The following is a 142,814-nucleotide window of genomic DNA, read 5'->3' on the forward strand; positions in this document are numbered from 1 at the left end:
TAACCCGGGTCCCTGGCACTGTGAGACAGCAGTGTTAACCCGGGTCCCTGGCACAGTGAGACAGCAGTGTTAACCCGGGTCCCTGGCACTGTGAGGCAGCAGTGTTAACCCGGTTCCCTGGCACTGTGAGACAGCAGTGTTAACCCGGGTCCCTGTCACTGTGAGACAGCAGTGTTAACCCGGGTCCCTGGCACTGTGAGACAGCAGTGTTAACCCGGGTCCCTGGCACTGTGAGACAGCAGTGTTAACCCTGGTCCCTGGCACTGTGAGACAGCAGTGTTAACCCGGGTCCCTGGCGCTGTGAGACAGCAGTGTTAACCCGGGTCCCTGACACTTTGAGACAGCAGTGGTAACCCGGGTCCCTGGCATTGTGAGGCAGCAGTGTTAACCCGGGTTCCTGACACTGTGAGACAGCAGTGTTAACCCGGGTCCCTGACACTGTGAGACAGCAGTGTTAACCCGACTCCCAGGCACTGTGAGGCAGCAGTGTTAACCCGGGTCCCTGGCACTGTGAGGCAGCAGTGTTAACCCGGGTCCCGGGCCCTGTGAGACAGCAGTGTTAACCCGGGTCCCTGGCACTGTGAGACAGCAGTGTTAACCCGACTCCCTCGCACTGTGAGACAGCAGTGTTAACCCGGGTCCCTGGCACTGTGAGACAGCAGTGTTAACCCGACTCGCTGGCGCTGTGAGGCAGCAGTGTTAACCCGACTCCCTGGCACTGTGAGACAGCAGTGTTAACCCGGGTCCCTGGCACTGTGAGATAGGAGTGTTACCCCGAGTCCCTGGCACTGTGAGACAGCAGTGTTAACCCGGGTCCCTGGCACTGTGAGACAGCAGTGTTAACCCGGGTCCCTGGCACTGTGAGATAGGGGTGTTAACCTGGGTCCCTGGCACTGTGAGACAGCAGTGTTAACCCGGGACCCTGGCACTGTGACACAGCAGTGTTAACCCGGGTCCCTGGCACTGTGAGACAGCAGTGTTAACCCGGGTCCCTGGCACCGTGAACAGCAGTGTTAACCCGGGTTCCTGGCACTGTGACACAGCAGTGTTAACCCGGGTCCCTGGCACTGTGAGACAGCAGTGTTAACCCGGGTCCCTGGCACTGTGAGACAGCAGTGTTAACCCGGGTCCCTGGCACTGTGAGACAGCAGTGTTACCCCGGGTCCCTGGCACTGTGAGACAGCAGTGTTAACCCGGGTCCCTGGCACTGTGAGGCAGCAGTGTTAACCCGGGTCCCTGGCACTGTGAGATAGCAGTGTTAACCCGTGTCCCTGGCACTGAGAGACAGCAGTGTTAACCCGGGTCCCTGGCACTGTGAGACAGCATTGTTAACCCGGCTCCCTGGCACTGTGAGACAGCAGTGTTAACCCAGTTCCCATGCACTGTGAGACAGCAGTGTTAACCCGGGTCCCTGGCACTGTGAGACAGCAGTGTTAACCCGGGTCCCTGACACTGTGAGACAGCAGTGTTAACCCGACTCCCTGGCACTGTGAGGCAGCAGTGTTAACCCGGGTCCCTGACACTGTGAGACAGCAGTGTTAACCCGGGTCGCTGACACTGTGAGACAGCAGTGTTAATCCGGAGGTCTCTGGCAGTGTGAGAAAGCAGTGTTAACCCGACTCCCTGGCACTGTGAGGCAGCAGTGTTAACCCGGGTCCCTGACACTGTGAGACAGCAGTGTTAACCCGACACCCTGGCACTGTGAGACAGCAGTGTTAACCCGGGTCCCTGGCACTGTGAGGCAGCAGTGTTAACCCGGGTCCCTGGCACCGTGAGACAGCAGTGTTAACCCGGTTCCCTGGCACTGTGAGATAGCAGTGTTAACCCGGGTCCCTGGCACTGCGTGACAGCAGTGTTAACCCGGGTTCCTGGCACTGTGAGACAGCAGTGTTAACCGGGTCCCAGGCACTGTGAGACAGCAGTGTTAACCCGGGTCCCTGGCACTGTGAGACAGCAGTGTTAACCCGGGTCCCTGGCACTGTGAGACAGCAGTGTTAACCCGGGTCCCTGGCACTGTGAGACAGCAGTGTTAACCCGGGTCCCTGGCACTGTGAGGCAGCAGTGTTAACCCGGTTCCCTGGCACTGTGAGACAGCAGTGTTAACCCGGGTCCCTGTCACTGTGAGACAGCAGTGTTAACCCGGGTCCCTGGCACTGTGAGACAGCAGTGTTAACCCGGGTCCCTGGCACTGTGAGACAGCAGTGTTAACCCTGGTCCCTGGCACTGTGAGACAGCAGTGTTAACCCGGGTCCCTGGCGCTGTGAGACAGCAGTGTTAACCCGGGTCCCTGACACTTTGAGACAGCAGTGGTAACCCGGGTCCCTGGCATTGTGAGGCAGCAGTGTTAACCCGGGTTCCTGACACTGTGAGACAGCAGTGTTAACCCGGGTCCCTGACACTGTGAGACAGCAGTGTTAACCCGACTCCCAGGCACTGTGAGGCAGCAGTGTTAACCCGGGTCCCTGGCACTGTGAGGCAGCAGTGTTAACCCGGGTCCCGGGCCCTGTGAGACAGCAGTGTTAACCCGGGTCCCTGGCACTGTGAGACAGCAGTGTTAACCCGACTCCCTCGCACTGTGAGACAGCAGTGTTAACCCGGGTCCCTGGCACTGTGAGACAGCAGTGTTAACCCGACTCGCTGGCGCTGTGAGGCAGCAGTGTTAACCCGACTCCCTGGCACTGTGAGACAGCAGTGTTAACCCGGGTCCCTGGCACTGTGAGATAGGAGTGTTACCCCGAGTCCCTGGCACTGTGAGACAGCAGTGTTAACCCGGGTCCCTGGCACTGTGAGACAGCAGTGTTAACCCGGGTCCCTGGCACTGTGAGATAGGGGTGTTAACCTGGGTCCCTGGCACTGTGAGACAGCAGTGTTAACCCGGGACCCTGGCACTGTGACACAGCAGTGTTAACCCGGGTCCCTGGCACTGTGAGACAGCAGTGTTAACCCGGGTCCCTGGCACCGTGAACAGCAGTGTTAACCCGGGTTCCTGGCACTGTGACACAGCAGTGTTAACCCGGGTCCCTGGCACTGTGAGACAGCAGTGTTAACCCGGGTCCCTGGCACTGCGTGACAGCAGTGTTAACCCGGGTTCCTGGCACTGTGAGACAGCAGTGTTAACCGGGTCCCAGGCACTGTGAGACAGCAGTGTTAACCCGGGTCCCTGGCACTGTGAGACAGCAGTGTTAACCCGGGTCCCTGGCACTGTGAGACAGCAGTGTTAACCCGGGTCCCTGGCACTGTGAGACAGCAGTGTTAACCCGGGTCCCTGGCACTGTGAGGCAGCAGTGTTAACCCGGTTCCCTGGCACTGTGAGACAGCAGTGTTAACCCGGGTCCCTGTCACTGTGAGACAGCAGTGTTAACCCGGGTCCCTGGCACTGTGAGACAGCAGTGTTAACCCTGGTCCCTGGCACTGTGAGACAGCAGTGTTAACCCTGGTCCCTGGCACTGTGAGACAGCAGTGTTAACCCGGGTCCCTGGCGCTGTGAGACAGCAGTGTTAACCCGGGTCCCTGACACTTTGAGACAGCAGTGGTAACCCGGGTCCCTGGCATTGTGAGGCAGCAGTGTTAACCCGGGTTCCTGACACTGTGAGACAGCAGTGTTAACCCGGGTCCCTGACACTGTGAGACAGCAGTGTTAACCCGACTCCCAGGCACTGTGAGGCAGCAGTGTTAACCCGGGTCCCTGGCACTGTGAGGCAGCAGTGTTAACCCGGGTCCCGGGCCCTGTGAGACAGCAGTGTTAACCCGGGTCCCTGGCACTGTGAGACAGCAGTGTTAACCCGACTCCCTCGCACTGTGAGACAGCAGTGTTAACCCGGGTCCCTGGCACTGTGAGACAGCAGTGTTAACCCGACTCGCTGGCGCTGTGAGGCAGCAGTGTTAACCCGACTCCCTGGCACTGTGAGACAGCAGTGTTAACCCGGGTCCCTGGCACTGTGAGATAGGAGTGTTACCCCGAGTCCCTGGCACTGTGAGACAGCAGTGTTAACCCGGGTCCCTGGCACTGTGAGACAGCAGTGTTAACCCGGGTCCCTGGCACTGTGAGATAGGGGTGTTAACCTGGGTCCCTGGCACTGTGAGACAGCAGTGTTAACCCGGGACCCTGGCACTGTGACACAGCAGTGTTAACCCGGGTCCCTGGCACTGTGAGACAGCAGTGTTAACCCGGGTCCCTGGCACCGTGAACAGCAGTGTTAACCCGGGTTCCTGGCACTGTGACACAGCAGTGTTAACCCGGGTCCCTGGCACTGTGAGACAGCAGTGTTAACCCGGGTCCCTGGCACTGTGAGACAGCAGTGTTAACCCGGGTCCCTGGCACTGTGAGACAGCAGTGTTACCCCGGGTCCCTGGCACTGTGAGACAGCAGTGTTAACCCGGGTCCCTGGCACTGTGAGACAGCAGTGTTAACCCGGGTCCCTGGCACTGTGAGATAGCAGTGTTAACCCGTGTCCCTGGCACTGAGAGACAGCAGTGTTAACCCGGGTCCCTGGCACTGTGAGGCAGCAGTGTTAACCCGGTTCCCTGGCACTGTGAGACAGCAGTGTTAACCCGGGTCCCTGTCACTGTGAGACAGCAGTGTTAACCCGGGTCCCTGGCACTGTGAGACAGCAGTGTTAACCCGGGTCCCTGGCACTGTGAGACAGCAGTGTTAACCCTGGTCCCTGGCACTGTGAGACAGCAGTGTTAACCCTGGTCCCTGGCGCTGTGAGACAGCAGTGTTAACCCGGGTCCCTGACACTTTGAGACAGCAGTGGTAACCCGGGTCCCTGGCATTGTGAGGCAGCAGTGTTAACCCGGGTTCCTGACACTGTGAGACAGCAGTGTTAACCCGGGTCCCTGACACTGTGAGACAGCAGTGTTAACCCGACTCCCAGGCACTGTGAGGCAGCAGTGTTAACCCGGGTCCCTGGCACTGTGAGGCAGCAGTGTTAACCCGGGTCCCGGGCCCTGTGAGACAGCAGTGTTAACCCGGGTCCCTGGCACTGTGAGACAGCAGTGTTAACCCGACTCCCTCGCACTGTGAGACAGCAGTGTTAACCCGGGTCCCTGGCACTGTGAGACAGCAGTGTTAACCCGACTCGCTGGCGCTGTGAGGCAGCAGTGTTAACCCGACTCCCTGGCACTGTGAGACAGCAGTGTTAACCCGGGTCCCTGGCACTGTGAGATAGGAGTGTTACCCCGAGTCCCTGGCACTGTGAGACAGCAGTGTTAACCCGGGTCCCTGGCACTGTGAGACAGCAGTGTTAACACGGGTCCCTGGCACTGTGAGATAGGGGTGTTAACCTGGGTCCCTGGCACTGTGAGACAGCAGTGTTAACCCGGGACCCTGGCACTGTGACACAGCAGTGTTAACCCGGGTCCCTGGCACTGTGAGACAGCAGTGTTAACCCGGGTCCCTGGCACCGTGAACAGCAGTGTTAACCCGGGTTCCTGGCACTGTGACACAGCAGTGTTAACCCGGGTCCCTGGCACTGTGAGACAGCAGTGTTAACCCGGGTCCCTGGCACTGTGAGACAGCAGTGTTAACCCGGGTCCCTGGCACTGTGAGACAGCAGTGTTACCCCGGGTCCCTGGCACTGTGAGACAGCAGTGTTAACCCGGGTCCCTGGCACTGTGAGGCAGCAGTGTTAACCCGGGTCCCTGGCACTGTGAGATAGCAGTGTTAACCCGTGTCCCTGGCACTGAGAGACAGCAGTGTTAACCCGGGTCCCTGGCACTGTGAGACAGCATTGTTAACCCGGCTCCCTGGCACTGTGAGACAGCAGTGTTAACCCAGTTCCCATGCACTGTGAGACAGCAGTGTTAACCCGGGTCCCTGGCACTGTGAGACAGCAGTGTTAACCCGGGTCCCTGACACTGTGAGACAGCAGTGTTAACCCGACTCCCTGGCACTGTGAGGCAGCAGTGTTAACCCGGGTCCCTGACACTGTGAGACAGCAGTGTTAACCCGGGTCGCTGACACTGTGAGACAGCAGTGTTAATCCGGAGGTCTCTGGCAGTGTGAGAAAGCAGTGTTAACCCGACTCCCTGGCACTGTGAGGCAGCAGTGTTAACCCGGGTCCCTGACACTGTGAGACAGCAGTGTTAACCCGACACCCTGGCACTGTGAGACAGCAGTGTTAACCCGGGTCCCTGGCACTGTGAGGCAGCAGTGTTAACCCGGGTCCCTGGCACCGTGAGACAGCAGTGTTAACCCGGTTCCCTGGCACTGTGAGACAGCAGTGTTAACCCGGGTCCCTGGCACTGCGTGACAGCAGTGTTAACCCGGGTTCCTGGCACTGTGAGACAGCAGTGTTAACCGGGTCCCAGGCACTGTGAGACAGCAGTGTTAACCCGGGTCCCTGGCACTGTGAGACAGCAGTGTTAACCCGGGTCCCTGGCACTGTGAGACAGCAGTGTTAACCCGGGTCCCTGGCACTGTGAGACAGCAGTGTTAACCCGGGTCCCTGGCACTGTGAGGCAGCAGTGTTAACCCGGTTCCCTGGCACTGTGAGACAGCAGTGTTAACCCGGGTCCCTGGCACTGTGAGACAGCAGTGTTAACCCGGGTCCCTGGCACTGTGAGACAGCAGTGTTAACCCGGGTCCCTGGCACTGTGAGACAGCAGTGTTAACCCTGGTCCCTGGCACTGTGAGACAGCAGTGTTAACCCGGGTCCCTGGCGCTGTGAGACAGCAGTGTTAACCCGGGTCCCTGACACTTTGAGACAGCAGTGGTAACCCGGGTCCCTGGCATTGTGAGGCAGCAGTGTTAACCCGGGTTCCTGACACTGTGAGACAGCAGTGTTAACCCGGGTCCCTGACACTGTGAGACAGCAGTGTTAACCCGACTCCCAGGCACTGTGAGGCAGCAGTGTTAACCCGGGTCCCTGGCACTGTGAGGCAGCAGTGTTAACCCGCGTCCTGGGCCCTGTGAGACAGCAGTGTTAACCCGGGTCCCTGGCACTGTGAGACAGCAGTGTTAACCCGACTCCCTCGCACTGTGAGACAGCAGTGTTAACCCGGGTCCCTGGCACTGTGAGACAGCAGTGTTAACCCGACTCCCTGGCGCTGTGAGGCAGCAGTGTTAACCCGACTCCCTGGCACTGTGAGACAGCAGTGTTAACCCGGGTCCCTGGCACTGTGAGATAGGAGTGTTACCCCGAATCCCTGGCACTGTGAGACAGCAGTGTTAACCCGGGTCCCTGGCACTGTGAGACAGCAGTGTTAACCCGGGTCCCTGGCACTGTGAGATAGGGGTGTTAACCCGGCTCCCTGGCACTGTGAGACAGCAGTGTTAACCCAGTTCCCATGCACTGTGAGACAGCAGTGTTAACCCGGGTCCCTGGAGCTGTGAGGCAGCAGTGTTAACCCGGGTCCCTGGCGCTGTGAGACAGCAGTGTTAACCCGGGTTCCTGGCACCGTGAACAGCAGTGTTAACCCGGGTTCCTGGCACTGTGACACAGCAGTGTTAACCCGGGTCCCTGGCACTGTGAGACAGCAGTGTTAACCCGGGTCCCTGGCACTGTGAGACAGCAGTGTTAACCCGGGTCCCTGGCACTGTGAGACAGCAGTGTTAACCCGGGTCCCTGGCACTGTGAGACAGCAGTGTTAACCCGGGTCCCTGGCACTGTGTGGCAGCAGTGTTAACCCGGGTCCCTGGCACTGTGAGACAGCAGGGTTAACCAGACTCCCTGGCACTGTGAGATAGGGGTGTTAACCCGGGCCCCTGGCACTGTGAGACAGCAGTGTTAACCCGGGACCCTGGCACTGTGACACAGCAGTGTTAACCCGGGTCCCTGGCACTGTGAGACAGCAGTGTTAACCCGGGTCCCTGGCACCATGAACAGCAGTGTTAACCCGGGTTCCTGGCACTGTGACACAGCAGTGTTAACCCGGGTCCCTGGCAATGTGAGACAGCAGTGTTAACCCGCGTCCCTGGCACTGTGAGACAGCAGTGTTAACCCGGGTCCCTGGCACTGTGAGACAGCAGTGTTAACCCGGGTCCCTGGCACTGTGAGACAGCAGTGTTAACCCGGGTCCCTGGCACTGTGAGGCAGCAGTGTTAACCCGGGTCCCTGGCACTGTGAGACAGCAGTGTTAACCCGGGTCCCTGGCACTGTGAGGCAGCAGTGTTAACCCGGGTCCCTGGCACTGTGAGGCAGCAGTGTTAACCCGGGTCCCTGGCACTGTGAGATAGCAGTGTTAACCCGTGTCCCTGGCACTTTGAGACAGCAGTGTTAACCCGGGTCCCTGGCACTGTGAGACAGCAGTGTTAACCCAGTTCCCGGGCACTGTGAGACAGCAGTGTTAACCGGGGTCCCTGGAGCTGTGAGGCAGCAGTGTTAACCCGGGTCCCTGGCGCTGTGAGACAGCAGTGTTAACCCGGGTTCCTGACTCTGTGAGACAGCAGTGTTAACCGGGTCCCTGGCGCTTTGAGACAGCAGTGTTAACCCGGGTCCCTGACTCTGTGAGACAGCAGTGTTAATCCGGGTCCCTGACACTGTGAGACAGCAGTGTTAACCAGACTCCCTGGCACTGTGAGACAGCAGTGTTAACCCGGGTCCCTGGCACTGTGAGACAGCAATGTTAACACAGGTCCCTGACACTGTGAGACAGCAGTGTTAACCCGGAGGTCCATGGCAGTGTGAGACAGCAGTGTTAACCCGGGTCCCTGGCACTGTGAGACAGCAGTGTTAACCCGGGTCCCTGGCTCTGTGAGGCAGCAGTGTTAACCCGGTTCCCTGGCACTGTGAGACAGCAGTGTTAACCCGGGTCCCTGGCACTGTGAGACAGCAGTGTTAACCCGGGTCCCTGGCACTGTGAGACAGCAGTGTTAACCCGGGTACCTGGCACTGTGAGACAGCAGTGTTAACCCAGGTCCCTGGCACTGTGAGAAAGCAGTGTTAACCCGGGTCACTGGCGCTGTTAGGCAGCAGTGTTAACCCGGGTCCCTGGCGCTGAGAGACAGCAGTGTTAACCCGTGTCCCTGGCGCTGTGAGACAGCAGTGTTAACCCGGGTCCCTGACTCTGTGAGACAGCAGTGTTAACCCGGGTCCCTGGCGCTGTGAGACAGCAGTGTTAACCCGGGTCCCTGGCGCTGTGAGACAGCAGTGTTAACCCGGGTCCCTGACTCTGTGAGACAGCAGTGTTAACCCGGGTCCCTGACACTGTGAGACAGCAGTGTTAACCCGGGTCCCTGACACTGTGAGACAGCAGTGGTAACCCGGGTCCCTGGCACTGCGAGGCAGCAGTGTTAACCCGGGTCCCTCACACTGTGAGACAGCAGTGTAAACCCGGGTCCCTGACACTGTGAGACAGCAGTGTTAACCCGACTCCCTGGCACTGTGAGGCAGCAGTGTTAACCCGGGTCCCTGGCACTGTGAGGCAGCAGTGTTAACCCGGGTCCCGGGCCCTGTGAGACAGCAGAGTTAACCCGGGTCCCTGGCACTGTGAGACAGCAGTGTTAACCCGACTCCCTCGCACTGTGAGACAGCAGTGTTAACCCGGGTCCCTGGCACTGTGAGACAGCAGTGTTAACCCGACTCCCTGGCGCTGTGAGGCAGCAGTGTTAACCTGACTCCCTGGCACTGTGAGACAGCAGTGTTAACCCGGGTCCCTGGCACAGTGAGATAGGAGTGTTACCCCGAGTCCCTGGCACTGTGAGACAGCAGTGTTAACCCGGGTCCCTGGCACTGTGAGACAGCAGTGTTAACCCGGGTCCCTGGCACTGTGAGATAGGGGTGTTAACCCGGGTCCCTGGCACTGTGAGACAGCAGTGATAACCCGGGACCCTGGCACTGTGACACAGCAGTGTTAACCCGGGTCCCTGGCACTGTGAGACAGCAGTGTTAACCCGGGTCCCTGGCACCGTGAACAGCAGTGTTAACCCGGATTCCTGGCACTGTGACACAGCAGTGTTAACCCGGGTCCCTGGCACTGTGAGACAGCAGTGTTAACCCGGGTCCCTGGCACTGTGAGACAGCAGTGTTAACCCGGGTCCCTGGCACTGTGAGACAGCAGTGTTAACCCGGGTCCCTGGCACTGTGAGGCAGCAGTGTTAACCCGGGTCCCTGGCACTGTGAGATAGCAGTGTTAACCCGTGTCCCTGGCACTTTGAGACAGCAGTGTTAACCCGGGTCCCTGGCACTGTGAGACAGCAGTGTTAACCCGGGTCCCTGGCACTGTGAGACAGCAGTGTTAACCCGGGTCCCTGGAGCTGTGAGGCAGCAGTGTTAACCCGGGTCCCTGGCGCTGTGAGACAGCAGTGTTAACCCGGGTTCCTGACTCTGTGAGACAGCAGTGTTAACCGGGTCCCTGGCGCTGTGAGACAGCAGTGTTAACCCGGGTCCCTGGCACTGTGAGACAGCAGTGTTAACCCGGGTCCCTGGCACTGTGAGGCAGCAGTGTTAACCCGGGTCCCTGGCACTGTGAGGCAGCAGTGTTAACCCGGGTCCCTGGCACTGTGAGATAGCAGTGTTAACCCGTGTCCCTGGCACTTTGAGACAGCAGTGTTAACCCGGGTCCCTGGCACTGTGAGACAGCAGTGTTAACCCAGTTCCCGGGCACTGTGAGACAGCAGTGTTAACCGGGGTCCCTGGAGCTGTGAGGCAGCAGTGTTAACCCGGGTCCCTGGCGCTGTGAGACAGCAGTGTTAACCCGGGTTCCTGACTCTGTGAGACAGCAGTGTTAACCGGGTCCCTGGCGCTTTGAGACAGCAGTGTTAACCCGGGTCCCTGACTCTGTGAGACAGCAGTGTTAATCCGGGTCCCTGACACTGTGAGACAGCAGTGTTAACCAGATTCCCTGGCACTGTGAGACAGCAGTGTTAACCCGGGTCCCTGGCACTGTGAGACAGCAATGTTAACACAGGTCCCTGACACTGTGAGACAGCAGTGTTAACCCGGAGGTCCATGGCAGTGTGAGACAGCAGTGTTAACCCGGGTCCCTGGCACTGTGAGACAGCAGTGTTAACCCGGGTCCCTGGCTCTGTGAGGCAGCAGTGTTAACCCGGTTCCCTGGCACTGTGAGACAGCAGTGTTAACCCGGGTCCCTGGCACTGTGAGACAGCAGTGTTAACCCGGGTCCCTGGCACTGTGAGACAGCAGTGTTAACCCGGGTCCCTGGCACTGTGAGACAGCAGTGTTAACCCAGGTCCCTGGCACTGTGAGAAAGCAGTGTTAACCCGGGTCACTGGCGCTGTTAGGCAGCAGTGTTAACCCGGGTCCCTGGCGCTGAGAGACAGCAGTGTTAACCCGTGTCCCTGGCGCTGTGAGACAGCAGTGTTAACCCGGGTCCCTGACTCTGTGAGACAGCAGTGTTAACCCGGGTCCCTGGCGCTGTGAGACAGCAGTGTTAACCCGGGTCCCTGGCGCTGTGAGACAGCAGTGTTAACCCGGGTCCCTGACTCTGTGAGACAGCAGTGTTAACCCGGGTCCCTGACACTGTGAGACAGCAGTGTTAACCCGGGTCCCTGACACTGTGAGACAGCAGTGGTAACCCGGGTCCCTGGCACTGTGAGGCAGCAGTGTTAACCCGGGTCCCTCACACTGTGAGACAGCAGTGTAAACCCGGGTCCCTGACACTGTGAGACAGCAGTGTTAACCCGACTCCCTGGCACTGTGAGGCAGCAGTGTTAACCCGGGTCCCTGGCACTGTGAGGCAGCAGTGTTAACCCGGGTCCCGGGCCCTGTGAGACAGCAGAGTTAACCCGGGTCCCTGGCACTGTGAGACAGCAGTGTTAACCCGACTCCCTCGCACTGTGAGACAGCAGTGTTAACCCGGGTCCCTGGCACTGTGAGACAGCAGTGTTAACCCGACTCCCTGGCGCTGTGAGGCAGCAGTGTTAACCTGACTCCCTGGCACTGTGAGACAGCAGTGTTAACCCGGGTCCCTGGCACAGTGAGATAGGAGTGTTACCCCGAGTCCCTGGCACTGTGAGACAGCAGTGTTAACCCGGGTCCCTGGCACTGTGAGACAGCAGTGTTAACCCGGGTCCCTGGCACTGTGAGATAGGGGTGTTAACCCGGGTCCCTGGCACTGTGAGACAGCAGTGATAACCCGGGACCCTGGCACTGTGACACAGCAGTGTTAACCCGGGTCCCTGGCACTGTGAGACAGCAGTGTTAACCCGGGTCCCTGGCACCGTGAACAGCAGTGTTAACCCGGATTCCTGGCACTGTGACACAGCAGTGTTAACCCGGGTCCCTGGCACTGTGAGACAGCAGTGTTAACCCGGGTCCCTGGCACTGTGAGACAGCAGTGAGAACCCGGGTCCATGGCACTGTGAGACAGCAGTGTTAACCCGGGTCCCTGGCACTGTGAGGCAGCGGTGTTAACCCGGGTCCCTGGCACTGTGAGATAGCAGTGTTAACCCGTGTCCCTGGCACTGTGAGACAGCAATGTTAACCCGGGTCCCTGGCACTGTGAGACAGCAGTGTTAACCCGTGTCCCTGGCACTGTGAGACAGCAGTGTTAACCCGTGTCCCTGGCACGGTGAGACAGCAGTGTTAACCCGGGTCGCTGGAGCTGTGAGGCAGCAGTGTTAACCCGGGTCCCTGGCGCTGTGAGACAGCAGTGTTAACCCGGGTTCCTGACTCTGTGAGACAGCAGTGTTAACCGGGTCCCTGGCGCTGTGAGACAGCAGTGTTAACCCGGGTCCCTGACTCTGTGAGACAGCAGTGTTAACCCAGGTCCCTGAACTGTGAGACAGCAGTGTTAATCCGGGTCCCTGACACTGTGAGACAGCAGTGTTAACCAGACTCCCTGGCACTCTGAGACAGCACTGTTAACCCGTGTCCCTGGAACTGTGAGACAGCAGTGTTAACCCAGAGGTCCATGGCAGTGTGAGACAGCAGTATTAACCCGACTCCCTGGCACTGTGAGGCAGCAGTGTTAACCCGGGTCCCTGACACTGTTAGACAGCAGTGTTAACCCGACTCCCTGGCACTGTGAGACAGCAGTGTTAACCTGGGTCCCTGGCACTGTGAGACAGCAGTGTTAACCCGGCTCCCTGGCACTGTGAGGCAGCAGTGTTAACCCGACTCCCTGGCACTGTGAGACAGCAGTGTTAACCCGGGTCCCTGGCACTGTGAGATAGGAGTGTTACCCCGAGTCCCTGGCACTGTGAGACAGCAGTGTTAACCCGGGTCCCTGGCACTGTGAGACAGCAGTGTTAACCCGGGTCCCTGGCACTGTGAGATAGGAGTGTTAACCCGGGTCCCTGGCACTGTGAGACAGCAGTGTTAACCCGGGTCCCTGGCACTGTGAGACGGCAGTGTTAACCCGGGTCCCTGGCACCGTGAGACAGCAGTGTTAACCCGGGTTCCTGGCACTGTGAGACAGCAGTGTTAACCCGGGTCGCTGGCACTGTGAGACAGCAGTGTTAACCCGGGTCCCTGGCACTGTGAGACAGCAGTGTTAACCCGGGTCCCTGGCACTGTGAGACAGCAGTGTTAACCCGGGTCCCTGGCACTGTGAGACAGCAGTGTTAACCCGGGTCCCTGGCACTGTGAGGCAGCAGTGTTAACCCGGGTCCCTGGCACTGTGAGACAGCAGTGTTAACCCCTGTTCCTGGCACTGTGAGACAGCATTGCTAACCCGGGTCCCTCGCACTGTGAGACAGCAGTGTTAACCCGGGTCCCTGGCACTGTGAGACAGCAGTGTTAACCCAGGTCCCTGGCACTGTGAGACAGCAGTGTTAAGCCGGGTCCCTGGCGCTGTGAGACAGCAGTATTGACCCGGGTCCCTGGCGCTGTGAGACAGCAGTGTTAATCCGGGTCCCTGACTCTGTGAGACAGCAGTGTTAACCCGGGTTCCTGGCGCTGTGCGACAGCAGTGTTAACCCGCGTCCCTGGCGCTGTGAGACAGCAGTGTTAACCCGGGTCCCTGACTCTGTGAGACAGCAGTGTTAACCCGGGTCCCTGAATCTGTGAGACAGCAGTGTTAACCCGGGTCCCTGACTCTGTGAGACAGCAGTGTTAACCCGTTCCCTGACTCTGTGAGACAGCAGTGTTAACCCGGGTACCTGGCACTGTGAGACAGCAGTGTTAACCCGGGTCCTTGATGCAGGTGGGATTTGCGCCGTTTTTGCCGCCGGTCGGCGGACTTGGCGCCGATAACGGAGAATTTCGCCCCCTATCTCTGCAATGTCCAGTAATATATCAGTCCTGGGTAATCCTATCTCTGCAATGTCCAGTAATATATCAGTCCTGGGTAATCCTATCTCTGCAATGTCCAGTAATATATCAGTCCTGGGTAATCCTATCTCTGCAATGTCCCGTGATATATCAGTCCTGAGTAATCCTATCTCTGCAATGTCCAGTAATATATCAGTCCCGGGTAATCCTATCTCTGCAATGTCCAGTAATATATCAGTCCTGGATAATCTCTGCAATGTCCAGTAATATATCAGTCCTGGGTAATCCTATCTCTGCAATGTCCAGTAATATATCAGTCCTGGGTAATGCTATCTCTGCACTGTCCAGTAATATATCAGTCTTGGGTAATCCTATCTCTGCAATGTCCAGTAATATATCAGTCCTGGGTAATCTCTGCAATGTCCAGTAATAAATCAGTCCTGGGTAACCCTATCTCTGCAAAGTCCAGTAATATATCAGTCGAGTGTAATCCTATCTCTGCACTGTCCAGTAATATATCAGTCCTTGGTAATCCTATCTCTGCAATGTCCAGTAATATATCAGTCCTGGGTAATCTCTGCAATGTCCAGTAATATATCAGTCCTGGGTAATCCTGTCTCTGCAATGTCCAGTAATATATCAGTCCTGGGTAATCCTATCTCTGCAATGTCCAGTAATATATCAGTCCTGGGTAATCCTATCCTGCAATGTCCAGTAATATATCAGTCCTGGGTAATCCTATCTCTGCAATGTCCAGTAATATATCAGTCCTGGGTAATCCTATCCTGCAATGTCCAGTAATATATCAGTCCTGGGTAATCCCTGCAATGTCCAGTAATATATCAGTCCTGGGTAATCCTATCTCTGCAATGTCCAGTAATATATCAGTCCTGGGTAATCCTATCCTGCAATGTCCAGTAATATATCAGTCCTGGGTAATCCCTGCAATGTCCAGTAATATATCAGTTCTGGGTAATCTCTGCAATGTCCAGTAATATATCAGTCCTGGGTAATCCTATCTCTGCAATGTCCAGTAATATATCAGTCCGGGGCAATCCTATCTCTGCAATGTCCAGTAATATATCAGTACTGGGTAATCCTATCTCTGCAATGTCCAGTAATATATCAGTCTTGGGTAATCCTATCTCTGCAAAGTCCAGTAATATATCAGTCCTGGGTAATCCTATCTCTGCAATATCCAGTAATATATCAGTCCTGGGTAATCCTATCTCTGCAAAGTCCAGTAATATATCAGTCCTGGGTAATCGTATCTCTGCAAAGTCCAGTAATATATCAGTCCTGGGTAATCCTATCTCTGCAATGTCCAGTAATATATCAGTCCTGGGTAATCCTATCTCTGCAATGTCCAGTAATATATCAGTCCTGGGTAATCCTATCTCTGCAATGACCATTAATATATCAGTCCTGGGTAATCTCTGCAATGTCCAGTAATATATCAGTCCTGGGTAATCCTATCTCTGCAATGTCCAGTAATATATCAGTCCTGGGTAATGCTATCTCTGCAATGCCCAGTAATATATCAGTCCTGGGTAATCTCTGCAAAGTCCAGTAATATATCAATCCTGGGTAATCCTATCTCTGCAATGTCCAGTAATATATCAGTCCTGGGTAATGCTATCTCTGCAATGTCCAGTAATATATCAGTCCTGGGTAAAGCTATCTCTGCAATGTCCAGTAATATATCAGTCCTGGGTAATCCTATCTATGCAATGTCCAGTAATATATCAGTCCTGGGTAATCTCTGCAATGTACAGTAATATATCAGTCCTGGGTAATCTCTGCAATGTACAGTAATATATCAGTCCTGGGTAATCTCTGCAATGTCCAGTAATATATCAGTCCTGGGTAATCCTATCTCTGCAATGTCCAGTAATATATCAGTCCTGGGTAATCCTATCTATGCAATGTCCAGTAATATATCAGTCCTGGGTAATCTCTGTAATGTCCAGTAATATATCAGGCCTGGGTAATCTCTGCAATGTCCAGTAATATATCAGTCCTGGGTAATCCTATCACTGCAATGTCCAGTAATATATCAGTCCTGGGTAATCCTATATCTGCAATGTCCAGTGATATATCAGTCCTGGGTAATCCTATCTCTGCAATATCCAGTAATATATCAGTCCTGGATAATCCTATCACTGCAATATCCAGTAATATATCAGTCCTGGGTAATCCTATCGCTGCAATGTCCAGTGATATATCAGTCCTGGGTAATCCTATCACTGCAATATCCAGTAATATATCAGTCCTGGGTAATCCTATCGCTGCAATGTCCAGTAATATATCAGTCCTGGGTAATCTCTGCAATGTCCAGTAATATATCAGTCCTGGGTAATCCTATCCTGCAATGTCCAGTAATATATCAGTCCTGGGTAATGCTATCTCTGCAATGTCCAGTAATATATCAGTCCTGGATAATCCTATCCTGCAATGTCCAGTAATATATCAGTCCTGTGTAATCTCTGCAATGTCCAGTAATATATCAGTCCTGGATAATCCTATCCTGCAATGTCCAGTAATTTATCAGTCCTGGGTAATCCTATCTCTGCAATGTCCAGTAATATATCAGTCCTGGGTAATCCTATCTCTGCAATGTCCAGTAATATATCAGTCCTGGGATTTCCTATCACTGAAATGTCCAGTAATATATCAGTCCTGGATCATCCTATCCTGCAATATCCAGTAATATATCAGTCCTGGGTAATCCTATCTCTGCAATGTCCAGTAATATATCGGTCCTGGGTAATCCTATCTCTGCAATGTCCAGTAATATATCAGTCCTGGGTAATCTCTGCAATGTCCAGTAATATATCAGCCCTGGGTAATCCTATCACTGCAATGTCCAGCAATATATCAGTCCTGGGTAATCCTATCTCTGCAATGTCCAGTAATATATCAGCCCTGGGTAATCCTATCACTGCAATGTCCAGTAATATATCAGCCCTGGGTAACCCAATCTCTGCAATGTCCAGTAATATATCAGTCCTGGGTAATCCGATCTCTGCAATGTCCAGTAATATATCAGCCCTGGGTAATCCTATCACTGCAATGTCCAGTAATATATCAGTCCTGGGTAATCCTATCTCTGCAATGTCCAGTAATATATCAATCCTGGGCAATCCTATCACTGCAATGACCAGTAATATATCAGTCCTGGGTAACCCAATCTCTGCAATGTCCAGTAATATATCAATCCTGGGCAATCCTATCACTGCAATGTCCAGTAATATATCAGTCCTGGGTAACCCAATCTCTGCAATGTCCAGTAATATATCAGTCCTGGGTAATCCTATCTCTGCAATGTCCAGTAATATATCAGTCCTAGGTAATCCTATCACTGCAATGTACAGTAATATGTTAGTCTTGGGTAATCCTATCTCTGCAATGTCCAGTAATATATCAGTCCTGGGTAATCCTATCACTGCAATGTCCAGTAATATATCAGTCCTGGGTAATCTCTGCAATGTCCAGTAATATATCAGTCCTGGGTAATCCTCTCTCTGCAATGTCCAGTAATATGTTAGTCTTGGGTAATCCTATCTCTGCAATGTCCAGTAATATATCAGTCCTGGGTAATCCTATCTCTGCAATGTCCAGTTATATATCAGTCCTGGGTAATTCTATCTCTGCAATGTCCAGTAATATATCAGTCCTGGGTAATCTCTGCAATGTCCAGTAATATATCAGTCCTGGGTAATCTCTGCAATGTCCAGTAATATATCAGTCCTGGGTAATCCTATCTCTGCAATGTCCAGTAATATATCAGTCCTGGGTAATCTCTGCAATGTCCAGTAATATATCAGTCCTGGATAATCCTATCTCTGCAATGTCCAGTAATATATCAGTCCTGGGTAATCTCTGCAATGTCCAGTAATATATCAGTCCTGGGTAATCCTATCTCTGCAATGTCCAGTAATATATCAGTCCTGGGTAATCTCTGCAATGTCCAGTAATATATCAGTCCTGGGTAATCTCTGCAATGTCCAGTAATATATCAGTCCTGGGTAACCCTATCTCTGCAAAGTCCAGTAATATATCAGTCGAGTGTAATCCTATTTCTGCACTGTCCAGTAATATATCAGTCCTTGGTAATCCTATCTCTGCAATGTCCAGTAATATATCAGTCCTGGGTAATCTCTGCAATGTCCAGTAATATATCAGTCCTGGGTAATCCTGTCTCTGCAATGTCCAGTAATATATCAGTCCTGGGTAATCCTATCTCTGCAATGTCCAGTAATATATCAGTCCTGGGTAATCCTATCCTGCAATGTCCAGTAATATATCAGTCCTGGGTAATCCTATCTCTGCAATGTCCAGTAATATATCAGTCCTGGGTAATCCTATCCTGCAATGTCCAGTAATATATCAGTCCTGGGTAATCCCTGCAATGTCCAGTAATATATCAGTCCTGGGTAATCCTATCTCTGCAATGTCCAGTAATATATCAGTCCTGGGTAATCCTATCCTGCAATGTCCAGTAATATATCAGTCCTGGGTAATCCCTGCAATGTCCAGTAATATATCAGTTCTGGGTAATCTCTGCAATGTCCAGTAATATATCAGTCCTGGGTAATCCTATCTCTGCAATGTCCAGTAATATATCAGTCCGGGGCAATCCTATCTCTGCAATGTCCAGTAATATATCAGTACTGGGTAATCCTATCTCTGCAATGTCCAGTAATATATCAGTCTTGGGTAATCCTATCTCTGCAAAGTCCAGTAATATATCAGTCCTGGGTAATCCTATCTCTGCAATATCCAGTAATATATCAGTCCTGGGTAATCCTATCTCTGCAAAGTCCAGTAATATATCAGTCCTGGGTAATCGTATCTCTGCAAAGTCCAGTAATATATCAGTCCTGGGTAATCCTATCTCTGCAATGTCCAGTAATATATCAGTCCTGGGTAATCCTATCTCTGCAATGTCCAGTAATATATCAGTCCTGGGTAATCCTATCTCTGCAATGACCATTAATATATCAGTCCTGGGTAATCTCTGCAATGTCCAGTAATATATCAGTCCTGGGTAATCCTATCTCTGCAATGTCCAGTAATATATCAGTCCTGGGTAATGCTATCTCTGCAATGCCCAGTAATATATCAGTCCTGGGTAATCTCTGCAAAGTCCAGTAATATATCAATCCTGGGTAATCCTATCTCTGCAATGTCCAGTAATATATCAGTCCTGGGTAATGCTATCTCTGCAATGTCCAGTAATATATCAGTCCTGGGTAAAGCTATCTCTGCAATGTCCAGTAATATATCAGTCCTGGGTAATCCTATCTATGCAATGTCCAGTAATATATCAGTCCTGGGTAATCTCTGCAATGTACAGTAATATATCAGTCCTGGGTAATCTCTGCAATGTACAGTAATATATCAGTCCTGGGTAATCTCTGCAATGTCCAGTAATATATCAGTCCTGGGTAATCCTATCTCTGCAATGTCCAGTAATATATCAGTCCTGGGTAATCCTATCTATGCAATGTCCAGTAATATATCAGTCCTGGGTAATCTCTGTAATGTCCAGTAATATATCAGGCCTGGGTAATCTCTGCAATGTCCAGTAATATATCAGTCCTGGGTAATCCTATCACTGCAATGTCCAGTAATATATCAGTCCTGGGTAATCCTATCTCTGCAATGTCCAGTAATATATCAGTCCTAAGTAATCCTATATCTGCAATGTCCAGTGATATATCAGTCCTGGGTAATCCTATCTCTGCAATATCCAGTAATATATCAGTCCTGGATAATCCTATCACTGCAATATCCAGTAATATATCAGTCCTGGGTAATCCTATCGCTGCAATGTCCAGTGATATATCAGTCCTGGGTAATCCTATCACTGCAATATCCAGTAATATATCAGTCCTGGGTAATCCTATCGCTGCAATGTCCAGTAATATATCAGTCCTGGGTAATCTCTGCAATGTCCAGTAATATATCAGTCCTGGGTAATCCTATCCTGCAATGTCCAGTAATATATCAGTCCTGGGTAATGCTATCTCTGCAATGTCCAGTGATATATCAGTCCTGGATAATCCTATCCTGCAATGTCCAGTAATATATCAGTCCTGTGTAATCTCTGCAATGTCCAGTAATATATCAGTCCTGGATAATCCTATCCTGCAATGTCCAGTAATTTATCAGTCCTGGGTAATCCTATCTCTGCAATGTCCAGTAATATATCAGTCCTGGGTAATGCTATCTCTGCAATGTCCAGTAATATATCAGTCCTGGGATTTCCTATCACTGAAATGTCCAGTAATATATCAGTCCTGGGTAATCCTATCTCTGCAATGTCCAGTAATATATCAGTCCTGGGATTTCCTATCACTGAAATGTCCAGTAATATATCAGTCCTGGATCATCCTATCCTGCAATATCCAGTAATATATCAGCCCTGGGTAATCCTATCTCTGCAATGTCCAGTAATATATCGGTCCTGGGTAATCCTATCTCTGCAATGTCCAGTAATATATCAGCCCTGGGTAATCCTATCACTGCAATGTCCAGTAATATATCAGTCCTGGGTAATCCTATCTCTGCAATGTCCAGTAATATATCAATCCTGGGCAATCCTATCACTGCAATGTCCAGTAATATATCAGTCCTGGGTAACCCAATCTCTGCAATGTCCAGTAATATATCAGTCCTGGGTAATCCTATCTCTGCAATGTCCAGTAATATATCAGCCCTGGGTAATCCTATCACTGCAATGTCCAGTAATATATCAGTCCTAGGTAATCCTATCACTGCAATGTACAGTAATATGTTAGTCTTGGGTAATCCTATCTCTGCAATGTCCAGTAATATATCAGTCCTGGGTAATCCTATCACTGCAATGTCCAGTAATATATCAGTCCTGGGTAATCTCTGCAATGTCCAGTAATATATCAGTCCTGGGTAATCCTCTCTCTGCAATGTCCAGTAATATGTTAGTCTTGGGTAATCCTATCTCTGCAATGTCCAGTAATATATCAGTCCTGGGTAATCCTATCTCTGCAATGTCCAGTTATATATCAGTCCTGGGTAATTCTATCTCTGCAATGTCCAGTAATATATCAGTCCTGGGTAATCTCTGCAATGTCCAGTAATATATCAGTCCTGGGTAATCTCTGCAATGTCCAGTAATATATCAGTCCTGGGTAATCCTATCTCTGCAATGTCCAGTAATATATCAGTCCTGGGTAATCTCTGCAATGTCCAGTAATATATCAGTCCTGGGTAATCCTATCTCTGCAATGTCCAGTAATATATCAGTCCTGGGTAATCTCTGCAATGTCCAGTAATATATCAGTCCTGGGTAATCCTATCTCTGCAATGTCCAGTAATATATCAGTCCTGGGTAATCTCTGCAATGTCCAGTAATATATCAGTCCTGGGTAATCCTATCTCTGCAATGTCCAGTAATATATCAGTCCTGGGTAATCTCTGCAATGTCCAGTAATATATCAGTCCTGGGTAATCTCTGCAATGTCCAGTAATATATCAGTCCTGGGGAATCCTATCTCTGCAATGTCCAGTAATATATCAGTCCTGGGTAATCTCTGCAATGTCCAGTAATATATCAGTCCTGGGTAATCTCTGCAATGTCCAGTAATATATCAGTCCTGGGGAATCCTATCTCTGCAATGTCCAGTAATATATCAGTCCTGGGTAATCCTATCTCTGCAATGTCCAGTAATATATCAGTCCTGGGTAATCTCTCCACTCTCCACTCTCCACTCGCGCTGTTTTCAATGTCCCGGCTCTCTCTCCTCCCGCGCTGTTTTCAATGTCCCGACTCTCTCTCCTCTCGTGCTGTTTTCAATGCGCCGGCTGTCTCTCCACTCGCGCTGTTTTCAATGTCCCGGCTCTCTCTCTTCCCGCACTGTTTTCAATGTCCCGGCTCTCTCCCCTCCCGCGCTGTTTTCAATGTCCCAGCTCACTCAGCTCCCGCACTGTTTTCAATGTCCCGGCTCTCTCCCCTCTCGCGCTGTTTTCAATGTCCCAGCTCACTCAGCTCCCGCACGGTTTTCAATGTCCCGGCTCTCTCTCCTCTCGCGCTGTTTTCACCGTCATGACTCTCTTTCCACTCACGCTGTTTTCAATGTCCTCGCTCTCTCTCCTCTCGCACTGTTTTCAATGTCCCGGCTCTCTCTCCTCCCGCGCTGTTTTCAATGTCCCGGCTCACACAGCTCTCGCGCTGTTTTCACTGTCCCGGCTCTCTCTCCTCCCGCGCTCTTTTCAATGTCCCGGCTCACTCACCTCCCGCGCTGTTTTCAATGTCCTGGCTCACAATCCTCCCGCGCTGTTCTCAATGTCCCGGCTCTCTCTCCACTCGCGCTGTTTTCAATGTCCCGACTCTCTTTCCACTCGCGCTGTTTTCACTGTCCCGGCTCTCTCTCCTCTCGCGCTGTTTTCAATGTCCCAGCTCACTCAGCTCCCGCACTGTTTTCAATGTCCCGGCTCTCTCTCCTCTCGCGCTATTTTCACTGTCCCGGCTCTCTCTCCACCCGCGCTGTTTTCAATGTCCCGACTCTCTCTCCTCTCGTGCTGTTTTCAATGCGCCAGCTGTCTCTCCACTCGCGCTGTTTTCCATGTCCCGGCTCTCTCTCCTCCCGCGCTGTTTTCACTGTCCCGGCTCTCTCTCCTCTCGCGCTGTTTTCACTGTCCCGGCTCTCTCACCTCCCGCGCTGTTTTCAATGTCCCGACTCTCTTTCCACTCGCGCTGTTTTCAATGTCCCGACTCTCTCTCCTCCCGCGCTGTTTTCAATGTCCCAGCTCACTCAGCTCCCGCACTGTTTTCAATGTCCCGGCTCTCTCTCCTCTCGCGCTGTTTTCAATGTCCCGGCTCTCTCTCCTCCCGCGCTGTTTTCACCGACATGACTCTCTTTCCACTCACGCTGTTTTCAATGTCCTCGCTCTCTCTCCTCTCGCACTGTTTTCAATGTCCCGGCTCTCTCTCCACTCGCGCTGTTTTCACTGTCCCGGCTCACTCTCCACTCGCGCTGTTTTCACTGTCCCGGCTCTCTCTCTCCTCCCGCGCTGTTTTCAATGTCCCGGCTCACACAGCTCTCGCGCTGTTTTCACTGTCCCGGCTCTCTCTCCTCCCGCGCTCTTTTCACTGTCCCGGCTCTCTCTCCTCCCGCGCTGTTTTCACTGTCCCGGCTCTCTCTCCTCCCGCGCTGTTTTCACTGTCCCGGCTCTCTCTCCTCTCGCGCTGTTTACACTGTCCCGGCTCTCTCTCTCCACTCGCGCTGTTTTCACTGGCCCGGCTCTCTCTCCTCTCGCGCTGTTTTCAATGTCCCGGCTCACTCACCTCCCGCGCTGTTTTCACTGTCCCGGCTCTCTCTCTCCACTCACGCTGTTTTCACTGTCCCGGCTCTCTCTCCTCCGGCGCTGTTTTCACTGTCCCGGCTCACTCACCTCTCGCGCTGTTTTCAATGTCCCGGCTATCTCTCTCCTCCGGCGCTGTTTTCACTGTCCCGGCACACTCTCCTCTCGCGCTGTTTTCACTGTCCCGGCTCTCTCTCCACTCGCGCTGTTTTCACTGTCCCGGCTCTCTCTCCACTCGCGCTGTTTTCACTGTCCCGGCTTTCTCTCCTCTCGCGCTGTTTTCAATGTCCCGGCTCTCTCTCCTCTCGTGCTGTTTTCACTGTCCCGGCTCACTCTCCTACCGCACTGTTTTCAATGTCCTGGCTCACTCTCCACTCGCTCTGTTTTCACTGTCCCGGCTCTCTCTCCTCCGGCGCTGTTTTCACTGTCCCGGCTCACTCACCTCTCGCGCTGTTTTCAATGTCCCGGCTATCTCTCTCCTCCGGCGCTGTTTTCACTGTCCCGGCACACTCTCCTCTCGCGCTGTTTTCACTGTCCCGGCTCTCTCTCCACTCGCGCTGTTTTCACTGTCCCGGCTCTCTCTCCACTCGCGCTGTTTTCACTGTCCCGGCTTTCTCTCCTCTCGCGCTGTTTTCAATGTCCCGGCTCTCTCTCCTCTCGTGCTGTTTTCACTGTCCCGGCTCACTCTCCTACCGCACTGTTTTCAATGTCCTGGCTCACTCTCCACTCGCTCTGTTTTCGATGTCCCGGCTCACTCCCCTCCCGCGCTGTTTTCAATGTCCCGGCTCTCTCTCCCCTCGAGCTGTTTTCAATGTCCCGGCTCTCTCTCCTCTCGCGCTGTTTTCACTGTCCCGGCTCTCTCTCCTCCCGCGCTGTTTTCACTGTCCCGGCTCTCTCTCCACTCGCGCTGTTTTCACTGTCCCGGCTCTCTCTCCTCTCGCGCTGTTTTCACTGTCCTGGCTCACTCTCCTCCCGCACTGTTTTCAATGTCCTGGCTCACTCTCCTCCCGCGCTGTTTTCAATGTCCCGGCTCTCTCTCCCCTCGAGCTGTTTTCAATGTCCCGGCTCTCTCTCCTCTCGCGCTGTTTTCACTGTCCCGGCTCTCTCTCCTCCCGCGCTGTTTTCACTGTCCCGGCTCTCTCTCCACTCGCGCTGTTTTCACTGTCCCGGCTCTCTCTCCTCTCGCGCTGTTTTCACTGTCCTGGCTCACTCTCCTCCCGCACTGTTTTCAATGTCCCGGCTCTCTCTTCACTCGCGCTGTTTTCAATGTCCCGGCTCTCTCTCCTCCCGCACTGTTTTCACTGTCCCGGCTCTCTCTCCACTCGCGCTGTTTTCACTGTCCCGGCTCTCTCTCCTCCCGCGCTGTTTTCACTGTCCCGGCTCTCTCTCCACCCGCGCTGTTTTCACTGTCCCGGCTCTCTCTCTCCACTCGCGCTGTTTTCAATGTCCCGACTGTCTCTCCTCTCGCACTGTTTTCAATGTCCCGACTCTCTCTCCCCTCGCGCTGCTTTCACTGTCCCGGCTCTCTCTCCTCTCGCGCTGTTTTCACAGTCCCGGCTCTCTCTCTCCTCCCGCGCTGTTTTCACTGTCCCGGCTCTCTCTCCTCTCGCGCTGTTTTCAATGTCCCGGATGTCTCTCCTCTCGCGCTATTTTCAATGTCCCGGCTCACTCACCTCCCGCGCTGTTTTCAACGTCCTGGCTCACTCTCCTCCCGCGCTGTTTTCAATGTCCCGGCTCACTCTCCACTCGCGCTGTTTTCAATGTCCCGGCTCACTCACCTCCCGCGCTGTTTTCAATGTCCTGGCTCACTCTCCTCCCGCGCTGTTTTCAATGTCCCGGCTCACTCTCCACTCGCGCTGTTTTCAATGTCCCGGCTCACTCTCCTCCCACGCTGTTTTCAATGTCCCGGCTCTCTCTCCTCCCGCGCTGTTTTCAATGTCCCGGCTCACTCCCCTCCCGTGCTGTTTTCACTGTCCCAGCTCTCTCTCCTCTCGCGCTGTTTTCACTGTCCCGGGTTTCTCTCCTCCCGCGCTCTTTTCACTATCCCGGCTCTCCCTCCTCCCGCGCTGTTTTCACTGTCCCGGCTCTCTCTCTCCACTCGCGCTGTTTTCACTGTCCCGGCTCACTCTCCTCTCGTGCTGTTTTCACTGTCCCGGCTCACTCTCCTCCCGCACTGTTTTCAATGTCCTGGCTCTCTCTCCTCTCGTGCTGTTTTCACTGTCCCGGCTGACTCTCCTCCCGCGCTGTTTTCAATGTCCCGGCTCACTCTCCACTCGCGCTGTTTTCGATGTCCCGGCTCACTCCCCTCCCGCGCTGTTTTCAATGTCCCGGCTCTATCTCCTCTCGATCTGTTTTCAATGTCCCGGCTCTCTCTCCTCTCACGCTGTTTTCACTGTCCCGGCTCTCTCTCCTCCCGCGCTGTTTTCACTGTCCCGGCTCTCTCTCCTCCCGCGCTGTTTTCACTGTCCCGGCTCTCTCTCCACTCGCGCTGTTTTCACTGTCCCGGCTCTCGCTCCTCTCGCGCTGTTTTCACTGTCCTGGCTCACTCTCCTCCCGCACTGTTTTCAATGTCCTGGCTCACTCTCCTCCCGCGCTGTTTTCAATGTCCCGGCTCTCTCTCCTCCCGCGCTGTTTTCACTGTCCCGGCTCTCTCTTACCCCGCGCTGTTTTCACTGTCCCGGCTCTCTCTTCACTCGCGCTGTTTTCAATGTCCCGGCTCTCTCTCCTCCCGCGCTGTTTTCACTGTCCCGGCTCACTCACCTCCCGCGCTGTTTTCAATGTCCCGGCTCTCACTCCTCTCGCGCTGTTTTCACTGTCCCGTCTCACTCTCCTCCCGCGCTGTTTTCACTGTCCCGGCTCTCTCTCCTCTCGCGCTGTTTTCACTGTCCCGGCTCACTCAGCTCCCGCGCTGTTTTCACTGTCCCGGCTCTCTCTCCACTCGCGCTGTTTTCACTGTCCCGGCTCACTCTCCACTCGCGCTGTTTTCACTGTCCCGGCTCTCTCTCTCCTCCCGCGCTGTTTTCAATGTCCCGGCTCACACAGCTCTCGCGCTGTTTTCAATGTCCCGGCTCTCTCTGCTCCCGCGCTCTTTTCACTGTCCCGGCTCTCTCTCCTCCCGTGCTGTTTTCACTGTCCCGGCTCTCTCTCCACCCGCGCTGTTTTCACTGTCCCGGCTCTCTCTCTCCACTCGCGCTGTTTTCAATGTCCCGACTGTCTCTCCTCTCGCGCTGTTTTCACTGTCCCGGCTCTCTCTCCCCTCGCGCTGCTTTCACTGTCCCGGCTCTCTCTCCTCCCGCGCTGTTTTCACAGTCCCGGCTCTCTCTCTCCTCCCGCGCTGTTTTCAATGTCCCGACTCTCTCTCCCCTCGCGCTGCTTTCACTGTCCCGGCTCTCTCTCCTCTCGCGCTGTTTTCACAGTCCCGGCTCTCTCTCTCCTCCCGCGCTGTTTTCACTGTCCCGGCTCTCTCTCCTCTCGCGCTATTTTCAATGTCCCGGCTCACTCACCTCCCGCGCTGTTTTCAACGTCCTGGCTCACTCTCCTCCCGCGCTGTTTTCAATGTCCCGGCTCACTCTCCACTCGCGCTGTTTTCAATGTCCCGGCTCACTCACCTCCCGCGCTGTTTTCAATGTCCTGGCTCACTCTCCTCCCGCGCTGTTTTCAATGTCCCGGCTCACTCTCCACTCGCGCTGTTTTCAATGTCCCGGCTCACTCTCCTCCCACGCTGTTTTCAATGTCCCGGCTCTCTCTCCTCCCGCGCTGTTTTCAATGTCCCGGCTCACTCCCCTCCCGTGCTGTTTTCACTGTCCCAGCTCTCTCTCCTCTCGCGCTGTTTTCACTGTCCCGGGTTTCTCTCCTCCCGCGCTCTTTTCACTATCCCGGCTCTCCCTCCTCCCGCGCTGTTTTCACTGTCCCGGTTCTCTCTCTCCACTCGCGCTGTTTTCACTGTCCCGGCTCACTCTCCTCTCGTGCTGTTTTCACTGTCCCGGCTCACTCTCCTCCCGCACTGTTTTCAATGTCCTGGCTCTCTCTCCTCTCGTGCTGTTTTCACTGTCACGGCTCACTCTCCTCCCGCGCTGTTTTCAATGTCCCGGCTCACTCTCCACTCGCGCTGTTTTCGATGTCCCAGCTCACTCCCCTACAGCGCTGTTTTCAATGTCCCGGCTCTATCTCCTCTCGATCTGTTTTCAATGTCCCGGCTCTCTCTCCTCTCACGCTGTTTTCACTGTCCCGGCTCTCTCTCCTCCCGCGCTGTTTTCACTGTCCCGGCTCTCTCTCCTCCCGCGCTGTTTTCACTGTCCCGGCTCTCTCTCCACTCGCGCTGTTTTCACTGTCCCGGCTCTCTCTCCTCTCGCGCTGTTTTCACTGTCCTGGCTCACTCTCCTCCCGCACTGTTTTCAATGTCCTGGCTCACTCTCCTCCCGCGCTGTTTTCAATGTCCCGGCTCTCTCTCCTCCCGCGCTGTTTTCACTGTCCCGGCTCTCTCTTACCCCGCGCTGTTTTCACTGTCCCGGCTCTCTCTTCACTCGCGCTGTTTTCAATGTCCCGGCTCTCTCTCCTCCCGCGCTGTTTTCACTGTCCCGGCTCACTCACCTCCCGCGCTGTTTTCAATGTCCCGGCTCTCTCTCCTCTCGCGCTGTTTTCACTGTCCCGTCTCACTCTCCTCCCGCGCTGTTTTCACTGTCCCGGCTCTCTCTCCTCTCGCGCTGTTTTCACTGTCCCGGCTCACTCAGCTCCCGCGCTGTTTTCACTGTCCCGGCTCTCTCTCCACTCGCGCTGTTTTCACTGTCCCGGCTCACTCTCCACTCGCGCTGTTTTCACTGTCCCGGCTCTCTCTCTCCTCCCGCGCTGTTTTCAATGTCCCGGCTCACACAGCTCTCGCGCTGTTTTCAATGTCCCGGCTCTCTCTGCTCCCGCGCTCTTTTCACTGTCCCGGCTCTCTCTCCTCCCGTGCTGTTTTCACTGTCCCGGCTCTCTCTCCACCCGCGCTGTTTTCACTGTCCCGGCTCTCTCTCTCCACTCGCGCTGTTTTCAATGTCCCGACTGTCTCTCCTCTCGCGCTGTTTTCACTGTCCCGGCTCTCTCTCCCCTCGCGCTGCTTTCACTGTCCCGGCTCTCTCTCCTCCCGCGCTGTTTTCACAGTCCCGGCTCTCTCTCTCCTCCCGCGCTGTTTTCAATGTCCCGACTCTCTCTCCCCTCGCGCTGCTTTCACTGTCCCGGCTCTCTCTCCTCTCGCGCTGTTTTCACAGTCCCAGCTCTCTCTCTCCTCCCGCGCTGTTTTCACTGTCCCGGCTCTCTCTCCTCTCGCGCTATTTTCAATGTCCCGGCTCACTCACCTCCCGCGCTGTTTTCAACGTCCTGGCTCACTCTCCTCCCGCGCTGTTTTCAATGTCCCGGCTCACTCTCCACTCGCGCTGTTTTCAATGTCCCGGCTCACTCACCTCCCGCGCTGTTTTCAATGTCCTGGCTCACTCTCCTCCCGCGCTGTTTTCAATGTCCCGGCTCACTCTCCACTCGCGCTGTTTTCAATGTCCCGGCTCACTCTCCTCCCACGCTGTTTTCAATGTCCCGGCTCTCTCTCCTCCCGCGCTGTTTTCAATGTCCCGGCTCACTCCCCTCCCGTGCTGTTTTCACTGTCCCAGCTCTCTCTCCTCTCGCGCTGTTTTCACTGTCCCGGGTTTCTCTCCTCACGCGCTCTTTTCACTATCCCGGCTCTCCCTCCTCCCGCGCTGTTTTCACTGTCCCGGTTCTCTCTCTCCACTCGCGCTGTTTTCACTGTCCCGGCTCACTCTCCTCTCGTGCTGTTTTCACTGTCCCGGCTCACTCTCCTCCCGCACTGTTTTCAATGTCCTGGCTCTCTCTCCTCTCGTGCTGTTTTCACTGTCACGGCTCACTCTCCTCCCGCGCTGTTTTCAATGTCCCGGCTCACTCTCCACTCGCGCTGTTTTCGATGTCCCGGCTCACTCCCCTCCCGCGCTGTTTTCATTGTCCCGGCTCTATCTCCTCTCGATCTGTTTTCAATGTCCCGGCTCTCTCTCTTTTCTCACGCTGTTTTCACTGTCCCGGCTCTCTCTCCTCCCGCGCTGTTTTCACTGTCCCGGCTCTCTCTCCACTCGCGCTGTTTTCACTGTCCCGGCTCTCTCTCCTCTCGCGCTGTTTCACTGTCCTGGCTCACTCTCCTCCCGCGCTGTTTTCAATGTCCCGGCTCTCTCTCCACTCGCGCTGTTTTCACTGTCCCGGCTCTCTCTCTCCACTCGCGCTGTTTTCACTGTCCCCACTCTCGCTCCTCTCGCGCTGTTTTCATTGTCCCCGCTCTCGCTCCTCTCGCGCTGTTTTCAATGTCCTGGCTCACTCTCCACTCACGCTGTTTTCACTGTCCCCACTCTCGCTCCTCTCGCGCTGTTTTCAATGTCCCCGCTCTCGCTCCTCTCGTGCTGTTTTCGATGTCCCGGCTCACTCCCCTCCCGCGCTGTTTTCAATGTCCCAGCTCTCTAAGCTCCCGCGCTTTTTTCACTGTCCCGGCTCTCTCTCCTCTCGCGCTGTTTTCAATGTCCCGGCTCTGTCTCCTCTCGAGCTGTTTTCAATGTCCCGGCTCTCTCTCCTCTCACGCTGTTTTCACTGTCCCGGCTCTCTCTCCACTCGCGCTGTTTTCACTGTCCCGGCTCTCTCACCTCCCGCGCTGTTTTCACTGTCCCGGCTCTCTCTCCTCCTGCGCTGTTTTCAATGTCCCGATTCTCTCTCGTCCCGCGCTGTTTTCAATGACCCGGCTCTCTCTCCTCTCGCGCTGTTTTCAATGTCCTGGCTCTCTCTCCACTCGCGCTGTTTTCAATGTCCCGGTTCTCACTCCTCTCGCGCTGTTTTCACTGTCCCGGCTCACTCTCCTCCCGTGCTGTTTTCACTGTCCCGGCTCTCTCTCTCCACCCGCGCTGTTTTCAATGTCCCGGTTGTCTCTCGTCCCGCGCTGTTTTCAATGTCCCGGCTCTCTCTCCTCCCGCGCTGTTTACACTGTCCCGTATCTCTCTCCTCTCGTGCTGTTTTCAATGTCCCGGCTCACTCTCCTCTCGCGCTGTTTTCAATGTCCCGGCTCTCTCTGCTCTCGCGCTGTTTTCAATGTCCCGGCTCTCTCTCCACTCGCGCTGTTTTCACTGTCCTGGCTCTCTCTCCACTCGCGCTGTTTTCAATGTCCCGACTCTCTCTCCTCTCGCGCTGTTTTCAATGACCCGGCTCTCTCTCCTCTCGCGCTGTTTTCACTGTCCTGGCTCTCTCTCCACTCGCGCTGTTTTCACAGTCCCGGCTCTCTCTCCTCTCGCGCTGTTTTCACTGTCCCGGCTCACTCACCTCCCGCGCTGTTTTCACTGTCCCGGCTCACTCAGCTCCCGCGCTGTTTTCACTGTCCCGGCTCACTCAGCTCCCGCGCTGTTTTCAATGTCCCGGCTCACTCTCCTCTCGTGCTGTTTTCAATGTCCCGGATCACTCCCCTCCCGCGCTGTTTTCACTGTCCCGGCTCTCTCTCCTCCCGCGCTGTTTTCACTGTCCTGGCTCACTCTCCTCTCGCGCTGTTTTCACTGTCCTGGCTCTCTCTCCTCCCGCGCTGTTTTCACTGTCCCGGCTCTCTCTCCTCCTGCGCTGTTTTCAATGTCCCGGCTCTCTCTCCTCCCGCGCTGTTTTCACTGTCGCGGCTCTCTCTCCTCCCGCGCTGTTTTCACTGTCCTGGCTCACTCTCCTCTCGCGCTGTTTTCACTGTCCCGGCTCTCTCTCCTCCCGCGCTGTTTTCAATGTCCTGGCTGTCTCTCCTCCCGCGCTGTTTTCACTGTCCTGGCTCACTCTCCTCTCGCGCTGTTTTCACTGTCCCGGCTCACTCACCTCCCGCGCTGTTTTCACTGTCCCGGCTCACCCTCCTCTCGCGCTGTTTTCACTGTCCCGGCTCTCTCTCCTCCCGCGCTGTTTTCACTGTACCGGCTCACTCTCCTCTCGCGCTGTTTTCACTGTCCCGGCTCTCTCTCTCCACTCGCGCTGTTTTCACTGTCCCGGCTCTCTCTCCACTCGCGCTGTTTTCACTGTCCCGGCTCTCTCTCCACTCGCGCTGTTTTCACTGTCCCGGCTCTCTCTCCTCCCGCGCTGTTTTCACTGTCCTGGCTCTCTCTCCACCCGCGCTGTTTTCAATGTCCCGGCTCTCTCTCCACTCGCGCTGTTTTCACTGTCCCGACTCTCTCTCCTCCCGCGCTGTTTTCAATGTCCCGGTTCTCTCTCCTCTCGCGCTTTTTTCACTGTCCCGGCTCTCTCTCTCCTCCCGCGCTGTTTTCTATGTCCCGGTTCTCTCTCGTTCCGCGCTGTTTTCAATGTCCCGGCTCTCTCTCCTCTCGCGCTGTTTTCACTGTCCCGGCTCTCTCTCCTCTCGCGCTGTTTTCACTGTCCCGGCTCACTCACCTCCCGCGCTGTTTTCACTGTCCCGGCTCACTCAGCTCCCGCGCTGTTTTCACTGTCCCGGCTCACTCAGCTCCCGCGCTGTTTTCAATGTCCCGGCTCACTCTCCTCTCGTGCTGTTTTCAATGTCCCGGCTCACTCCCCTCCCGCGCTGATTTCACTGTCCCGGCTCTCTCTCCTCCCGCGCTGTTTTCACTGTCCTGGCTCACTCTCCTCTCGCGCTGTTTTCACTGTCCTGGCTCTCTCTCCTCCCGCGCTGTTTTCACTGTCCCGGCTCTCTCTCCTCCTGCGCTGTTTTCAATGTCCCGGCTCTCTCTCCTCCCGCGCTGTTTTCACTGTCGCGGCTCTCTCTCCTCCCGCGCTGTTTTCACTGTCCTGGCTCACTCTCCTCTCGCGCTGTTTTCACTGTCTCGGCTCTCTCTCCTCCCGCGCTGTTTTCAATGTCCTGGCTGTCTCTCCTCCCGCGCTGTTTTCACTGTCGTGGCTCACTCTCCTCTCGCGCTGTTTTCACTGTCCCGGCTCACTCACCTCCCGCGCTGTTTTCACTGTCCCGGCTCACCCTCCTCTCGCGCTGTTTTCACTGTCCCGGCTCTCTCTCCTCCCGCGCTGTTTTCACTGTACCGGCTCACTCTCCTCTCGCGCTGTTTTCACTGTCCCGGCTCTCTCTCTCCACTCGCGCTGTTTTCACTGTCCCGGCTCTCTCTCCACTCGCGCTGTTTTCACTGTCCCGGCTCTCTCTCCACTCGCGCTGTTTTCACTGTCCTGGCTCTCTCTCCTCCCGCGCTGTTTTCAATGTCCCGGCTCTCTCTCCACTCGCGCTGTTTTCACTGTCCCGACTCTCTCTCCTCCCGCGCTGTTTTCAATGTCCCGGTTCTCTCTCCTCTCGCGCTTTTTTCACTGTCCCGGCTCTCTCTCTCCTCCCGCGCTGTTTTCTATGTCCCGGTTCTCTCTCGTCCCGCGCTGTTTTCAATGTCCCGGCTCTGTCTCCACTCGCGCTGTTTTCACTGTCCCGGCTCTCTCTCCTCTCGCGCTGTTTTCACTGTCCCGGCTCTCTCTCCTCTCGCGCTGTTTTCACTGTCCCGGCTCTCTCTCCTCTCGCGCTGTTTTCACTGTCCCGGCTCTCTCTCCTCTCGCGCTGTTTTCACTGTCCCGGCTCTCTCTCCACCCGCGCTGTTTTCAATGTCCCGGCTCACTCACCTCCCGCGCTGTTTTCACTGTCCCGGTTGTCTCTCGTCCCGCTCTGTTTTCACTGTCCCGGCTCACTCACTTCTCGCGCTGTTTTCAATGTCCCGGCTCACTCTCCTCCCGCGCTGTTTTCACTGTCCCGGATCTCTCTACTCTCGTGCTGTTTTCAATGTCCCGGCTCGCTCTCCTCTCGCGCTGTTTTCAATGTACCGACTCTCTTTCCACTCGGGCTGTTTTCAATGTCCCGGCTCTCTATCCTCTCGCGCTGTTTTCAATGACCCGGCTCTCTCTCCTCTCGCGCTGTTTTCACTGTCCCGGCTCACTCACCTCCCGCGCTGTTTTCACTGTCCCGGCTCACTCAGCTCCCGCGCTGTTTTCAATGTCCCGGCTCTCTCTCCTCCCGCGCTGTTTTCACTGTCCCGGCTCTCTCTCCTCCCGCGTTGTTTTCACTGTCCTGGCTCACTCTCCTCTCGCGCTGTTTTCACTGTCCCGGCTCTCTCTCCTCCCGCGCTGTTTTCACTGTCCTGGCTGTCTCTCCTCCCGCGCTGTTTTCAATGTCCCGGCTCTCTCTCCACTCGCGCTGTTTTCACTGTCCTGGCTCACTCTCCTCTCGCGCTGTTTTCACTGTCCCGGCTCTCTCTCCTCCCGCGCTGTTTTCAATGTCCTGGCTGTCTCTCCTCTTGCGCTGTTTTCATTGTCCCGGCTCACTCAGCTCTCGCGCTGTTTTCACTGTCCCGACTCACTCACCTCCCGCGTTGTTTTCACTGTCACGGCTCTCTCTCCTCCCGCGCTGTTTTCACTATCCCGGCTCTCTCTCTCCACCCGTGCTGTTTTCACTGTCCCGGCTCTCTCTCTCCACTCGCGCTGTTTTCACTGTCCCGACGCTCTCTCCTCCCGCGCTGTTTTCACTATCCCGGCTCTCCCTCCTCCCGCGCTGTTTTCACTGTCCCAGCTCTCTCTCCTCCCGCGCTGTTTTCACTGTCCCAGCTCACTCCCCTCCCGAGCTGTTTTCAATGTCCCGGCTCACTCTCCTCCCGCGCTGTTTTCACTGTCCCGGATCTCTCTCCTCTCGTGCTGTTTTCAATGTCCCGGCTCTCTCTCCTCTCGCGCTGTTTTCACTGTCCCGGCTCACTCACCTCCCGCGCTGTTTTCAATGTCCCGGCTCTCTGTCCACTCGCGCGGTTTTCAATGTCCCGACTCTCTTTCCACTTGCGCTGTTTTCAATGTCCAGGCTCACTCCCCGCCCGCGCTGTTTTCACTGACCCGGCTCTCTCTCCTCCCGCGCTGTTTTCACTGTCCCGGCTCACTCTCCTCTCGCGCTGTTTTCACTGTCCCGGCTCACTCTCCACTCGCGCTGTTTTCAATGTCCTGGCTCTCTCTCCTCTCGCGCTGTTTTCAATGTCCCGGCTCTCTCTCCACTCGCGCTGTTTTCAATGTCCCGGCTCTCTCTCCACTCGCACTGTTTTCAATGTCCCGGTTCTCTCTCCTCTCGCGCTGTTTTCACTGTCCCGGCTCACTCTCCTCCCGCGCTGTTTTTGCTGTCCCGGCTATCTCTCTCCTCCCGCGCTGTTTTCAATGTCCCGGTTCTCTCTCCTCTCGCGCTGTTTTCACTGTCCCGGCTCACTCTCCTCCCGCGCTGTTTTCAATGTCCCGACTGTCTCTCCTCTCGCGCTGTTTTTGCTGTCCCGGCTATCTCTCTCCTCCCGCGCTGTTTTTGCTGTCCCGGATATCTCTCTCGTCCCGCGCTGTTTTCACTGTCCCGGCTCACTCACCTCCCGCGCTGTTTTCACTGTCCCGGCTCACTCTCCTCCCGCGCTGTTTTCACTGTCCCGGCTCACTCAGCTCCCGCGCTGTTTTCACTGTCCCGGCTCTCTCTCCTCCCGCGCGGTTTTCACTGTCCAGGCTCTCTCTCCTCTCGCGCTGTTTTCAATATCCCGGCTCTCTCTCCACTCGCGCTGTTTTCAATGTCCCTGCTCTCTCTCCACTCGCGCTGTTTTCAATGTCCCGGCTCTCTCTCCACTCGCGCTGTTTTCAATGTCCTGGCTCTCTCTCCTCTCGCGCTGTTTTCAATGTCCCGGCTCTCTCTCCTCTCGCGCTGTTTTCAATGTCCCGGCTCACTCTCCTCCCGCGCTGTTTTCAATGTCCCGGCTCTCTCTCCTCTCGCGCTGTTTTCAATGTCCCGGCTCTCTCTCCTCCCGCGCTGTTTTCAATGTCCCGCCTCTCTCTCCTCTCGCGCGGTTTTCAATACCCCGGCTCACTCTCCTCCCGCGTTGTTTTCACTGTCCCAGCTCTCTCTCCTCTCGCGCTGTTTTCAATGTCCCGGCTCTCTCTCCACTCGCGCTGTTTTCACTGTCCCGGCTCACTCTCCTCTCGCGCTGTTTTCACTATCCCGGCTCTCTCTCCTCCCGCGCTGTTTTCACTGTCCCGGCTCACTCACGTCTCGCGCTGTTTTCAATGTCCCGGCTCACTCCCCTCCCGCGCTGTTTTCACTGTCCCGGCTCTCTCGCCTCCCGCGCTGTTTTCACTGTCCCGGCTCTCTCTCCTCCCGCGCTGTTTTCACTGTCCCGGCTCTCTCTCCTCCCGCGCTGTTTTCACTGTCCTGGCTCACTCTCCTCTCGCGCTGTTTTCACTGTCCCGGCTCTCTCTCCTCCCGCGCTGTTTTCAATGTCCTGGCTGTCTCTCCTCCCGCGCTGTTTTCAATGTCCCGGCTCTCTCTCCACTCGCGCTGTTTTCACTGTCCTGGCTCACTCTCCCCTCGCGCTGTTTTCACTGTCCCGGCTCTCTCTCCTCCCGCGCTGTTTTCAATGTCCTGGCTGTCTCTCCTCTTGCGCTGTTTTCAATGTCCTGGCTGTCTCTCCTCTTGCGCTGTTTTCATTGTCCCGGCTCACTCAGCTCTCGCGCTGTTTTCACTGTCCCGACTCACTCACCTCCCGCGTTGTTTTCACTGTTACGGCTCTCCCTCCTCTCGCCCTGTTTTCAATGTCCCGGCTCTCTCTCCTCTCGCGCTGTTTTTAATGTCCCGGCTCTCTCTCCTCCCGCGCTGTTTTCACTGGCCCGGCTCTCTCTCCTCTCGCGCTGTTTTCAATGTCCCTGCTCTCTCTCCTCCCGCGCTGTTTTCACTGTCCCGGCTCACTCTCCACTCGCGCTGTTTTCAATGTCCCGGCTCACACAGCTCTCACGCTGTTTTCAATGTCCCGGTTCTCTCTCCTCCCGCGCTGTTTTCACTGTCACGGCTCTCTCTCCTCCCGCGCTGTTTTCACTGTCCCGGCTCACTCTCCTCCCGCGCTGTTTTCAATGTCCCGGCTCTCTCTCTCCACCCGTGCTGTTTTCACTGTCCCGGCTCTCTCTCTCAACTCGCGCTGTTTTCACTGTCCCGACGCTCTCTCCTCCCGCGCTGTTTTCACTATCCCGGCTCTCCCTCCTCCCGCGCTGTTTTCACTGTCCCGGCTCTCTCTCCTCCCGCGCTGTTTTCACTGTCCCGGCTCACTCCCCTCCCGCGCTGTTTTCAATGTCCCGGCTCTCTCTCCTCCCGCGCTGTTTTCAATGTCCCGGCGCTCTCTCCACTCGCGCTGTTTCAATGTCGCGGCTCACTCACCTCCCGCGCTGTTTTCACTGGCCCGGCTCACTCTCCTCCCGCGCTGTTTTCAATGTCCCGGCTCACTCTCCACTCGCGCTGTTTTCAATGTCATGGCTCACTCACCTCTCGCGCTGTTTTCACTGTCCCGACGCTCTCTCCTCCCGCGCTGTTTTCACTATCCCGGCTCTCCCTCCTCCCGCGCTGTTTTCATTGTCCCGGCTCTCTCTCCTCCCGCGCTGTTTTCACTGTCCCGGCTCACTCCCCTCCCGCGCTGTTTTCAATGTCCCGGCTCTCTCTCCTCCCGCGCTGTTTTCAATGTCCCGGCGCTCTCTCCACTCGCGCTGTTTCAATGTCACGGCTCACTCACCTCCCGCGCTGTTTTCACTGGCCCGGCTCACTCTCCTCCCGCGCTGTTTTCAATGTCCCGGCACACTCTCCTCCCGCGCTGTTTTCAATGTCCCGGCTCACTCTCCTCCCGCGCTGTTTTCACTGTCCCGGATCTCTCTCCTCTCGTGCTGTTTTCAATGTCCCGGCTCTCTCTCCTCTCGCGCTGTTTTCACTGTCCCGGCTCTCTCTCCTCTCGCGCTGTTTTCAATGTCCTGGCTCTCTCTCCACTCGCGCTGTTTTCAATGTCCCGGCTCACACAGCTCTCGCGCTGTTTTCAATGTCCCGGCTCTCTCTCCTCCCGCGCTGTTTTCACTGTCCCGGCTCTCTCTCCTCCCGCGCTGTTTTCACTGTCCCGGCTCTCTCTCCTCTCGCGCTGTTTTCAATGTCCCGGCTCACTCCCCTCCCGCGCTGTTTTCACTGTCCTGGCTCACTCACCTCCCACGCTGTTTTCAATGTCCCGGCTCACTCTCCTCCCGCGCTGTTTTTGCTGTCCCGGCTATCTCTCTCCTCCCGCGCTGTTTTTGCTGTCCCGGCTATCTCTCTCGTCCCGCGCTGTTTTCACTGTCCCTGCTCACTCACCTCCCGCGCTGTTTTCACTGTCCCGGCTCACTCTCCTCCCGTGCTGTTTTCACTGTCCCGGCTCACTCAGCTCCCGCGCTGTTTTCAATGTCCCGGCTCTCACTCCTCTCGCGCGGTTTTCACTGTCCCGGCTCTCTCTCTACCCGCGTTGTTTTCACTGTCCCTGCTCTCTCTCCACTCGCGCTGTTTTCAATGTCCCGGCTCACACAGCTCCCGCGCTGTTTTCAATGTCCAGGCTCTCTCTCCTCTCGCGCTGTTTTCAATGTCCCGGCTCACACAGCTCCCGCGCTGTTTTCAATGTCCCGGCTCTCTCTCTACCCGCGTTGTTTTCACTGTCCCTGCTCTCTCTCCACTCGCGCTGTTTTCAATGTCCCGGCTCTCTCTCCACTCGCGCTGTTTTCAATGTCCTGGCTCTCTCTCCTCTCGCGCTGTTTTCAATGTCCCGGCTCTCTCTCCACTCGCGCTGTTTTCAATGTCCTGGCTCTCTCTCCTCTCGCGCGGTTTTCAATATCCCGGCTCACTCTCCTCCCGCGTTGTTTTCACTGTCCCAGCTCTCTCTCCTCTCGCGCTGTTTTCAATGTCCCGGCTCTCTCTCCACTCGCGCTGTTTTCACTGTCCCGGCTCACTCTCCTCTCGCGCTGTTTTCACTATCCCGGCTCTCTCTCCTCCCGCGCTGTTTTCACTGTCCCGGCTCACTCACGTCTCGCGCTGTTTTCAATGTCCCGGCTCACTCACCTCCCGCGCAGTTTTCACTGTCCCGGCTCACTCAGCTCCCGCGCTGTTTTCAATGTCCCGGCTCACTCTCCTCTCGTGCTGTTTTCAATGTCCCGGCTCACTCCCCTCCCGCGCTGTTTTCACTGTCCCGGCTCTCTCGCCTCCCGCGCTGTTTTCACTGTCCTGGCTCACTCTCCTCTCGCGCTGTTTTCACTGTCCCGGCTCTCTCTCCTCCCGCGCTGTTTTCAATGTCCTGGCTGTCTCTCCTCCCGCGCTGTTTTCAATGTCTCGGCTCTCTCTCCACTCGCGCTGTTTTCACTGTCCTGGCTCACTCTCCCCTTGCGCTGTTTTCACTGTCCCGGCTCTCTCTCCTCCCGCGCTGTTTTCAATGTCCTGGCTGTCTCTCCTCTTGCGCTGTTTTCATTGTCCCGGCTCACTCAGCTCTCGCGCTGTTTTCACTGTCACGGCTCTCCCTCCTCTTGCCCTGTTTTCAATGTCCCGGCTCTCTCTCATCTCGCGCTGTTTTTAATGTCCCGGCTCTCTCTCCTCCCGCGCTGTTTTCACTGTCCCGGCTCTCTCTCCTCTCGCGCTGTTTTCAATGTCCCGGCTCTCTCTCCTCCCGCGCTGTTTTCACTGTCCCGGCTCACTCTCCACTCGCGCTGTTTTCAATGTCCCGGCTCACACAGCTCTCACGCTGTTTTCAATGTCCCGGTTCTCTCTCCTCCCGCGCTGTTTTCACTGTCACGGCTCTCTCTCCTCCCGCGCTGTTTTCACTATCCCGGCTCTCTCTCTCCACCCGTGCTGTTTTCACTGTCCCGGCTCTCTCTCTCAACTCGCGCTGTTTTCACTGTCCCGACGCTCTCTCCTCCCGCGCTGTTTTCACTATCCCGGCTCTCCCTCCTCCCGCGCTGTTTTCACTGTCCCGGCTCTCTCTCCTCCCGCGCTGTTTTCACTGTCCCGGCTCACTCCCCTCCCGCGCTGTTTTCAATGTCCCGGCTCTCTCTCCTCCCACGCTGTTTTCAATGTCCCGGCGCTCTCTCCACTCGCGCTGTTTCAATGTCACGGCTCACTCACCTCCCGCGCTGTTTTCACTGGCCCGGCTCACTCTCCTCCCGCGCTGTTTTCAATGTCCCGGCTCACTCTCCACTCGCGCTGTTTTCAATGTCATGGCTCACTCACCTCCCGCGCTGTTTTCACTGGCCCGGCTCACTCTCCTCCCGCGCTGTTTTCAATGTCCCGGCACACTCTCCTCCCGCGCTGTTTTCAATGTCCCGGCTCACTCTCCTCCCGCGCTGTTTTCACTGTCCCGGATCTCTCTCCTCTCGTGCTGTTTTCAATGTCCCGGCTCTCTCTCCTCTCGCGCTGTTTTCACTGTCACGGCTCACTCACCTCCCGCGCTGTTTTCAATGTCCCGGCTCTCTCTCCACTCGCGCGGTTTTCAATGTCCCGACTGTCTCTCCTCTCGCGCTGTTTTCAATGTCCCGACTCTCTTTCCACTTGCGCTGTTTTCAATGTCCAGGCTCACTCCCCTCCCGCGCTGTTTTCACTGTCCCGGCTCTCCCTCCTCCCACGCTGTTTTCAATGTCCCGGCTCACTCTCCTCTCGCGCTGTTTTCACTGTCCCGGCTCACTCTCCACTCGCGCTGTTTTCACTGTCCCGGCTCACTCTCCTCCCGCGCTGTTTTCAATGTCCCGGCTCACTCTCCTCCCGCGCTGTTTTCAATGTCCCGGCTCACACAGCTCTCGCGCTGTTTTCAATGTCCCGGCTCTCTCTCCTCCCGCGCTGTTTTCACTGTCCCGGCTCTCTCTCTCCACTCGCGCTGTTTTCACAGTCCCGGCGCTCTCTCCTCCCGCGCTGTTTTCACTATCCCGGCTCTCCCTCCTCCCGCGCTGTTTTCACTGTCCCGGCTCTCTCTCCTCTCGCGCTGTTTTCAATGTCCAGCCTCTCTCTCCTCTCGCGCTGTTTTCAATGTCCAGCCTCTCTCTCCTCTCGCGCTGTTTTCACTGTCCCGGCTCACTCACCTCCCGCGCTGTTTTCACTTTCCCGGCTCACCCTCCTCTCGCGCTGTTTTCACTGTCCCGGCTCTCTCTCCTCCCGCGCTGTTTTCACTGTACCGGCTCACTCTCCTCTCGCGCTGTTTTCACTGTCCCGGCTCTCTCTCTCCACTCGCGCTGTTTTCACTGTCCCGGCTCTCTCTCCACTCGCGCTGTTTTCACTGTCCCTGCTCTCTCTCCACTCGCGCTGTTTTCACTGTCCCGGCTCTCTCTCCTCCCGCGCTGTTTTCACTGTCCTGGCTCTCTTTCCTCCCGCGCTGTTTTCAATGTCCCGGCTCTCTCTCCACTTGCGCTGTTTTCACTGTCCCGACTCTCTCTCCTCCCGCGCTGTTTTCAATGTCCCGGTTCTCTCTCCTCTCGCGCTTTTTTCACTGTCCCGGCTCTCTCTCTCCTCCCGCGCTGTTTTCTATGTCCCGGTTCTCTCTCGTCCTGCGCTGTTTTCAATGTCCCGGCTCTCTCTCCACTCGCGCTGTTTTCACTGTCCCCGCTCTCGCTCCTCTCGCGCTGTTTTCATTGTCCTGGTTCTCTCTCTCCTCTCGCGCTGTTTTCACTGTCCCGGCTCTCTCTCCTCTCGCGCTGTTTTCACTGTCCCGGCTCTCTCTCCACCCGCGCTGTTTTCAATGTCCCGGCTCACTCACCTCCCGCGCTGTTTTCCATGTCCCAGTTGTCTCTCGTCGCGCTCTGTTTTCACTGTCCCGGCTCACTCACTTCTCGCGCTGTTTTCAATGTCCCGGCTCACTCTCCTCCCGCGCTGTTTTCACTGTCCCGGATCTCTCTCCTCTCGTGCTGTTTTCAATGTCCCGGCTCGCTCTCCTCTCGCGCTGTTTTCAATGTACCGACTCTCTTTCCACTCGGGCTGTTTTCAATGTCCCGGCTATCTCTCCTCTCGCGCTGTTTTCAATGACCCGGCTCTCCCTACTCTCGCGCTGTTTTCACTGTCCTGGCTCTCTCTCCTCTCGCGCTGTTTTCACTGTCCCGGTTCACTCACCTCCCGCGCTGTTTTCACTGTCCCGGCTCACTCAGCTCCCGCGCTGTTTTCAATGTCCCGGCTCACTCTCCTCTCGTGCTGTTTTCAATGTCCCGGCTCACTCCCCTCCCGCGCTGTTTTCACTGTCCCGGCTCTCACGCCTCCTGCGCTGTTTTCACTGTCCCGGCTCACTCACCTCCCGCGCTGTTTTCACTGTCCCGGCTCACTCAGCTCCCGCGCTGTTTTCAATGTCCCGGCTCTCTCTCCTCCCGCGCTGTTTTCACTGTCCCGGCTCTCTCTCCTCCCGCGCTGTTTTCACTGTCCTGGCTCACTCTCCTCTCGCGCTGTTTTCACTGTCCCGGCTCTCTCTCCTCCCGCGCTGTTTTCACTGTCCCGGCTCTCTCTCCACTCGCGCTGTTTTCACTGTCCTGGCTCACTCTCCTCTCGCGCTGTTTTCACTGTCCCGGCTCTCTCTCCTCCCGCGCTGTTTTCAATGTCCTGGCTGTCTCTCCTCTTGCGCTGTTTTCATTGTCCCGGCTCACTCAGCTCTCGCGCTGTTTTCACTGTCCCGACTCACTCACCTCCCGCGTTGTTTTCACTGTCACGGCTCTCTCTCCTCCCGCGCTGTTTTCACTATCCCGGCTCTCTCTCTCCACCCGTGCTGTTTTCACTGTCCCGGCTCTCTCTCTCCCGCGCTGTTTTCAATGTCCCGGCTCACTCTCCTCCCGCGCTGTTTTCACTGTCCCGGATCTCTCTCCTCTCGTGCTGTTTTCAATGTCCCGGCTCTCTCTCCTCTCGCGCTGTTTTCACTGTCCCGGCTCACTCACCTCCCGCGCTGTTTTCAATGTCCCGGCTCTCTGTCCACTCGCGCGGTTTTCAATGTCCCGACTCTCTTTCCACTTGCGCTGTTTTCAATGTCCAGGCTCACTCCCCTCCCGCGCTGTTTTCACTGTCCCGGCTCTCTCTCCTCCCGCGCTGTTTTCACTGTCCCGGCTCACTCTCCTCTCGCGCTGTTTTCAATGTCCCGGCTCACTCACCTCTCGCGCTGTTTTCACTGTCCCGGCTCACTCTCCACTCGCGCTGTTTTCAATGTCCTGGCTCTCTCTCCTCTCGCGCTGTTTTCAATGTCCTGGCTCTCTCTCCACTCACGCTGTTTTCAATGTCCCGGCTCACACAGCTCTCGCGCTGTTTTCAATGTCCCGGCTCTCTCTCCTCCCGCGCTGTTTTCACTGTCCCGGCTCTCTCTCCTCCCGCGCTGTTTTCACTGTCCCGGCTCTCTCTCCTCTCGCGCTGTTTTCAATGTCCCGGCTCACTCCCCTCCCGCGCTGTTTTCACTGTCCTGGCTCACTCACCTCCCACGCTGTTTTCAATGTCCCGGCTCTCTCTCCACTCGCGCTGTTTTCAATGTCCCGGCTCTCTCTCCTCTTGCGCTGTTTTCACTGTCCCGGCTCTCTCTCCTCCCGCGCTGTTTTCACTGTCCCGGATCTATCTCTCCACTCGCGCTGTTTTCACTGTCCCGGCTCACTCACCTCCCGCGCTGTTTTCACTGTCCGGGCTCTCTCTCACCTCCCGCGCTGTTTTCAATGTCCCGGCTCTCTGTCCACTCGCGCGGTTTTCAATGTCCCGACTCTCTTTCCACTTGCGCTGTTTTCAATGTCCAGGCTCACTCCCCTCCCGCGCTGTTTTCACTGTCCCGGCTCTCTCTCCTCCCGCGCTGTTTTCACTGTCCCGGCTCACTCTCCACTCGCGCTGTTTTCAATGTCCTGGCTCTCTCTCCTCTCGCGCTGTTTTCAATGTCCTGGCTCTCTCTCCACTCGCGCTGTTTTCAATGTCCCGGCTCACACAGCTCTCGCGCTGTTTTCAATGTCCCGGCTCTCTCTCCTCCCGCGCTGTTTTCACTGTCCCGGCTCTCTCTCCTCCCGCGCTGTTTTCACTGTCCCGGCTCTCTCTCCTCTCGCGCTGTTTTCACTGTCCCGGCTCACTCTCCTCCCGCGCTGTTTTCAATGTCCCGGCTCACACAGCTCTCGCGCTGTTTTCACTGTCCCGGCTCTCTCTCCTCCCGCGCTGTTTTCACTGTCCCGGCTCTCTCTCCTCTCGCGCTGTTTTCACTGTCCTGGCTCACTCACCTCCCACGCTGTTTTCACTGTCCCAGCTCACTCCCCTCCCGCGCTGTTTTCAATGTCCCGGCTCACTCTCCTCCCGCGCTGTTTTCACTGTCCCGGATCTCTCTCCTCTCGTGCTGTTTTCAATGTCCCGGCTCTCTCTCCTCTCGCGCTGTTTTCACTGTCCCGGCTCACTCACCTCCCGCGCTGTTTTCAATGTCCCGGCTCTCTGTCCACTCGCGCGGTTTTCAATGTCCCGACTCTCTTTCCACTTGCGCTGTTTTCAATGTCCAGGCTCACTCGCCTCCCGCGCTGTTTTCACTGTCCCGGCTCTCTCTCCTCCCGCGCTGTTTTCACTGTCCCGGCTCACTCTCCTCTCGCGCTGTTTTCAATGTCCCGGCTCACTCACCTCTCGCGCTGTTTTCACTGTCCCGGCTCTCTCTCCACTCGCGCTGTTTTCACTGTCCCGGCTCACTCACCTCCCGCGCTGTTTTCACTGTCCCGGCTCTCTCTCCTCCCGCGCTGTTTTCACTGTCCCGGCTCTCTCTCCTCCCGCACTGTTTTCAATGTCCCGGCTCACTCTCCACTCGCGCTGTTTTCAATGTCCCGGCTCTCTCTCCTCTCGCGCTGTTTTCAATGTCCTGGCTCTCTCTCCACTCGCGCTGTTTTCAATGTCCCGGCTCACACAGCTCTCGCGCTGTTTTCAATGTCCCGGCTCTCTCTCCTCCCGCGCTGTTTTCACTGTCCCGGCTCTCTCTCCTCCCGCGCTGTTTTCACTGTCCCGGCTCTCTCTCCTCTCGCGCTGTTTTCAATGTCCCGGCTCACTCCCCTCCCGCGCTGTTTTCACTGTCCTGGCTCACTCACCTCCCACGCTGTTTTCAATGTCCCGGCTCTCTCTCCACTCGCGCTGTTTTCAATGTCCCGGCTCTCTCTCCTCTTGCGCTGTTTTCACTGTCCCGGCTCTCTCTCCTCCCGCGCTGTTTTCACTGTCCCGGATCTCTCTCTCCACTCGCGCTGTTTTCACTGTCCCGGCTCACTCACCTCCCGCGCTGTTTTCACTGTCCTGGCTCTCTCTCTCCTCCCGCGCTGTTTTCACTGTCCCGATTCTCTCTCGTCCCGCGCTGTTTTCAATGTCCCGGCTCTCTCTCCACTCGCGCTGTTTTCAATGTCCCGGTTCTCTCTCCTCTCGCGCTGTTTTCACTGTCCCGGCTCACTCTCCTCCCGCGCTGTTTTTGCTGTCCCGGCTATCTCTCTCCTCCCGCGCTGTTTTTGCTGTCCCGGCTATCTCTCTCCTCCCGCGCTGTTTTCAATGTCCCGGTTCTCTCTCCTCTCGCGCTGTTTTCACTGTCCCGGCTCACTCTCCTCCCGCGCTGTTTTTGCTGTCCCGGCTATCTCTCTCCTCCCGCGCTGTTTTTGCTGTCCCGGCTATCTCTCTCGTCCCGCGCAGTTTTCACTGTCCCGGCTCACTCACCTCCCGCGCTGTTTTCACTGTCCCGGCTCACTCTCCTCCCGTGCTGTTTTCACTGTCCCGGCTCACTCAGCTCCCGCGCTGTTTTCAATGTCCAGGCTCTCTCTCCTCTCGCGCTGTTTTCAATGTCCCGGCTCTCTCTCTACCCGCGTTGTTTTCACTGTCCCTGCTCTCTCTCCACTCGCGCTGTTTTCAATGTCCCGGCTCACTCTCCTCCCGCGCTGTTTTCAATGTCCCGGCTCTCTCTCCTCTCGCGCTGTTTTCAATGTCCCGGCTCTCTCTCCTCCCGCGCTGTTTTCAATGTCCTGGCTCTCTCTCCACTCGCGCTGTTTTCAATGTCCCGGCTCACACAGCTCTCGCGCTGTTTTCAATGTCCCGGCTCTCTCTCCTCCCGCGCTGTTTTCACTGTCCCGGCTCTCTCTCCTCCCGCGCTGTTTTCACTGTCCCGGCTCACTCCCCTCCCGCGCTGTTTTCACTGTCCTGGCTCACTCACCTCCCACGCTGTTTTCAATGTCCCGGCTCTCTCTCCACTCGCGCTGTTTTCAATGTCCCGGCTCTCTCTCCTCTTGCGCTGTTTTCACTGTCCCGGCTCTCTCTCCTCCCGCGCTGTTTTCACTGTCCCGGATCTCTCTCTCCACTCGCGCTGTTTTCACTGTCCCGGCTCACTCACCTCCCGCGCTGTTTTCACTGTCCTGGCTCTCTCTCTCCTCCCGCGCTGTTTTCACTGTCCCGATTCTCTCTCGTCCCGCGCTGTTTTCAATGTCCCGGCTCTCTCTCCACTCGCGCTGTTTTCAATGTCCCGGTTCTCTCTCCTCTCGCGCTGTTTTCACTGTCCCGGCTCACTCTCCTCCCGCGCTGTTTTTGCTGTCCCGGCTATCTCTCTCCTCCCGCGCTGTTTTTGCTGTCCCGGCTATCTCTCTCCTCCCGCGCTGTTTTCAATGTCCCGGTTCTCTCTCCTCTCGCGCTGTTTTCACTGTCCCGGCTCACTCTCCTCCCGCGCTGTTTTTGCTGTCCCGGCTATCTCTCTCCTCCCGCGCTGTTTTTGCTGTCCCGGCTATCTCTCTCGTCCCGCGCAGTTTTCACTGTCCCGGCTCACTCACCTCCCGCGCTGTTTTCACTGTCCCGGCTCACTCTCCTCCCGTGCTGTTTTCACTGTCCCGGCTCACTCAGCTCCCGCGCTGTTTTCAATGTCCAGGCTCTCTCTCCTCTCGCGCTGTTTTCAATGTCCCGGCTCTCTCTCTACCCGCGTTGTTTTCACTGTCCCTGCTCTCTCTCCACTCGCGCTGTTTTCAATGTCCCGGCTCTCTCTCCACTCGCGCTGTTTTCAATGTCCTGGCTCTCTCTCCTCTCGCGCTGTTTTCAATGTCCCGGCTCTCTCTCCTCTCGCGCTGTTTTCAATGTCCCGGCTCACTCTCCTCCCGCGCTGTTTTCAATGTCCCGGCTCTCTCTCCTCTCGCGCTGTTTTCAATGTCCCGGCTCTCTCTCCTCCCGCGCTGTTTTCAATGTCCCGCCTCTCTCTCCTCTCGCGCGGTTTTCAATATCCCGGCTCACTCTCCTCCCGCGTTGTTTTCACTGTCCCAGCTCTCTCTCCTCTCGCGCTGTTTTCAATGTCCCGGCTCTTTCTCCACTCGCGCTGTTTTCACTGTCCCGGCTCACTCTCCTCTCGCGCTGTTTTCACTATCCCGGCTCTCTCTCCTCCCGCGCTGTTTTCACTGTCCCGGCTCACTCACGTCTCGCGCTGTTTTCAATGTCCCGGCTCACTCACCTCCCGCGCTGTTTTCACTGTCCCGGCTCACTCAGCTCCCGCGCTGTTTTCAATGTCCCGGCTCACTCTCCTCTCGTGCTGTTTTCAATGTCCCGGCTCACTCCCCTCCCGCGCTGTTTTCACTGTCCCGGCTCTCTCGCCTCCCGCGCTGTTTTCACTGTCCCGGCTCTCTCTCCACCCGCGCTGTTTTCACTGTCCCGGCACTCTCTCCTCCCGCGCTGTTTTCACTGTCCTGGCTCACTCTCCTCTCGCGCTGTTTTCACTGTCCCGGCTCTCTCTCCTCCCGCGCTGTTTTCAATGTCCTGGCTGTCTCTCCTCCCGCGCTGTTTTCAAAGTCCCGGCTCTCTCTCCACTCGCGCTGTTTTCACTGTCCTGGCTCACTCTCCCCTCGCGCTGTTTTCACTGTCCCGGCTCTCTCTCCTCCCGCGCTGTTTTCAATGTCCTGGCTGTCTCTCCTCTTGCGCTGTTTTCATTGTCCCGGCTCACTCAGCTCTCGCGCTGTTTTCACTGTCCCGACTCACTCACCTCCCGCGTTGTTTTCACTGTCACGGCTCTCCCTCCTCTCGCCCTGTTTTCAATGTCCCGGCTCTCTCTCCTCTCGCGCTGTTTTTAATGTCCCGGCTCTCTCTCCTCCCGCGCTGTTTTCACTGTCCCGGCTCTCTCTCCTCTCGCGCTGTTTTCAATGTCCCGGCTCTCTCTCCTCCCGCGCTGTTTTCACTGTCCCGGCTCACTCTCCACTCGCGCTGTTTTCAATGTCCCGGCTCACACAGCTCTCACGCTGTTTTCAATGTCCCGGTTCTCTCTCCTCCCGCGCTGTTTTCACTGTCACGGCTCTCTCTCCTCCCGCGCTGTTTTCACTATCCCGGCTCTCTCTCTCCACCCGTGCTGTTTTCACTGTCCCGGCTCTCTCTCTCAACTCGCGCTGTTTTCACTGTCCCGACGCTCTCTCCTCCCGCGCTGTTTTCACTATCCCGGCTCTCCCTCCTCCCGCGCTGTTTTCACTGTCCCGGCTCTCTCTCCTCCCGCGCTGTTTTCACTGTCCCGGCTCACTCCCCTCCCGCGCTGTTTTCAATGTCCCGGCTCTCTTTCCTCCCGCGCTGTTTTCAATGTCCCGGCGCTCTCTCCACTCGCGCTGTTTCAATGTCACGGCTCACTCAACTCCCGCGCTGTTTTCACTGGCCCGGCTCACTCTCCTCCCGCGCTGTTTTCAATGTCCCGGCTCACTCTCCACTCGCGCTGTTTTCAATGTCATGGCTCACTCACCTCCCGCGCTGTTTTCACTGGCCCGGCTCACTCTCCTCCCGCGCTGTTTTCAATGTCCCGGCACACTCTCCTCCCGCGCTGTTTTCAATGTCCCGGCTCACTCTCCTCCCGCGCTGTTTTCACTGTCCCGGATCTCTCTCCTCTCGTGCTGTTTTCAATGTCCCGGCTCTCTCTCCTCTCGCGCTGTTTTCACTGTCCCGGCTCACTCACCTCCCGCGCTGTTTTCAATGTCCCGGCTCTCTCTCCACTCGCGCGGTTTTCAATGTCCCGACTGTCTCTCCTCTCGCGCTGTTTTCAATGTCCCGACTCTCTTTCCACTTGCGCTGTTTTCAATGTCCAGGCTCACTCCCCTCCCGCGCTGTTTTCACTGTCCCGGCTCTCCCTCCTCCCACGCTGTTTTCAATGTCCCGGCTCACTCTCCTCTCGCGCTGTTTTCACTGTCCCGGCTCACTCTCCACTCGCGCTGTTTTCACTGTCCCGGCTCTCTCTCCTCCCGCGCTGTTTTCAATGTCCCGGCTCACTCTCCTCCCGCGCTGTTTTCAATGTCCCGGCTCACACAGCTCTCGCGCTGTTTTCAATGTCCCGGCTCTCTCTCCTCCCGCGCTGTTTTCACTGTCCCGGCTCTCTCTCCTCCCGCGCTGTTTTCACTGTCCCGGCTCTCTCTCTCCACTCGCGCTGTTTTCACAGTCCCGGCGCTCTCTCCTCCCGCGCTGTTTTCACTATCCCGGCTCTCCCTCCTCCCGCGCTGTTTTCACTGTCCCGGCTCTCTCTCCTCTCGCGCTGTTTTCAATGTCCAGCCTCTCTCTCCTCTCGCGCTGTTTTCACTGTCCCGGCTCACTCACCTCCCGCGCTGTTTTCACTGTCCCGGCTCACCCTCCTCTCGCGCTGTTTTCACTGTCCCGGCTCTCTCTCCTCCCGCGCTGTTTTCACTGTACCGGCTCACTCTCCTCTCGCGCTGTTTTCACTGTCCCGGCTCTCTCTCTCCACTCGCGCTGTTTTCACTGTCCCGGCTCTCTCTCCACTCGCGCTGTTTTCACTGTCCCGGCTCTCTCTCCTCCCGCGCTGTTTTCACTGTCCTGGCTCTCTCTCCTCCCGCGCTGTTTTCAATGTCCCGGCTCTGTCTCCACTTGCGCTGTTTTCACTGTCCCGACTCTCTCTCCTCCCGCGCTGTTTTCAATGTCCCGGTTCTCTCTCCTCTCGCGCTTTTTTCACTGTCCCGGCTCTCTCTCTCCTCCCGCGCTGTTTTCTATGTCCCGGTTCTCTCTCGTCCCGCGCTGTTTTCAATGTCCCGGCTCTCTCTCCACTCGCGCTGTTTTCACTGTCCCCGCTCTCGCTCCTCTCGCGCTGTTTTCATTGTCCTGGTTCTCTCTCTCCTCTCGCGCTGTTTTCACTGTCCCGGCTCTCTCTCCTCTCGCGCTGTTTTCACTGTCCCGGCTCTCTCTCCACCCGCGCTGTTTTCAATGTCCCGGCTCACTCACCTCCCGCGCTGTTTTCCATGTCCCGGTTGTCTCTCGTCCCGCTCTGTTTTCACTGTCCCGGCTCACTCACTTCTCGCGCTGTTTTCAATGTCCCGGCTCACTCTCCTCCCGCGCTGTTTTCACTGTCCCGGCTCTCTCTCCTCTCGTGCTGTTTTCAATGTCCCGGCTCGCTCTCCTCTCGCGCTGTTTTCAATGTCCCGGCTCACTCTCCTCCCGCGCTGTTTTCACTGTCCCGGATCTCTCTCCTCTCGTGCTGTTTTCAATGTCCCGGCTCGCTCTCCTCTCGCGCTGTTTTCAATGTACCGACTCTCTTTCCACTCGGGCTGTTTTCACTGTCCTGGCTCTCTCTCCTCTCGCGCTGTTTTCACTGTCCCGGCTCACTCAGCTCCCGCGCTGTTTTCAATGTCCCGGCTCTCTCTCCTCTCGCGCTGTTTTCAATGACCCGGCTCTCCCTACTCTCGCGCTGTTTTCACTGTCCCGGCTCTCTCTCCTCTCGCGCTGTTTTCACTGTCCCGGCTCACTCACCTCCCGCGCTGTTTTCACTGTCCCGGCTCACTCAGCTCCCGCGCTGTTTTCAATGTCCCGGCTCACTCTCCTCTCGTGCTGTTTTCAATGTCCCGGCTCACTCCCCTCCCGCGCTGTTTTCACTGTCCCGGCTCTCACGCCTCCTGCGCTGTTTTCAATGTCCCGGCTCTCTCTCCTCCCGCGCTGTTTTCACTGTCCCGGCTCTCTCTCCTCCCGCGCTGTTTTCACTGTCCTGGCTCACTCTCCTCTCGCGCTGTTTTCACTGTCCCGGCTCTCTCTCCTCCCGCGCTGTTTTCAATGTCCCGGCTCTCTCTCCACTCGCGCTGTTTTCACTGTCCTGGCTCACTCTCCTCTCGCGCTGTTTTCACTGTCCCGGCTCTCTCTCCTCCCGCGCTGTTTTCAATGTCCTGGCTGTCTCTCCTCTTGCGCTGTTTTCATTGTCCCGGCTCACTCAGCTCTCGCGCTGTTTTTACTGTCCCGACTCACTCACCTCCCGCGTTGTTTTCACTGTCACGGCTCTCTCTCCTCCCGCGCTGTTTTCACTATCCCGGCTCTCTCTCTCCACTCGCGCTGTTTTCACTGTCCCGACGCTCTCTCCTCCCGCGCTGTTTTCACTATCCCGGCTCTCCCTCCTCCCGCGCTGTTTTCACTGTCCCGGCTCACTCAGCTCCCGCGCTGTTTTCAATGTCCCGGCTCACTCTCCTCTCGTGCTGTTTTCAATGTCCCGGCTCACTCCCCTCCCGCGCTGTTTTCACTGTCCCGGCTCTCACGCCTCCTGCGCTGTTTTCAATGTCCCGGCTCTCTCTCCTCCCGCGCTGTTTTCACTGTCCCGGCTCTCTCTCCTCCCGCGCTGTTTTCACTGTCCTGGCTCACTCTCCTCTCGCGCTGTTTTCACTGTCCCGGCTCTCTCTCCTCCCGCGCTGTTTTCAATGTCCTGGCTGTCTCTCCTCTTGCGCTGTTTTCATTGTCCCGGCTCACTCAGCTCTCGCGCTGTTTTCACTGTCCCGACTCACTCACCTCCCGCGTTGTTCTCACTGTCACGGCTCTCTCTCCTCCCGCGCTGTTTTCACTATCCCGGCTCTCTCTCTCCACTCGCGCTGTTTTCACTGTCCCGACGCTCTCTCCTCCCGCGCTGTTTTCACTATCCCGGCGATCCCTCCTCCCGCGCTGTTTTCACTGTCCCGGCTCTCTCTCCTCCCGCGCTTTTTTCACTGTCCCAGCTCACTCCCCTCCCGCGCTGTTTTCAATGTCCCGGCTCACTCTCCTCCCGCGCTGTTTTTAATGAACCGGCGCTCTCTCCACTCGCGCTGTTTTCACCGTCCCGGCTCTCTCTCCACCCGCGCTGTTTTCACTGTCCCGGATCTCTCTCTCCACTCGCGCTGTTTTCACTGGCCCGGCTCTCTCTCCTCTCGCGCTGTTTTCAATGTCCCGGCTCACTCTCCTCCCGCGCTGTTTTCAATGTCCCGGCTCACTCTCCTCCCGCGCTGTTTTCACTGTCCCGGATCTCTCTCCTCTCGTGCTGTTTTCAATGTCCCGGCTCTCTCTCCTCTCGCGCTGTTTTCACTGTCCCGGCTCACTCACCTCCCGCGCTGTTTTCAATGTCCCGGCTCTCTCTCCACTCGCGCGGTTTTCAATGTCCCGACTCTCTTTCCACTTGCGCTGTTTTCAATGTCCAGGCTCACTCCCCTCCCGCGCTGTTTTCACTGTCCCGGCTCTCTCTCCTCCCGCGCTGTTTTCAATGTCCTGGCTGTCTCTCCTCCCGCGCTGTTTTCAATGTCCCGGCTCTCTCTCCACTCGCGCTGTTTTCACTGTCCTGGCTCACTCTCCTCTCGCGCTGTTTTCACTGTCCCGGCTCACTCTCCTCTCGCGCTGTTTTCACTGTCCCGGCTCACACAGCTCTCGCGCTGTTTTCAATGTCCCGGCTCACTCTCCACTCGCGCTGTTTTCACTGTCCCGGCTCACTCAGCTCTCGTGCTGTTTTCAATGTCCCGGCTCTCTCTCCTCCCGCGCTGTTTTCAATGTCCTGGCTCTCTCTCCTCCCGCGCTGTTTTCAATGTCCTGGCTCTCTCTCCACTCGCGCTGTTTTCAATGTCCCGGCTCACACAGCTCTCGCGCTGTTTTCAATGTCCCGGCTCTCTCTCCTCCCGCGCTGTTTTCACTGTCCCGGCTCTCTCTCCTCCCGCGCTGTTTTCACTGTCACGGCTCTCTCTCCACCCGTGCTGTTTTCACTGTCCCGGCTCTCTCTCTCCACTCGCGCTGTTTTCACAGTCCCGGCGCTCTCTCCTCCCGCGCTGTTTTCACTATCCCGGATCTCCCTCCTCCCGCGCTGTTTTCACTGTCCCGGCTCTCTCTCCTCTCGCGCTGTTTTCAATGTCCCGGCTCACTCCCCTCCCGCGCTGTTTTCACTGGCCCGGCTCACTCACCTCCCGCGCTGTTTTCAATGTCCCGGCTCTCTCTCCACTCGCGCTGTTTTCAATGTCCCGGCTCTCTCTCCTCTCGCGCTGTTTTCACTGTCCCGGCTCTCTCTCCTCCCGCGCTGTTTTCACTGTCCCGGATCTCTCTCTCCACTCGCGCTGTTTTCACTGTCCCGGCTCTCTCTCCACTCGCGCTGTTTTCACTGTCCCGGCTCTCTCTCCACTCGCGCTGTTTTCAATGTCCCGGCTCTCTCTCCACTCGCGCTGTTTTCACTGTCCCGGCTCTCTCTCCTCTCGCGCTGTTTTCTCTGTCCTGGCTCTATCTCTCCTCCCGCGCTGTTTTCAATGTCCCGATTCTCTCTCCTCTCGCGCTGTTTTCACTGTCCCAGCTCTCTCTCGTCCCGCGCTGTTTTCAATGTCCCGGCTCTCTCTCCACTCGCACTGTTTTCAATGTCCCGGTTCTCTCTCCTCTCGCGCTGTTTTCACTGTCCCGGCTCACTCTCCTCCCGCGCTGTTTTCGCTGTCCCGGCTCTCTCTCTCCTCCCGCGCTGTTTTCAATGTCCCGCTTGTCTCTCGTCCCGCGCTGTTTTCAATGTCCCGGCTCTCTCTCCTCTCGCGCTGTTTTCACTGTCCCGGCTCACTCTCCTCCCGCGCTGTTTTTGCTGTCCCGGCTATCTCTCTCGTCCCGCGCTGTTTTCAATGTCCCGCTTGTCTCTCGTCCCGCGCTGATTTCAATGTCCCGGCTCTCTCTCCTCTCGCGCTGTTTTCACTGTCCCGGCTCACTCACCTCCCGCGCTGTTTTCACTGTCCCGGCTCACTCTCCTCCCGTGCTGTTTTCACTGTCCCGGCTCACTCAGCTCCCGCGCTGTTTTCAATGTCCAGGCTCTCTCTCCTCTCGCGCTGTTTTCAATGTCCCGGCTCTCTCTCTACCCGCCTTGTTTTCACTGTCCCTGCTCTCTCTCCTCCCGTGCTGTTTTCACTGTCCCGGCTCACTCACCTCCCGCGTTGTTTTCAATGTCCTGGCTCTCTCTCCTCTCGCGCTGTTTTCAATGTCCCGGCTCTCTCTCCTCTCGCGCTGTTTTCAATGTCCCGGCTCACTCTCCTTCCGCGCTGTTTTCACTGTCCCGGCTCTCTCTCCTCTCGCGCTGTTTTCAATGTCCCGGCTCTCTCTCCTCCCGCGCTGTTTTCAATGTCCCGCCTCTCTCCTCTCGCGCGGTTTTCAATATCCCGGCTCACTCACCTCCCGCGTTGTTTTCACTGTCCCAGCTCTCTCTCTTCTCGCGCTGTTTTCAATTTCCCGGCTCTCTCTCCACTCGAGCTGTTTTCAATTTCCCGGCTCTCTCTCCACTCGAGCTGTTTTCAATGTCCCGGCTCTCTCTCCTCTCGCACTGTTTTTACTGTCCCGGCTCACTCACTTCTCGCGCTGTTTTCAATGTCCCAGCTCACTCTCCTCTCGCGCTGTTTTCACTGTCCCGGCTCTCTCTCCACTCGTGCTGTTTTCAATGTACCGACTCTCTCTCCACTCGAGCTGTTTTCAATGTCCCGGCTCTCTCTCCTCTCGCGCTGTTTTCACTGTCCCGGCTCTCTCTCCTCTCGTGCTGTTTTCAATGTCCCGGCTCTCTCTCCTCTCGTGCTGTTTTCAATGTCCCGGCTCTCTCTCCTCTCGCGCTGTTTTCACTGTCCCGGCTCTCTCTCCTCTCGTGCTGTTTTCAATGTCCCGGCTCTCTCTCCTCTCGCGCTGTTTTTAATGTCCCGGCTCTCTCTCCTCGTGCGCTGTTTTCACTGTCCCGGCTCTGTGCTGCACTGTCAGAGGGTCAGTACTGAGGGAGTGCTGCACTGTCAGAGGGTCAGTACTGAGGGAGTGATGCACTTTCAGAGGGTCAGTACTGTGGGAGTACTGCACCATCAGAGGGTCAGTACTGAGGGAGGGCTGCACTGTCAGAGGGTCAGTACTGAGGGAGTGCCGCACTGTCAGAGGGTCAGTACTGAGGGAGTGATGCACTTTCAGAGGGTCAGTTCTGTGGGAGTACTGCACCATCAGAGGGTCAGTACTGAGGGAGGGCTGCACTGTCAGAGGGTCAGTACTGAGGGAGTGCTGCATTGTCAGAGGGTTAATACTGAGGGAGTGCCGCTCTGTCAGAGGGTCAGTACTGAGGGAGTGCCGCACTGTCAGAGGGTCAGTACTGAGGGAGTGCCGCATTGTCAGAGGGTTAATACTGAGGGAGTGCCGCTCTGTCAGAGGGTCAGTACTGAGGGAGTGCTGCATTGTCAGACGGTCAGTTCTGAGGGAGTGCCGCATTGTCAGAGGGTCAGTACTGAGGGAATGTTGCACTGTCAGAGGGTCAGTACTGAGGGAGTGCCGCACTTTCAGAGGGTCAGTACTGAGGGAGTGCTGCACTGTCAGAGGGTCAGAACTGAGGGAGTGCCGCACTGTCAGAGGGTCAGTACTGAGGGAGTGCCGCATTGTCAGAGGGTCAGTACTGAGGGAATGTTGCACTGTCAGAGGGTCAGTACTGAGGGAGTGCTGCACTGTCAGAGGGTCAGTACTGAGGGAGTGCTGCACTGCCAGCGGGTCAGTACTGAGGGAGTGCTGCACTGTCAGAGAATCAGTACTGAGGGAGTGCTGCACTGTCAGGGGGTCAGTACTGAGGGAGTGCTGCACTGTCAGAGGGTTAGTACTGAGGGAGTGCTGCACTGTCAGAGGGTCAGTACTGAGGGAGTGCCGCACTGTCAGAGGGTCAGTACTGAGGGAGTGCTGCACTGTCAGAGAATCAGTACTGAGGTGGTGCTGCACTGTCAGAGGGTCAGTACTGAGGGAGTGCCGCACTGTCAGAGGGTCAGTACTGAGGGAGTGCTGCACTGTCAGAGGGTCAGTACTGAGGGAGTGCTGCACTGCCAGAGGGTCAGTACTGAGCGAGTGCTGCACTGTCAGAGGGTTAATACTGAGGGAGTGCCGCTCTGTCAGAGGGTCAGTGCTGAGGGAGTGCTGCACTGTCAGAGAATCAGTACTGAGGGAGTGCTGCACTGTCAGAGGGTCAATACTGAGGGAGTGCCGCACTGTCAGAGGGTCAGTACTGAGGGAGTGCTGCACAGTCAGAGGGTCAGTACTGAGGGAGTGCCGCACTGTCAGAGGGTCAGTACTGAGGGAGTGCTGCACTGTCAGAGGGTCAGTACTGAGGGAGTGCTGCACTGTCAGAGGGTCAGTACTGAGGGAGTGCTGCACTGTCAGAGGGTCAGTATTGAGGGAGTGCGCCACTGTCAGTGGGTCAGTACTGAGGGAGTGCTGCACTGTCAGAGGGTCAGTACTGAGGGAGTGCCGCACTGTCAGAGGGTCAGTACTGAGGGAGTGCTACACTGTCAGAGGGTCAGTACTGAGGGAGCGCTGCACTGTCAGAGGGTCAGTACTGAGGGAGTGCCGCACTGTCAGAGGGTCAGTACTGAGGGAGTGCCGCACTGTCAGAGGGTCAGTACTGAGGGAGTGCCGCACTGTCAGAGGGTCAGTACTGAGGGAGTGCTACACTGTCAGAGGGTCATACTGAGGGAGTGCTGCACTGTCAGAGGGTCAGTACTGAGGGAGTGCTGCACTGTCAGTGGGTCAGTACTGAGGGAGTGCTGCACTGTCAGAGGGTCAGTACTGAGGGAGTGCTGCACTGTCAGAGGGTCAGTACTGAGAGGGTCAGTACTGAGGGGAGCTGCAGTGGTGGAGTTGCTGGGGTGAATTGTCTGACGTTGGGGATTCTCCGTTGCAGCGGCAGTACAGGGCCGTGGATTTCCCAGCGGAGTGATGTGGCTACAATGGGAAATCCCATTGGCCAGCGGTTGGAACAGAGAAGCAGCCAGTGACAGAGCGTCACCAAGAATCCCCCGGCTGGGGCGGTGGACAATGCATCCGTGTAAATTACCGGTAATCGATCCAAATCCTTTCCCTTGACCTTCCTGTTAAATGTGAACTGTTTGGGATGGAATTTCCTGACCCTTACTGTTCACTGGTTCCTGGGGGGGGCTTCAAGGGAAATCCCATCGACATGCAACGGGAATATCGAATCCCGCTGCTAGCGATCGGCGCACACGCGGCTGGGCCTCCGGAGATTCCAGTTCCTGTGAGACTATCTGGGGATCAGCAGAGAAATCCATTCTGAGGCCAATATTCATCCTCAATCCGTAACCACGGGAACACATTGTCTGCTCATTATCACATTGCTGCCTGTGGGATCTTGCTGTGTACAAACCCGTTGCTGCGTTTCCTACATCACAACAAAGACTACACCGTACATGTACCTCATTGCCTGTAAAACACTCGGGATGTCCTGAGGATGGGAAGGGCGCTATAGAAATGCAAGAGCTTCATTTCATTCATTGCTTTTCAATCTCTGTTTTCAGACTCACATCAAACACATTGTTTAAATCTGCTAAATCTTTACAACCCCATAAATATTTTTATTGTCCATCTAAATCCTCACATAAAGACATTCCGAATATTCCAGTCCAACATCCCAGTGTGTGAATGAATATTGTTCAGTTTGTGTCACTCATTACACAGCCCAGTGACTGAGTGCACATCGCTGTGTTTCTCTCTCACTATACACCATGATCTTTACAATGTACTCTCATTAACCATCATTGTCTGGAACTTGCACTCAGAGAAATAAAACATTTATCATGGAATTCTGGAAAACAGTGGGGATTATCCAATAGGTAATGATTGTGTCATGTGAGGGTCCCTTTAAAAAAAGTGCATTAATCAAATAGCTGCAGTGATGTCATTGTGTGGGCAGAGCGGAGCTGTTTTTCGAATTTTTACTTTCGGTTTGAGCTGAAAGCTGTTTTCTTGGCTCTGAGTTTTAATTTCATTTTCAGTTGGGGAGCTGCATTCAAACCAAGGAGGTGTTTAGGTCTCTCTCTCTGCCTACTAAAGAATGTCTCCAGATCACTTGATAATTTCAAAATAATACCTGTTTCTGTAAGGAATGCAAACCTACTGTCGTTGTTAAAAAGGGGTTTTGACTCATGGATGTTGTTAGGAAAGTTATTAAGGGTTACCTGTAGAGTATTGTATTTGTGTGGATTATCAGTGTTGGTAGTTGATAAGATGTTTCCTGTGTGTTTATAAAATGTTATCTGGATTCATAGAATAAGCATTGTTTTTTTTTTAAACATTCTGTAGATCTCCGTTGCATCACATGTGTAAAATGGGCCCTTGTGGTCCCATAACCAAAATCGATTAAAGGTTGTGGGTCAGGTGAACTCCATGAAATACTTTGGGGTTCTCTAAAACCTGGCCCATAATAAATTGGGGGCTCGTGGGGTAAAAGTCTATCTTTCGTGATTGGGTTGGCTTTAGTGAACTTAAAGACAGTGAGGGGTGAGCATATTTGTGTTTGCTTTTCAGGTGTGGTATTCCAGTTTAAGTAGGGAGTGTGCAGTGGACAAAGGCTCTTTCAGAGGCTCGGAGGTTTTTGGGGGTGGAGAAGGTCACACGCAGTACCTTACGAACAGACTAAAAAAAGGCTTTTACATTTGGCAAAAATATTACAGTTAACGTTACCTGAGAGCACACGAAAAGAAGAGGTACTTATGGCAGAAGCTGAGCATTTTAAATCACCTGAGATACAGTCTGATTCATTAGAAATGGCAAAAATTCAGTTACAGATTTCACAACTTGAACATGAAAAATAATTAAAGCAGCTTGAATACGAAATGAGGGAAAGAGAAAGAATAAACCTAGCAGAACAACAAGAGAAAGGGAGGTACAGATCAGGGAAAAAGAAAAAGAGAGAGATAGAGAGGAAAAAGAAAAAAAGAGAGGAAGAGATAGGAAAGGAAAAAAGAGAGAGAGGAAAGGGAAAAAGAGAGAGTTTGAACTTCAGAAACATGACGGTCAGTTAAAATTGGCGGAGGTAAAGGGAAATGTCCAGTTTGAGGATAGTGATGGGGATAAAGAGAAAGAGCATCATATTCAAAGACTTGGTTGGGATCTATTTAAATATGTCCAAGCATTGCCAAGGGTTGATGAGAAGGAGGTAGAAGCCTTTTTCATTTCATTTGAGAAGGTAGCTAATCAAATGAAATGGCCACAGGACATGTGGGTATTACTGATTCAAAAAAAAAGCTGGTAGGTAGGGCTAGTGAAGTATTTGCATCACTACCAGAGGAGGTATCTGGAACATATGAGGAGGTGAAAAAATCCATCTTAGTTGCATATGAACTAGTGCCTGAAGCCTACAGACAAAGGTTTAGAAATTTAAGGAAAGAATTTGATCAAACATACATGGAGTTTGAAAGGCTCAAACAGAGTAATTTTGATAAGTGGATAAGGACTTTGAAAATAGACCAAACGTCTATTTATATACTTTTGAAGGAGTTTAAAAGTTCAATTCCTGATGTAGTGAGAACTCATGTGGAAGAGCAGAGGGTTCAAACTGTGAGGCTAGCAGCAGAAATGGCAGATGATTTTGAATTTGTTCATCAATCAAAGTTTGTTTTCGGACATCAGTTTCAGCCGGTGAGGGATAGAAACTGGGGACATGAGAAATACTCAAGGGGTAAAAGTAAAGGTGATCTGATGGGAGATAATAAGGAGAGTGTACCTCAGATTAAAAAATAAATCCAGGAGTGTGGAAGATAATGAAAAGTTTCAAATGTTTTCACTGAAATAATAATAATAATTGCTATTGTCACAAGTAGGCTTTAATGAAGTTACTGTGAAAAGCCCCTAGTCGCCACGTTCCGCTGCCCGTTCGGGGAGGCTGGTGCGGGAATTGAACCGTGCTGCTGGCGTTGTTCTGAATTACAAGCCAGCTGTAATAAACTAGGCCAATTAAAATCACAGTGTTTGTGGTTGAAGAAAAGCACTGGGAAGGCTGATGTGATAAAACAGGATAGAATCATAGAATCATAGAAGTTTACAGCATGGAAACAGGCCCTTCGGCCCAACCAGTCCATGCCGCCCAGTTTTTTACCATTAAGCTAGTCCCAGTTGCCCGCACTTGGCCCATAACCCTCTATACCCATCTTACCCATGTAACCATCTAAATGCTTTTTGAAAGACACAATTGTGCCCGCTTCTACTACTACCTCTGGCAGCCCATTCCAGACACTCACTACCCTCTGAGTGAAGAAATTGCCCCTCTGGGCCCTTCTGAATCTCTCCCCTCTCACCTTAAACCTATGCCCTCTAGTTTTAGACTCCCCTACCTTTGGGAAAAGATGTTGACTATCTACCTTATCTATGCCCCTCATTATTTTATAGACCTCTATAAGATCACCCCTAAGCCTCCTACGCTCCAGGGAAAAAAGTCCCAGTCTATCCAGCCTCTCCTTATAACTCAAACCATCAAGTCCCGGCAACATCCTAGTAAATCTTTTCTGCACTCTTTCTAGTTTAATAATATCCTTTCTATAATAGGGTGACCAGAACTGCACACAGTATTCCAAGTGTGGCCGTACCAATGTCTTGTCCAACTTCAACAAGACGTCCCAACTCCTATATTCAATGTTCTGACCAATGAAACCAAGCATGCCGAATGCCTTCTTCACCACCCTGTCCACCTGCGACTCCACCTTCAAGGAGCTATGAACCTGTACTCCTAGATCTCTTTGTTCTATAACTCTCCCCAACGCCATACCATTAACTGAGTAGGTCCTGGCCTGATTCGATCTGCCAAAATGCATCACCTCACATTTATCTAAATTAAACTCCATCTGCCATTCGTCGGCCCACTGGCCTAATTGATCAAGATCCCGTTGCAATCCTAGATAACCTTCTTCACTATCCACTGTGCCACCAATCTTGGTGTCATCTGCAAACTTACTAACCATGCCTCCTAAATTCTCATCCAAATCATTAATATAAATCACAAATAACAGTGGACCCAGTACCGATCCCTGAGGCACACCACTGGTCACAGGCCTCCAGTTTGAAAAACAACCCTCTACAACCACCCTCTGCCTTCTGTCGTCCAGCCAATTTTGAATCCAATTGGCAACCTCACCCTGGATCCCGTGAGCTTTAACCTTCTGCAACAACCTACCATGCGGTACCTTGTCAAAGGCTTTGCTAAAGTCCATGTAGACAACGTCTACTGCACTACCCTCATCTACCTTCTTGGTCACCCCCTCAAAAAACTCAATCAAATTTGTGAGACATGATTTTCCACGCACAAAGCCATGCTGACTGCCCCGAATCAGTCCTTGCCTCTCTAAATGCTTGTAGATCCTGTCTCTCAGAATACCTTCTAGCAACTTACCTACTACAGACGTTAGGCTCACCGGTCTGTAGTTCCCAGGCTTTTCCCTGCTGCCCTTCTTAAACAAGGGCACAACATTCGCCACTCTCCAATCTTCAGGCACCTCACCTGTGGCTGCCGATGATTCAAATATCTCGGTTAGGGGACCCGCAATTTCCTCCCTAGCCTCCCACAACATCCTGGGATACATTTCATCAGGTCCCGGGGATTTATCTACCTTGATGCGCTTTAAGACTTCCAGCACCTCCTCCTCTGTAATATGCACACTTCTCAAGACATCACTATTTATTTCCCTTAGTTTCCTAACATCCATGCCTTTCTCCACCGTGAATACCGATGAGAAATATTCATTCAGGATCTCACCCAACTCTTGTGGCTCTGCACATAGATGCCCTTGTTGATCCTTAAGAGGCCCTACTCTGTCCCTAGTTACTCTTTTCCCTTTTATGTATCTGTAGAATCTCTTTGGATTCTCCCTTGCATTATTTGCCAAAGCAATTTCATGTCCCCTTTTTGCCCTCCTGATTTCCCTCTTAACTCTATTTCGACAATCTCTATACTCTTCAAGGGATCTACTTGATCCCAGTTGCTTATGTACGTCATATGCCTCCTTCTTCTTTTTGACCAGAGTCTCAATATCTCGAGTCATCCAGGGTTCCCTACTTCTACCAGCCTTGCCCTTCACTCTAAAGGGAATGTGCTTACCCTGCACCCTGGTTAACACATTTTTAAAAGCCTCCCATTTACCAGCCGTCCCTTTGTCTGCCAATAGTCTCCCCCAATCTACCTCTGCAAGTTCCTGTCTGATACCATCAAAATTGGCCTTGCCCCAATTAAGAATTTTAACTCTTGGGCCAGACCTATCATTCTCCATAGCTATCTTAAAACTAATGGAATTATGGTCACTTGTCCCAAAGTGATCCCTCACTAGCACTTCTATCACTTGCCCTTCCTTATTTCCCAAGACGAGGTCAAGTTTTGCCCCCTCTCTAGTCGGTCCATCCACATACTGAATGAGAAATTCCTCCTGAATACACTCAACAAATTTCCCTCCATCCAAGCCCCTAATGCTATGGCTGTCCCAGTCAATGTTGGGAAAGTTAAAGTCCCCTACTACTACCACCCTATTATTCTTGCAGCTATCTGTAATCTCCTTACATATTTGCTCCTCAATTTCCCGCTGACTATTTGGGGGCCTGTAGTACAGTCCTACCAAGGTGATCTCTCCCTTCTTATTTTTCAGTTCCACCCATATAGACTCAGTGGGCGAACCCTCGGATATATCCCCTCTAAGTACTGCCGTGATGTTGTCCCTAATCAAAAACGCCACTCCCCCTCCTCTCTTACCTCCTGTTCTATCCTTTCTATAGCATCTGTACCACGGAACATTGAGCTGCCAGTCCTGCCCCTTCCTTAGCCATGTTTCAGTCATAGCTATAATATCCCAGTCCCATGTGCCCGTCCATGCCCTGATAAGTCAGTGCGGTTTGTTAAAGTGGTAAAGGAAAGCCCAAGTGAAGTGAAGGAGGTGCAAAAGATTGTACAGCCTGACCAAGAGGTGATTGGTAAGAAGGTGCCAGATCACTTTAAAGAATTTACTTGTGTGGGTAAAGTTTACTCATGTGTACCAGAAGGACCATAAGACCATAAGACATCGGAGCAGAATTAGGCCACTCGGCCCATCGAGTCTGCTCCGCCATTCAATCATGGCTGATATTTTCTCATCCCCATTCTCCTGCCCTCTCCCCATAACCCCTGACCCCCTTATTAATCAAGAACCTATCTATCTCTGTCTTAAAGACACTCAGTGATTTGGCCTTCACAGCCTTCTGCGGCAAAGAGTTCCACAGATTCACCATCTCAGAAGGAGTAGGTAAAGAAGTCACAATTTTAAGAGATACAGGAGCTAGTCAATCTTTGATGGTAAGAGATAAGGAGTTATGTAGTTTGGTAGGAATTTGCCAGAAAAGGTGGTAATATGTGGAATTCAGGGTGAGAGGAGTATCGTTCCATTATATAAGGTAAGGTTGGAAAGTCCAGTGAAGAGTGGTGAAGTGGTAGTAGGAGTAATAGATAAACTATCTTGTTCAGGAATACAGTTTATCTCGGGTAATGATATAGCTGGATCGCAGGTGGGAGTGATGCCTATGGTGGTTGATAAGCCAGTGGAAAATCAGACAACTGAAGGGTTGAAGGACGAATATCCTGGGATTTCTCTGGATTGTGTAGTAACAAGGTTGCAAAGTCACAGGTTAAGACAAGAGGAGAAATCAAAGAGTGAAGATGAAGTTGAAGTGCAATTATCAGAAACGATTTTTGATCAGATGGTTGGAAAAGAACAAGAACAGGTGGAGGATGAGGCGGATATTTTTAGTTCAGGAAAATTGGCGGAGTTACAACAGAAAGATATGGAAATAAAACGGATGTATCAGAAAGCATACATGGAAGTGAATCTGTGTATACCAGAGTGTTATTACCGTAAAAATGATGTCTTGATGAGAAAATGGAGACCTGTACATATGCAGGCGGATGAAAAGTGGGCAGAAGTTCATCACATCAAGCAGTATTGCCGGTAGGGTATAGAAAGGAGGTGTTGTGAGTTTCACATGAGGTACCAGTGGGAGGTCATTTGGGAATAAGGAAAACTCAAGCTAAAATCCAAAAACATTTTTATTGGCCTGGACTACATAAAGATGTAGTTAAAGTTTGTCAATCATGTCACACATGTCAAGTGATCAGGAAACCTCAAGCAGTGATAAAACCATCGCCCTTAATACTCATTCCAGCATTTGAGGAACCTCTTACAAGGGTCCTAATCGATTGTGTAGGACCGCTTCCTAAAACAAAAAGTGGTAATCAATATCTTTTGACTATAATGGATGTGTCTACTAGGTTTCCAGAGGTCATTCCAGTACGTAATATTACAGCTAAAAGGATTGTGGAGGAGTTACTTAAATTCTTTACTAGATATGGGCTACCCACAGAAATCAAGGATCAAATTTTACCTCCAGGTTATTCAAAGAAGTTATGGATAGCTTATGAATAAAAGTATTGAAATCAACTGCGTACCATCCAGAATCGCAGGGAGCGTTAGAAAGGTGGCATCAGACATTAAAGACAATGTTGAGGGCGTATTGTCAAGATTATCCAGAGGATTGGGATAAAGGAATTCCATTCATACTGTTTGCAATTAGGGATGCATCAACCTAATGAGTCAACCAAATTCAATCCTTTTGAACTAATTTTTGATCATGAGGTAAGAGGACCACTTAAATTGATTGAGGAAAAATTGGTGAGTGAGCAGTCGGACCTTAAATTATTGGATTACGTGTCAAATTTTAGGGAACGAGTAAATAGAGCAGGTGAATTGGCTCGACAACATTTAAAGGTTGCACAACATGTGATGAAACGGGTAGCAGACAAGAAAGCAAAAGTTTGTAGTTTTGCCAGTAGAGATAAAGTTTTAGTATTGTTACCAGTGGTAGGTGAACCTTTAAAAGCTAGGTTTTGTGGACCTTATCAGATTGAAAGGAAATTAAGTGAGGTGAATTATGTGGTATGAACGCCAGATCGAAGGAAAACTCACTGAGTGTGTCATGTGAATATGCTTAAAAGGTACTTTGAAAGGGAAGGAGAGAAAAAGAAGGAGGTTTTAATGATTCTATCTCAAAGTGAAGAACCGAATCCAGATGACTTTGAATTTGACATACCTCAAATTAAATTGGAAAACGAGGATGTTCTTTAAAAATTGGGATAAATTGTTGAGTTACTTTCCAGAGGAAGAATGAACTGACCTGAAAGAGTTATTGATATCACATGGGCAAGTTTGTGGAGATAAGTTGGGAAGTACTAAAATAGTTATACATGATGTAGATGTGGGAAATGCTGTTCCAATCAAACAACATCCATACAGACTTAACCCTTTAAAATTGGCACAGGTTAACAAGGAAATTGAAAGTATGCTTAAAAATGGCATAATTGAAGTGGAGCTCACCCATAGTGATGGTACTGAAACCGGACGGTACAAAATGGTTGTGTGTGGACTATAGAAAGGTTAATGCAGTTACAAGAACAGACTCTTATCCTATCCCACGTTTGGAGGATTGCATTGAGAAGGTGGGACAATCAGCTATTATTTCCAAACTGGATTTACTTAAAGGTTACTGGCAGGTACCTTTACCTGAAAGGGCAAAGGAGATTTCAGCTTTTGTGACTCCAGATGGTATGCACCAATTCAAAGTTGTGCCATTTGGCATGAAAAACGCCCCGGCCACATTTCAACGGTTAACTAACAAAGTCATTTCAGGATTACCCAATTGTGCGGTTTCCATCGACGATCTGGTAATTCAGACATGGAAAGAACATTTAAAGCATCTGATGGAGTTATTCGATCGACTTCAGGGGGCGGGTTTGGTGATAAACCTAGCCAAAAGGGAATTTGGAAAAGCCCAAGTCACTTTCCTTGGCCAAACAATCGGACAGGGTCGACTGGTCCCACGGGATGTGAAAACAAAAGTTATTGGGAAGTTTCTGATACCCTCGACACGACGGGAAATGATGCGATTTCTTGGCATGAGTGGATTTTACCGGAACTTTGTACCGAATTTTAGCCGTGCGGTCGCTCCACTGACGGACTTGCTCAAGAAGCGTAACAAATTCCAGTGGACAGCGGAGTGTCAACAGGCATTTGATGGCCTGAAGGCTGTGTTAACCACTGCTCCTGTGTTAGTCATCCCAAATTATACCAGACCATTCAAAGTGGTTGTTGATGCGAGTGATGTGGGCGTAGGTGCGGTGCTTCTACAGGACGACGACGAAGGACTAGAGCGGCCTGTTGGTTATTTTTCAAAGAAATTAAATAAGCACCAGAGGAAGTATTCGACGATTGAGAAGGAGATTTTGAGTTGGTGTTGGCTTTGCATTTTCAAATTTGTATTACCAGCAATTCATCTGAAACAATTATATATACTGATCACAGGGCAGCACGGTGGCACAGTGGTTAGCCCTGCAGTCTCACGGCGCTGAGATCCCAGGTTCGATCCCGGCTCTGGGTCACTGTCCGTGTGGAGTTTGCACATTCTCTCCCTGTTTGCGTGGGTTTCGCCCCCACAACCCAAAGATGTGCAGGGTAGGTGGATTGGCCGCGCTAAATTGCCCCTTAATTGGAAAAAATTAATTGGGTTGATAGCTCATCTCTATGGGGGCGGGGGTGAGGACACTAATAAAGCAAACCCATCACTAGCAGCTCCTGCAAGAGACAAGACAAGGTGCATGATTAGACCGCGGGCCGGGGATGGTGGGTGTGAGGGTGGGTGTGTAGGTGTCAGGGTGGTGTGGGTGGGAGGTTTGTGTGGGAGGGGGGGGGTGGGTTGACACATGTGTTGCCGTTGTTGCCCACGGCGCTCACGGCCTCTGCCACCTGCGCCCAGGCACAGGGAACCCTGTGGGTGGGCCACCCTGTACCCTAGCAGCCTCCTTCCTGAGCCAGGGTACAGGGTGGCCCGCCTCTCCTCCACAGTGTTCAGGAGGGTCTCCAGCTCGGTATCTGTAAAACCGAGCGCTGTTCTCTTCACTGCCATCTTGTTGTCTGGGATGAGTCTGTGTGGGGAGTGCAGTGTGGGTGGGGAGTGTAATGTGTATCTGCGGCTGGGATGAGTGTGTGTGGGTGTGTGTGTGGGTGGGGAGTGTAATGTGTATCTGCGGCTGCAGCTTGTCAGCCTCCCGAGTGTCCGGACACGTCCAATCCGGCACCGTTTCCTATTGCAATCAATGGTGTTCCCTGTGGCTCCGGCACCAGGCCATGTGAATCGCTGAATCGCTCCAGGTGCGGCGCCAGTTTTACTGTCCTGGAACTCCACGGATCCTGTCCCGGCATTCGCACTTATGACTGGATTCTTCGATCGCCGACACCGGAATCACTTTCGGCGATTGGCCGGAGAATGTGTTTTAGGCTGGAATCGGGCGCGCGGCGTTTTTCCGATGCTCTGACCCCTCAAAAATGGCATGGGGCCGGCCTCAGGACGTCACCTGAGACCCTGCCCCCCCCCCCCCCCGTGCTCCGCCCCGATGGGCCGGATCCCCGATGGTATTGCTCGCGTGTCCTCACAACTTTGTCCAGCGGGGGGCGGGGGTCCGTTCCGGAGACAGGGGGGGCTTCAGCAGGTGCTGGGGGACTGGTGGGGGGTGGTCCGGGGGTGGCGAGGCTGGATACAGGGGGAGGGCGGGTCTGTGCGTGGCCGGCGCCATGTTGCACGGCACAGTCGCCGACGAACCCACGCACAGCCACGGACCCGGCCATTCACCGGCCCTGTCCGCAGGTCAAGCCAGCCCACTGCGTCCCAGAAATGGAGAATCCCGCACTGTGATTTCCGACTTCCTCATATTGAAATGTTAGTTTGAGTGGATTGGATTTGTGTAGATTCTGTTCAATAACAAGGGAGCTGCTGTTGGGATATTCACCATTCACACTGAATATCAATGTGGAGATTCCCAATGGATATTCAGCAGAAATTAACCTTCACAGACCTGATGCATAATTCCTGGGACTCGGGCAATTTCAGAGTGAGAGATTTTTCCTCTTTTACTGTTCACAGAGAAACTCCCGAGGGAGGAAGAGCTGAGCTTCCAGTCTATTCAAACCAATCCCCACATTGTTCACAATCAAAAGGAATTGTATAAATCCCAACCCTCTTTCTGAAATGAACAAATGTGGAAAACACAAGAACCTTCGGAGAGCAAAGTAATCTCTGGATAATAAAGCTTCCCGTTAATAACGGGGACGGTTAGAATCTCTCCCAAGGCTGCATCCCTCCTCTCAGAATCTCACTCCGGTAACACAGGGAGACAGAGAGAGCCCAGAGCATTCCTTTGGGATTCTGGCGGGGGGACTGCATTTCCATGGGGAATGGGGATGGATTTTCACCATAATTTCTTTGAGCAGCTCATGGAAACACCAATCAGAGAAGTCATAGCGGCATCGAGCCACACAGCACAGAAAAGGCCATTCGGTCCATCTCGTCTGCACTGGTCAAAAACAACCAGCTCACTATTCTAATCCAATTCCCACACACTTGGCCCATTGCCTCGTCTGCCCTGGAATCACAAATGCACATCTAAATACTTCTCAAATGTTATGAAGGTCTCTGCCTCGGTAATGTTCTTGTAGGATGGCCTGATTTATATTTGAAGAACACTTGTAGCTAAAGCTGTAAACGATTGAGAACATTAACTGTGGCTCCGGTTTCCTCCCACAAGTCCCGAAAGACGTGCTGTTAGGTGAATTGGACATTCTGAATTCTCCCTCTGTGTACCCGAACAGGCGCCGGAATGTGGCGACTCGGGGATTTTCACAGTAACTTCACTGATTCAGAACTGCAGTGTTAATGTAAGCCGACTTGTGACAATAAGGATTATTATTATTAGGAAAAGGGCTATTTGGGGGATAAGCTGGCTGACCATGGCACTGTGGTCCAGGAGGCCATTTAAGCGGGAGAGCAAAAGGACAAGTGGTATTTGCAGGGGATTCTATAATTAGGGAGATTAATAGCATCCTTGGTAAGTAGGATTGAGAATTCTGCATGGTGTGTTGCCTGCCTGGTGCCAGGGTGAGGGACATCTCTGACTGGCTTGAAAGGATATTGGAGCGGGAGGGGGAGAATCCAGTTGTGTGATCCACGTTGGGACAAACAATGTTGGCAAGACTCGGAAAGAGGACCTGTTTGGGGATTATCAGGAACTACGAACAAAATTAAAGAACAAGTCCTCAAGGATCATGGACTCATAGAATTTACAGTGCAGAAGGAGGCCATTCAGCCCATCGAGTCTGCACCAGCCCTTGAAAAGAGCACCCTACTTAAGCCCACACCTCCACCCTATCCCTGTAACACAGTAACCCCACCTAACCTTTTGGACACTAAGGGCAATTTAGCATGGCCAATCCACCTAACCTGCACATCTTTGGACTGTGGGAGGAAACCGGAGCACCCGGAGGAAACCCACGCACACACGGGGAGGATGTGCAGACTCCACACAGACAGTGACCCAAGCGGGGAATTGAATCTGGGACCGTGGAGATGTGAAGTAACAGTTCTAACCACTGTGCTACCGCATTGCCCCGGATCTCTGGATCACGATCAACATGCAAATTGGCATCGGGATGAGAAAATTAGGGAAGTAAACATGTGGCTAAAGGAGTGGTGCAGGAGAGAGAGGGATTGTTGTGCTGGGTGATTTTAACTTTCCCAATATTCACTTAGTGCCAGGGGCTTAGACGGGGCGGAGTTTGTAAGGAGCATCCAGGAGGGCTTCTTAAAACAATATGTAGACAGTCCAACTCGGGAAGGGGCGGTACTGGACCTGGTATTGGGGAATGAGCCCGGCCAGGTGGGGCGCACTTCAGGAACAGTGACAATAATTCTGTACGGTTTAAGGTACTGATGGATAAGGATAAGAGTGATCCTCAGGTGAATGTGCTAAATTGGGGGAAGGCGAATTGTAACAATATTAGGCAGGAACTGAAGAACCTAGATTGGGGGCGGATATTTGAGGGCAAAACAACAATTGAGATGTGGGAGACTTTCAAATGTCAGTTGAAAGGAATTCAGGACCGGCATGTTCCTGTGAGGAAGAAGGATAAATACATCAAGATTCGGGAACCTTGGATAACAAAGGATATTGTGATCCTCGTCAAAAAGAAAAAGGAGGCATTTGTAAGGGCGAGAAGGCTGGGAACAGATGAAGCCTTTGAGGAATAAGGAAAGTAGGAAGGAACTTAAGCAAGGAGTCAGGAGGGCTACAAGGTGTCATGAAAAGTAATTGGCAGCAGGATAATCCCAAGGCTTTTGACACGTATATAAAGAGCAAGAGGGTAGCCAGGGAAAGGGTTGTCCCACTCAAGGACAGAGGAAGGAATCTCTGCGTGGAACCAGAGGAAACAGGCGAGGTACTAAATGAGTACTCAATATTCACCAAAGAGAAGGACTTGGTGGATGATGAGTCTGGGGAAGGGTGTGTAGATAGTTTGGATCATGTAGATATCAAAAAGGAGGTGGCAAAGAGACAAAGAATTATCAAACTCGAAACGTTTGCTCTTTTCTCTCCCTACAGATGCTGCCAGACCTGCTGAGATTTTCCAGCATTTTCTCTTTCGTTTCAGATTCCAGCATCCGCAGAAATTTGCTTTTAAAAAGGAGGAGGTGTTGGGAGTCTGAAAGGCATTAAGGTAGATAAGTCCCCAGGACCTGATGGGGTCTACCCCAGAATACGGAGGGAGGCAAGAGAGGAAATAGCTGAGGCCTTGACAGGAATCCTTGTCTCCTCATTGGCTGCAGGTGAGTCCCAGAGGACTGGAGAATAGCCAATGTTGTTCCTTTGTTTAAGAATGGTAGCAAGGATAATCCAGGAAATTACAGGCCGGTGAGCCTTAGGTCAGTGGCAGGGAAATTATTGAAAAAGATACTTTGGGACAGGATTTACTCACGTTTGGAAACAAATGGACGTATTAGTGAGAGGCAACACGGTTTTGTAAAGGGGAAGTCGTGTCTCACTAATTTGATCGAGTTTTTCGAGGAAGTGATGAAGATAGGGCAGTGGATGTTGTATATATGGATTTAAGTAAAGCCTTTGACAAGGTGCGTCATGGCAGACTGGTACAAAAGGTGAAGTCACAGGGGATCAGAGGTGAGCTGGCAAGGTGGTACCGAACTGGCTAGGTCATAGAAGGCAGAGGGTAGCAGTGGAAGGGTGCGGCCCTGGAGCTCACACCAGCATTGCTGGCAGTTCCACAATGGAGGAATCTCTCTCACGCCCAGAGTACACAGGCAGCACGGTAGCACAGTGGTTAGCACTGTTGCTTCACAGCACCAGCGTCCCAGGTTCGATTCCCCGCTGGGTCACTGTCTGTGCGGATTCTGCATGTTCTCCCCATGTCCCCGTGCCCTCCGGATGCTCCGGTTTCCTCCCACAGTCCAAAGACGTACAGGTTAGGTGGATTGGCGGATAAATTGCCCTTAAGTGTCCAAAAAGGTTCGGAGGGTTTATTGGGTTACGGGGATAGGGTGCAGGCTCGATGGGCCGAATGGTCTCCTTCTGCACTGTATGTTCTAGTACGTGACGCAGTGTATGACCTGCTCTCTGCCCCCACTTCGGAGAGCAGAGTCCATCGATTTTAAACAATCTGCTCCTGGGTCAGGGCACTGCCAGCAGGAGGGGGCAGCTGGCCTCGCTGGACTCGAAGCCTGCACACTGCTGAGGGGACGCACATTTTTGAAAGCCGGTTGCATCCAGGGGATATTTTTCCCCGCGATTCGGAACGCCACGACCGATGACCACGTGACCCCCCCCAACACTCACCTGTGACCCCCCCCAACACTCACCTGTGACCCCCCCCCCCAACACTCACCTGTGACCCCCCCCCCCAACACTCACCTGTGACCCCCCCCCCCAACACTCACCTGTGACCCCCCCCCCCAACACTCACCTGTGACCCCCCCCCCCAAACACTCACCCTGTGACCCCCCCCCCAACACTCACCTGTGACCCCCCCCCCAACACTCACCTGTGACCCCCCCCCCCCCAAACACTCACCTGTGACCCCCCCCCCCCCCAAACACTCACCTGTGACCCCCCCCCCAAACACTCACCTGTGACCCCCCCCCCAAACACTCACCTGTGACCCCCCCCCCCAAACACTCACCTGTGACCCCCCCCCCCCCCCCCCCCCCACCCCCCAAACACTCACCTGTGACCCCCCCCCCCCCCCCCCCCCCCAAACACTCACCTGTGACCCATCCACGGGTCGTGGCCCTGAATTTGTAAATGACAGGTTTAGGTAATTGGTTGGGAAGGTGCTGTCTGAGCCTTGGTGAGATGTTGGAGTTGACGAGCCTCCTGAACAGCAGCAATGTGGAGCTGGCTGAACAGAGACCAGGAATTAAAGCCATTCACAGCCAATTGTGGTCTTAATCTGATCCCCTGATCCTGTTGTGTCCATCGCTCCATTTATATTAAACAGCTGTGTGTTCAGCAGCTGATAGATGACAGCTCAGAGACAGTTCAATGTTATTCTACTGTTTTACTCTGAGACCAGCGCTGACCTTCAATAATCTGTTTAAAAGCTTCTAGTTAAACGGAACAACACAGACATGTTAACATTTTCTTTCAAAAAGAAATTGCCTCTGGCAGCTAATTAAAACCTGAACTCCCAAACAGCTCCTAATCTGTGGGGCCCGCAACTCTCCCTTTGATGCTCAGTTCTGCTTCCAGTCCACATTTGACTAATAGTGATCTGTTCCTGCAATAATTAATTTCTAATTGTGTTGCATCAGATTTAGTGGAACACTCACTGACCCTCAGATCCTCAAACAGTGTGTGACCAGGAAGATCAGAGACATTAAACTGCACCAAACTTTAACCCTTTCTCACTTTCCCCTTCTGCCTGATCTTGTTGGAGATCAATTGATGTGATTGAACCCAGGCCAGGCCGTCAGATAAACGACACAATTCCACTCAGTAATCTGGTCATTGATTTCAGGCAGCTCCCTATTGGGGGAATGAGTTGTGCTGATTCACAAAGGGGACAGAGTGTGGAACAGGAACTGACTGTGTCGGGGCCACCATCTCTACTGCTCAGTCTGTCTCTGAGAGGTGGCAATCTCACAGTTAACCAGATTGGCAGCTAACTCCTGTCAGCAAAGACAGAGATGGCGAGGGGGCAATGGGATCAGGCTCAAAGCACAGAGAACTTTCTGGAGCCGAGAGAGAGAGAGAGAGAGAGAGAGAGAGCAGCGAGATTGAAGCCCTCATTAAAATGCAGACACAATTCTCCAGATATTGACAGTTCCCCAGCCGAGGATAATTGATTTGGGGGCGGAGAGAGACAGAGTTTCTCTGGCAGTGAGGTTAGACAGTGATATGGAGTTAGTGCCCTGAATTGTACCCTGTGCCCGATTGATGGTTGAAAGTTCCTGTGGGCAGCGTTGACCGTCTCTCGGGGCCTTGTTATTGTTCTATTTACAGCTGAGAATGATCTTACTGCCCCACATCACAGAGTTATTGCTCCATTAGCTGCCTGGCCCCGCACTTTGCCAGTATAACCTTGCTGACTCTGAATATCCAGTCAGCTCATTACAGACCACAATCTATTCAACAAGTCACAGAAAATAAAACCATTCACATTTAAAGGAAGAATCTGACTAATTTTCTCAAATCTCCATCCAGCACATGTTCAAAAACAACAACCTGCATTTATATAGCCCCTTTTACATCCCACAGTGATTCACAAGAGGAAAATGAGGCAAAGAAATTGTGTCTGAGTCACAGATAGATATTGGAACAGGTGACCAAATGCTCAGAGAGGGAGGGTTCACGGAGAAACTTAAAGGAACAGTGATAGAGAGATGGAGAGGGTTAGCGAGGGGATTACAGAGCTCAGAGACCAGGATCATAGAATCCCTACAGTGCAGAAGGAGGCCATTCAGCCCATCGGGTCTGCACCGATCCTCTGAAAGAGGACTCCACCTGTCAGAATACGCACCCATGCACATCATGGGTAAAAAACAGGTAGTGACAGACACCCAGGTGAGCCAATCAACATACAGGAAAGAACACAACCAATCACCAGTCAGAACACCAGAGAGGGGCTTCCAACTATAAAAACACATGAGGCATCAGCACTCCGCCTCTTTCCACTGGTGACAACTGTAGTGACAGTCAGGGTGTATATATCAGTTTGCACCTTCTACACACGGCTCAGAGCTAGCCTGGTATAGTTAGTTAGAGTTAGTTTACTTAGAGTAGTAGAGAGTCCACCCACAGCCAGCTGTCTGCATAGTTATGGAAGTTCAATAAATCGTATTGAACCAACGCCTACGTTTGGTGTTTGCTTTACAGTTTATCTGCATCCTGTTGCAGTCCGTGTTGCCCCAGGGTGAATAACGCGACATGATACCCGGACCGCTTCTCTGTCCTTATCCCAATAACAATCATGTGATTGCTTGACTGAAGGAAATCTCGGATGTTCAATGGACCAGATTTATCATAGATTATCATAGAATTTACAGTGCAGAAGGAGGCCATTCGGCCCATCGAGTCTGCACCGGCTCTTGGAAAGAGCACCCTACCCAAGGTCAACACCTCCACCCGATCCCCATAACCCAGTAACCCCACCCAACACTAAGGGCAATTTTGGACACTAAGGGCAATTTATCATGGCCAATCCACCTAACCTGCACATCTTTGGACTGTGGGAGGAAACCGGAGCACCCGGAGGAAACCCACGCACACACGGGGAGGATGTGCAGACTCCACACATTCAGTGACCCAAGTGTAGCCACCTAAATTGGCCAGCTCCCAATTTAAAATGGCGAACGGCAAAGGCTGATGGGAAAGTTAGCCAACACAGGCAGAATCCAGCAGCTGCAGGTTTTGTTGCTCTTTTTAACCTTAGTTTATTTGCTCTGATTACGTCACCTTTGCTCATGAGTCGCCAGGTATCTTTCTGATACCGCCACGTGGTTCAAGTTCAGGTTATGATTAATAATACAGCACACCGCTTAGTAAGAGTTAAATCAACGGTCATTTATTATATACAACAAGCAATATTAATACCCTAATACTACTTTCTATATAATAAACCTATCACTACTGGCCAATACTTAACTTAGGAAGAGCCCACCAGGTCAGGGAAACGAATGGCTTGTCCAATCAGATCTGGCCCGCGGGATTCAAAAGGCTGCTACAGGTCGGTGGCTAGGTGTCTCTACTGGATAGTGATCGCTGGATTCAAACTTACAGTTGCCGGTGGCTGGTCTTGCGAAGGTCTCAAACAGGCGAAGAGGAGAGAGAGAGAGATCTGAACTTGGCCCCTCACTTTTATAGGGCCCAGGGGCTTCCCGCCTCCCGGAGCGGCCCTTGACCCTGAGTCCCAAGTGATTGGACTTGTTTCCAATCACTGGGTTCGATATGCTCCAATAATGGGGCGATTCCTCGATCGGGGGGTGGTCGCTCACCTGTCTTTGTTTCGGCCACTGCAGGCGCCGACAGGTCTGGCCCGGTATTCAATTGCTAATATGTTGCAATTGTTCGCGGGGATAGCCGATTAAACTGCAGATGTCTGAATAGATGGGCTGCAAACAGTCCTGAATGCAACTGCAAATACCTGGGTTGATGGGCTTTTGATAGCCCTGAGTATCGATCTGGGCTAACTTCCCAGAGCCGAATATGCAATACTGTCTGCAGCTGCCTGCTTGTGTCTTGTTAGCTGCTTTTCCCAGCAGTCTTTCGGGTTAGCCGTTTCAAACTGGGTTTTGGCCAGATTAATCGGAACGCAGCCATTTTACGTGGCTACAGTTTGCTGTGTATTTAACTCTGCAAAAGGCCAGACCACATCGATACCAGCGACCATCAGCATAACAAAGTAAACAGCCATCTGCATACTGATGAGCAATCCCCGGGAACAATAAGCAACATTTTGGACACACAAAGCAAAGCCAGACTCCTCCCAGCAGGAGCCAACACAAAGGAGGTGAACGAGCACCTCAAGACCGCCCATCGAACAGGGAACCGCTCCAGTATTGGAGAAAATCGAACCAAGCGATTGGGACAAAGTCCAATCACTTGGGACCAGGTACAGGGTCCGCCCCGAAAGGCGGGAAGCCCCTGGGGACTATAAGAGTTAAGCCCCAAGTTCAAATCGCTTCTCTCTCTTCGTCCTGCCCGGGTCACCCAGCAACACGAACCAACATTGACCGTGACCGGTGCAGTGACCGCCGAACGAAGTAAGTCTTAAGTCAACGCTCGCTACGAGATAGGCGCTCCTAGCTACCGATCCGTACCAACTTCGAATCCCGCAGACTCAGAACCCGAACGAAAGGCCATTTGTTCCCCTGACCTGGTGGGCCAGTCCGAAGTTAAGTATAGGCCTGTTAGTTGTAGAAGTAGCTTAGACGTAGAATTTGTGCATGAATAGCGATTACTGTGCATAATAAATGTGCTTTGATTTAAATCTTACTAATCGGTGTATTAGATCATTGATCATTACTCGGACTTGAACCTCGTGGCGGTATCATAAAGATACCTGGCGACTCGAGAGCAAAGGTAATAAAACAGAGCAATTGAACCAACCGGAAAGTTAGCAACATTATTTGGTGACATCCTGACGGGACCCGATCTAGAAGTGGCATTTCCACTCCGGCAGAACCCAGAATTTGAATTAGAGATCCAATTGGGAACAGAAAACCACCAGCGTTCAAGCAGTTCTGATCAATACTGTAAGGCTGAGGAAACAAGGTTCAGACAGGGCATTGGAGGGATACAAGATAGCCAGGAGGGAACTGAAGAAAGGGATTAGGAGAGCTAAGAGAGGGCATGAGCAATCTTTGGCGGGTAGGATCAAGGAAAACCCCAAGGCCTTTTACACATATGTGAGGAATATGAGAATGACTAGAGCGAGGGTAGGTCCGATCAAGGACAGTAGCGGGAGATTGTGTATTGAGTCTGAAGAGATAGGAGAGGTCTTGAATGAGTACTTTTCTTCTGTATTTACAAATGAGAGGGGCGATATTGTTGGAGAGGACAGTGTGAAACAGACTGGTAAGCTCGAGGAAATACTTGTTCGGAAGGAAGATGTGTTGGGCATTTTGAAAAACTTGAGGATAGACAAGTCCCCCGGGCCTAACGGGATATATCCAAGGATTCTATGGGAAGCAAGAGATGAAATTGCAGAGCCATTGGCAATTATCTTTTCGTCCTCACTGTCAACAGGGGTGGTACCAGGGGATTGGAGAGTGGCGAATGTTGTGCCCCTGTTCAAAAAAGGAACTAGGGATAACCCCGGGAATTACAGGCCAGTTAGTCTTACTTCGGTGGTAGGCAAAGTAATGGAAAGGGTACTGAAGGATAGGATTTCTGAGCATCTGGAAAGACACTGCTTGATTAGGGATAGTCAGCACGGATTTGTGAGGGGTAGGTCTTGCCTTACAAATCTTATTGAATTCTTTGAGGAGGTGACCAAGCATGTGGATGAAGGTAAAGCAGTGGATGTAGTGTACATGGATTTTAGTAAGGAATTTGATAAGGTTCCCCATGGTAGGCTTCTGCAGAAAGTAAGGAGGCATGGGATAGTGGGAAATTTGGCCAGTTGGATAACGAACTGGCTAACCGATAGAAGTCAGAGAGTGGTAGTGGATGGCAAATATTCAGCCTGGATCCCAGTTACCAGTGGCGTACTGCAGGGATCAGTTCTGGGTCCTCTGCTGTTTGTGATTTTCATTAATGACTTGGATGAGGGAGTTGAAGGGTGGGTCAGTAAATTTGCAGATGATACGAAGATTGGTGGAGTTGTGGATAGTGAGGTGGGCTGTTGTCGGCTGCAAAGAGACATAGATAGGATGCAGAGCTGGGCTGAGAAGTGACAGATGGAGTTTAACCCTGAAAAGTGTGAGGTTGTCCATTTTTGAAGGACAAATATGAATGTGGAATACAGGGTTAACGGTAGAGTTCTTGGCAATGTGGAGGAGCAGAGAGATCTTGTGGTCTATATTCATACATCTTTGAAAGTTGCCACTCAAGTGGATAGAGCTGTGAAGAAGGCCTATGGTGTGCTCGCGTTCATTAACAGAGGGATTGAATTTAAGAGCCGTGAGGTGATGATGCAGCTGTACAAAACTTTGGTAAGGCCACATTTGGAGTACTGTGTACAGTTCTGGTCGCCTCATTTTAGGAAGGATGTGGAAGCTTTGGAAAAGGTGCAAAGAAGATTTACCAGGATGTTGCCTGGAATGGAGAGTAGGTCTTACGAGGAAAGGTTGAGGGTGCTAGGCCTTTTCTCATTAGAACGGAGAAGGATGAGGGGCGACTTGATAGAGGTTTATAAGATGATCAGGGGAATAGATAGAGTAGACAGTCAGAGACTTTTTCCCCGGGTGGAACAAACCACTACAAGGGGACATAAATTTAAGGTGAAAGGTGGAAGATATAGGAGGGATATCAGAGGTAGGTTCTTCACCCAGAGAGTAGTGGGGGCATGGAATGCACTGCCTGTGGAAGTAGTTGAGTCGGAAACATTAGGGACCTTCAAGCAGCTATTGGATAGGTACATGGTTTACGGTAAAATGATATAGTGTAGATTTATTTGTTCTTAAGGACAGCACGGTAGCATTGTGGATAGCACAATTGCTTCACAGCTCCAGGGTCCCAGGTTCGATTCCGGCTTGGGTCACTGTCTGTGCGGAGTCTGCACGTCCTCCCCGTGTCTGCGTGGGTTTCCTCCGGGTGCTCCGGTTTCCTCCCACAGATCAAAGATGTGCGGGTTAGGTGGATTGGCCATGATAAATTGCCCTTAGTGTCCAAAATTGCCCTTGGTGTTGGGTGGAGGTGTTGAGTTTGGGTAGGGTGCTCTTTCCAAGAGCAGGTGCAGACTCAAAGGGCCGAATGGCCTCCTTCTGCACTGTAAATTCAATGATAATCTATGATTAATCTAGGACAAAGGTTCGGCACAACGTTGTGGGCCGAAGGGCCTGTTCTGTGCTGTATTTTCTATGTTCTATGTTCTATGTACGCAAAAAAGGCTCAGCTCAGTCACACCCGACCCGTTAATGGCCCCTGGACTAACCTCCAGATTGATTTTATAGGACCATTGCCCCCTTGCAGGAATGGCTATAAATATGTATTCGTGGTGATAGACATGTTTACAAAATGGGTGGAAGCATTCCCAGCCCGCACAAACACGGCAAAGACCACAGCCAAAGTTTTGGCCCACCACATCATCATGCAGAACGTCCTCATGATATGTGGCATCACCCAAAAATTCCACATAGCATACCACCCCCAGTCGAGTGGTATCGTGGAGCGCATGAATCGAACCCTAAAATCCACCCTCAGAAAAATGGTCCAGCAGAACAACACCACTTGGGACTCAGTCCTCCCCTTTTGCGCTGATGTTTTTGCGTAATACAGTTTCAACTTCCACAGGTTACACCCCACACCCTCATGACCGGACGCCCCATGAAAGGCCCAGAATTTTTATTAGGTTTAGACTTGACCAGCTCCGTAGTGACGGCCCTCGCACACGAGAAAGCAGTAGAGCAATTATTGGATAATGTTAAAACGGCTCAGCTAGCAGCCGCAGTGAAATTGGGCACAAGGAAGAAACAAAGCAAGGCTTGTTTCGACAGGACAGTGCATGCGACTGAGTACAGTGTAGGACAGCAATTCATGCTCTGCGTATACAACCCCAGCACATTCCTGTCACCAAAGTATTCGTGTCCGTACTCCATTGCGGACAAAGTAAGCCCTTCCGTCTACAAGATAAAGTATCCCAACGGTAAGACTGCGAGGTTCCATATCAACCAGCTGAAGGCATATCGAACACAGTCTAACCACGCACACCACGTCATGCTCGACGCAGCACACCACACCCTGCCCACAGCCAACGTAACCCTACCCTCCCACAACAAGTCCAGCCCAGCCACGGACTCAACCTTGACTCCACCCCCGAAATATACACTCCGCCCCGGAAAGCCCACAGACTGCAGCAGCAGAGACAGCGACTGTGACCGGACGATAGCCACAGCACGTCTCCCTACTATCCCCATGCAACAGGACCCACACCCAGGGAATCTGACCACGATTCGAGTGATCCCTTCCTGATCACTTTCCTAAACAAAACCCACCACCGACCACCGACCCACAATGACGACCCCGATTCCGTCCCCACACTAGACACCACCTATTGGCACAGAGACAATTCGTTCAGACTCGTCCGGAATGACGAGAGCGACCCCACCTCACACCAAGCAGCCCCATCAGCCCTGATACACTCAAGAGTTTGGCACCCAGGAGAAGATGACGACCTTGCGTCTGACTCCCAAACCGAGAACCCCTTTGCGACCCTGTTCGCAACCGAGAACTTAGGTGTCCAGATGATGTTTTAAAAGGAACCGCTTGGGAGAAACGGTGTCCTTTCTGATGGAACCTGCAGCATGTTTTATGTTGTTTGTAGTGTTTGTTAAATGTTGTATGTCAGACCGGAAAACAAAAATTTCACGGCCCCACGCCTTTTCGGCCGAAACCTCGGAGGACTTGCCCATAGAGACTTGCTATTGGCCAGACGCTAGTTCAGAGGAACTAGTTTGGCTGCAGAGACTTGTTAAGGTCCCAGACGCCAGTTCAGCAGAACTCGTCTGTCGACGGAAACCCAGACCCCCGTTCGTAACTGCCCTTCTGGTTCAAGGGTAGAACCAATACGGCAACCCCCACGATGACTACATTTCTTGCCCGTTCTTGTCGGTTGCTCAGGCAGTGGAGAAACGGCTTGGGACCCGCCCTGCCTGGGAACCCCCCTCTGGTCAACTACACTCGGGTAGGGCACACATGGCATTGGTCGCCGTCCTACCCGGGGACTCCATCCAACTCTTACCCGTCGCGGCCCATACGCACCTCATTTTCGAAAGTTTTAGTTCAAAGTTTTGTTTCAGGTAACCCTTAGGTTGCCTACCACATGCTATTTACATCCTGAAACATTTGGAGGGTAAATTGCACAGTCTGCGAGACGGCTCGCACTGGTTCAGTATTTGTACGTGTGTCTTGTCCTAAAATTCGGTTTTTGGGAGAAAAATATGTTTTTTTAATGAGGGAGTCACACATAGTGACCAATTATAAAGGGAGTAATTGGCACTAAAGGACAGGCATACGAGATGTTAAACAAGATAGTAACAGACACTATGCTTGTTTCCACAGAACCCCAGAAGCTCCAGGACCAGAGAAGAGAAGAGAAAAGAGAGCGAAGAAGAACCATGAGGACATCCTCCGTGTTGCTCATCACCATAATGGACCCACTGACCCCAAACCACCCCCCCCCAGCCGTTAATGATTCACTTCCCCACAGTACCCAGAGCCCAGTCACAAGTGACACCGCACCATCTTGGTGTGACAGGTTTATAACCTGGTACTCCCTGTCCTACTTGATAGAATCCCTATTGGTATTGGCGACACTCTGCTGCATCGTGCAGACTATCCGTCTGAGGGAATGGAGAAGGAGAGCCTACTGCACTCGCACCCCGGTCCCGGTACATAGGATCAGATCCCCTATTTTCGGTTATGACCAGACCCCCGGCCCCCGCGATCTATAATAAAGAGCATTCGTTTGCGTTTTTGTTGTAAATAAAGAAATGTTCATGAGCAATTGTACGATCCTGAGCTTGACCGCCAAGCCAGGAAACATGTGTATAAACTGCTATGATTTTGTTTGTATGGTTGAGGAAGTTAGAGTGATGAAATGTTTAAGTGAGTGTAGTGTATTAAGGATAGTACGAAGTCTTACAACACCAGGTTAAAGTCCAACAGGTTTGTTTCGATGTCACTAGCTTTCGGAGCGCTGCTCCTTCCTCAGGTGAATTAAGGATAGTTAGAGGTTCCCATTTTCTTGTTTTGTAATGCATGGCCCTGTTTGACATAGCGCCCCTTAGAATTGTCAGTTAAAATTTTTTTGCATAGTTATGGTCAGTGTAGAGGCCATGAAAGAAGTGCTCACCGGGTCAGGAAATGAAAGCAACGTAGTTATGTGATCCTTCACGCTTCGCGTTAGGATCACAAGGAAGGAGTGTAGCCACCTAAATTGGCCAACTCCCGATTTAAAATGGCGAACGGCAAAGGCTAATGGGAAAGTCAGCCAACAAGACAGAAACCAGCAGCTGCAGGTTTGCTGTGTATTTAACTCTGCAAAAGGCCAGACAACGTCGATACCAGCAACCATCAGCATAACAATGTAGCAGCCATCTGCATACTGATGAGCAATCCCCGGGAACAATAAGTAACATTTTGGACACACAAAGCAAAGCCAGACTCCTCGGCGCCAGCAGGAGCCAACACAAAGGAGGTGAACGAGCACTTCAAGACCGCCCATCGATCAGGGAACCACTCCAGTATTGGAGAAATCGAACCAAGCGATTGGGACAAAATCCAATCACTTGGGACCAGGTACAGGGTCCGCCCCGAAAGGCGGGAAGCCCCTGGGGACTATAAGAGTTAAGCCCCAAGTTCAAATCGCTCTCGCTCTCATCGTCCTGCCCGGGTCACCCAGCAACACGAACCAACATTGACCGTGACCGGTGCAGTGACCGCCGAACGAAGTAAGTCTTAATTCAACGCTCGCTACGAGATAGGCGCTCCGAGCTACCAGTCCGTACCAACTTCGAATCCCGCAGACTCAGAACCCGAACGAAAGGCCATTTGTTCCCCTGACCTGGTGGGCCAGTCCGAAGTTAAGTATAGGCCTGTTAGTTGTAGAAATAGCTTAGACGTAGAATTTGTGCATGAATAGCGATTACTGTGTATAATAAATGTGCTTTGATTTGAATCTTACTAATCGGTGTATTGGATTATTGATCATTACTTGGACTTGAACCTCGTGGCGGTATCATAAAGATACCTGGCGACTCGAGAGCAAAGGTTATAAAACAGGGCAATTGAACCAACCGGAAAGTTAGCAACACAAGCCGGAATCGAACCTGGGACCCTGGAGCTGTGAAGCAATTGAGCTATCCACATTAGAGGAGGTTACAGAGATTGGGGAGTGTGTAGGAGCTGGAGCAGGTTGCAGAGATAGGTAGGGGTGCAGGGTCTGCAGGGGGTTACAGAGATAGGGAGGGGTGCAGTGTCTGGAGGGGGTTACAGTGATCGGGAGGGGTGTAGGGTCTGGAGGGGGTTACAGAGATAGGGAGGGGGTGTAGGGTCTGGAGGGGTTAACGGAGATAAGGAGAGGTGCAGGGTCTGGAGGAGGTTACAGAGATAGGGAGGGGGTATAGGGTCTGGAGGGGTTAGCAGAGATAGGGAGGGGGTGTAGGTTCTGGAGGGGATTACAAAGATAGGGAGGGGTGTAGGGTCTGGAGGAGGTTACAGCGATAGGGAGGGGTGTAGGGTCTGGAGGAGGTTACAGAGATAGGGAGGGGGTGTAGGGTCTGGAGGGGGTTACAGAGATAGGGAGGGGTGTAGGGTCTGGAGGGGGTTACAGAGATAGGGAGGGGTTTAGGGTCTGGAGGGGGTTATAGAGATAGTGAGGGGGTGTAGGGTCTGGAGGGGGTTACTGAGATAGGGAGGGGGTGTAGGGTCTGGAGGGGGTTACTGAGATAGGGAGGGGAATGTTGTGAAAACTCGGAAGAATATGACATTTGAAACATGAAAATAACACTAAGAATGCCTGAGGCTTTTAAATGAAAAGGAGAAGTCCCACAAGGGGTTAACAGCAGCAGCCTTTTTTGAAAGCAGACAACTTCACAGAGGGCAGAGAACAGATAGGAGCTTCATTTTAATTCACAAAGTTAGAAAAGACATTTGATCGACTTAAAAACTCTTAAAGTTATATGAAAGGGAACAGTATCTCACAAATCTTTAGTAAGGAGTTATTTAATTGAACAATTAGGAAAAGCAGCCAGAATCTAAAGTATAAGATAAGGAACAACTGTTAAAGTGTGAAAAGTAATAAAATGAAACAACTGATTAATAAATTGAGGAAACTAGAAGGTGACAAAGTAACATTATAACGTACATCGCATTTGAAGTTAAAACCTTTTGAAGCTGGCCAAAGCGGATAAAGTTAGACTCAGGGGATAACACTAACGTGACATTAGCTTAACCTGAAGATGACCCGAGTCGAATCTGAGAAAAAGTACATCAGAAAAGACATGAAACCAAAAGAGTGCGAACTAAGGCACATAAATTTATGACATGTCAAGCAAAGCGAGAAAAATGCAGTCAAGGATGGCGAGCTAGGGAGGATGAAACTGCACGATCGCTGTAGAAGCAACACCACGCCATTAAACTGCTAAAATGTAGCCTACCAAATGTCATGCAGGCAGTCTGAAGGGTGCCAGGTGCAAAGGTTAAGGGGCCCCAAATGGCTATAAAAACTGGGGATAACGAGCAGATAATCAGAGAATCTTCCTCGGTGATGGGCCGAGCAGCATCGACAGACCGAGCAGCCCAGAGAAGGCAGCAGAAGACCAAAAGCTAAAGAAACCTGATTGTCAAGAGAGACTTGAAAGTCTGCAACTGGTCCCAACAAGAAAAGGTCTTTCTCCCTTTCTGTAAAAGTAGTTATTCTCTTTTAGCTTGAAAATAAAGTTAAGTTCAAATTGATAACCTGAAAGAGTGGTTATTATTATTCTCTTTAAAGTTTACTTTACTTCACTTAGCAAGCTGGACCCGTGTGTAAGTTACTAAGTGGTAAGTAGATAAAATTCCTCTACGAAGATACGGGTTTTACCGGGGGATAACTTGAAACACTAGTTTGACCCGAATAGCTCCCGCCTAAGTCTGCGTGGAGTCGGGGAGTGAGAATCCCTGCTCACCATTTAGAATAAATCGGCCCTTTTTGGTATAGGGGGAATTCTAAGAACAGTGGTGAGGTAAAAACTACAGGGTGTAGGGTCTGGAGGGGGTTACAGAGATAGGGAGGGGGTGTTGGGTCTGGAGGGGGTTACAGAGATAGGGAGGGGTGTAGGGTCTGGAGGGGGTTACAGAGATAGGGAGGGGGTGTAGGGTCTGGAGGGGGTTGTCATGATATCCACATCAGCATATCATGGTGCGATCACACACACACTGATGGACAGGCAGTTGGACCAACCAACACACACACAACATCGCAGCCAATCACCAGTGAGAGCACACGCACTATAAAACAAGGAACACCACAGTTCCCGCTCATTCTACCAGGAGATAGCTCAGAGCACAGAGCTCACAGCGCGCCACTCAGACATAGACCATGTGCTGAGTGCCTCACGAAGATATTGATAGGGCTGGGTCCACGGGTTAGCTGGTGAAGCACGTACCCAAGCCAGTAGTTAGTTGTTACCGTTGATTAGACAATAAAACAGAGCTGTACCATCTACAGCCGTGTTGGATCATTTGTGCATCGGAACACCCAACACGACATGATACCAGTAGTGGACGCTAACCAGCGACTGTGAGACCTACCTGCACCCTTTCAGAAATCCACCATCCTGCTCCATGGAAACCATCAGCCCGCCGCAGCCGCTCCGAATCGCTGGTAATCTCGGCGTAAACTGGAAGCTGCTTAAACAGCGCTTCCAGCTCTTCCTAGAAGCCACAGACAGGGAGAATGCATCAGACACCAAGAAGATCGCCCTCCTCCTCTCCACGGCGGGGCAACACGCCATCCACATCTACAACTCCCTGGCATTCGCGGAAGGCGAGGACAAAACAAAATATAAGACGGTGCTTCTGAAGTTCGAGGAACACTTCAGCGTGGAAGTTAATGAGAGCTTCGAGAGGTACCTCTTCCAGCAGCGCCTGCAGGGTATGGATGAGCCTTTCCAATCGTACCTGACACACCTCCGTGTCCTCGCGCAGTCCTGCGGCTATGGGGCCACCTCCGACTCCATGATACGGGATCAGAGTTTTTGGGGTCACCTCGGACACCCTACGCCAGCAGCTCCTCAAAATAAAGCGCCTCACCCTAGCGACTGCCATCGAGACCTGCGTCCTCCATGAAAACGCGACCAGCCGGCACTCCCAATTCCAGGCGGCCGAAACGGCACGGCACAGGTCCTACGAGGCGGAGCGGGTCCAGTCGATCGAGTTCCTCCCGACCCCCGGCCCGGATGAGGGCGGCCATTTCGCGCGCTTTCCGAGGCCTCCCGCGCTTGTACGCGCCAAAAGAGGGCACGTTGACGCAGGCGCGCTCTACGCAGGACCGCACCGCGCATGCGCGGTGGCGCAACGAACGCCATGACATCACGACGTGTGGCAACTGTGGCTCCGCGCACTTAAAGCGGCAATGTCCAGCCAAAGCGCGACAATGCCTCCGCTGTGGCAGGATGGGCCACTATGCTGCCTGCTGTCGAGCAGCTCAACCTGCCAACTCCCAACAATTACGCCAGCCTCGCAGGGATGTGCGGGCGATTCAGCCCCCCTACACTGAGTCATATCCAGACAGTATGCAGACCCGCGATACCGAAGACACGGAGCCCTTCCGCGTTGCGGTAATCCACAAGAACCGGATGTCCCCAAGTCGGAACCACCAGCCGCTGCCAGTGCACAGCATTGATCCGGGCGATGAGTGGTGTGCCACCCTAACGGTCAGCCGATCACAGATCACATTTCACCTGGACACTGGTGCCTCTGCCAATCTCCTCGCATGGTCAGCCTTCCAGACCTTGAAGGTTAAACCACCGATTCTGCCATCCCACTGTCAGCTGGTTGATTATAACGGAAACGTTATCCCGGCCACGGGGTCCTGCCAGCTCGAGGTTACACACAACTCACATACAGCCACATTATCGTTTGAAATCGTTGGATCCTCGAAGGACTCTCTGCTAGGCGCAGAGGCGTGCAAGATCCTCCACCTCGTTCAGTGGGTACACACTCTGTCTCCAGAAGGCACGTCCGATTTCCCGGATGCAGACTTTAGGGCGCAGCTCCACTCCTCGCGCACAAACAGGAGGTTTTTGAGGGCATGGGCACACTGCCCTACACGTACAGAATACGGCTCAAACCGGACGCCACCCCGGTCATTCACGCACCTCGTAGAGTCCCAGCACCACTCAAGGACCGCCTCAAGCAGGATCTGCAGGACCAAGGAGTGCTTTCCCAGGTCACGGAGCCAACGCCATGGGTCAGCTCCATGGTGTGCGTCAAGAAGCCCTCCGGCGAGCTCCGGATCTGTATCGACCCAAAAGATTTGAATCACAACATTGTGAGGGACAACTACCCCATCCCAAACGAGAAGAAATCACGAACAAAATGGCTCAGGCAAAAATATTCACCAAGCTTGATGCCTCAAAGGGCTTTTGGCAGATTCAACTGGATCAGTCCAGCAGGAAGCTGTGCACTTTCAACAGTCCATTTAGCAGATACTGCTACAATAGGATGCCGTTTGGCATCATCTCGGCATCCAAGGTGTTTCATCGAATCATGGAACAGATGATGGAGGGCATCGAAGGGGTGCGCGTCTACGTAGACGACGTTATCATCTGGTCCACCACACCACAGGAGCACATCAGTCATCTCCAGCGTGTCTTTGCACGGATACGAGATCAGGGCCTGCACCTCAACCAAGCCAAGTGCTCTAGGGGCTGGTTAGCACAGGGCTAAATCGCTGGCTTTGAAAGCAGACCAAGGCAGGCCAGCAGCACGGTTCAATTCCCGTACCAGCCTCCCCGAACAGGTGCCAGAATGTGGTGACTAGGGGCTTTTCACAGTAACTTCATTTGAAGCATACTTGTGACAATAAGCGATTTTCATTTTTCATTTTGGCCAGACTGAGCTGAGGTTTTTGGGAGACCACATATCCCGGTCAGGGGTGCGGCCGGATGCTGACAAAGTGGCAGCCATCGCAGCCATGCATCAGCCGTCAGACAAGAAGGCAGTGCTGCGCTTTCTCGGGATGGTCAACTTCCTGGGGAAGTTCATTCCTAACCTTGCCTCGCACACAACGGCTCTTCGCCACCTGGTCAAGAAGACAATGGAATTCCAGTGGCTGCCCACAGAGTGAATGGGAGGAGCTCAAGGTCAAGCTCACCACCGCCCCGGTACTGGCGTTTTTCGATACCACACGGGAAACAAAGATCTCAACTGATGCCAGCCAGTCCGGCATTGGGGCGGTACTCCTGCAACGGGACGACACCGCATCATGGGCCCCGGTCGCCTATGCGTCGCGGGCCATGACCCCCACCGAACAGCGCTATGCGCAGATTGAGAAGGAGTACCTAGGCCTGTTGACTGGCATCGACAAGTTTCACGATTATGTGTATGGTCTTCCGCAGTTCACTGTGGAGACCGACCATCGCCCTCTGGTCGGCATCATTCAGAAGGACCTCAACGATATGACCCCTCGCCTCCAGCGCATTCTGCTCAAGCTCCGGAGGTATGACTTCCAACTTGTCTACACCCCGGGAAAGGACCTCATCATCGCGGATGCTCTGTTCAGGGCGGTGAACACACCTCCCGACTCGGAGGAGTTCGTTTGTCAGGTCGACACACAGGTAGTCTTCACATCGGCCAATCTGCCGGCCACTGATGCACGTCTGGCCCACATTCGCCGTGAGACTGCGGCTGACCCCCTTCTACAGCGTGTAATGCGCCACATGACGGAAGGGTGGGTCAATGGGCAGTGCCCACAATTCTACAATGTCCGGGACGACTTGGCCGTCATTGATGGTGTCCTCTTGAAGTTGGACCAGATCGTGATCCCACACAGCATGCACCGGCTTGTCCTCGAACAACTGCACGAAGGCCATCTCGGGGTTGAAAAGTGCAGGCGGAGGGCCCGAGAGGCTGTGTACTGGCCGGGCATCAGCGACGACATCGCCAACATGGTGCTCAACTGCCCCACCTGCCAAAGGTTTCAGCCGGCGCAACCCCCTGAGACCCTTCAGCCCCATGAGTTGGTCACCTCCCCCGGGCGAAGGTGGGTGTGGACCTCTTTCATGCGCTCGGCAGGGACTACATTATTCTGATTGACTACTTCTCAAGTTATCCGGAGGTCATACGCCTGCACGACACGACGTCATCAGCTGTCATCCGGGCATGCAAAGAAACCTTTGCTCGCCATGGAATTCCGCTCACCGTCATGTCTGACAACGGGCCTTGCTTTGCGAGCCAAGAATGGTCTTCCTTTGCCACTTCATACAACTTCACACACGTGACGTCCAGTCCTTTGCATCCCCAGTCGAATGGCAAGGCGGAAAAGGGCGTCCACATTGTGAAGCGGCTCCTCTGCAAGGCTGCTGATGCCGGATCTGACTTCTGTTTAGCCCTGCTGGCCTATCGCTCGGCCCCACTGTCCACGGGCCTCTCGCCAGCCCAGCTGTTGATGGGTCGCACCCTCAGGACCGCTGTGCCGTCCATTCATGTTCCTGACCCCGACCGTGCTCCAGTACTGCAAAGGATGCGACAGCAGCGTGCTCAGCAGAAGGTGGCACATGACGCTCGGGCGACTGATCTTCCTGCCCTGGCGCCTGGAGACAACGTCCACATACACCTACCAGAGGGTGGCTGGTCGGCAACCGCTGAGGTTCTCCACCACGTGGCTCCCCGCTCGTTCCTGGTTCGCATGCCTGATGGCTCCATTCGCTGGCGTAATCGGCGGGCCCTTCGGCTGCTTCCGCGCTCGCTACGAGACCATGCAATTGGTGCCACGCCCTCCTGTTGTCCCTGATGTCGACTTTGTTGAGCTTCCTGCCACTCTGCCTATTCCCCTATCGCCCGTGGCCAGGCCCATTCCTCAGCCGGTGGATCCTGACCCACCCTTGAGGCGGTCAACCCAAATTCGTCGCCCACCTGAGAGACTGGACTTGGGAGCCTGTTAGCACATTGGACTCACTGAATTGTTTTACAGTACTGTTAACGAGTTTCTTTTCTTGTCGTTCATTGTTCCAGAAGTTTTCTCTCGTCGTTTGCTGATTGCATTTGTTCTGTTATTGGTACAACCTCGTTGCTCTGTTGCACCCGACACCTTCCTCTGTATATAGTTTAGCCTCATGTACATGTTGTAAGTATTGAACACACATATTCAGGTGCACTCAGTACACACCAATATTTATTACCATGTGGGCACATATCCTTTGTGAAAAGGGGGGATGTCATGATATCCATATTAACATATCATGGTGCAATCACACACACACACTGATGGACAGGCAGACGGACCAATCAACACACACACACAACATCGCAGCCAATCACCAGTGAGAGCACACGCACTATAAAACAGGGAACACCACAGTTCCCGCTCAGTCTACCAGGAGATAGCTCAGAGCACAGAGCTCACAGTGTGCCACTCAGACATAGACCATGTGCTGAGTGCCTCACTAAGATAGTGATACGGCTGGGTCCACGGGTTAGCTGGTGAAGCACGTACCCAAGCCAGCAGTTAGTTGTTACTATTGTTTAGACAATAAAACAGAGTTGTACCATCTACAGCCGTGTTGGATCATTTGTGCATCAGAACCCCCAACACGACAGGGGGTACAGGGATTGGGAGGGGGTGTAGGGTCTGGAGGGCGTTACAGGGATAGGGAGGGGGTGTAGGGTCTGGAGGGGGTTACAGAGATAGGGAGGGGGTGTAGGGTCTGGAGGGGGTTACAGGGATGACGGGTGTAGGGTCTGGAGGGGGTAACAGGGATAGGGAGGGGGTGTAAGGTTGGGAGGGGGTTACAGAGATAGGGAGAGGTGTAATGTCTGGAGGGGGTTACAGGGATAGGGAGGGGGTGTAAGGTTGGGAGGGGGTTACAGAGATAGGGAGGGGTGTAATGTCTGGAGGGGGTTACAGGGATGGGGGGTGTAGGGTCTGGAGGGGTTTACAGAGATGATTTACAGGTTTAGATTTCTAGAGGCTAGAAATAGGAAGATAGAGCAGATAAACACGTGGCTAAACAGCTGGTGTAGGAGGGAGGGTTTCCATTATCTGGACCACTGGGAGCTCTTCTGGGGCAGATCTGACCTGTATAAGAAGGACGGGTTGCATCTAAACCGGAGAGGCATAAATATCCTGGCTGCGAGGTTTGCTAGTGTCACACGGGAGGGTTTAAACTAGTATGGCAGGGGGGTGGGCACGGGAGCAATAGGTCAGAAGGTGAGAGCATTGAGGGAGAACTAGGGAATAGGGACAGTGTGGCTCTGAGGCAGAGCAGACGGGGAGAAGTTGCTGAACACAGCGGGTCTGGTGGCCTGAAGTGCATATGTTTTAATGCAAGGAGCATTACGGGTAAGGCAGATGAACTTAGAGCTTGGATTAGTACTTGGAACTATGATGTTGTGGCCATTACAGAGACCTGGTTGAGGGAAGGGCAGGATTGGCAGCTAAACGTTCCAGGATTTAGATGTTTCAGGCGGGATAGAGGGGGATGTAAAAGGGGAGGTGGAGTTGCGCTACTTGTTCGGGAGAATATCACAGCTGTACTGCGAGAGGACACCTCAGAGGGCAGTGAGGCTATATGGGTAGAGATCAGGAATAAGAAGGGTGCAGTCACAATGTTGGGGGTATACTACAGGCCTCCCAACAGCCAGCGGGAGATAGAGGAGCAGATAGGTAGACAGATTTTGGAAAAGAGTAAAAACAACAGGGTTGTGGTGATGGGAGACTTCAACTTCCCCAATATTGACTGGGACTCACTTAGTGCCAGGGGCTTAGACGGGGCGGAGTTTGTAAGGAGCATCCAGGAGGGCTTCTTAAAACAATATGTAGACAGTCCAACTAGGGAAGGGGCGGTACTGGACCTGGTATTGGGGAATGAGCCCGGCCAGGTGGTAGATGTTTCAGTAGGGGAGCATTTCGGTAACAGTGACCACAATTCAGTAGGTTTTAAAGTACTGGTGGACAAGGATAAGAGTGGTCCGAGGATGAATGTGCTCAATTGGGGGAAGGCTAATTATAACAATATTAGGCGGGAACTGAAGAACATAGATTGGGGGCGGATGTTTGAGGGCAAATCAACATCTGACATGTGGGAGGCGTTCAAGTGGCAGTTGAAAGGAATACAGGACCGGCATGTTCCTGTGAGGAAGAAAGATAAATACGGCAATTTTCGGGAACCTTGGATGACGAGTGATATTGTAGGCCTCGTCAAAAAGAAAAAGGAGGCATTTGTCAGGGCTAAAAGGCTGGGAACAGACGAAGCCTGCGTGGAATATAAGGAAAGTAGGAAGGAACTTAAGCAAGGAGTCAGGAGGGCTAGAAGGGGTCACGAAAAGTCATTGGCAAATAGGGTTAAGGAAAATCCCAAGGCTTTTTACTCGTACATAAAAAGCAAGAGGGTAGCCAGGGAAAGGGTTGGCCCACTGAAAGATAGGCAAGGGAATCTATGTGTGGAGCCAGAGGAAATGGGCGAGGTACTAAATGAATACTTTGCATCAGTATTCACCAAAGAGAAGAAATTGGTAGATGTTGAGTCTGGAGAAGGGTGTGTAGATAGCCTGGGTCACATTGAGATCCAAAAAGACAAGGTGTTGGGTGTCTTAAAAAATATTAAGGTAGATAAGTCCCCAGGGCCTGATGGGATCTACCCCAGAATACTGAAGGAGGCTGGAGAGGAAATTGCTGAGGCCTTGACAGAAATCTTTGGATCCTCACTGTCTTCAGGGGATGTCCCGGAGGACTGGAGAATAGCCAATGTTGTTCCTCTGTTTAAGAAGGGTAGCAAGGATAATCCCGGGAACTACAGGCCGGTGAGCCTTACTTCAGTGGTAGGGAAATTACTGGAGAGAATTCTTCGAGACAGGATCTACTCCCATTTGGAAGCAAATGGACGTATTAGTGAGAGGCAGCATGGTTTTGTGAAGGGGAGGTCGTGTCTCACTAACTTGATAGAGTTTTTCGAGGAGGTCACTAAGATGATTGATGCAGGTAGGGTAGTAGATGTTCTCTATATGGACTTCAGTAAGGCCTTTGACAAGGTCCCTCATGGTAGACTAGTACAAAAGGTGAAGTCACACGGGATCAGGGGTGAGCTGGCAAGGAGGATACAGAACTGGCTAGGCCATAGAAGGCAGAGAGTAGCAATGGAGGGATGCATTTCTAATTGGAGGGCTGTGACCAGTGGTGTTCCACAGGGATCAGTGCTGGGACCTTTGCTCTTTGTAGTATATATAAATGATTTGGAGGAAAATGTAACTGGTCTGATTAGTAGGTTTGCAGACGACACAAAGGTTGGTGGAATTGCGGATAGCGATGAGGACTGTCGGAGGATACAGCAGGATTTAGATTGTCTGGAGACTTGGGCGGAGAGATGGCAGATGGAGTTTAATCCGGACAAATGTGAGGTAATGCATTTTGGAAGGTCTAATGCAGGTAGGAAATGTACAGTGAATGGTAGAACCCTCAAGAGTATTGAAAGTCATAGAGATCTAGGAGTACAGGTCCACAGGTCATTGAAAGGGGCAACACAGGTGGAGAAGGTAGTCAAGAAGGCATACGGCATGCTTGCCTTCATTGGCCGGGGCATTGAGTATAAGAATTGGCAAGTCATGTTGCAGCTGTATAGAACCTTAGTTAGGCCACACTTGGAGTATAGTGTTCAATTCTGGTCGCCACACTACCAGAAGGATGTGGAGGCTTTAGAGAAGGTGCAGAAGAGATTTACCAGAATGATGCCTGGTATGGAGGGCATTAGCTATGAGGAGCGATTGAATAAACTCGGTTTGTTCTCACTGGAACGAAGGAGGTTGAGGGGAGACCTGATAGAGGTATATAAAATTATGAGGGGCATAGACAGAGTGGATAGTCAGAGGTTTTTCCCCAGGGTAGAGGGGTCAATTACTAGGGGCATAGGTTTAAGGTGAGAGGGGCAAGGTTTAGAGTAGATGTACGAGGCAAGTTTTTTACGCAGAAGGTAGTGGGTGCCTGGAACTCGCTACCGGAGGAGGTAGTGGAAGCAGGGACGATAGGGACATTTAAGGGGCATCTTGACAAATATATGAATAGGATGGGAATAGAAGGATACGGACCCAGGAAGTGTAGAAGATTGTAGTTTAGTCGGGCAGCATGGTCGGCACGGGCTTGGAGGGCCGAAGGGCCTGTTCCTGTGCTGTACATTTCTTTGTTCTTTGTTCTTTGAGATAGGGAAGGGGTGTAGGGTCTGGAGGGGATTACAGACATAGGGAGGGGGTGTAGGGTCTGGAGGGGGTTACAGAGATAGGGAGGGGCTGTAGGGTCTGGAGGGGGTTACAGAGATAGGGAGGGGCTGTTGTGTCTGGAGGGGGACACAGGGATAGGGAGGGGGTGTAGGGTTGGGAGGGGTTACAGGGATAGTGAGGGGGTGTATGTTTGGGAGGGGGTTACAGGGATAGGGAGGGGGTGTAGGTTTGCAAGGGGTTTACAGGGATAGGGAGGGGGTGTAGGGTCTGGAGGGGGTCACAGGGATAGGGAGGGGGTGTAGGGTTGGGAGGGGGTTACAGGGATAGGGAGGGGGTGTAGGGTTGGGAGGGGGTTGCAGGGATAGGGAGGGGGTATAGGGTCTGCAGGGGGTTACAGGGATAGGGAGGAGGTGTAGGGTCTGGAGGGGGTCACAGGGATAGGGAGGGGGTGTAGGGTCTGGAGGTGGTCACAGGGATAGGGAGGGGGTGTAGGGTCTGGAGGGGGTCACAGGGATAGGGAGGGGGTGTAGGGTTGGGAGGGGGTTACAGGGATAGGGAGGGGGTGTATGTTTGGGAGGGGGTTACAAGAATAGGGAGGGGGTGTAGGTTCGCAAGGGGTTTACAGGGATAGGGAGGGGGTGTAGGGTTGGGAGGGGGTTACAGAGATAGGGAGGGGCTGTAGGGTCTGGAGGGGGTTACAGAGATAGGGAGGGGCTGTAGGGTCTGGAGGGGGACACAGGGATAGGGAGGGGGTGTAGGGTTGGGAGGGGTTACAGGGATAGTGAGGGGGTGTATGTTTGGGAGGGGGTTACAGGGATAGGGAGGGGGTGTAGGTTTGCAAGGGGTTTACAGGGATAGGGAGGGGGTGTAGGGTCTGGAGGGGGTCACAGGGATAGGGAGGGGGTGTAGGGTTGGGAGGGGGTTACACGGATAGGGAGGGGGTGTAGGGTTGGGAGGGGGTTGCAGGGATAGGGAGAGGGTGTAGGGTCTGCAGGGGGTTACAGGTATAGGGAGGAGGTGTAGGGTTTGGAGGGGGTTAAAGGGATAGGGAGGGGGTGTCGTGTCTGGAGGGGTTTACAGAGACAGGGAGGGGGTATAGGGTCTGGAGGGGGTTACAGGGATAGGGAGGGGGTGTAGGGTTGGGAGGGGGTTACAGAGATAGGGAGGGGGTGTAGGGTCTGGAGGGGGTCACAGGGATAGGGAGGGGGTGTAAGGTTGGGAGGGTGTTACAGGGATAGGGAGGGTGTGTAGGGTTGGGAGGGGGTTGCAGGGATAGGGAGGGGGTGTAGGGTCTGCGGGGGGTTACAGGGATAGGGAGAGGGTGTTGGGTCTGGAGGGGGTCACAGGGATGGGGCGGGGGTGTAGGGTTGGGAGGGGGTTGCAGGGATAGGGAGGGGGTGTAGGGTTGGGAGGGGGTTACAGATATAGGGAGGGGGTGTAGGGTCTGGAGGGGGTTACAGGGATAGGGAGGGGGAGTAGGGTTGGGAGGGGGTTACAGAGATCGGGAGGGGGTGTAGGATCTGGAGGGGTTGACAGAGATAGGGAGGGGGTGTAGGGTCTGGAGGGGGATACAGAGATAGTGAGGGGGTGTAGGGTTGGGAGGGGGTTACAGGGATAGGGAGGGGGTTACAGGGATAGGGAGGGGGTGTAGGATTGGGAGGGGGTTACAGGGATAGGGAGGGGGTGTAGGGTATGGAGGGTGTTACAGGGATAGGGAGGGGTTGTAGGGTCTGGAGGGGGTTACAGAGATAGGGAGGGGTGTAGGGTTGGGAGGGGGTTGCAGGGATAGGGAGGGGGTGTAGGGTCTGGAGGGGGTTACAGAGATAGGGAGGGGGTGTAGGGTTGGGAGGGGGTTGCAGGGATAGGGAGGGGGTGTAGGGTTGGGAGGGGGTTACAGAGATAGGGAGGGGGTGTAGGGTCTGCAGGAGGTTACAGGGATAGGGAGGGGGTGTAGGGTTGGGAGGGGGTTACAGGGATAGGGAGGTGGTGTAGGATTGGGAGGGGGTTACAGGGATAGGGAGGGGGTGTAGGGTTGGGAGGGGGTTACAGGGATAGGGAGGGGTGTAGGGTCTGGAGGGGGTTACAGAGATGGGGGGGGGGTGTAGGGTCTGGAGGGGTTTTCAGGGATAGGGAGGGGGTGTAGTGTTGGGAGGGGGTTACAGAGATAGGGAGGGGGTGTAGGGTTGGGAGGGGGTTACAGAGATAGGGGGGGTTGTAGGGTCTGGAGGGGGTTACAGGGATAGGGAGGGGGTGTAGGGTCTGGAGGGGATTACAGACATAGCGAGGGAGTGTAGGTCTGGAGGGGGTCACAGGGATAGGGAGGGGGTGTAGGGTCTGGAGGGGATTACAGACATAGCGAGGGAGTGTAGGGTCTGGAGGGGGTTACAGATATAGGGAGGGTGTGTAGGGTCTGGAGGGGGTTACAGGGATAGGGAGGGTGTGTAGGGTTGGGAGGGGGTTACAGGGATAGGGAGGGGGTGTCGGGTTGGGAGGGGGTTACAGAGATAGGAAGGGGTGTAATGTCTGGAGGGGTTTGCAGGGATGGGGTGTGTAGGGTCTGGAGGGCTTTAACAGAGATAGGGAGGGGGTGTAGGGTCTTGAGGGGGTTACAGAGATAGGGAGGGGCTGTAGGGTCTGGAGGGGGACACAGGGATAGGGAGGGTGTGTATGGTTGGGAGGGGTTACAGGGATAGTGAGGGGGTGTATGTTTGGGAGGGGGTTACAGGGATAGGGAGGGGTGTAGGGTTGGGAGGGTGTTACAGGGATAGGGAGGGGGTGTAGGGTCTGGAGGGGGTTACAGGGATAGGGAGGGGGTGTAGGGTTGGGAGGGGGTTGCAGGGATAGGGAGGGGGTGTAGGGTCTGGAGGTGGTTACAGGGATAGGGAGGCGGTGTAGGGTTGGGAGGGGGTTGCAGGGATAGGGAGGGGGTGTAGGGTCTGGAGGGGGTTACAGGGATAGGGAGGGGGTGTAGGGTTGGGAGCGGGTTGCAGGGATAGGGAGGGGGTGTAGGGTCTGGGGGTGGTTACAGGGATAGGGAGGTGGTGTAGGGTTGGGAGGGGGTTGCAGGGATAGGGAGGGGGTGTAGGGTCTGGAGGGGGTTACAGGGATAGGGAGGGAGTGTAGGGTTGGGAGGGGGTTGCAGTGATAGGGAGGGCGTGTATGGTTGGGAGGGGGTTAGAGGGATAGGGAGGGGGTGTAGGGCCTGCAGGGGGTTACAGGGATAGGGAGGGGGTGTAGGGTTGGGAGGGAGTTACAGGGATAGGGAGGTGGTGTAGGGTTGGGTGGGGGTTACAGGGATAGGGAGGGGGTGTAGGGTTGGGAGGGGGTTACAGAGATAGGGAGGGGGCGTAGGGTCTGCAGGGGGTTACAGGGATAGGGAGGGGGTGTAGGGTTGGGAGGGGGTTACAGAGATAGGGAGGGGGTGTAGGGTCTGCAGGGGGTTACAGGGATAGGGAAGGGGTGTAGGGTCTGGAGGGGGTTACAGGGATAGGGAGGGGGTGTAGGGTCTGGAGGGAGTTGCAGGGATAGGGAGGGGGTGTAGGGTTGGGAGGGTGTTACAGGGATAGGGAGGGGGTGTAGGGTTGGGAGGGGGTTACAGAGATAGGGAGGGGGTGTAGGGTCTGGAGGGGGTTGCAGGGATAGGGAGGGGGTGTAGGGTTGGGAGGGGGTTGCAGGGATAGGGAGGGGGTGTAGGGTTGGGAGGGGGTTACAGGGATAGGGAGGGGGTGTAGGGTCTGGAGGGGGTTGCAGGGATAGGGAGGGGGTGTAGGGTTGGGAGGGGGTTACAGAGTTAGGGAGGGGGTGTAGGGTCTGGAGGGGGTTACAGGGATAGGGAGGGGGTGTAGGGTTGGGAGGGGGTTGCAGGGATAGGGAGGGTTGTAGGGTTGGGAGGGGGTTGCAGGGATAGGGAGGGGTGTAGGGTTGGGATGACATAAGGATTCCCTCAATCTCTCTTCACTGAAGCCGTTCTCTTCATTCGAGCAGTTTATGTGTAACAATCCGATGGCCTCCAGCTACACAGTGAGCAGCTGGCTGCAGGAATCTGGGAGTTTAATATAAAATTGAAGGGTTGTGATGTCTGGAGCCACAGGAATAAATGGCTCAACTGCTGTTTATTGGTTTATTACAATCTGGAAGATCGCCCTGGTAACAACACACAGACAGTAAAGATATAATGTAGCTCGGAATCAATCAGAACAGAAAGAACATTCCGGAAGATGAGATCGATGGCTTTGTGCATTCTTAGAAATATCGAATCGTACAGCACAGAGAGAGTCCACTCGGCCTATCGGGCCTGTGCTGGCCCTGTGAATGGACAATCCTTTTATAACCGCAGTTCCCCCTTCCTCCCAAACCCTGGTTCCTTCCCCATTATCCTGGGAAGATTAGGGCAGCACGGTAGCATTGTGGATAGCACAATTGCTTCACTGCTCCAGCGTTCCAGGTTCGATTCCGGCTTGGGTCACTGTCTGTGCGGAGTCTGCCAGTTCTCCCCGTGTCTGCGTGGGTTTCCTCCGGGTGCTCCGGTTTCCTCCCACAGTCCAAAGATGTGCAGGTTAGGTGGATTGGCCATGATAAATTGCCCTTAGTGTCCAAAATTGCCCTTAGTGTTGGGTGGAGGTGTTGACCTTGGGTAAGGTGCTCGTTCCAAGAGCTGGTGCAGACTCGATGGGCCGAATGGCCTCCTTCTGCACTGTAAATTCTATGATTCTATGAAGATTCCCTTTCCCAGTATTTATCCAATCCCTTTGGAAAGTTATTATTGTATCTTTCAGGCAGCACCTTCCAGATCACAACAACTCGCTGTGTAAAAAACATCCTCCTCATCTCCCCCTCTGCCTCACAACAACTCGCTGTGTAAAAAACATCCTCCTCATCTCCCCCTCTGCTCCTCAACAACTCGCTGTGTAAAAAACATCCTCCTCATCTCCCCCTCTGCCTCACAACAACTCGCTGTGTAAAAAACATCCTCCTCATCTCCCCCTCTGCCTCACAACAACTCGCTGTGTAAAAAACATTCTCCTCATCTCCCCCTCTGCCTCACAACAACTCGCTGTGTAAAAAACATCCTCCTCATCTCCCCCTCTGCCTCACAACAACTCGCTGTGTAAAAAACATTCTCCTCATCTCCCCCTCTGCCTCACAACAACTCGCTGTGTAAAAAACATCCTCCTCATCTCCCCCTCTGCTTCACAACAACTCGCTGTGTAAAAAACATCCTCCTCATCTCCCCCTCTGCCTCACAACAACTCGCGGTGTAAAAAACATCCTCCTCATCTCCCCCTCTGCCTCACAACAACTCGCTGTGTAAAAAACATCCTCCTCATCTCCCCCTCTGCCTCACAACAACTCGCTGTGTAAAAAACATCCTCCTCATCTCCCCCTCTGCTTCTTTTCCCGATTCTCTTCAATCTGTGTCCCTCTGGTTACCCTCCCTCCTGTCACTGAAACACTTTTTCCTCATTTACTCCATCAAAACTCTTGCTGATTTCGTTATGTGGAGAGAACAGACAAACTGGGATTGTTCCCAGTGAGGCAGAGAAGACACAGCCAGAGTGAGACACTTCAAAGAGTCAGTTTGGGAGTTTGAAGCGAGGTGGGAATTTGAAGCTAGGTGGGGAGGAGGGGCTTTTTATCTCCTGATTTGTTACACTCAAATTTCCAGTGAGTGGCCTTGCCCTGCTGCAGGTGACTACAAGGGGGAGAGCTGATTAGTGAGTCGCAGGTAAGACCTTCAAATCGGGAGCGGAGTTGAGCGGGAGAAATCGGGATTCCAGTCTGGGACGGTAAGTGTTAGTTGTGTCTGTGTCTGTGCCTTTGAGCGGGAGAAATGGGGACGGCAGACTGAGGGGGTAATTGGTATTTGTGTCTGTGTCTCTGAGCGGGGGAAATGGGGACTGCAGACTGAGGGGGTAAGTGGTATTTGTGTCTGTGTCTCTGAGCGGGGGAAATGGGGACTGCAGACTGAGGGGGTAAGTGGTATTTGTGTCTGTGTCTCTGAGCGTGGGAAATGGGGACTGCAGACTGAGGGGGTAAGTGGTATCTGTGTCTGTGTCTGTGTCTCTGAGCGGGGGAAATGGGGACTGCAGACTGAGGGGGTAAGTGGTATTTGTGTCTGTGTCTCTGAGCGTGGGAAATGGGGACTGCAGACTGAGGGGGTAAGTGGTATCTGTGTCTGTGTCTGTGTCTCTGAGCGGGGGAAATGGGGACTGCAGACTGAGGGGGTAAGTGGTATTTGTGTCTGTGTCTCTGAGCGGGGGAAATGGGGACGGCAGACTGAGGGGGTAAGTGGTATTTGTGCCTGTGTCTCTGAGCGGGGGAAATGGGGACTGCAGACTGAGGGGGTAAGTGGTATTTGTGTCTGTGTCTCTGAGCGGGGGAAATGGGGACTGCAGACTGAGGGGGTAAGTGGTATTTGTGTCTGTGTCTCTGAGCGGGGGAAATGGGGACTGCAGACTGAGGGGGTAAGTGGTATTTGTGTCTGTGTCTCTGAGCGGGGGAAATGGGGACTGCAGACTGAGGGGGTAAGTGGTATTTGTGTCTGTGTCTCTGAGCGGGGGAAATGGGGACTGCAGACTGAGGGGGTAAGTGGTATTTGTGTCTGTGTCTCTGAGCGGGGGAAATGGGGACTGCAGACTGAGGGGGTAAGTGGTATTTGTGTCTGTGTCTCTGAGCGGGGGAAATGGGGACTGCAGACTGAGGGGGTAAGTGGTATTTGTGTCTGTGTCTCTGAGCGGGGGAAATGGGGACTGCAGACTGAGGGGGTAAGTGGTATTTGTGTCTGTGTCTCTGAGCGGGGGAAAAGGGGACTGCAGACTGAGGGGGTAAGTGGTATTTGTGTCTGTGTCTCTGAGCGGGGGAAATGGGGACTGCAGACTGAGGGGGTAAGTGGTATTTGTGTCTGTGTCTCTGAGCGTGGGAAATGGGGACTGCAGACTGAGGGGGTAAGTGGTATTTGTGTCTGTGTCTCTGAGCGGGGGAAATGGGGACGGCAGACTGAGGGGGTAAGTGGTATCTGTGTCTGTGTCTCTGAGCGGGGGAAATGGGGACTGCAGACTGAGGGGGTAAGTGGTATTTGTGTCTGTGTCTCTGAGCGGGGGAAATGGGGACTGCAGACTGAGGGGGTAAGTGGTATTTGTGTCTGTGTCTCTGAGCGGGGGAAAAGGGGACTGCAGACTGAGGGGGTAAGTGGTATTTGTGTCTGTGTCTCTGAGCGGGGGAAATGGGGACTGCAGACTGAGGGGGTAAGTGGTATTTGTGTCTGTGTCTCTGAGCGTGGGAAATGGGGACTGCAGACTGAGGGGGTAAGTGGTATCTGTGTCTGTGTCTGTGTCTCTGAGCGGGGGAAATGGGGACTGCAGACTGAGGGGGTAAGTGGTATTTGTGTCTGTGTCTCTGAGCGGGGGAAATGGGGACGGCAGACTGAGGGGGTAAGTGGTATTTGTGCCTGTGTCTCTGAGCGGGGGAAATGGGGACTGCAGACTGAGAGGGTAAGTGGTATTTGTGCCTGTGTCTCTGAGCGGGGGAAATGGGGACTGCAGACTGAGGGGGTAAGTGGTATTTGTGTCTGTGTCTCTGAGCGGGGGAAATGGGGACTGCAGACTGAGGGGGTAAGTGGTATTTGTGTCTGTGTCTCTGAGCGGGGGGAATGGGGACGGCAGTGTGAGGGGGTAAGTGGTATTTGTGTCTGTGTCTGTGTCTCTGAGTGAGGGAAATGGGGACTGCAGACTGAGGGGGTAAGTGGTATTTGTGTCTGTGTCTGTGTCTCTGAGTGAGGGAAATGGGGACTGCAGACTGAGGGGGTAAGTGGTATTTGTGTCTGTGTCTGTGTCTCTGAGTGAGGGAAATGGGGACGGCAGACTGAGGGGGTAATTGGTATTTGTGTCTGTGTCTCTGAGCGGGGGAAATGGGGACTGCAGACTGAGGGGGTAAGTGGTATTTGTGTCTGTGTCTCTGAGCGGGGGAAATGGGGACTGCAGACTGAGGGGGTAAGTGGTATTTGTGTCTGTGTCTCTGAGCGAGGGAAATGGGGACGGCAGACTGAGGGGGTAAGTGGTATCTGTGTCTGTGTCTCTGAGCGAGGGAAATGGGGACGGCAGACTGAGGGGGTAAGTGGTATTTGTGTCTGTGTCTCTGAGTGAGGGAAATGGGGACTGCAGACTGAGGGGGTAAGTGGTATTTGTGTCTGTGTCTCTGAGCGAGAGAAATGGGGACTGCAGACTGAGGGAGTAAGTGGTATTTGTGTCTCTGTGTTTTCAAAGTGTGGGGGAAAACAAAGTGAGATCATAGTAAAGCTGTGACTGATTGGCTGGTAAGGAATCTGTGTTTAATTTGAAATTAAAACTAATTAAAACTGATCTCTAAACGAGGTAGAGGAGTAACTAAACCAGATGGCAGAGATTAGTATTTAGCTTTTAAATTTTACAGGGACAATCTGGTGCCAGGGACCACATTGTTAATCGGAACTTATCTAATGACGATTTGAATTATTAATTTTACTTAATTAACTAGTGCTTAAATGTCACTGAGCGGGGTGCAGTAACCTAACTGTGAGATGTGGCAGAAGTGTGATGCTTCCAGCATTCCGGTCGACTACGTCTGCAGCAAGTGTAACCAATGGCAGCTCCTCACAGACCATGTGGTTCGGTTGGAGCAGCAGTTGGACGCACTTCGGAGCATGCAGGTGGGGGAAAGTGTCATAGATAGGAGTTATAGAGATGTGGTCACACCCAAGGTGCAGGCAGAGAGATTGGTGACCGCTCAAAAGGGCAGTCAGTCAGTGCAGGAATCTCCTGTGGCTGTCCCCCTCTCTGACAGGTATACCATTTTGGATACTGTTTGGGGGATACCCTATCAGGGGAAAACAACAGCAGCCAGAACAGTGGCACCACAACTGGCTCTGTTGCTCAGTAGGGGAGGGCAAAGTGCAGGAGAGCGATAGTTATAGGGGACTCTATAGTAAGGGGCACAGATCGGCGCTTCTGTGTACGTGGTGCCTCCCTGGTGCCAGGGTCAAGGATGTCTCTTGTCATGTGAGAGTAATGGGTGTTTATCAGTGATGTCAGAGTGAGGGTGGAGCTGGGCTGTCTGTCAGCTTTTTACTTTCGTTTTAGGCTGTTTGCTGCAGGATGTGTTTTAGTTTCGTTTTCAGTGTTGGAGCTGAAGCCAGACAGAGCAGGTGTACGGTTGATCTCTCTGCCATGAAAAGACTATCTCTTGATCATTTGGTGAATTCAGAATTATAAATGTTTTCAGACGTGACTTTAACCTGATGTGCCTCTGTTAAATTCTTTTTTAAAGTCGTATGGATATTTAAAAGATTACTTTGTGTTGTAGTCTTTGGGGTTGTATTTGAATTAATGGTTACTGAGATGTTCACTGTATGTTTTTAAAAGGTTAACTTGAGCTCATAGAATAAACATTGTTTTGCTTTAAAAAATACTTTTCCATTTCTGCTGTACCACACCTGTAGAGTGGGCCGTGTGCTCCCCATACCACATACCACGAAAGTAGGAAGGAACTTAAGCAAGGAGTCAGGAGGGTGAGAAAGGGTCACGAAACGTCATTGGCAAATAGGGTTAAGGAAAATCCAAAGGCTTTTTATATGTACATAAAAAGCAAGGGGTAGCCAGGGAAAGGGTTGGCCCACTGAAGGATAGGCAAGGGAATCTATGTGTGGAGCCAGAGGAAATGGGCGAGGTACTAAATGAATACTTTGCATCAGTGTTCACCAAAGAGAAGGGATTGGTAGATGTTGAGTCTGGAGAAGGGTGTGTAGATAGCCTGGGTCACATTGTGATCCAAAAAGACGAGGTGTTGGGCGTCTTAAAAAATATTAAGGTAGATAAGTCCCCAGGGCCTGATGGGATCTACCCCAGAATACTGAAGGAGGCTGGAGAGGAAATTGCTGAGGCCTTGACAGAAATCTTTGGATCCTCACTGTCTTCAGGTGATGTCCCGGAGGACTGGAGAATAGCCAATGTTGTTCCTCTGTTTAAGAAGGGTAGCAAGGATAATCCGGGTAACTACAGGCCGGTGAGCCTTACGTCAGTGGTAGGGAAATTACTGGAGAGAATTCTTCGAGACTGAATCTACTCCCATTTGGAAGCAAGTGGACATATTAGTGAGAGGCAGCACGGTTTTGTGAAGGGGAGGTCGTGTCTCACTAACTTGACAGAGTTTTTCGAGCAAGTCACAAAGATTATTGATGCAGGTAGGGCAGTGGATGTTGTCTATATGGACTTCAGTAAGGCCTTTGAAATAAAATGAAATGAAAATCGCTTATTGTCACAAGTAGGCTTCAAATGAAGTTACTGTGAAAAGTCCCTAGTCGCCACATTCCGCCGCCTGTTCGGGGAGGCTGGTACGGGAATTGAACCGTGCTGCTGGCCTGCCTTGGTCTGCTTTAAAAGCCAGTGATTTAGCCCAGTGAGCTAAACCAGCCCCTTTGACAAGGTCCCTCATGGTAGACTGGTGCAAAAGGTGAAGTCACACGGAATCAGAGGTGAGGTGGTAAGATGGATACAGAACTGGCTCGGTCACAGAAGGCAAAGGGTAGCAATAGAAGGTGTTTTTCTGAATGGAAGGTTGTGACGAGTGGTGTTCCACAGGGATCGGTGCTGGGACCTCTGTTGTTTGTGGTGTACATAAACGATTTGGAGGAAAATGTCGCCGGTCTGATTAGTAAGTTCGGGGATGACACCGAGGTTGGTGGAGTGGCAGAGAGTGTTGAGGATTGTCAGAGGATACAGCAGGACATCGATAGGTTGGAGACTTGGGCAGAGAAATGGCAAATGGAGTTTAATCCGGACAAATGTGAGGTAATGCATTTTGGTAGGTTTAACAGAGAGGGGAAATATACCGTAAATGGTAAAACTCTTCGGAATGTAGAAAGTCAGAGAGATCTGGACGCGCAGGTCCACAGATCTTTGAAAGTGGCAACACAAGTGGACAAGGTAGTCAAGAAAGCAGACGGAATGCTTGCCTTCATTGGACGGGGCATTGAGTATAGAAACTGGCAAGTCATGCTGCAGTTGTATAGAACCTTGGTAAGGCCCCACTTGGAATGTTGCGAACAATTCTGGTCGCCACACTACCAGAAGGATGTGGAGGCTTTGGAGAGGGTGCAGAGGAGGTTTACCAGGATGTTGCCTGGTCTGGAGGGTGTTAGCTATGTGGAGAGGCTGAATAGACTCGAACTATTTTCATTAGAAAGATGGAGGTTGGGGGTGACCTACACGATTATGAGGGGCATGGATAGAGTGGTTGGGCAGGCACTCTTTCCCAGGGTGGAGGGGTCAGTCACCAGGGGGCAGAGGTTTAAGGTCCGTGGGGCAAAGTTTCGAGGAGATGTGCGAGGCAGGTTTTTTACACAGAGGGTAGTGAGTGCCTGGAACGCGTTGCCAGGGGAGGTTGTGGAAACAGATACATTAACGGCGTTCAAAAGGCATCTTGACAAACACATGGATAGGATGGGAATAGAGGGATACGGCACAAGGAAGTGCTGAGGGTTTTGGCAAAGGTTGGTTTTATGACCGGTACAGGTTTGGAGGGCCGAAGGGCCTGTTCCTGTGCTGTATTGTTCTTTGTTCCTGTGCTGGATTGTTCTTTGTTCTCCCTCAAGCAGGGAATGATAAACGGAGATTTAATAGAGGTTCAAAATCAGGAAGGTGAGAATTATTCTATCAATAATGTAATATCATAGAATTTACAGAGCAGAAGGAGGCCATTCAGCCCATCGAGTCTGCACCGGCTCTTGGAAAGAGCACCCTACCCAAGGTCAACACCGCCACCCTATCCCCATAACCCAGTAACCCCACCCAACACTAAGGGCAATTTTGGACACTAAGGGCAATTTATCATGGCCAATCCACCTAACCCGCACATCTTTGGACTGTGGGAGGAAACCGGAGCACCCGGAGGAAACCCATGCACACACGGGGAGGATGTGCAGACTCCGCACAGACAGTGACCCAAGCCAGAATCGAATCTGGGACCCTGGAGCTGTGAAGCAATTGTGCTATCCACAAGGCTACCGTGCTGCCCCTGTAATGATAATGATGATGACCCAATCCTCTGACCGTGCGAATAGAGTCTCCCCAACTCCCTGAATCCTTATCAGATCCAACAAACTTTCCTGTGTCACCTCATTTTGAAATTGCAAATCTACCATCTCCACCGTTTCCGCTTTCTCCTTCCCGTTTGTTACATCCTCAAAAAACTGGACTGGATTTGACAAATCTGATGAACATTTCACAAAACCCTGCTGTCTCTGCCGAATCATATTATCATTAAGAAACATAAACTATGGTTGGATTGTGGCTCCTGGAGGCTCTGTGAGGGAGGGACACGTGTAGAGATTGAAGTCGAGATCTATTAACTGAACGAGTCTCAGAAATGTCAAGTGTTCCTCAGAGAAAATGGTTAATGATCCATTTCACTCACAAGTGTCTCCTTATTCAGTGAGGACGAGGAGCTGGTGGAGTTTCTCCGAGACAGAGAGAAGGTGGGAATGGAAGGGAAGTGCTGGGTGATCAAAGACAGAGTGAAGGAAGAGGTTTAAAGAATGAGTTTGGAAAGATCTCCGAGTGTCTGGAATGGGGAGGATGTGATTGGTTTATTCCAGGAAGGGTGAGTAACTGAGCTCCCAATGACTGCTCTCCATATTGTCATCTCTCCCACTCCGGCACAGGGAGATCCCAATCCCTAAAGCTCTATCTCCCACTCCGGCACAGGAAGATCCCAATCCCTGAAGTTCTGTGTCTCTGTCTTCAGGAACATTGTTCTGAGGGAAGAGCTGAGAGAGAAAACAAGGTCTGGATTGTTCATTGTTGAGAGATTTCCCAGTTCTCAGACTCTGATAAGAAGGGAATATGGAGCGGGATGTGGGAACAGAGTTGGAATAGGATTCTGTGTCGACTGATCCAATGGAAGAGTTAGCACCGGAGCAGGACAATGGGCTGAATGGCCTACTCTGTACTGAGTCTATCATGGAGCTGCTGAAACAGCAGTGACAGAATCTATTGAAATGATTGGGGTTGAGCTCAGGATTAGGGGAGCTGTGTTGTGACCATCACAGGAATTGCTGTGTTCAGGAGTTTAACCCCAGCATTGTTCGAAAGAAAGAAGTTGCATTTAAATAGCACCTTTCACCACCTCAGGATGTCCCAATGTACATTCCAGCCAATGACGTATTTTTGAAGTGCAGTCACTGTTGTAATGTGGGAAACTTGGCAGCCAATCTGCACAGCAAGATCCCACACACAGCGAGGTGGTATTGAGCAGATCATCGTGTTTTGAGGTGTTAATTGAGGGATAAATATTTTCCAGGACATGGGGGAATTCCCTGATCTTCGAGATGGTTTCCTGGGATCCTTTACAACACCTGGAGGACCGGCTGTACAACTGACACTGGGCTGCATTATCTCTTAAATTGGAGATTCCTGAGACAGGGACAGAGCTTCGGGGGAACAGGTGAGAATTGATGAAGCTCTAGACAGAGACTGGAGGACAGTGAGACAGACACAGAGACTGAAATCCTTCAGGATCTCTGCTGAGTGGAGGCAGTGGGAGGGGAAGATACTGGGTAACCAGTCATTTGTTATGGGCCAGGGTTTAGAGAACACCAAAGTATACCATGGAGTTCACCTGATCCACAACTGTTTATAGATTTTGTTCATGGGGAGCACAAGGGCCCACTTTTCAGGTGTTATTCAACAGAGGCCAAAAGCACTTTGAATCAAAACAAAGTTTATTCTACTAATTCAGTTAACATTTTATAAACACACTCAGTAAGCATTTTTATCAACTACAAACATAAGTCCCCCAGACAGCTACAGTAATCTATATATATATTTATAACCCTTAATAACTTCCCTTTCTGCTGTTTCAACTTGACAACAACATCCAATACCAGAAAAAAACTTTTAACCAAAACAGTAGGTTTGAATTCTTTCCCAGAAAACAGATATCACTGTTAAATAATCAAGTGACCTGGACACCTTTTAACATACAGAGAGAGAGAGAGAGAGAGAAGCCGTCTTTGTCTGAATCCAGCTTCCAACTGTGTAAACCGAAAGTAAAACTCAGAGCCACAGCCCAGCTCCCAGCTCAAAGTGAAAGTAAAATCCAGAGACACAGCCCAGCTCCACCCATGCAATGACATCACTGAAGCCATTTGATAAACACACATTTCTTAAAGGGACATTCAGAAGACAGGAGGGAGAAAGGAAATGAAAGATATGTAGATAGGGTGAGACGGAGAGGGGGTGGGGATTGTCAATGGGGAACAGAAGCACCAGCAAGGACTAGATAGGCCGAATGGCCAGATTGTGTCTGGACATTTTGTGCCTATGTTATTGGGGAAAAGGTAATTGTGAATTCTGAACCCACTGACACGAGGTTTAGTATCACTCATTGTCTCGCTGGACACCCTCAGAGGGCAGTTCATGGGCAAGCACTTTGCGTGGATTATTAGCCCAGTAACAGAACCACTCCATTGACACAAATCTCCCCCAACATCACTGTGAAGGAGCAGAATCTCCACCAGAGTCAATCTGCCTTCCAGTGATTACAAACACTAAAAGATCGCTCTCATCTTTGTTCAATTCTGAAACTCTGTTTGTCTCTGGAAGTTGTAGTGATTTAAGATTCCTTTCCACCAACCTGACCACAATGTCCAAACTGGGGGCTTTTTGCTGCATTTTATCGGCCTGTTTATTCTTCCCTCTTCATTTGTGTTGGGATCGGGTTCCATCAGGAAATCTCGCTCCTCAATGACAGCCGTTTTCAAGGTTATCCCAGGGACAGTTCATGGAAAATTCATGTTGTGATTATTCTTCAAACATTGAAGAGATTAAATGCCACCCCCTGGGGTTTGTGTCTCAATCGACAGTTTGTCTCGACTGAAGGCAACGTGGAAATAAAAATGATGGCAGGAAGTGAGGAGGGGAAATTAATGCTGGAATAATTGCCACACAAGATGTGAGGGGGGTGTGGGGGAATTGGGGACATTCTCTAAGGGTTGAGGTGACAGTGGATTCATGTCTCTAATCTCCAGAAAACCCTCTCTGGCGACAAGTTCCTCATTTCAGAGTCTGCCCCCCTCCTCTGGGCTGAATAACCTCTTTCTGTGCTGGAAGATTCCCTGAGCCTAGACTGGTGGTGGCATGAGTTTTCATTTACTTTGTTTAACTGAAAGGCTGGGACCACGTTTTCTCCCTGTGCTGTTCCGCTTACTGTGTCATCACAAAGCTCTGAGATATGGAGTTTTGTGTTGATGTGATGCTGATGTAATGAGTGTAGAAATTGTCATATATTGTAATTTATATCTGTTGCAATAATGTTATTAAAAGCCTGGGTTAAGGTATATATTTGGTGCAGTAATATTATTAAAGAACCTATGTTCAGGTATCCAGACTGTGTCCAGTAAAGCTGTAATTAAGGAGTCATAAAAGCTAAGGTATTGATTGATTACTTGTTTGCAGAGAAATGGCTAATGAGATATTGGTTTGATTGCTGGAGATTCCCTGGAGAGTAGATAATTACTGAGGGATTGTATTTAGTCTTAGCTCAGCAGATGATGGGACATCTTAGTAGGAAATAGATGATGTAACTAATCGGAGGAGCCAGGTCTGTCTACAGATTGCAGTTTTACCAAATGCTGTTGGGTTGAGCAGAAGGATCTGACAAGACAGAAGGATTTTCAGATTGTTCCTGAAAAGGGTCTCTCTCTCTGAAGTCTTCACAGATAAACCAACAACCTGTTACCATAGAACCACAGAATCCCTACAGTGCAAAAGGAGGCCATTTGGCCCAACAAGTCTGCACCGACCTCCTGAAAGATCACCATACCTAGGCTCACTCCTCTGCCCATTCCCTGCAACCTCACCTAACCTCCACATCTTTGGACAGTGGGAGGAAACCGGAGCACCCGGAAGAAACCCACGCAGACACGGGGAGAACGTGCAAACTCCACACAGATAGTCACCAAGGCAGGAATTGAACACAGGCCCCTGGTGCTATTAGGCAGCAGTACTAGCCACTGTGCCGCTCCTTTTGTTAACTTTATTTTAACTTTATTTATAAGTGGCATTTGAACATATTTGGATACTTAATTGGAATTAGTGTATGGTGTGGATAGCAAGTTAAAGTTTTCCTTTTTGGTCAAAAACTGTTTAACTGTAATTTGTAAAGCGGGCACGGTGGCACAGTGGTTAGCACTGCTGCTCACACGCCGAGGTCCCAGGTTCGATCCCGACCCCGGGTCACTGTCCGTGTGGAGTTTGCACATTCTCCCCGTGTTTGTGAGGGTCTCACCTCCACAACCCAAAGATTATCATAGAATTTACAGTGCAGAAGGAGACCATTCGGCCCATCGAGTCTGCACTGGCTCTTGGAAAGAGCACCCTACCCAAGGTCAACACCTCCACCCTATCCCCATAACCCAGCAACCCCACCCAACATTAAGGACAATTTTGGACACTAAGGTCAATTTATCAAGGCCAATCCACCTAACCTGCACATCTTTGGACTGTGGGAGGAAACCGGAGCACCCGGAGGAAACCCACGCACACACGGGGAGGATGTGCAGACTCCGCACAGACAGTGACCCAAGCCGGAATCGAACCTGGGACCCTGGAGCTGTGAAGCAATTGTGCTATCCACAATGCTACCGTGCTGCCCACTAAAGATGTGCAGGGTAAGTGAATTGGCCACGCTAAATTGTCCCTGAATGGGATAAAAATAATTGGGTACTTTAAATTTATTTTTAAAAGGAATAAAATTAAATTACCTGTAAATTGTTAAGCTATTTCTTTGATGTTAATGTGATTGATTCTTTGCTGAAATTAAAATTTGTTTCAACATAAAATATACCGATTAGTCAGAGTCATCACTCCTGGGGTGAAGCGCGGCCACGGATCCGGCAATTCTTCGGAGCATAGCGGCAGCTAGAGCTGGGTGCTCCACGCTGTTGTCCTGCTAGCCCCCAGCAAAACTGGGAATCGGTTGCCGTTTTGCGCCAGTTTTTCTGGTGTAAAACGCAACCATTCACACACGCCGTCATGGGGACATATCTCCAGAGTCGGAAAATTCAGCCTCTGGTATTGCGCAGTGAGATAGGATTAATGAATGACCTCATAGTGAAGACACCCCTAGGTAGTAGCGATCATAATATGATTGAATTTTAAATTCAGTTTGAGGGAGAGAAGAGTGCACCCAAGACTAGTATTTTAAACTTAAATAAGAGCAATTATGAATTCCGAGCTAGCTGAAGTAAACTGGCAAATATGCTCAAGGGATCGGTCAACATCCATGACAGACATTTAAAGGGATATTTCAGAATTTACAGAATAGACACATTCCAATGAGAAATAAAAATTCGAAGAGGAGGGCCCCTCATCTGTGATTAACTAAAAAAAGTTACATGCCGTATTAAATGGAAAGAAAAATGAATTTGTGTAAAGGTGAATAGCAGATAAGAAGTTTGGAAAGAATATTAAAAAGTCCAAGAATGACAAAACACTGGCGTACGAGAGACAGCAAACCAACAATTCAAATATGGTTACTAAGAGTTCCGATAGATGTATGGATATGAAAAGAGTTAAACTGAGCATTGGTCCTACAGAAAGTGTGTCTGGGGAATTAACCATGGAAATCAGGGCTCTGTGAACGAATTGAACAGATATTTTGTATTGGTCGCTGCTACAGAGAACACAAGTAACATCGTGGAAATAGCTGTAAATCAGGAAATGGAAGGGGCGGAGAACTCAGGAAAATTATAATCACCAGGAAAGTGGCATTGCGAAAATACAAAGGGTTGCTCGATCAAAGATGGTGATCGGGTGGCTGACAATTCCCAGTTCCAGGTGGACTTCACTCTCGGGTTTTGAAAGAAATGGCTAATCAGAGAATTGATGCATTGGTTTTAATTTCCCAAAATTTCCTGGATGCTGGGAAGGTTCCACTAGATTGGAAGAGAGAATTTTTTACTCCATAATTGAAAAAAATTATTTGCATTTGTCTTCACAATGGAAGACACTGATAACATTCCAAAAATACTAAAAATATCAAGGTGCAAAAAGGGGGAGGAAATTGATAGAGAGGTAATGAAGCCTCTGGTCATCTGGGATTAGGGCGACTTGACCTTTACTGCACTGGTAGTAATCTTCCAATGAACCTTAAATTCTGGAAAAATCCCAGCGGATTGGAAAACTGCCAATGTAACACACATATTCAAAAAAGGAGGGAGGCAAGAAACAAATATCTATAGGCCAGTTAGCTTAACAACCATTATTGGGAAAATGTTAGAGTCCATTAGAAAGAATGTAATAGCAGAGCATTTAGAAATACATAATGTAATCAAGCTTAGAAGCTTTAGAAATCTCTTGGTCGAGGGAGAGAGAGAGCCGCAGAGAGAGAGGGCCTTCCAGCTATGACCTGGCTGTGACCTTCTCAGAAATTAAGACAAAATGGAGCTCCGCAGAAGATCCACCTTCTTTTCTGAAGTTTCTGACTGGCTTCACCAATCACAGGCAATGATAGGAGAAGGATGAAAGTTCTACATTCACCAACTGACTGTTTATCAAGTCGATCAAATCGACATTACAGGTTCTGCTACAGAATCTGAAAAGACATCTTAGCCTGACGGGGATGTCCAATTTCGAAAGCCTGAAATCTTAAACTGAAATTCCAAAGAGGGCTGTTGTCGCAGTTAACCAGAAGACTGTAGATCAAAGCAGGCCACAGGACGGGGATAAAAGGGGAACACAGGACAGACAAAAGCTTTTACAACAATATCCTAACATACCTCCCCCTTAAAGGAGTGAACATCAGAACATGGACATTTCATTATGAGGTATGCAAGACACACAACACCCACACATACCAGCCTAAATGTGTCCCAATATAAATCACCTGCCCGCTTTGGCATTAATGGCAATTTGACTTTCAATATTCACAATGAGCTACTTGCACTCACATTATTGCCTGCAGGAATTATGTACACAGTCTTCACAATGCACAATTACAGTAGTTAACAGCGCAGTAAAGTCCAGGCTGGCCAGCACCGTTCCACCCTCCAACATGGAAGGTAAGGAATTCTTAAGTTCCTCTAAGAGAATGACCTCTCTCAGAGCCTCATAGGTAGTCTCAACTCCCAATGCTCGGACCCATCTATTAAAATGGTTCTGTTTAACCCTCTGAATCCCTGCATAAGTCTGTCCCGCAGTCTCTTCAAATCCCAAGATCTTTGCCTATATGCTTCGGGAACCAATTCATCTGTAGCCAGAGTGGCCATTTTCACCAAGGCGTAATCTCTAGAGTCTTCATCTGACAAGGTGCCATGAACTTCCTGTGCCTGCCCCGTCAACTTACTCTGCAGGGGTAAGGTCCACTTCTCTGTTGGCCACTCCAATTGGGTCGCTATTTTCTCGAAAGCCCTAAAGAACATCTCCACTTCTTTCACTTCAGATTTTGGGAGAACCTGTATAAATTAAATATATCACCACTAAGTTGTATTCTGGGGCCAGGCTTCCTTTCACGCCCTGGAAGCTTTGCAACCCTTTGCAGTACCTTAAGCTGCAATTCTAATTCGAGCTTCCTCATTTCCATCTCCATTTCTCCTTCCTTTTCTTTTCTCTCATTCTCTCTTTCCTCCCTCTTCATTTCCATTTCCCTCTGTTTTTGCTGCATTTCAAGCTGTTTCATCTGCAACTGGATCTTAGCCAATTCTACTGACTGTGGATCTGGCCAAGGCGGCATTGCCTTCAAATTTAAGTGTTGAGCAATTGTGTCAATTACGTCCATATTCATAGGTCTAGCAGGTACAGCCAGTTTTAATTCCCTTGCCAATTCGATGAGCGGCTCTTTGCGAAGCTCCTGCAAATAAACTAGGGTATGTCGTCCATGTGGAGACGTTTCATAGCAGCTTCCATCGCTATCTTGTCATATTACAACAAACCTGGTGTCTCTTAATAATTTACTAATTTACTCTGTACCCCAAATTCGCTATCTAACATTTCCAAACCGGGACAAGTCCCAAATCTATGTTACGACACCCTGGGCGAGTGCGCAATCAATTCCAGCCCCACAAACCCCAGAGTCCCAATATAAGTGAATTAACCAATAAATTGCATTTTCCAAAGATCATTACCCCTTGACTGCTCCAAGAGTTACAGACACCAGGGGCAGATTCTCTCAGCCCACGCCAGTTCGGAGAATCGCCGGGCCGGGCGCGATTCGCGCAACGCCGCCCCGACGACGGTCCGCCAATTCTCCGCCTGGGGTGGACCGAGTGGCCGGACAAAAGAAGCCCGAGTCCCGCTTGCGCCATTCACATCTGGTTTTACCCGGTGGGATCTCGGCGTCCATCCTGTTGGGGGCGGCTTGGTGGGGGGGTTCGACCCCGGGATGGGCCTCCACAGTGGCTTGGCCGGCGATCGGGGCCTGCCGATCGACGGGCCGGTCTCTCCTACTGGGGGCCTCTTTTACTCCGCGCCGGCCCGTGTAGCTCTCCGCCATGTTGCGTCGGGGCCGGCGTGGAGAAGGAAGCTACCACGCATGTGCGAGTTCGCGCCGGTCGCAGCGCGCATGCGCAGACTCGCGGAAACTTTTGACGCCGGTATCAGCAGCTGGAGAGGTGTGGGTCGCTCCAGTGCCATGCCGGCCCCGTGTAGGGCAGACGATCGCTACACTTAGTGGTCCGATGAAGCTGTCGTTAAACTCTCCAGTTTTTACGACAGCATCAACACTCTGCCGTCAGATGGGAGAATCCCGCCCCAGATTGATAAGTGAAATGTCAACAAACTTTACGAATATAAAAAGGAAAAGATAAACATTGAGAAAAGTAACAGGATAATGGTCTAGCAGGCTGCCAATTCCGAAGACCCCTGCCCACCCTCCACCCAGACACACACAAGGCAGACATAAGGTAAGGGCTGGCGAGGAATATAAAAAACGGGGAGGAAAGGGTAAGTTTGACATGAGTGTTCACAGCTGTGGTTATCGCTGCTGGGAAATAGATTTGCTCAAGCGGTTCAGGTTGGCAAAATTTCACCCTCCGACCACAAGACAGCAGTTCACCCGAGTACTGGGTCAGGGCAATACCACATTTGTACCACCAGATGGAGATGGGCACAGTGTGTTCAAATCAGTGACATTCTCATTCCCGGCCATCAGATGGTGCTGTTCACAGGATGCTCAGGTCAGTGCACATCTGCCTTTCTACCACCAGACGGAGCTTTCTCCTCTCTGGGAGATTATTACAGCCTTCCTGAATGAACATTGCATTTATTTCCTTTGTCTGAACTCAGCATAGGAACACAGGCCGTACTTTAAGGAATATGTCAGTTTAAGCTTCAATCATGCATTCTTCCCAGCCACCGAAGCACACAGTTCAAAGGTTACTGATCTCTGGGATAACAGTTTGCACTCTAACATTCCAGAACTCCCTCCCAGTTCTGAGGATGTCCTTTTAAATAAGAACGTCTCCACAGATTTAGCTAGTATGCCTCTCTCTTTAGCAGTACTGAGGGAGTGCCGCACTGTCAGAGGGTCAGTACTGAGGGAGTGCCGCACTGTCAGAGGGTCAGGACTGAGGGTATGCTGTACTGTCAGAGGGTCAGTACTGAGGGAGTGCTGCACTGTCAGAGGGTCAGTACTGAGGGAGTGCCACACTGTCAGAGGGTCAGTACTGAGGGAGTGCCGCACTGTCAGAGGGTCAGTACTGAGGGAGTGCTGCACTGTCAGAGGGTCAGTACTGAGGGAGTGCTGCACTGTCAGAGGGTCAGTACTGAGGGAGTGCTGCACTGTCAGAGGGTCAGTACTGAGGGAGTGCCGCACTGTCAGAGGGTCAGTACTGAGGGTATGCTGTACTATCAGAGGGTCAGTACTGAGGGAGTGCTGCACTGTCAGAGGGTCAGTACTGAGGGAGTGCCACACTGTCAGAGGGTCAGTACTGAGGGAGTGCCGCACTGTCAGAGGGTCAGTACTGAGGGAGTGCTGCACTGTCAGAGGGTCAGTACTGAGGGTGTGCTGCACTGTCAGAGGGTCAGTACTGAGGGAGAGCTGCACTGTCAGAAAGTCAGTACTGAGGGAGTGCCGCACTGTCAGAGGGTCAGTACTGAGGGAGTGCTGCACTGTCAGAGGGTCAGTACTGAGGGAGTGCCACACTGTCAGAGGGTCAGCACTGAAGGAGTGCCGCACTGTCAGAGGGTCAGTACTGAGGGAGTGCTGCACTGTCAGAGGGTCAGTACTGAGGGAGTGCTGCACTGTCAGAGGGTCAGTACTGAGGGAGTGCTGCGCTGTCAGAGGGTCAGTACTGAGGGAGTGCTGCACTGTCAGAGGGTCAGTACTGAGGGAGTGCCACACTGTCAGAGGGTCAGCACTGAAGGAGTGCCGCACTGTCAGAGGGTCAGTACTGAGGGAGTGCCGCACTGTCAGAGGGTCAGTACTGAGGGCATGCTGCACTGTAAGAGGGTCAGTACTGAGGGAGTGCTGCACTGTCAGAGGATCAGTACTGAGGGAGTGCTGCACTGTCAGAAGGTCCGTACTGAGGGAGTGCTGCACTGTCAGAGGGTCAGTACTGTGGAAGCGCTGCACTGTCAGAGGGTCAGTACTGAGGGTGTGCCGCACTGTCAGAGGGTCAGTACTGAGGGCATGCTGCACTGTCAGAGGGTCAGTACTGAGGGAGTGCTGCACTGTCAGAGGATCAGTACTGAGGGAGTGCTGCACTGTCAGAGGGTCAGTACTGAGGGAGTGCTGCACTGTCAGAGAGTCAGTACTGAGGGAGTGCCGCACTGTCAGAGGGTCAATACTGAGGGAGTGCCGCACTGTCAGAGGGTCAGTACTGAGGGAGTGCCGCACTGTCAGAGGGTCAATGCTGAAGGAGTGCCGCACTGTCAGAGGGTCAGTACTGAGGGAGTGCCGCACTGTCAGAGGATCAGTACTGAGGGAGTGCTGCACTGTCAGAGGGTCAGTACTGAGGGAGTGCCGCACTGTCAGAGGGTCAGTACTGAGGGAGTGTTGCACTGTCAGAGGGTCAGTGCTGAGGATGTGCTGCACTGTCAGAGGGTCAGTACTGAGGGAGTGCCGCACTGTCAGAGGGTCAGTACTGAGGGAGTGCCGCACTGTCAGAGGGTCAGTACTGAGGGAGTGCCGCACTGTCAGAGGGTCAGTTACTGCCTGCCTTCTCTGGGCTCCAATATCTTTTGGATGAAGATAGCTTCTTTCCTCTTTTTTTCCCCTCTTTTTTTTCTTAGAAACATAGAAAATTGGAGCAGGACGAGGCCATTCGGCCCCTCGAGCCCCATTCCGCCATTCATTATGATCATGGCTGATCTTCCAATTCAATAGGCTAATCCCGCTTCCCCCCATATCCATCGATCCCCTTCACCCTAAGTGCGATATCTAACTGCTTCTGGAAAACATAATGTTTTGGCCTCAACTACTTTCTGTGGTAACGAATTCCACAGGCCGACCACTCTCTGGGCGAAGAAATGTCTCCTCATCTCTGTCCTTAATGTCTGCCCTGTGTCCTCAGACTCTGAACCCTGGTCCTGGACACCCCCACCATCAGGAACCTCCTTCCTGCATCGACCCTGTCCAGTCCGGTTAGAATGTTTTTGTCTCTCTGAGATCCCCCCTCATTCTTCTGAACTCCAGCGAGAACAATCCCAACCTAGTCAATCTCTCCTCGTACGTCAGTCCCGCCATCCCTGGGATCAGTCTGGTAAACCTTCGCTGCACTCCCTTGAGAGCAAGAACATCCTCCCTCAGAGAAGGAGACCAAAACTGCCCACAATACTCCAGGTGTGGCCTCACCAAGGCCCTGTACAATTGCAGCAACACATCCCTGCTTCTATACTCGAAACCTCTCGCAATGAAGGCCAACATACCATTAGCCTTCTTTACCGCCTGCTGCACCTGCATGCTTACCTTCAGCGACTGGTGCACAAGGACACCCAGGTCTCGTTGCAAGTTCCCCTCTCCTAAGTTATGGCAATTCAGATAATAATCTACCTTCTTGCATTTCTCCAAATTATACTGTATCTGCCATTCATTTGCCCACTCACTCAACTTGTCCAAATCACACTGAAGGATCTCTGTATCCTCCGCACAGCTCACCCTCCCACCCAACTTGGTGTCATCTGCAAATTTGTAAAAAATTACATTTTGTTCCCTCATCTAAATCATTGATATATATTGTGAATAGCTGGGGTCCCAGCACCGATCCCTGTGGTCCCCCACTCATCAGTGCCTGCCAATTGGAAAAAGATCCGTTAATTCCTACTCTTTGTTTCCTCTCTGCCAACCAGTTTTTTATCCATCTCAATACACTCCCCCTAATCCCATGCGCTTTAATTTTACACACTAATCTTTAATGTGCGACTTTGTCAAAAACCTTCTAAAAGTCCAAATAAACCACATCCACTGACTCCCCCTCATCAACTCTACTGGATACATCCTCAAAGGATTCCAGTAGATTTGTCAAGCATGATTTCCCCTTTATCAATCCGTGCTGACTCTGTCTGATCCTGCCACTGTTTTCTAAGCGCTCTCCTATAAAATCTTTGATAATGGATTCTAAAATTTTCCCCACTGCCAACGCCAGCCTTACTGGTCTATAATTCCCTGCTTTCTTCTACCTCCCTTTTTAAATAGTGGAGTTACATCAGCCACCCTCCAATCTGCAGGAACTTTTCCAGAGTCTATAGAATCCTGGAAGGTGACCACCAATGCATCCACTATTTCTACAGCCACTTCCTTCAGTACCCTGGGATGTAGATTCTCAGGCCCTGGGGATTTATCAGCCTTCAATCCCATCAATTTCCCCAACACCATTTCTCTACTGATATTGATCTCCTTCAGTTCCTCCCTCTCACTGAACCCTGCGTTCCCCAACATTTCTGGTATCTGATTGGTGTCCTCATTTGTGAAGACAGAACCAAAATATGTGTTTAGTTGCTCAGCCATTTCTTTGTCCCCTATATTACAGTCCCTTGTTTCTGACTGTAAGGGACCTACATTTGTCTTCTTCAATCTTTTTCTCTTCACGTACCGATAGAAACTTTGCCATTTTAGGTTAAACCCTCCCCAGCCACTCTAGCAAATACTCCCCCACGGACATCAGTCCCGGTCCTGCCCAGGTGTAATGTGTCCAGTTTGTCCTGGTCCCGTCTCCTGCAGAACTGGTCCCAATGCCCCAGGAATCTGAAACCCTCCCCCTGACACCATCTCTTCAGCCACGTATTTATCCGATGCGTCCTGTCATTTCTACTCTGACTAGCACGTGGCACCGGTAGTAATCCTAAGATTACTACCTTCGAGGTCCGATTTCTTTACTTCCTTCCTAACTCCCGATATTTGACTTTTAAAACCTCATCCCTTTTTCTACCTGTGTCGTTGGTACCGATGTGTACCACGACCACCGGCTGTTCACCCTTCCCCTCCAGAATGTCCTGTACCCGCTCCGAGACATCCTTGACCCTAGCACCAGGGAGGCAACACACCATCCTGGAGTCTCGTTTGCGGCCACAGAAACACCTGTCTATTCCCCTTACAATTGAATCCCCGATAACTATTGCACTGTCACACTTATCCCCCCTCCCCTCTGCAGCAGAACTAACCGCGGTGCCACAAGTTTGGCTGTTGCTGTTTTCCCCTGAGAGGCCATTCCCCTCAACAGTATCCAAAGCGGTATATCTAATGCGGGGGAATGGCCACATGGTTTTATGCACTGCCCGCCTCGCTCTCTTCCTCGGTCTGGTGGTCACCTATTCCCTTCCTGCGGAGTCTGAGCCTGCGGTGTGACCACCTCTCTCTACCTGCTCTCCACAATGCTCTCCGACTCGCGGATGCTCCACATTGTCCCCAGCCGTCCCTCCTGCTCTGAAATCCAGGTTTCCAGGATCTGGAGCTGGAGGCACTTCCTGCGCACAGGGTGGTCCTGTGTACTGGAAATGCTCCTGGCTTCCCACATGCAGCAAGAGAAGCAAACCAAGGCCTCCTGCCATGACCTAACCCTCTAAACTAAACCTTTCAAAGATGCTTAATATCAGATTATAACCAGTCTCTCGGGTCCTTCTTTCCTTGTCCTCATGACTACCAATTTGTAGATTATGAACCATTTTCAAACCATAAAGGTGATGGAAGTTGTAAAGAGTTGCCAACCTCACCCAGTACTTGCCAATCAGCTCTCTTTTGTAGCCCCTTCTCCCAGTTCCACTTAACTCCCTGTTAACTCCCTGTTTCCACCCAACAGCAAGAGCATTCTCACCCAGCCACCCAGCACTCAGCGCAGACAAGTCAGCACCTCGAGAGCTTTTCTAAGTTTCAGGTTACAATGCTCTGGAACTGGCTAGAACCAGCGGCACAATTCATAGGATTTACAGTGCAGAAGGAGGCCATTCGGCCCATCGAGTCTGCACCGGCTCTTGGAAAGAGCACCCTACCCAAACCCACACCTCCACCCTTTCCCCATAACCCAACCCAACTTGAAGGGCAATTTTGGACACTAAGGGACAATTTAGCATGGCCAATCCACCTAAACTGCACATCTTTGGACTGTGGGAGGAAACCGGAGCACCCGGAGGAAACCCACGCACACACGGGGAGAACGTGCAGACTCCGCACAGACAGTGACCCAAGCCGGGAATCGAACCAGGGACCCTGGAGCTGTGAAGCAATTATGCTAACCACTGTGCTACTGTGCTGCCCTATTAACCTGCCAGAGGTAAAGTTGAGGGCAACTCAGCAGTCCCCTGTTTCAGGAATGCAACTGACTAAAGTGCAGCTTTTAATTACCCAATAAAGAAGTCTTTAGTTAACCCGGAAGGCAAGTTTAATTACTACCTACCTCCTCATAACTCACCACTTGAACTCCCTGTTTCCACCTAACTCCAAAAGCACTCTATAGTCAGGGGCACAGATAGGCACTTCTGTGGACGTGAAAGAGACTCCAGGATGGTATGTTGCCTCCCTGGTGCCAGGGTCCAGGATGTCTCCGAACGGGTAGAGGGCATCCTGAAGGGGGAGGGCAAACAGGCAGAGGTTGTTGTACATATTGGTACTAACGACATAGGCAGGAAGGGGCATGAGGTCCTGCAGCAGGAGTTCAGGGAGCTAGGCAGAAAGTTAAAAGACAGGACCTCTAGGGTTGTAATCTCGGGATTACTCCCTGTGCCACGTGCCAGTGAGGCTAGAAATAGGAAGATAGAGCAGCTAAACACGTGGCTAAACAGCTGGCGTAGGAGGGAGGGTTTCCATTATCTGGACCACTGGGAGCTCTTCCGGGGCAGGTGTGACCTGTATAAGAAGGACGGGTTGCATCTAAACCGGAGAGGCATAAATATCCCGGCCGCGAGGTTTGCTAGTGTCCCACGGGAGGGTTTAAACTAGTATGGCAGGGGGGTGGGCACGGGAGCAATAGGTCAGAAGGTGAGAGCATTGAGGGAGAACTAGGGAATAGGGACAGTGTGGCTCTGAGGCAGAGCAGACAGGGAGAAGTTGCTGAACACAGCGGGTCTGGTGGCCTGAAGTGCATATGTTTTAATGCAAGGAGCATTACGGGTAAGGCAGATGAACTTAGAGCTTGGATTAGTACTTGGAACTATGATGTTGTTGCCATTACAGAGACCTGGTTGAGGGAAGGGCAGGATTGGCAGCTAAACGTTCCAGGATTTAGATGTTTCAGGCGGGATAGAGGGGGATGTAAAAGGGGAGGCGGAGTTGCGCTACTTGTTCGGGAGTATATCACAGCTGTACTGCGAGAGGACACCTCAGAGGGCAGTGACGCTATATGGGTAGAGATCAGGAATAAGAAGGGTGCAGTCACAATGTTGGGGGTATACTACAGGCCTCCCAACAGCCAGCGGGAGATAGAGGAGCAGATAGGTAGACAGATTTCGGAAAAGAGTAAAAACAACAGGGTTGTGGTGATGGGAGACTTCAGCTTCCCCAATATTGACTGGGACTCACTTAGTGCCAGGGGCTTAGACAGGGCGGAGTTTGTAAGGAGCATCCAGGAGGGCTTCTTAAAACAATATGTAGACAGTCCAACTAGGGAAGGGGCGGTACTGGACCTGGTATTGGGGAATGAGCCCGGCCAGGTGGTAAATGTTTCAGTAGGGGAGCATTTCGGTAACAGTGACCACAATTCAGTAAGTTTTAAAGTACTGGTGGACAAGGATAAGAGTGGTCCGAGGATGAATGTGCTAAATTGGGGGAAGGCTAATTATAACAATATTAGGCGGGAACTGAAGGACATAGATTGGGGGCGGATGTTTGAGGGCAAATCAACATCTGACATGTGGGAGGCTTTCAAGTGGCAGTTGAAAGGAATACAGGACCGGCATGTTCCTGTGAGGAAGAAAGATAAATACGGCAATTTTCGGGAACCTTGGATGACGAGTGATATTGTAGGCCTCGTCAAAAAGAAAAAGGAGGCATTTGTCAGGGCTAAAAGGCTGGGAACAGACGAAGCCTGCGTGGAATATAAGGAAAGTAGGAAGGAACTTAAGCAAGGAGTCAGGAGGGCTAGAGGGGGTCACGAAAAGTCATTGGCAAATAGGGTTAAGGAAAATCCCAATGCTTTTTACTCGTACATAAAAAGCAAGAGGGTAGCCAGGGAAAGGGTTGGCCCACTGAAGGATAGGCAAGGGAATCTATGTGTGGAGCCAGAGGAAATGGGCGAGGTACTAAATGAATACTTTGCATCAGTATTCACCAAAGAGAAGGAATTGGTAGATGTTGAGTCTGGAGAAGGGGGTGTAGATAGCCTGGGTCACATTGTGATCCAAAAATACGAGGTGTTGGGTGTCTTAAAAAATATTAAGGTAGATAAGTCCCCAGGGCCTGATGGGATCTACCCCAGAATACTGAAGGAGGCTGGAGAGGAAATTGCTGAGGCCTTGACAGAAATCTTTGGATCCTCGCTGTCTTCAGGGGATGTCCCGGAGGACTGGAGAATAGCCAATGTTGTTCCTCTGTTTAAGAAGGGTAGCAAGGATAATCCCGGGAACTACAGGCCGGTGAGCCTTACTTCAGTGGTAGGGAAATTACTGGAGAGAATTCTTCGAGACAGGATCTACTCCCATTTGGCAGCAAATGGACGTATTAGTGAGAGGTAGCACGGTTTTGTGAAGGGGAGGTCGTGTCTCACTAACTTGATAGAGTTTTTCGAGGAGGTCACTAAGATGATTGATGCAGGTAGGGCAGTAGATGTTGTCTATATGGACTTCAGTAAGGCCTTTGACAAGGTCCCTCATGGTATACTAGTACAAAAGGTGAAGTCACACGGGATCAGGGGTGGGCTGGCAAGGTGGATACAGAACTGGCTAGGCCATAGAAGGCAGAGAGTAGCAATGGAAGGATGCTTTTCTAATTGGAGGGCTGTGACCAGTGGTGTTCCACAGGGATCAGTGCTGGGACCTTTGCTCTTTGTAGTATATATAAATGATTTGGAGGAAAATGTAACTGGTCTGATTAGTAAGTTTGCAGACGACACAAAGGTTGGTGGAATTGCGGATAGCGATGAGGACTGTCGGAGGATACAGCAGGATTTAGATTGTCTGGAGACTTGGGCGGAGAGATGGCAGATGGAGTTTAATCCGGACAAATGTGAGGTAATGCATTTTGGAAGGTCTAATGCAGGTAGGGAATATACAGTGAATGGTAGAACCCTCAAGAGTATTGAAAGTCAAAGAGATCTAGGAGTACAGGTCCACAGGTCGCTACCGGAGGAGGTAGTGGAAGCAGGGACGATAGGGACATTTAAGGGGCATCTTGACAAATACATGAATAGGATTGGAATAGAAGGATAGGGACCCAGGAAATGTAGAAGATTTTAGTTTAGACGGGCAGCATGGTCGGCACGGGCTTGGAGGGCCGAAGGGCCTGTTCCTGTGCTGTACATTTCTTTGTTCTTTGTTCTTTGTACTCTCACTCAGCCAACCAGCACTCCGTCCTTGTTTACTCTTCGATTCTTTGCCGCTGTTCATTCTTTTCATCCTTTTTTATTGATCCAGCTGACGGATGAATCCATTCCGTCAATCTCCATTTCTCGAGAGCTGTGTGAAATTGTCAGTGAAATAGTTACTGTTGTAAATGACAGGGATGTGTGGGAGTGACGCTGCATTGTGTCTGATACTAACTCCCGCTCACATCCACACATTGTATCTACAGTTTGGAGAAAGCCTCCGGGGCAGTTTGGGGATGTTTTCAGTCAGTGAATAATCTGATTTGTTGCAGTGAAGTCTCTCGCTTTCTTATTGCGATTTCAGTGATTTGCCGGAAATGATCAGAATGTGGAAATAGCCAGCTGGAGAAATCTTTGTTTAAACTGGGCTGTGAAGTGAGCTGGGGGATAATTCTCTCAGACAGATTCCTGGTTTGGAATTTAATTTGTCCTGATGCAGCGTGAGGTGAATATTGGAAACCTCCTCCCTCAGACTGCTCCCTCATTCTCCTGTCCCTCCTCCTCTCCTCCCTCACTACACAATCCAGGCGTTTAATGGGCCCACACCTGGTGTTCAGCCCCACAACAGGGAGCTGAGCTCCCAATATATCGAGTGGACAGCACAGAAACAGTCCATTCGGCCCATCTGCTTCATACTGCTCTGTATGATCCACTCTCTGAATAAGTAAATTCCCCTGATTTCCCAATCGGATTCTGGAATCTCTGGTATTTATGGTCCCAGAGCTCTGTCTCCCCACAGGTGCAAACATCTTATCCACGTCGATCTGCTCAAAACCCTTCCATAATTTGAAAGATCTTTATCTGGTTATCCCTCAGTCTTCGCTGTTCAAGAGCAAAGACCTCCAGCCTGGTCAGCCTTTCCTGATCGTTCTAACCTCACTCTCAGCATCACAATGAGTATCTCACTGTGAAAATCTGTTTTACAATTGGTCACACCAATATTAGAGGAAAATAGTCAAATAAATACACGATAAAATCTCAGCTGAGTGATGTGGTGGGCATTTGAATTTTGCTGTTGAAATGTGTTGATGCTGAAACTCCTCCTCCTATCATCCTCGTGAACTGAGCTTTGTTTGAGAATCTGCGATGGGCCACAAGGAATAAATTGTGCACTGGGGAGGGGAGGCAGAGGTTTTAAATGACACATCAATTCGTTGTGGTTCTGTCAATGTTTAAACACATGTGCTTTTCAATGAATTAATAGTCAACATCTTTTCCCAAAGGTAGGGGAGTCTAAAACTAGAGGGCATAGGTTTAAGGTGAGAGGGGAGAGATTCAGAAGGGCCCAGAGGGGCAATTTCTTCACTCAGAGGGTAGTGAGTGTCTGGAATGGGCTGCCAGAGGTAGTAGTAGAAGCGGGTACAATTGTGTCTTTCAAAAAGCATTTAGATGGTTACATGGGTAAGATGGGTATAGAGGGTTATGGGCCAAGTGCGGGCAACTGGGACTAGCTTAATGGTAAAAAAACTGGGCGGCATGGACTGGTTGGGCCGAAGGGCCTGTTTCCATGCTGTAAACTTCTATGATTCTATGATTCTATGAATCATTAATAGCGACTGACACCCATCTTGTGGAGTATCTGTGGGATAGCAGCGTGCGGGGAACGGCCTCGCTGTGGCTGTGGATTGAGTCGGGGTCACTGGGCAGTGTGGGATAGCAGCGTGCGGAGAATGGCCTCGCTGTGACTGTGGATTGAGTCGGGGTCACTGGGCTGTGTGGGATAGCAGCGTGCGGGGAATGGCCTCGCTGTGGCTGTGGATTGAGTCGGGGTCACTGGGCAGTGTGGGATAGCAGCGTGCGGAGAATGGCCTCGCTGTGACTGGCTGTGGATTGAGTCGGGCTCACTGGGCAGTGTGGGATAGCAGCGTGCGGGGAATGGCCTCGCTGTGACTGTGGATTGAGTCGGGGTCACTGGGCAGTGTGGGATAGCAGCGTGCGGGGAATGGCCTCGCTGTGACTGTGGATTGAGTCGGGGTCACTGGGCAGTGTGGGATAGCAGCGTGCGGGGAATGGCCTCGCTGTGACTGTGGATTGAGTCGGGGTCACTGGGCAGTGTGGGATAGCAGCGTGCGGGGAATGGCCTCGCTGTGGCTGTGGATTGAGTCGGGGTCACTGGGCAGTGTGGGATAGCAGCGTGCGGGGAATGGCCTCGCTGTGACTGTGGATTGAGTCGGGGTCACTGGGCAGTGTGGGATAGCAGCGTGCGGGGAATGGCCTCGCTGTGACTGTGGATTGAGTCGGGGTCACTGGGCAGTGTGGGATAGCAGCGTGCGGGGAATGGCCTCGCTGTGACTGTGGATTGAGTCGGGGTCACTGGGCAGTGTGGGATAGCAGCGTGCGGGGAATGGCCTCGCTGTGACTGTGGATTGAGTCGGGGTCACTGGGCAGTGTGGGAGAGCAGCGTGCGGGGAATGGCCTCGCTGTGACTGTGGATTGAGTCGGGGTCACTGGGCAGTGTGGGATAGCAGCGTGCGAGGAATGGCCTCGCTGTGGCTGGCTGTGGATTGAGTCGAGCTCACTGGGCAGTGTGGGATAGCAGCGTGCGGGGAATGGCCTCACTGTGACTGGCTGTGGATTGAGTCGGGGTCTCTGGGCAGTGTGGGATAGCAGCGTGCGGGGAATGGCCTCACTGTGACTGTGGATTGAGTCGGGGTCTCTGGGCAGTGTGGGATAGCAGCGTGCGGGGAATGGCCTCGCTGTGACTGTGGATTGAGTCGGGGTCACTGGGCAGTGTGGGATAGCAGCGTGCGGGGAATGGCCTCGCTGTGACTGTGGATTGAGTCGGGGTCACTGGGCAGTGTGGGATAGCAGCGTGCGGGGAATGGCCTCGCTGTGACTGTGGATTGAGTCGGGGTCACTGGGCAGTGTGGGATAGCAGCGTGCGGGGAATGGCCTCGCTGTGACTGTGGATTGAGTCGGGGTCACTGGGCAGTGTGGGATAGCAGCGTGCGGGGAATGGCCTCGCTGTGACTGTGGATTGAGTCGGGGTCACTGGGCAGTGTGGGATAGCAGCGTGCGGGGAATGGCCTCACTGTGACTGGCTGTGGATTGAGTCGGGGTCTCTGGGCAGTGTGGGATAGCAGCGTGCGGGGAATGGCCTCACTGTGACTGTGGATTGAGTCGGGGTCACTGGGCAGTGTGGGATAGCAGCGTGCGGGGAATGGCCTCGCTGTGACTGGCTGTGGATTGAGTCGAGCTCACTGGGCAGTGTGGGATAGCAGCGTGCGGGGAATGGCCTCGCTGTGACTGTGGATAGAGTCGGGGTCTCTGGGCAGTGTGGGATAGCAGCGTGCGGGGAATGGCCTCGCTGTGACTGTGGATTGAGTCGGGGTCACTGGGCAGTGTGGGATAGCAGCGTGCGGGGAATGGCCTCGCTGTGACTGTGGATTGAGTCGGGGTCACTGGGCAGTGTGGGATAGCAGCGTGCGGGGAATGGCCTCGCTGTGACTGTGGATTGAGTCGGGGTCACTGGGCAGTGTGGGATAGCAGCGTGCGGGGAATGGCCTCGCTGTGACTGTGGATTGAGTCGGGGTCACTGGGCAGTGTGGGATAGCAGCGTGCGGGGAATGACCTCGCTGTGACTGTGGATTGAGTCGGGGTCACTGGGCAGTGTGGGATAGCAGCGTGCGGGGAATGACCTCGCTGTGACTGTGGATTGAGTCGGGGTCACTGGGCAGTGTGGGATAGCAGCGTGCGGGGAATGGCCTCACTGTGACTGGCTGTGGATTGAGTCGGGGTCTCTGGGCAGTGTGGGATAGCAGCGTGCGGGGAATGGCCTCACTGTGACTGTGGATTGAGTCGGGGTCACTGGGCAGTGTGGGATAGCAGCGTGCGGGGAATGGCCTCACTGTGACTGTGGATTGAGTCGGGGTCACTGGGCAGTGTGGGATAGCAGCGTGCGGAGAATGGCCTCGCTGTGACTGTGGATTGAGTCGGGGTCACTGGGCAGTGTGGGATAGCAGCGTGCGGGGAATGGCCTCGCTGTGACTGTGGATTGAGTCGGGGTCACTGGGCAGTGTGGGATAGCAGCGTGCGGGGAATGGCCTCGCTGTGACTGTGGATTGAGTCGGGGTCACTGGGCAGTGTGGGATAGCAGCGTGCGGGGAATGGCCTCGCTGTGACTGGCTGTGGATTGAGTCGGGGTCACTGGGCAGTGTGGGATAGCAGCGTGCGGGGAATGGCCTCGCTGTGGCTGTGGATTGAGTCGGGGTCACTGGGCAGTGTGGGATAGCAGCGTGCGGAGAATGGCCTCGCTGTGACTGTGGATTGAGTCGGGGTCACTGGGCAGTGTGGGATAGCAGCGTGCGGGGAATGGCCTCGCTGTGGCTGTGGATTGAGTCGGGGTCACTGGGCAGTGTGGGATAGCAGCGTGCGGGGAATGGCCTCGCTGTGACTGTGGATTGAGTCGGGGTCACTATGCAGTGTGGGATAGCAGCGTGCGGGGAATGGCCTCGCTGTGACTGGCTGTGGATTGAGTCGGGGTCACTGGGCAGTGTGGGATAGCAGCGTGCGGGGAATGGCCTCACTGTGACTGGCTGAGGATTGAGTCGGGCTCACTGGGCAGTGTGGGATAGCAGCGTGCGGGGAATGGCCTCGCTGTGACTGTGGATTGAGTCGGGGTCTCTGGGCAGTGTGGGATAGCAGCGTGCGGGGAATGGCCTCGCTGTGACTGTGGATTGAGTCGGGGTCACTGGGCAGTGTGGGATAGCAGCGAGCGGGGAATGGCCTCGCTGTGACTGGCTGTGGATTGAGTCGGGATCACTGGGCAGTGTGGGATAGCAGCGTGTGGGGAATGGCCTCGCTGTGACTGTGGATTGAGTCGGGGTCACTGGGGAGTGTGGGATAGCAGCGTGCGGGGAATGGCCTCGCTGTGCCTGTGGATTGAGTCGGGATCACTGGGCAGTGTGGGATAGCAGCGTGTGGGGAATGGCCTCGCTGTGACTGTGGATTGAGTCGGGGTCACTGGGGAGTGTGGGATAGCAGCGAGCGGGGAATGGCCTCGCTGTGACTGGCTGTGGATTGAGTCGGGATCACTGGGCAGTGTGGGATAGCAGCGTGCGGGGAATGGCCTCGCTGTGACTGTGGATTGAGTCGGGGTCACTGGGCAGTGTGGGATAGCAGCGTGCGGGGAATGGCCTCGCTGTGACTGTGGATTGAGTCGGGGTCACTGGGCAGTGTGGGATAGCAGCGTGCGGGGAATGGCCTCGCTGTGCCTGTGGATTGAGTCGGGGTCACTGGGCAGTGTGGGATAGCAGCGTGCGGGGAATGGCCTCGCTGTGACTGGCTGTGGATTGAGTCGGGGTCACTGGGCAGTGTGGGATAGCAGCGTGCGGGGAATGGCCTCGCTGTGACTGTGGATTGAGTCGGGGTCACTGGGCAGTGTGGGATAGCAGCGTGCGGGGAATGGCCTCGCTGTGACTGGCTGTGGATTGAGTCGGGGTCACTGGGCAGTGTGGGATAGCAGCGTGCGGGGAATGGCCTCGCTGTGACTGTGGATTGAGTCGGGGTCACTGGGCAGTGTGGGATAGCAGCGTGCGGGGAATGGCCTCGCTGTGGCTGTGGATTGAGTCGGGGTCACTGGGCAGTGTGGGATAGCAGCGTGCGGGGAATGGCCTCGCTGTGACTGGCTGTGGATTGAGTCGGGGTCACTGGGCAGTGTGGGATAGCAGCGTGCGGGGAATGGCCTCGCTGTGACTGTGGATTGAGTTGGGGTCACTGGGCAGTGTGGGATAGCAGCGTGCGGGGAATGGCCTCGCTGTGACTGGCTGTGGATTGAGTCGGGATCACTGGGCAGTGTGGGATAGCAGCGTGCGGGGAATGGCCTCGCTGTGGCTGTGGATTGAGTCGGGGTCACTGGGCAGTGTGGGATAGCAGCGTGCGGGGAATGGCCTCGCTGTGGCTGTGGATTGAGTCGGGCTCACTGGGCAGTGTGGGATAGCAGCGTGCAGGGAATGGCCTCGCTGTGACTGGCTGTGGATTGAGTCGGGGTCACTGGGCAGTGTGGGATAGCAGCGTGCGGGGAATGGCCTCGCTGTGACTGTGGATTGAGTCGGGGTCACTGGGCAGTGTGGGATAGCAACGAGCGGGGAATGGCCTCGCTGTGACTGGCTGTGGATTGAGTCGGGCTCACTGGGGAGTGTGGGATAGCAGTGTGCGGGGAATGGCCTCGCTGTGCCTGTGGATTGAGTCGGGGTCACTGGGCTGTGTGGGATAGCAGCGTGCGGGGAATGGCCTCGCTGTGACTGTGGATTGAGTCGGGGTCACTGGGCAGTGTGGGATAGCAGCGTGCGGGGAATGGCCTCGCTGTGACTGTGGATTGAGTCGGGGTCACTGGGCAGTGTGGGATAGCAGCGTGCGGGGAATGGCCTCGCTGTGACTGGCTGTGGATTGAGTCGGGGTCACTGGGCAGTGTGGGATAGCAGCGTGCGGGGAATGGCCTCGCTGTGACTGTGGATTGAGTCGGGGTCACTGGGCAGTGTGGGATAGCAGCGTGCGGGGAATGGCCTCACTGTGACTGGCTGTGGATTGAGTCGGGGTCACTGGGCAGTGTGGGATAGCAGCGTGCGGGGAATGGCCTCGCTGTGACTGTGGATTGAGTCGGGGTCACTGGGCAGTGTGGGATAGCAGCGTGCGGGGAATGGCCTCACTGTGACTGGCTGTGGATTGAGTCGGGCTCACTGGGCAGTGTGGGATAGCAGCGTGCGGGGAATGGCCTCGCTGTGACTGGCTGTGGATTGAGTCGGGGTCACTGGGCAGTGTGGGATAGCAGTGAGCGGGGAATGGCCTCGCTGTGCCTGTGGATTGAGTCGGGGTCACTGGGCAGTGTGGGATAGCAGCGTGCGGGGAATGGCCTCGCTGTGACTGTGGATTGAGTCGGGGTCACTGGGCAGTGTGGGATAGCAGCGTGCGGGGAATGGCCTCACTGTGACTGGCTGTGGATTGAGTCGGGCTCACTGGGCAGTGTGGGATAGCAGCGTGCGGGGAATGGCCTCGCTGTGACTGTGGATTGAGTCGGGGTCACTGGGCAGTGTGGGATAGCAGCGTGCGGGGAATGGCCTCGCTGTGGCTGTGGATTGAGTCGGGGTCACTGGGCAGTGTGGGATAGCAGCGTGCGGGGAATGGCCTCGCTGTGACTGGCTGTGGATTGAGTCGGGGTCACTGGGCAGTGTGGGATAGCAGCGTGCGGGGAATGGCCTCGCTGTGACTCGCTGTGGATTGAGTCGGGATCACTGGGCAGTGTGGGATAGCAGCGTGCGGGGAATGGCCTCGCTGTGACTGTGGATTGAGTCGGGCTCACTGGGGAGTGTAGGATAGCAGCGTGCGGGGAATGGCCTCGCTGTGACTGGCTGTGGATTGAGTCGGGCTCACTGGGGAGTGTAGGATAGCAGCGTGCGGGGAATGGCCTCGCTGTGCCTGTGGATTGAGTCGGGGTCACTGGGCAGTGTGGGATAGCAGTGTGCGGGGAATGGCCTCGCTGTGCCTGTGGATTGAGTCGTGGTCACTGGGCAGTGTGGGATAGCAGCGTGCGGGGAATGGCCTCGCTGTGACTGTGGATTGAGTCGGGGTCACTGGGCAGTGTGGGATAGCAGCGTGCGGGGAATGGCCTCGCTGTGACTGTGGATTGAGTCGGGGTCACTGGGCAGTGTGGGATAGCAGCGTGCGAGGAATGGCCTCGCTGTGGCTGTGGATTGAGTCGGGGTCACTGGGCAGTGTGGGATAGCAGCGTGCGGGGAATGGCCTCGCTGTGACTGGCTGTGGATTGAGTCGGGCTCACCGGGCAGTGTGGGATAGCAGCGTGCGGGGAATGGCCTCGCTGTGACTGTGGATTGAGTCGGGGTCACTGGGCAGTGTGGGATAGCAGCGTGCGGGGAATGGCCTCGCTGTGGCTGTGGATTGAGTCGGGGTCACTGGGCTGTGTGGGATAGCAGCGTGCGGGGAATGGCCTCGCTGTGACTGTGGATTGAGTCGGGGTCACTGGGCAGTGTGGGATAGCAGCGTGCGGGGAATGGCCTCACTGTGACTGGCTGTGGATTGAGTCGGGGTCACTGGGCAGTGTGGGATAGCAGCGTGCGGGGAATGGCCTCGCTGTGACTGTGGATTGAGTCGGGGTCACTGGGCAGTGTGGGATAGCAGCGTGTGGGGAATGGCCTCACTGTGACTGGCTGTGGATTGAGTCGGGCTCACTGGGCAGTGTGGGATAGCAGTGTGCGGGGAATGGCCTCGCTGTGACTGTGGATTGAGTCGGGGTCACTGGGCAGTGTGGGATAGCAGCATGCGGGGAATGGCCTCGCTGTGACTGTGGATTGAGTCGGGGTCACTGGGCAGTGTGGGATAGCAGCGTGCGGGGAATGGCCTCGCTGTGACTGTGGATTGAGTCGGGGTCACTGGGCAGTTTGGGATAGCAGCGTGCGGGGAATGGCCTCGCTGTGACTGTGGATTGAGTCGGGCTCACTGGGCAGTGTGGGATAGCAGCGTGCGGGGAATGGCCTCGCTGTGACTGTGGATTGAGTCGGGGTCACTGGGCAGTGTGGGATAGCAGCGTGCGGGGAATGGCCTCGCTGTGACTGTGGATTGAGTCGAGCTCACTGGGCACTGTGGGATAGCAGCGTGCGGGGAATGGCCTCGCTGTGGCTGTGGATTGAGTCGGGGTCACTGGGCAGTGTGGGATAGCAGCGTGCGGGGAATGGCCTCGCTGTGACTGGCTGTGGATTGAGTCGGGGTCACTGGGCAGTGTGGGATAGCAGCGTGCGGGGAATGGCCTCGCTGTGACTCGCTGTGGATTGAGTCGGGATCACTGGGCAGTGTGGGATAGCAGCGTGCGGGGAATGGCCTCGCTGTGACTGTGGATTGAGTCGGGCTCACTGGGGAGTGTAGGATAGCAGTGTGCGGGGAATGGCCTCGCTGTGCCTGTGGATTGAGTCGGGGTCACTCGGCAGTGTGGGATAGCAGCGTGCGGGGAATGGCCTCGCTGTGACTGTGGATTGAGTCGGGCTCACTGGGCAGTGTGGGATAGCAGCGTGCGGGGAATGGCCTCGCTGTGACTGTGGATTGAGTCGGGGTCACTGGGCAGTGTGGGATAGCAGCGTGCGAGGAATGGCCTCGCTGTGGCTGTGGATTGAGTCGGGGTCACTGGGCAGTGTGGGATAGCAGCGTGCGGGGAATGGCCTCGCTGTGACTGGCTGTGGATTGAGTCGGGCTCACTGGGCAGTGTGGGATAGCAGCGTGCGGGGAATGGCCTCGCTGTGACTGTGGATTGAGTCGGGGTCACTGGGCAGTGTGGGATAGCAGCGTGCTGGGAATGGCCTCGCTGTGACTGTGGATTGAGTCGGGCTCACTGGGCAGTGTGGGATAGCAGCGTGCGGGGAATGGCCTCGCTGTGGCTGTGGATTGAGTCGGGGTCACTGGGCTGTGTGGGATAGCAGCGTGCGGGGAATGGCCTCGCTGTGACTGTGGATTGAGTCGGGGTCACTGGGCAGTGTGGGATAGCAGCGTGCGGGGAATGGCCTCATTGTGACTGTGGATTGAGTCGGGGTCACTGGGCAGTGTGGGATAGCAGCGTGCGAGGAATGGCCTCGCTGTGACTGTGGATTGAGTCGAGCTCACTGGGCAGTGTGGGATAGCAGCGTGCGGGGAATGGCCTCGCTGTGACTGTGGATTGAGTCGGGGTCATTGGGCAGTGTGGGATAGCAGCGTGCGGGGAATGGCCTCGCTGTGACTGTGGATTGAGTCGGGCTCACTGGGCTGTGTGGGATAGCAGCGTGCGGGGAATGGCCTCGCTGTGACTGTGGATTGAGTCGGGGTCACTGGGCAGTGTGGGATAGCAGCGTGCGGGGAATGGCCTCGCTGTGGCTGTGGATTGAGTCGGGGTCACTGGGCAGTGTGGGATAGCAGCGTGCGGGGAATGGCCTCGCTGTGACTGTGGATTGAGTCGGGGTCACTGGGCAGTGTGGGATAGCAGCGTGCGGGGAATGGCCTCGCTGTGACTGTGGATTGAGTCGGGGTCACTGGGCAGTGTGGGATAGCAGCGTGCGAGGAATGGCCTCGCTCTGACTGTGGATTGAGTCGGGGTCACTGGGCAGTGTGGGATAGCAGCGTGCGGGGAATGGCCTCGCTGTGACTGTGGATTGAGTCGGGGTCACTGGGCAGTGTGGGATAGCAGCGTGCGGGGAATGGCCTCGCTGTGACTGTGGATTGAGTCGGGGTCACTGGGCAGTGTGGGATAGCAGCGTGCGGGGAATGGCCTCGCTGTGACTGTGGATTGAGTCGGGGTCACTGGGCAGTGTGGACGAGCTAATGGGAGGTGTTTACAAGTCGGTTTCTCGCGAGTTTCTCCGTTCTGGGGAGGGTTTGGAATTCCCGAGCTCACATTCTCCGATATCCATCGCTCTCAATATTCATGGGAAATTATCCCTAACGAAATGAGAGATTGAGACAAACATTCCATTAACGAGCAGTTGGAAACGGCTGGATCCTTCGCACAATTAATTTTGAGAGTCGGCTGAGAGAATGTGAACGGTGATTCCATCACCTTCTCCAGCCTCTGAGAGGCGAGTGGAACATTGGTCTGGATCTTGGAGTCTGGAATACAAAGGAGAAGAATGGAACATTCTAGAAACTTGGTGAGACCCAATGTGGAGTAAGTGGGTTCAGTGCTGGACCCACACCTCAGGAAGGAGGTCGTGGCCCTGGAGAGGGGGCAGAGCAGCTACAACAGAGTGAGACTGGGGAGAAAAGGGTTAAATTGAGGGGCTGTTTAGCACAGGGTTAAATCGCTGGCTTTGAAAGCAGACCAAGGCAGGCCAGCAGCGTGGGTTCAATTCCCGTACCAGCCTCCCCGACCAGGCGCCGGAATGTGGCGACTAAGGGCTTTTCACAGTAACTTCATTTGAAGCCGACTTGTGACAATTAGCAATTTTCATTTTTTCATTTCAAATAATGAGAGCAGACTTGTATTTCCCTGACTATCGAAGATTACCGTGTGATCTAATTGAGATATTTAAGATGAGTCAGTGAGATGATTGGGTCGACAGAGAGAAATTATTTCCTCTGCTGGGAGGAATCTAATCGGAGCCTGGTGGTTCAGAGGGACGTCAGGAAGTTCCTGGGCCGATGTGGGTGCTCTTTCACAGGGTCAGTGCAGACTCAATGGGCCGAATGGCCTCCTTTCGCACTGTTGAAATTCTGTGGAGTGATGAGAATTCCTGCCTCTGATGAAAACAACAGGATGGAAAGGAAGCTCTCCCCTGGCCAATCACTGAATCGTGAGGGTGCGGAAATGAAGCAGTTCAGGGCTGGAATCTGCTCCCGGACGCTCTGTTCACAAGGATTGGTTTTTATATCTTGTTTTCAGTTACTGTTTACTGTGAACACTGGACATTAACAAAAGGTATTTAACCTACAGACTGACACAAGCCCCAATCCAGAGGATTCCAGTGACAGTCTTTTCAGAATCATTGCTGCTCACTCTCCACAGTTTACAGTTTATTCCCTGAACACGGTTTCCCCACATTAATGGCCTTGTTCACAGTTTCTCACTGGGATCAGTAACAGTTTGTGAGAGTGATTCTCACATCTTATCACCTGCATCCATCTCTCTGTCTGACTGATGTGATTGGAGACGCTCATTACTGACTCCAGTTCATTCCCTCAGTGTCTGGGCTGAGTGAGATCTGATAGATCAGCTCTGAATACAATACTCCAGCGAGGGAGATAGATTGACCAGAACCCCAGTTAAACAATTAACCCTTCAGTAACCTCACTCTGCCGAACTCTGTCTCTTCCTCCAGCAGCAGAAACCTCCCTCTGTAACCTAATCCAGCCCCAATACCCTCCCTATCTCTATAACCTCCTCCAGCCCCTATAACCCTCCCTATCTCTGTAATCTCCACCAGACCCTACACCCCTCCCTATCTCTGTGACCTCCTCCAGCCCCTACACCCCTCCCTATCTCTATTACCTCCTCCAGCTCCAATACGCCTCCCTATCTCTGTAACCTCCTCCAGCCCCTTCAACCCTCCCTATCTCTGTAACCTCCTCCAGCCCCTACACCCCTCCCTATCTCTGTAACCTCCTCCAGCCCCTACACCCTCCCTAACAGTGTAACCTCCTCCAGCCCCTACACCCCTCCCTATCTCTGTAACCTCCTCCAGCCCCAACACCCCTCCCTCTCTCTGTAACCTCCTCCAGCCCCAACATCCCTCCCTATCTCTGTAACCTCCTCCAAACCCTACACCCCTCCCTATCTCTGTAACCTCCTCCAGCCCCAACACCCCTCCCTATCTCTGTAACCTCCTCCAGCCCCAACATCCCTCCCTAACTCTGTAACCTCCTCCAGCCCCAACATCCCTCCCTAACTCTGTAACCTCCTCCAGCCCCAACACCCCCTCCCTATCTGTAACCTCCTCCAGCCCCAACACCCCTCCCTATCTCTGTAACCTCCTCCAGCCCCTACACCCCTCCCTAACTCTGTAACCTCCTCCAAACCCAACACCCCTCCCTATCTCTGCAACCTCCTCCAGCCCCAACACCCCTCCCTATCTCTGTAACCATCTTCAGACCCTACACCCCTCTGTAACCTCCTCCAGCCCCAACACCCCTCCCTATCTCTGTAACCTCCTCCAGCCCCAACATCCCTCCCTATCTCTGTAACCTCCTCCAGCCCCAACATCCCTCCCTATCTCTGTAACCTCCTCCAGCCCCTACACCCCTCCCTATCTCTGTAACCTCCTCCAGCCCCTACACCCCTCCCTATCTCTGTAACCTCCTCCAGCCCCAACATCCCTCCCTATCTCTGTAACCTCCTCCAAACCGTACACCCCTCCCTATCTCTGTAACCTCCTCCAGCCCCTACACCCCTCCCTATCTCTGTAACCTCCTCCAGCCCCAACATCCCTCCCTATCTCTGTAACCCCCTCCAGCCCCAACATCCCTCCCTATCTCTGTAACCCCCTCCAGCCCCTACACCCTCCCTATCTCTGTAACCTCCTCCAGCCCCTACATCCCTCCCTATCTCTGTAACCTCCTCCAGCCCCTACACCCCACCCTGGGCGGGATTCTCCCAGCCCCGCGCCGGCACGTGATTCTCCGCCGGCGCGTTGGCACGGCGCGGGTCGCAGGCCGCTCCTCGTGGCCGGGCCGCTGATTGTCCGGCCCGGATGTGCCGAGCGGCCGCTCTAAAAAGGCAGAGCCCCTCCGGCACCCTCCACACCTGGTCGCAGCCGGCAGGAACTCTGCGCGCGGGGTCTGGGGGCGGCCTATGGGGGGGCTCCGACCCGGGGTGCCTCCGATGGGATGGGGCCTGGCCTGCGATCTGGGCCCACCAATCGGCGGGTCGGCCTCTCGCTCGCCGGGCCTATTTTCTTCCGCGCTGGCCCCTGAACACCCGCGCTATGTTGCATCAGGGCCGGGAGGTCACCGCGCATGCGCAGGTTGGCGCCATCACCACTGCGCATGTCCTCGTTGACGCCGGCGCCACTGCGCACTGTTCGCGCCGGAATGGGAGGCTGGAGCGGCCTGAACCGCTCCAGCGCCGCGCTGACCGTCTGTAGGGGCCAAAATCGGTACTCCCAGCGGCCCATTCACGCCGTGGTGAAACGCGACGGTGTTTCCGACGGTGTGGACAGTCTGCTGCCGAATGGGAGAATCCCGCCCCCTTCTGATGTGTTCGGCAGGTTGGTTCGATGCAGACTGCACTCGATGCAGGGAAGTTAGAAACAGACGTCTAACACAGGAGAAGATCCAACACTGTTTTATTCAACTAGATGAACTGCTGTACATATTCGGCTGTGAGTCGACACTATACTGATCTGACTAGTGACCTTGTACTAGCCTGACCAGACTTACTAGCTACCGCATGGTGTTTGCACTGTGCTAGCTCGTGGACTCTGACTGTCTCAGTGGCTGGGTCCTGAGAGAGCGGGAAACCTAGTGCCCCCTGGCTTTATAGTGGTAGTGTCCTGTCTGGTGATTGGCTGCACTGTGTTGTCTGCTTACTGGTCATCATATGTGTCAATCACTGCCTGTCTGCATCTCATTATATACATGAGTGAATATTATGACACCTCTGTAACCTCCTCCAGCCCCTACACCCCTCCCTATCTCTGTTATCTCCGTCAGACCCAACACCCCTCCCTATCTCTGTAACCTCCTCCAGCCCCTACACCCCTCCCTATCTCTGTTATCTCCGTCAGATCCAACACCCCTCCCTATCTCTGTAACCTCCTTCAGCCCCTACACCCCTCCCTATCTCTGTAACATCCTCTTGCCCCTACACCCCTCCCTATCTCTGCAACCCCCTCCAGACCCTACACCCCTCCCTATCTCTGTAACCTCCTCCAGCCCCCTACACCCCTCCCTATCTCTGTAACCTCCTCCAGCCCCTACAACCCTCCCTATCTCTGTAACCTCCTCCAGACCCTACACCCCTCCCTATCTCTGTTATCTCCGTCAGACCCAACATCCCTCCCTATCTCTGTAACCGCCTCCAGCCACTACACCTCTCCCTATTCCTATAACCCCAACACTCCTCCCTATCTCTATAACCTCCCTACTGAAGGCCAGGTCTGGGAGTTTAAAATCAGGCGACACTGACGTATACAGGAAATCCAGGGACGACCTCTTCAAATCCATCAGGGAGGCCAAGAGATAATATCAGACTAGGCCGAGTCCCAGACTAATGATACGGACTCTCGTCGGTTGTGGCAAGGCTTAAACAATATAACAGGTACAAAGCAATACACAGTAGAATCTCCGGCAATAGCGCACCCCTCCCAATGAACTCAGTGCAGTCTATACTCGTTTCGAGCAGGAAACCAACGAACCGATGTCACCTGCCCCAGCAGCCTCGGACACACCTATGCCCACCATCACAGCCTCAGAAGTCAGATCGGCCTTCCTGAAAATGAACCCTCAAAAGCAATGGGTCTGGACGGGGTCCCTGATCGTGCACTCAGACCCTGCGCTGACCAACTGGCGGGTGCGTATCATCAACTTCCCCCTATTCCGTTCCAAGGTTCCCACCTGCTTCAAGAAAACCAGCATCATACCGATGCAATGCCAAAGAAGAACCAGGCAACGTGCCTCAACTATCACCATCCGATATCCTTGATATTGATCATTATGAAGCGCTTCGCGAGGTTGGTCATGAGGCGCATCACCTCCATACTCCCAGAACGCCTTGCTCCACTGCAATTCGCATACCGTCGCAACTGGTCCACAGCAGTCGCCATCTCCCTGGCCCTACACTCATCCCTAGAGCATCTCGACAACAAGGACTCCTACATCAGACTCCTATTTATTGACTACAGCTCAGCCTTCAACACCATAATCCCAGCCAAGCTCATATCAAAGCTCCAAAACCTTTGACTTGGCTCCTCCCACAGCTCTCGGGTCCCAGGTTCGATTCCCCGCTGGGTCACTGTCTGTGCGGAGTCTGCACGTTCTCCCCGTGTCTGCGTGGGTTTCCTCCGGGTGCTCCGGTTTCCTCCCACAGTCCAAAGACGTGCAGGTTAGGTGGATTGGCCATGATAAATTACCCTTAGTGACCAAAAAGGTTAGGAGGGTTTATTGGGTTACGGGGATAGGGTGGAAGTGAGGGCTTAAGTGGGTCGGTGCAGACTCGATGGGTCGTATGGTCTCCTTCTGCACTGTCTGTTCTATGTTCTACGTAACACCTCCTTCACAATAGTCCACAATACCGAGGCCCCGCAAGGCTGCCGACTTAGCCCCCTACTCTACTCATTATATACACATGCCTCGCACGACCAGAGTGGGTCGGATCTCAAACAATGGCAAGTCAGAATACAGGAGGGAGATAGAGAACCCAGTGGAGTGGTGTAACGACAACAATCTCTCCCTCAATATCAGAAAAACTAAGGAGCTGGTCATTGACTTCAGGAAGCAAAGTATCGTACACACCCCTGTCTGATCATTCCTCCAATTCTGGCCTCTTCTGGTTTTAGAACATAGAAAATACAGCACAGAACAGGCCCTTCGGCCCACGATGTTGTGCCGAACCTTTATCCTAGATTAATCATAGATTATCATTGAATTTACAGTGCAGAAGGAGGCCATTCGGCCCTTTGAGTCTGCACCGGCTCTTGGAAAGAGCACCCTACCCAAACTCAACACCTCCACCCAACACCAAGGGCAATTTATCATTGGCCAATTCACCTAACCCGCACATCTTTGGACGGTTTTCTGAGTTGAACGGCTCCACCATTGGTGGTCGGGCCCTCAGCTGTGTGAACCCTCAGCTCTGAAATTCCCTCGTTAAACATGTTCCCCTCTCCCTCTCTCTCTCTCTCTCTGCTCCTTTCAATCACTCCTTCAAACTTCCCACTTCTCCCAGCTCTCCAGTCCCACCAGCGCTTTACGTGTCCGGGTGGCAGGATTCAGTCTGATTGACATTCCTGGGAAACAGCTGGAGATGTGTAACAATGTGGAAGGCGCTATATCAATGCAGCTTGTTGTTTTGCTTTCTCTCTGACTCATTCAGTTCGATGTAAATGCAAGAAAACCAATCTGTCCCCACATGTCACCCACTCGCTAACCAACCAGCACACAGTCTTTAATAAGCAGCAGGGAGAGGGAAAGGGAAGGTTTGAGATGGGGAACAGCGAGCGACAGCACAACCCCAATCTCCTCCCACTCCCCACACACCCAGTCAGCCTCTCACACACAGCCTCAATTATTCAGTGATGCTGAAGAAAAGATTCAAGCTGGATCAAGGAGGTGTGTGAAGCTTGAGGATGAGACAGGGGGAGAGGCAGTGAGGGTGAAGAGAGAGACCTGTGTCACTGTCACTCTCAGCTCTGAGAACCTTCTAACACAAAGCTCGACACACTCTCAGTCCTTCTGTCCAGTGAAAGGTCCTGAGGGCAACAGTCCCGCAGCTCATCCCTGTCCCCTGTCTCGCTCTCTCTCCGTTACTGAAAGATCCCCTGTGGGGAAACCAGGAGAACTCGGGATCCCAACAGAGCGACTGGGAAACAGCAGCAGGAGATCAAACTATTTCACAACCAAAGTCTGTGGATCAGTGAGGGTAAGTCTCCCTGCTTCTCTCTCACTGTCTGTACCACTACCTGTACCTCTGCCCATCACCTTCCTCTCCCTATTTCTGAAGCTCTCTCAAATTCTGTCTCTCTACATCACTCTGTCTCTTTCTTTCTCTCTCTCACTCACTCACTTTCCTTCCCTGTCTGCCTCTCTTTGACTCTCTCTGTCTCTCTCACTCTGTCCATTTCTTTTCTCTCAATGCCTGTTTATCCTTCTCTATTTCTATTTTTATGCTTCTCAATCTTTCTCCCACTCTGCCTTCTCCTTCTGTCTCTCTCTGTCTCTATCTCTCTCTCTCTCTGTCTCTCTGCCTCGGTTAATCTCTCTGTCTCTCACTTTCTATTTTGCTCACTCTCCGTCTCCGTCTGTCTCATTCTTTCTCTCTTTCTGTCTCTCACTGACTCCTGCTCTCCATCTTCCTCCTTTCTGTCTCACTGTCACTCTCTCTCTCTTTCTGTCTGTTTCTCTCTATCAAATTCTGTCAAACTTTACATCTCTCCCTGTCTCTTTTTGTCTGTCTCTCTCTCTGTTCCTCTCTATCTCTCTCTCCCTCCATCTCCCTCTTTCTCTCTCTTTCACTCCTCCCCTGCCTCCCCCCCCCCACCCCCCCCCCACCCCCCCCCCCCCCACGGCCCCCCTCTCCTGTGAATTTGGGGAATTTGGGGGTGGAGCATTCCCAGTCAGAGAGAATCATCCCACCCTCCCCGTTACACCCAATGGGAATGTTGGAAGGTAAAGGGAAAGTGTTGCATTGCTATAGCGCCTTTCTCCTCCTCAGGCTGTCCTTAAACACTTCACAGCCAATCAAGTACTTGTGAAATGTGGCCATTTTTATAATGTAGGAATCACCGCGGCTAATTTGTACACAGTAAGATCCCACACACCGCACTGAGACAATGACCAAATAAAAGGGGCGGGACTGATATTATGGGCCGAATGGTCTCCTGTGATGGAAGATGAAGAAAAGGAGCCGGCTCATTTCTGACGGTGCTTTGTGTCAAATTGGATTTACTAACCACACACGACCAATCCACAACCTGCAACACAGTCTGGGTGAAAAGAATCATTGATAAATCTCCAACCAATCAATCATCTCGAAGCAGACAGATTCTCAGCAAGATTAAACTTCCATTTGGAATACATGATGGGCTGAATGGCCTCATTCTGCCCCGTGACTTTTACATGGTTCTATGGAATCTCACTGAAAAGAGGAACATGCTGCTGAAGCTTTTCGTTGTGCACTCAGTAGGACAAATGCAAGAATGACAAATTTCAAGCATTCCCAACAATTTACACTACAGGGTAAAAGGATGCTGATTGGTTGGCAAGTTCACTCTGATTGGCCAAGGCATTGCCCTGGAGGAAGTTACAGGGAACTTTCGGCTCCCCAGGCATCCCGGGTAATTCAAAAAGGTTCAAGGCTTGGACACATTCCTTTTGTTTTCAGGGAGTGGATTGCTGCGGTTGAAGCTTTGTCGCTTCTTACAAGAGTAAATGAGACACTTCAATGATCATTTTAAGTTGGTTGTTAGTGCAGCTATTGGCGCACTCAGGATTGTTTAGCAAGTGCTGCCCAATCGCAGAATCACATCTAACAGTAGATATTTTGTTTTGGGTTTTGTGAGTTTGGGCTGGTTCAGTACATTCTGTACTTGGTCTATTGCAAAGTACAAAAGGTGTAGGTGTGATTTGATCAGCCAATCGTTGTACTGCCGTGTACCTGGCTTCCCACACACAGGGAAATGATTCAGCTCCATTTTTCTATCAAATCCCTGGGTGAACTCGGCCTGGAACACATTCACTGACCAGCCCACACTGTCCCTGTGGAAGGGAACTCCATTCTCATTTCCAAATGCTGCGGACAACGTGCGTCACCGATCCCCCTGCCCAGATGTTCCAGGTGTGTTTAGTGGGTGGGATAATGATGTTTCTCCGAGTGCCCAGGTCACCCGATACCTGGAAACTGGGAATCAATCCGATCTGAATCCTCATTTCCTGAGTGGCTGGGACAAAGAGATCGATACAGGAGGAAGTCCTCAATTCTCCTCCATCCCAGCTGCGTGGTGGCAGTAAATGTAACCCTGCTCTGTAACCATCAGTGAGCCTGTCCCTCCTCCCACTGCCCCTGTCTCTGTCCAGGGACTGTGTCCGTCTCTCTCCGTCTCCTGGGAAATCTCACTCACTGTCCCACCTCCACACACTCTCTTCCTCGGAGTCTCCTCACTGACACCTTGCAGGATAGTGAGATATCCCTGTCTCAGCCTGTCTGTCAAATATACCCACAGTGAGAACAGTGTCAGTGATGGGTTGGGGGAAGGACAGTTCCTGGTTTAGTGTTCACGGATCTTCAGGGAATCTCTCTGGATCCCACACCAGGGGAATGGACAGCGACCGTTCAATTCTCAGACCTGTATCTTGTGAAATTCCCCACACAGACTCACTGTTTGATTTATTCCAGTTTTACATCCAACACCTGCCCTCACAGCAGAAGAATCGGACAGGACTGAAATATAGGAACAGGAGGAGGCCATTCAGCCCCTCGAGCCTGTTACACAGCACCAGGAGGAGGCCATTCAGCCCCTCGAGCCC

This window comes from Scyliorhinus torazame, chromosome 7, assembly GCF_047496885.1.
Source record: "Scyliorhinus torazame isolate Kashiwa2021f chromosome 7, sScyTor2.1, whole genome shotgun sequence".
NCBI lineage: Eukaryota > Metazoa > Chordata > Chondrichthyes > Carcharhiniformes > Scyliorhinidae > Scyliorhinus > Scyliorhinus torazame.